The following is a 120722-nucleotide window of genomic DNA, read 5'->3' as shown; positions in this document are numbered from 1 at the left end:
GAGAGGCACTTTTGCAAACATCAAGCTGTTCAATAAGTTCATTGGGAAACCGGCTCCCAAAACAGTTCATTTTCCATCGGGACAGACGGTAAGGACGTTTACAAAGCATCTAGGCAACTGCTTGCTAACTAGATCCGAATTTGTGTTACAGATTTTTGTGTTTGTTCTAAACAGCTAGATGTGTTTGAGGCGGCAGAGCTGTACCAGAAAGAAGGTGTCCCGCTGATTATTTTAGCAGGAAAGAAATATGGTTCAGGAAATTCAAGAGACTGGGCTGCCAAAGGACCATATTTGCTGGTATTGATTCTTACTTTTATCTTTTTTTTTTTTTTTTTTTTTAAGTTTATTTATTTATTTTTGAAGACAGAGTGCAAGCGGGGGAGAGACGGAGGGTGGGAGAATCCCAAGCAGGCTCTGAGCTGTCAGCACAGAGCCTGACGTGGGGCTTGAACCAATGAACCGTGAGATCATGACCTGTGCTGAAGTTGGACGCTTGACCAACTGAGCCACCCAGGCGCCCCTTAAGTTTTATTTTCTTAAACTTGAGTTTCAGATCTTCCCTTTTATCAGTAACATACTATCAAAGTATATTTTGCTCATTTGGATTTCTCATGCTTATTTGGATCTCATATTCATGGGGTTTTTTAAGTAATCACTTTGTACTCAACCTGGTTGCATTGTAATACTCCTGTATCAAGCTTACTGAAGAAGTCGGTGTGGTAGAGGGAAAGGAGATCCGGTCTGAAACTGGTGGGTGCTCTGTAACGGATTACGTGTGCCCACTGCTAGTTTACGGGCCCCCTTTCCATTTACAGACTCAGACAGTGGGCCAAGTGGCCCGGTTTTACTAGTAGGAGATGATGGCACCTGGCTGCCTGCCAGGAGGGCATTTCTCATGCACCTGTGTCTTTGCCGAAGCACAGATGGGGGTCCGCTGGAGAGGATGGTCCGGACAGGTGCTTTCTACCCGGCTCTCGCGCACAGAGGCGGGTCAGGACAGCCCTCATAGCTGTCATGGTCACGCGCACTTCATTCTTCTTGAATCTTTACTTTCCCCCCTAAAAATGTGAATACTCATAGTTGTAGGAATGAGCCCAATTGTCTTATCTTTCTGAGATACTAATTATAACTAATATGAATATTAATTATAAGCACAGGTTCCTTTTTTTCAGAAATCTTTTATCATCATTTTCTTTGTTGGAGGCTTTCCTCGTATTTGATCCTAGGCTGTCTCTTCGGTCAGACACTGAAACACTGATTACAAGCTGGGGGTGCGGGCTGGGTTTTGTCAGTTGTCGGGCCTTGGCATAGATGGTTGGATTCCTTGGGAGAGCCTCGTATGTCCGTACCTGCAGGTGTTCTCTCTGAGGCCAGTTTTCCCGAAGAAGGAGCAGCACTCTGGGCACAGACTTCCAGCTAATTCCCGTTTCTGATGCTGTTCTCACCCCTGCCCTGGTGCCCGGTGCCCCTCAGTCCAGGACACCTGTTCTCCACAGGGTGGCAGCAGCCACAGAGGGGTGGGAACTGTACTCCTCCTGTGTGGAAAGCCCCGGTGTACACAAGGTTCTTAAACAGATCCACGGGCTGTGATTGTGGCGTTCAAGCCACGGCGGCGAGGAGGAGGTCACGGCTGGGGGTGGGCATCCGTGAGGCGCTCCTTAGGAGGACAGCGGTGGAAAAGTTGGGCAACTTGGAGCTAGAGCCTCTCCGGCTTATTTTCTCCAGAGAATAGGTTTTTAGTTGTTGAAAATGGACTTGAGCCTTATCAATGTCACTCTCTAAATGTTACACTTGATGATTTCTGTGGTTTCAACGAGTCACTTACCTGTGACTTCTAAGCATGTTCAGAATTTACGCACCCGGTTTCCTTGTTGCTGTGGGGACGTCCTTGTGTAACCCTGTGTTCTAGGGGCCGTTTAAGAGCCAGTGCTGGGGAGCGTGCACGTGGGGTCTGCCAGGATCAAACAGACCCTCCTGAGCCCTGTCGGAGTCCCAGCAGCCGCCCCGCTGCAGGGCTCTCGCTCTGGTCGATGATGGCCGAGCTCAGCCCTGGAGAGGCAGAGGGGTGGGTAGAAGTTAGGGAGCTACTTAAAGAGACAGAAAAATCTGTAAATACTTTCATACATTACTGGCCTTTAGTATGCAGTGTTCGGTTAAGAAAGTTTCATAGGCTACAGGTAGAATTTTTTTCCCTTTAAAATGCTCCAAGAAGGCAATGTTCAAGAGATGATTGGAAGAAATAAAATGCACATTTGTTACAGGGTGTGAAAGCTGTTTTGGCTGAAAGTTATGAAAAAATTCACAAAGACCACTTGATTGGAGTTGGCATAGCTCCGCTTCAGTTCCTTCCGGGAGAAAATGCAGATTCCTTGGGCCTCTCTGGCAGAGAAACATTTTCTTTAACGTTTCCTGAAGAACTATCTCCTGGAGTTACGTTAAATATAAAGGTATCTCTAAGATCCTCAAGTATGTGAGTACATGGTGTATACGTAACTAGATGGTTGTAAATTGAATAAAAACAATCACTGTGTATTGAATACTAATGTCAGCATAAATTGTAGTTTAAGAAGACTGTTTCCTGTTTATTCAGACCCACGCTAATGTAGTTGGTACTCTATGAGGAAAAGTAGAAAGCACTAGACGGTCCAGAAAAAAAAAGAGACACACGGGCTTCCAGTTATACGTGCCCACTCCCTTTTCTTGGTTGTCCGCTCTTTCTGTCCTGATCTGTTTTTTTAATTGTTTTCAAGTTTGTTTATTTATTTTGAGAGAGAGTGTGTGAATGGGGATGGGGCAGAGAGAGAAGGAAAGAGAATCCCAAGCAGGCTCCTCACAGAGCAGAGCCTGACACGGGGCTTGAACTCATGAACCGTGAGATCATGACCTGAGCCAAAGTCAAGAGTCAGACGCTTAACGGAGCCACCCAGGTGCCCCTGTCCTGATCTGCTTTTAATCCAGGCTTATACGTGGCTGCAGGAGAAGCCAGAGTTGAGTGTTCAGGGTTAGAGAAACACAGACCTTACAAGTAAGAAAAAAAGAAAAGTGGCCGATGTAACATGCAACGAATATTTAATATAAAATGTCGATGAATGGGGCACCTGGGGGGGGTCAGTCAGTTAAGTAGCCATTCAAGTCATGATCTCGAGGCTTGTGAGTTCGAGCCCCGCGTCGGGCTCTGTGCTGACAGCTCGGAGCCTGGAGCCTGCTTCGGGTTCTGTGTCTCCCTCTCTCTCTGCCCCTCCCCTGCTCACATTCTGTTTCTGTCTCTCTCTCAAAAATAAAATAAACAGTAACATTTCTCGAGTTATAAGTCAAAATCTACGTCATTTGGGTGTTCTGGATGATACGGTAACTGTCATTTAGAAATATGGGTAAGATGACCTGATTTTCTACTTGGCCATGAAGCCCGTGGCTAGATATGTCAGGTCTTTTCCAGGCAGGAGGTTTCTCAGACAGAGTCTGGCAGGTATAGTCATTGAATGTGAGGACAGCTGGTCTGAGGGACACGGGGAAGGTTTCACCGCTCATACGAGATGTTTCTGTTTGTTTAAAGACAAGCACTGGAAAAGTATTCGGCGTGATTGCTTCGTTTGAAAATGATGTGGAAGTAACCTTATACAAACATGGAGGATTATTAAACTTTGTGGCACGAAAATTCTCATAGTATCTACTCAACACAGATACCTTTCCGAACTGGTAACTGCAAATACAAAAAGCCTTTTGTGCTGGATCCAGGAATCCTGGCCGTGGAGCCGCAGACGGTCCCGTGCGCTCCCCGATCTCACCGTGGGTGTAAATGATTATGAATCAACATAGTGACTGAAATGAAATCTTTCTGATTTTAAATAATATACGAATGGTGCTATTAACATTGCTAAAATCAACGTGTGAGGTGTGCTGTGGGAGAGGCTGTAAGTACGGGGGTATTTTATCAGACCATTTTGTAAATAAAGGCAGAATTTGAATTTGTGTTGAAGATTCTTATATGAATAACCTTCCTGAAGTTGTTTGTTTAGTTTTGCACCTACAAAACTGTGTACTACTGTTTGTTGGTTTAAGACCAGCGGGTTGAAATGTAAGAAGCCAGATTAGACTCTAAAATTGTGGAAATTGGAATCTGATCATAAATGGACTTTCAGATATATTAATTCCTTTTCAGAATTGAACTGGACATAGTTGGCATTCATGTTTGTACTATAAGCCAGGGTTCTCCTAGTCCCAGTCAAACCACAAGGGACAGAACCTGTCCCTGACCAGATCACCCTGTCCGGTGTTACCAAGGGTTCCTCCAGGCCCGGAGACAGAGCTGGTTGTATAGCATCACGTGTTACCGGCGAAAATACAGATCACATACCGTTCAGTAATTTGCTCCTGTGACCCTCTGGCCGGCCTCAGATGGTATTATATTAATTGGATTAGATTATTTCGCTCACTTCATGTGATACTGTTACTTCCTATAACCTATTATTTTAGGTATCATTAACCAAAATTCCACACTCTTGTAGTTGTTAAAGAGAACTTTACTTAATCGTTAAATGCTGAAATTATTTCCTCTAGACTTTTAAATTATCCACCCTAAATTATATGGTTGCTCAACTCTTAAGAATATTTTAAATGTTGGTTATTTCTTAATTATTTAAATTGGTTTTGTGTCTTTTTGAATCCTTATTTTATCTGGGATGCATGATTCTATTAATTATGTTTTTGTTTTAACCAAAGCTGACTATCAGGATAAAACACTTAAATTGTTGCTGTCTGAATATCCCGTTTTCTCTCTGTACGTGTCTGTTTGCCACAGCAAGTGTTCTGTCAACAAGACATTTGGCCACTTTTAAGAAAAATGTTGGGTAATTAATTCTAGAAAGTCCTATGCCTTTTTTTAAATTAAGAAACTGAACCTAGCAGGCGAAAGTTTAATTGTAGAGGTGTTTTTTTACATGGGGCTCTTCTTCTGACCCAGTGAGGCCGCTGGGGCTCGGGGGCGGCTCCTGTCAGACGGGAGGAGCCGTGTTAATAGGGTGCCGAAACCGCCAGGCCGGGTGTGACCATGGAGAGCTTTGCACACGAACAATCACACAGTCGAAATCTTTTCAAAATATTCTGCAGATTGTCTGTAGACAGTTACATGGACTGGAGTCCGACAGAATGATTTTTCTTCTTTATTTAAATTTTTATAACTGTTTTTCTTTGGTACTTTCATACTGTGTTCGTGATATTTTATTATGCCTGTGTATCTGTCGGTGCATGTGTTTTTAATTTACCTGAAAACATGAATTAGGAAGGGAGGGTTTACACGTCGAATGTTAAAGTACCTGTTACATGCTTGGAAGAAGTGGTGACTCCAGACCGTGGAGACACCTCTGTGTCATTTTTCAGCCGGGCTGTATCACGTAGCTGTGGGCAGAGGCCTGGATGTTATCGGCAGCAGCCGAGACACAAGGTCACGATGACACAGGTGGTCACTGTGAACCGAGCGGTCACTTTCCAGCCCGCCTAGTCCGGGCTCTCAGCCCCTCGCCAGCGTGCGGCGGGCAGAAGGCTCTGGAGCGCGGCCACCTTCAGCACAGAGTCCGGCTCTGCGCCCCGTGGTCCTGCCTCTGGCCACATCCTCTGTTGGCGAAGATGTGACATCTATTGGCTTTTGTTGTTTCATTTACCTCCTTTGTTGACTATCTCTGAGTAATTTTGTTTAAAAAAATGCACAGTGTTGTGGAAAGGAAGTATAATAGGCACACGAGAGCAGCAAATTAATGTTGTAAGTTAAAGTACAATTTCAAAGGTATTGCCAATAGCAGCATTGTTTTCATCTTTAAAAAAATGACGCCACCTGCCATTGCCATACTTCCTGCCTTCAGTGGTCGTTGTTCCTGTGCAGCAAAGTGCGTGGGGGTTCCCGTCCAGCCATGGAGTTGGCCATTATCACAGCTGGAAAGGTTCCAAGGTGACGGTGGTTGCTGTTACCTCTTTTGCCTCTAGGCTGACACTTGAATGAGAGGGATGCCAGTCGCCTCGGCGACTCAGTGTTTGCTGGGCAGCTGACCTCCTGGCTCCAAAGGCAGAGTGCACGTAGCTAAGAGGAAGCCAGAGCAGAGGGTGCCGGCACGTGGTGACCGTGTCGCGTGAATTCGCCTTCCCGGTGGTGGGTGACAGGATGACGCGACTCTAGGACCTGATGTCTTACTGTGGTTTTAAAAGACATCTGTCTTTTGCCTTTAGGTTTAGGAGAAGGTACTGAGATGCTGGGTGTCGACTCTGTCTTAGTTTGACTTGGAGTAATAAAGAGGGGGAGAGATTTAGGCTCTGTTAGTGGCTTTTTCCCCTGAAGTGTGATAGTGCCGATGTTTCTATCAATTTTACATATATGGCTATGAAACCACGTATCTCAAGTAACTATAAATCATTGTCTATTATTTAAAGCCAACAAAACAGTGTAACAGTTTTAAATTCAATAATGTTAAGTATTGTATAAAAATATATTGGAGGCAAAGTTCAGTTGATGACAATTGTGTATATGTTATTGATGCTGTAAATTATTTTTAATAAAGAAAATTGTATTATCACATCTCGTTATAAAATGTTTTGTGGTGATTAAAACTAAAACACCATAACTTAAATAGGATGGCATCCAGAAATTCCTCTTTGAGGATGTTCCCTAAGTGTTAGTCATTCCCAGTGTGGCTGCCAGAGCGTGAGCCACGGTCGTCCTTGTCCCTCTGTCCAGCCTTCCTTTCTAGTCTGGGGCCAAGGAGAATGAAAAGGTGACAAGTGTGCGGTGGGCATAGCCCGCCAGTGGGAACAATCGGTGAAGTTGAACTCGATCTGGGGGTTGTTCAACAGGTACATAAGTTCATGGGATCCCATTTTATACTTGAGAAGCCTGCACTCTGAATGGCAGCAGGATCCCTTCTACAGGTGACAGCCAGCTGGGCAACCTGCTCTTGAACATTCATGAGGTAGAGACTGTCCGCTGTGCTAAGCAACCCTGTCCTGTTGACTGAGTCTTGATATCAAGCTGAAAATGTAACTTAAACCTACCGATTCTGGTTCTCCCTGATTCGTCTATGCCTCATAAAGCACTTCATGTATAAAGTAAACATTAAATACATAGCAGTGAAGGAGTCGGACCTCTGCACATAACTTTCATGCTATACATCTTTCATTATGGAGGTATTTTATGTTAAAGTGAACGCTTGGGACTGAATTGGCGGTCTCATGCTATAAACTGTATTATAGGAGGAAATGGCTTTTTTTTTTTAATGTTTATTTTTCAGAGAGTGCAAGCAGGGCAGGGGCAGAGAGGAAGGGGGACAGAGAATCTGAAGCAGGTTCCAGGCTCTGAGCTGTCAGCACAGAGCCCACCGCGGGGCTCAAACCCACGAACCGTGAGATCGTGACCTGAGCCAAAGTCGGACCCTTAACAGACTGAACCACCCAGGTACCCCAGAAATGGCTTTCTCTTGATGCAGGATGGAGATGCTGTGTTTTCATCGGCTTCTATGTTAGGGTCAGCTGATGGTGACACCTCTTCCCTGTGCTGGCCGCTCGTTAGTGACCCGTGAATCAGGTCATCCAGAACTGGGAGCCAGGGCCATGGGCCTCTGTCCCGGAGCGATGTTTTGTAAATATGGTCAGCTGCCCACTGGTCTAAAAATACCTGCCCTTACACATGCACCCCCATGTTTATAGCAGCACTATCAACAATAGCTGAAGTATGGAAAGAGCCCAAATATCCATCGAGGGATGAACGGATAAAGATGTGGTATATATATACCATGGAGTATTACTTGGCAGTCAAAAAGAATGAAATCTTGCTATTTGCAACCACGTGGATGGAACTGGAGGGTATTGTGCTAAGCAAAATTAGTCGGAGAAAGACAAATATATGACTTCACTCATATGAGGACTTTAAGACAGAACAGATGAACATAAGGGAAGGGAAACAAAAATAATATAAAAACAGGGAGTGGGACAAAACAGAAGAGACTCAAATACGGAGAATAAACAGGGTTGCTGGAGGGGTGGTGGGAGGGGGGATGGGCTAAATGGGGAAGGGGCATTAAGGAATCTGCTCCTGAAATCATTGCTGCACTAGATGCTAACTAATTTGGATGTAAATTTTTAAAAATGAAAAAAAAAATGAAAAAAAATAAAAATAACCTGTCCTTGCTACCACTCTTAATATAGCAACCCAAGCGAGTGAGTCAACTTTATTAAGATCTGGTGTTCGGGAACCAAGATTGGCACATGATTAGAGATGTTCTGAAGATTCCAATTCAGCGTTCTGTGAAGTTTGCATTACAAAGGCTCATCCCACACAGGCACGGGCTGGCGGTTTGGATACTAGAGCACAAAGCGAGTCTCACAGTGTGCCTCTGTTGCCAGTTTCCACTTGCTGCCAGTCTAGGTTTTAAATTATAAATTAGTGTAGCTCCAGCCTATTTGTTTTGGTTTGGTGTGAGTTGTTTGATAATTTTTCAAAATACCAAACCGCTAGGCTTGTGTTCAGTGTACTTCAAAATTGGAACATGTATTGCAAAAGCAGCTGTATTACGTAATCCCCACAAAATGTGACTGTGTGGTGACGATTGTGGGGTCACTGAGTTTTGAGCATTTGTAACAACCTGCAATATACTGTAAAGAAAGTTTCATAAACGGCTATTATGTGTGACAGGACATCTTATGATACAAAATCGTGGCTGCAATCTCAGCCTACAGATTGTTCATTCTGTTCCTTCCAAGTTTTGATCACTGAACTCTAAGAGCCACTACGTAAGTGTCCCAGGTGGCCAGGTGGAGACGAAAAACATTGTTCATCCAATATTGACATGACATTTAGTAGACTGGTGGAGATTTTTACATTATGATATCCAGTACTGGCATTTTGAGGACAAACATGACTTGGCAGCATATATGAAAAGCCTTAGAAATGTTCATTCTCTTAGACCCAGTGATAGGACCGAGCAGGGTATTTCAAGGACATAAATGGAAATGCACAAAAGATTTATGTATGAGGATTTATTAAAGACAAAGATGCTCATTTAAAATGAAAGGGCGGGGGCACCTGCCTGGCTCAGTCCCTAGAGCATGCAACTTTTGATCCTGGGGTTGTGAGTTCAAGCCCCAAAATGAAAGGGCAAATGACAAAATAACAGTGTTTCTAAAGAAGACACTGTGGGTGGAAAGGAGGCCATTGTGGAGCTAGTAGCCCTGACTCTAAATCTGTCCCCATTTTCTGGCGGTTCAGTCTTCATCCCCATCCCTCATCCCACACGGGGTGGGGGCGGGGTGCTGTACCCGCCCAGGGCAGCGGTGCATTACCTGCACGGGGGATGCTGTAGGCGCACAGAGGAGAGGTGCTGTACCCAAAGTGGGGGTGCAGTACCTACACGGGGGAGGGGGGATGATGCTGTACCCGCACGGGGAGGGGTGCGGTACCCGCAGGGAGCAAGAGGGGGCATAGAACCACGGAGGCCGCGCCGCAGGCCAGAGCTCTGACCCACCGAAAAGTCCTGCCTGGCGCCCCCGACCACCGGGATCCCCACTCCGCGGGCACACGGCGGTTTCCTGCAGGGGATTCAGGCCCGACCTGGGCCCAGCCGCGGGAAGCCGGGGACCGCCCTCTCGCCCCCTCCATCTGCTGCTCGGCCCGCCGGCCTGGGAGCGAGTGCAAGTTGGAGCCGCGGCCCGAGTCCAGCCGGAGGTGAGGTCGGCGCGCGGCGGAGGGGCGCGTGGGCCCGCGGCACTAGGGAGGTAACTTCGGGCCGCGCGGGAACGGACTCCGGCGGCAGCTGGACGGAGGCCGAGGCGAGGGAAAGCAGATTACCCCGAAGTCTGGTGGAAACTGCGTTCTGAGCCGCGGAGGGACTCGACCCAACCGCGAGGTGCTCTTCCGGGGCAGAAAGGGGGCGGGGCGGAATCCACAAAAGCCAATCAGAAACAAGAGGTGCCGTTCTGTGAGAGGTAGACGGATTCTGAGTGGGGTCACCACCGAGGGAAGGCGGGACAGAGCTGCGGAGAGCCAATCCAGAAGCCGAATCTCGCGGGCCGGGGCGGTGCGGACGGCGGCCGAGCCTCGCCCCCCAGCACTCTGCGCTGACTGGCGGAGGGGGATCGCGAGGGGCCAATCAGAAGCCGGATCTCGCGGGCCGGGGCGTGGCGGACCCGCCCCCCAGCACTGTGTACTGACTGGCGGAGGGGGATGGCGAGGCGCCAATCAGAAGTTGGGGTTTGCAGGCTCGCGCCGGCCGGGGCCGACTCCGGACTGCTGGGTGCGGGTCAGCTGTGTCCTCTCGGGACCCGGGGTCGCTGCGGGTGAGCCGACCGGGGAGAGCAGGGGTCTGGGCCGAGCCACCGGCCTGGGGGTGCACTGGGGGCTCCGGGGGCCCCCTGGCGGAGGGGCGGGGTCCGCGGCTGCAGCCCCTTCCTCCTCGTCCCCTCCGCGTCCTCGGCGCCCCCCCCCCCCCCCCACCAGTCCCCTGCCGCAGCGGGAAGACCACCGGAATCCCCGGCGGCGCGCTGTGGGGCTGGGCTGGGAGCTGGGGTGCAGACCTGCACGGGGCCTGGCGCGAGGACAGCGCAGAAGGAATCGGAGGGGGTGTGTGCAGGGCGCGCTGGGGTAACGTCTGGAGAGGAGGAAAAATGCAGAATAACTCCCCTGTTTCGTCCGGAATTTCAAAATCTCATGTAGTTTTAAAGCTCAAATGCAGTGTGGTAGGATATATTGGTTCCCAGAGGTTTCAGGTGCAAAGATTAAGTTTCGAAACCCCATTCAGGAGTTTTTACAACATCTTTAGTGAACAAAATCTGAAAGCAAATATTCTGGTCCGAAAGTAAACATGAGAAGTGATTAGCAAGACCGTAGGAACTATAACAGGTGGTGGAAACTGAGCAGCTGGGGCAGGCTTGGAGGTGGGAGAAATCAGTGCGGGAAAGAGGGTCGAGGAAGGCGGGGAGGCGGAGGGGAATGGCATGTTAGACGAATATTCCTGTTATCGCTGGAGTCATCAGGCAACAGTGTTGGGCTGAGGCAGGAAGGGGTCACATCCTGTGTGTGCCTCCCTGAATTTTACCTCGCTGTCCTCACTGCGGTGGGCTGGGCTTTGGGTTTCATAGATCTGAAGTGATTGCACACTAACAGGCGTATGGTGATTTGGGGACTCTGAGAAAGCTCTAAGACGCCCCTTCAACCCTCTTCCTAGCCAGTTTCTCACACAGGCTTTTTTTTTTTTTTTTTTTTTTTCATGTAAATTTACATTTGGTGAGATTCACAGATCTTACGCTCACTTAAGTTTTAAACTAAGTTTTGACAAATGTATACACCCATGTAACCAAAGCACAGTAAAAATATAGACATTTTCCTCCAGAAAGTTTTCTCCTGCCACCTCCCTGCCAGAAGCAACAGCTTCTTATTTCTATCAATAAGAGCTAACTGTTCATGAGATTCTTTTTATATGACACTACATCCCTTGAACAAGTCGGAATCGTGCCCTAAAATGCAACCTACCCCAATATGTTATTAATTATTTACAACTTAGTACGAAGGGAGGATTGAAATAAAACTATTTTATAAAAAGAGGGGAGTGAGGATACAAGGGCCCTAACTACTTGGCCCTTGAAGTGTGTTCAGAAGCCCCACATCGCTGTATCTGTGTCACTAGATGCTTTGGGGGTGCTGGGCGTGTGAGCAGAGGGCCGGGTCACCAAGGAGAAGAAAACACTCTCCCCCATCCTGTCTGCCCAAGTCATACTCAGTAGCTCAGTTCAGATCCCTATTGTCAAGAATGTCTTCCTCAGGCTGTATCAGTTCTCTCTCCTCCGAATCTCTATCATATATTAATTTCACACACCATTTTAGAGACTCAGTTGTAACTTCATTTTACGTAACTGCCCATAATTTTTTTTTTAGAATTTAAAGGATTTCTTTTTTTTTAATTTTTTAAAAATGTTTATTGATTTTTTTTTTTTTTAATTTTTTTTCAACGTTTTTTACTTATTTTTGGGACAGAGAGAGACAGAGCATGAACGGGGGAGGGGCAGAGAGAGAGGGAGACACAGAATCGGAAACAGGCTCCAGGCTCCGAGCCATCAGCCCAGAGCCTGACGCGGGGCTCGAACTCACGGACCGCGAGATCGTGACCTGGCCGAAGTCGGACGCTTAACCGACTGCGCCACCCAGGCGCCCCATGATTTTTGAGAGAGAGAGAGAGAGAGAGAGAGAGAGAGAGAATGAACGGGAGAAGGGCAGAGAGAGAGGGAGACACAGAATCTGAAGCAGGCTCCAGGCTCTGAGCTGTCAGCACAGAGCACGATGTGGGGCTCGAACCCACAAACTATATCATGACCTGAGCCAAAGCTGGCTACTTAACCGACTGAGCCACCTAGGGATCCCAGGATTTTTTTTTTTTTTTAAGTTTTATTTATTTATTTTGAGACAGACAGAGACATTGAGAGTTGGGGAGCGGCAGAGAGAGAGGGAAGGAGGGAGAATCCCAACCAGGTCCAAACTGTCAGCACAGTGCTTGATGTGGGGCTCAAACTCATGAAACGTAAGATCATGACCTGAGCCAGAATCAGGATTGGACAGTCAACCGACAGCCACCCAGTTGCCCCTAGATTTTATTTTATTTTTTAAGTAAAAAAATTTTTTTAATGTTTATTTATTTTTGAGAGAGACAGAGTGCAAGCAGGGGAGGGGCAGAGAGAGAGAGGGAAACACAGAATCCAAAGCAGGCACCTGGGTCTGAACTGTCAGCACAGAGCCCGAAGCGGGGCTGGAACCCAACAGACCGTGAGATCGGGACCTGAGCGGAAGTCTGACGCTTAACAGACTGAGCCACCCAGGCGCCCCCACTCTAGATTTTATTTTTAAGTGATCTCTACTCACCTCCCCCCTCAACGTGGGGCTCAAACCTATAACCCCGAGATCAAGAGTCACACGCGCCACTGACAGAGCCAGCCGGGTGCCCCACGTAACATTTTTATTTCAAGCTCTTATTCCTCTTAGCCGTAGAAAATGTATTCTTTACGAGTTAAGGTAAATGGAGTCATTCAGTGTTAATTCAGACACGTCAGGTTTGTACTTAACCCAGGGTTTCTTTGGCACCCTCCGTTTATTACTTACTGCCTTATAACCTGCTGTTTTGAATAGCTCTTAAGTTTTTTATTGTTCAGATATTTGTAAGCCAGAGTTAACGTTTCTGGGGTTACAGAGCCCTCTAGGCGCGCTTTCACATGGCCACCTGTGCCTCCCATGATGCTCTGCGCGCCAGCCCACACTTGCGTACCGGGAGCATGCGTGGTAAGCTGGAGGGTGAGCCTTAGAATTCAAAGTGGGGCTAGGAGAGTAAGACCACCGTGTTTCAGTTTATATTTTAGCCCCAAACTGATGGCAACATAGTCAAAGGGACAAAACCCTGGCTTAGGAGTGTCAAGAGCCGAGTCCTTACTGTCACATCGTATGTCACTTTGGGTGAGGCCTCTCGCCTCCCAGGACCCAAATCTCCCCATAAATAAAGTGGGGGAGCAGAGCAGGAATTGGATGAGGTGATACCAGGCGCTTTCCTCATCTGTATTCTGTCCCTGGAAACATACCTTCTGTTTGCAAGGTGAGTTTAAAAGTAATTTGTGGTGCAAGGAAATTTATTCACCTGCCAAAACGCCCACTTCTTTATCTCATTTGCTGATGTGATTTTTAACTTTATGAGTGAAAATTAATAATAAGAACTATATTGGAGCACCTGGGTGACTCAGTCGGTTAAGCGTCCGACTTTGGCTCAGGTCATGATCTCACGGTTTGTGGGTTCAAGCCCCGCGTCGGGCTCTGTGCTGACAGCTCGGAGCCTGGAGCCTGCTTCGGATTCTGTGTCTCCCTGTCTCTCTGCCCCTCCCCTGCTCACACTCTGTTTCTCTCTCTCTCAAAAATAAATAAACATCAAAATAAAAATTTTTTAAATAATAAGAACTATAGAATCAATATTGAGCAACATTATTGGTCTGTCTTAAGAAACATCACTTCATTAGATATATTCATTATATGTCTCTTTCTAGTTTTTTTGTTTTCTCTAGACATAATGTCACGTGGAGATGATCTTCAGTCACAGGCTCTCACCAAGCCCGCTTTCAGTGAAACCCAAGCCTCTGCATTAGTGGAATCGGTATTTGGGTTAAAAGTTTCCAAGATCCAGCCACTTCCTAGCTACGATGACCAAAACTTTCACGTATGCGTTTCAAGAACCAAAGACACTACAGATGGCCCGACTGAGTATGTCCTCAAAATAAGCAACACTGAGTCGAGCAAAACTCCAGAGCTGATTGAAGTTCAGAGTCACATCATCATGTTTCTGAGAGCCGCTGGGTTCCCAACAGCCTCTGTGTGTCGCACTAAAGGAGACAACCTAACCTCTCTTGTGTCCATAGGTAAAAAATTACCATGTCACTCGTCATCGCCTGTGCACGTACATTACTGCATTTTGGCTACAGGTGGGAATATCAAGAACAGGCTTATAGCTCCCAGTGTGGATGTGGTTATTTGTTCAGTGGCTGGGGGAGGCCACAGCATCACCCGAGTGCAGATCAGGGGCTCTGGTTCCGGAGTGGTTAGGGCTGGGATCTGGTGTAACTCCTCCCCTTAGGAAGGACTTGATGGATGAGGCACTAAGGACACGTGGAGTTAGGGGAAATTGTTTTTAACAGAAAAATAATGAAAGATTTTTATTCATCAGACCAGCTGTGTATCTTGGTGCTGTGGTGTGGAAGAAAGAACACAGGACTAGAAATCAGGGATTTTAGATCCCAGCTCTGTCATTTCTGTGTATATAACCTGGGACCCACTGCTTGATATTCCTACGACTGGAGTCCTCGTCTGTGAGACTCTGGCCCATTTCCCTCTAATTTTGCCAAAATTCTAAGCTGAACCTGTAGAGTTCTCTAAGCAGCAGCCTGAAATCAGCTCAGCCCTGGAATTTGTTAAAGGTTAAATCTTGACCATTATTTCCCTCTTATACAATCACCCATTCTGTCATAATCTGCATGGCTCCAAACAAGTGAGGCCCCATCCAGGCCCCGACACACAGGCTTTCCCCCCCGTTTGCCCCTGAAGAAGCCTCTGAAACTGTCATTTCTCTATATCACACTTTCCTCAATTATAAACTTATGAAAACATGTTTTAGGTCCATTTGCCAGACCAGGCAATTTATGTTTAGTGCCAAGGCCGGCAAAGCTGGGGCTGGAGCACTGCTGGTGTGTAAGTGCCTGGTTCTGGGGCTGTGAGGTTTGTTTGTTCTGTTTGCACTGATCTGCTCAGTCCTGCTTCATAAAATCCTGCTGGCTGGTTTTAGGTTAGCTCATGCATTTCTCTTCTTCTGTGATTTCTGTTATTCTCTATGATAATAATTACAAAGCCAGAAAGTCCATTTTCTGGAGAATAGTTGACAGGATATAACCTTCCATCCCTCTAGATAGTGGCTCCGAAATCGCAAGCTACTTGGTGAGGCTGCTGACTTACCTCCCAGGAAGGCCTATAGCTGAGATTCCCATCAGCCCCCAGCTACTGTATGAAATTGGAAGGCTAGCTGGCAAATTGGATAAGACACTGGAGGTAAGATTTGGGGTTTTATCTTATTTATAAGAATTTTTTGTTTAGTTTTGATTTTTTTTTTTTTAAGATAGAGAGCACAAGTGAGGGAGGGGCAGAGAGAGAGAGAGGGAGACACAGAATCTGAAGCAGGCTCCAGGCTCTGAGCTGTCAGCACAGGGCCTGACACAGGGCTCAAACTCATGAACTGTGAGATCATGACCTGAGCCAAAGTCGGATGCTTAACCAACTGAGCCACCCAGGTGCCCCTAGTTTTGATTTATTTTACTTAAAAGATAGACCCAGTGTCAGACTCCCTTTTTATGTGTGGTGCCTCCTAAGGTTTGTGATGAAGGAAATAGGGTCTTAGATGCATGAATTTTATGACAGTAAGGCTCCTTTCTGCCCAGGTCTGTGAAATCTCCCCTGACCTTTTCTCTTCCCGTGCTGTGCATAATTGACCACTTCCTTCTCTTGCTACTTCTGAACTTGGACATCCTTCTATCACTGTACTTATTGGGCTATGTTCCAGTCAGCTAGTGCTGTGTAACAAGTCATCCCCAAACTTACTGGCTTGAAACAATAATGACTTATTTGTCATGTTTCCATGGGTTGACTGAGTGGATCTCCTGCTCTATGTGGTATTGATTGGGGTCACTCATGCAGCTGTACCCAGCTGGGAGCTCAGTCCTCCATGGGGCCTCTGCTTGTCACATGGTGTCTCATCCTTCAGGATGGCTGAGCGTCTTTACAACATGGCTGCTGGTTTCCGAGAGAGTGCTCCGAGGGGACAAATCCCAGTTCACAGACAATGTTCAATAACATTGAGCCTGTTATTGAGTTATTGAGACAGTTTGAATCACGCTAGCTAGTGCCCCATTGGCCAAAGCAAGTGACGTGTCTAATCCCAAAGTCAACTGGGAGAAGCTACATAGGGTGTGAATAAAGGAAGCATGATTCATAGGGGACATCAGAACAACAGTCTACCACATATGGTATCGTAATTATTGCATATTTGCACTTCCTGTTACATGTGGTTCATGGGAAGCAGTGAGCTTCTCTTTTTATTATTATTGTTAGAGAGAGAGAGAGCACACGTGAGCAGGGGGTGGGGCAGAGAGAGAGAGAGAGAGAGAAGAAGAGAGAGAGAATCCCAAGCAGGGTCCATGCTTAGTACGCAGCCCAACGCAGGGCTCTATCCTATGACGCTGGGATCATGACCTGAGCTGAAATCAGTCAGACACTCAACCGACTGAGCCACGCAGACGCCCCAGAAGCAGTGAGCTTCTTAAGAGATGGTTTATGCTTTAATTGTTTTTTTTTAAATTTTTTTTAATGTTTATTTATTTTTGAGGTAGGGGGTGGGCAGAGAGACAGGGAGACACAGAATCCGAAGCAGGCTCCAGGCTCCGAGCTGTCAGCCCAGAGCCCGACGTGGGGCTCGAACCCAGAACCACGGGATCATGACCTGAGCCGAAGTCGGACACTCAACCGACTGAACCACCAAGATGCCTCTGGTTTATGCCTTAGTCATCTTTTTCCCTTGCTGTCTAACAGTGTGAAACACATAGCAGGTATTCAAGGAGGACTGGATTAAAAAAAAAAAGAAGCAATTTATGAGCTGGTTCTTTAAAGTTAGGAACCCATCAGTCAGAGAAGAAGGAGGGAGGGCTTTCTAGCTAGAGGAAAGAGCATGCGAACAGCCATGCCAGTACAATGATCATGTTCCAGAACTTCTGGTAATTCGTTATGCTTGGAATACAGGGGTTAAGCCTGAGGGAGACAGAAGATAAAGTTGGAGGGGCGCCTGGGTGGCGCAGTCGGTTAAGCGTCCGACTTCGGCCAGGTCACGATCTCGCGGTCCGTGAGTTCGAGCCCTGCGTCGGGCTCTGGGCTGACGGCTCGGAGCCTGGAGCCTGTTTCCGATTCTGTGTCTCCCTCTCTCTCTGCCCCTCCCCCGTTCATGCTCTGTCTCTCTCTGTCCCAAAAAATAAATAAAAAACGTTGAAAAAAAAAAAAAAAAAAAAAAAAAGAAGATAAAGTTGGAAACATCCCGTGGTCAGATTATAAGATACCTCAGCATATACGATACTGAGGAGCTTAGGGACTTTGGAGGGTTTTTAAACAGGCAAAGATTTCTAGTTTATAGCACTCTGTGGATCAGTGTGGTGGATGGATTGGCAGAAAGCCAGAATGGAGGCAGGGAGTGCATCTAGGAAGCTAATGAATAATCAGATAAACGCGGATTGAGAGCTTGAAGGTCTCCTCAAGCTTGAAGGAAAGGTTCAAGATATATTTTGGAGACAGAGCCAAGTTGGTGATTGATTTAATGTGAAGCCTGTGGGAGAGGGAGGGGCTGAGCGAGACGTGGGTTCGCACCTGTGTCTGCTGGGTCACAGCCCCGCGCACAAGTAGGCAGCATTCTCCCCTGACATCAGTCACGAGGTGGCCTTTGTAGCCCGGAGCAGAGGACAGGAGGGATGAAGAGGGGGAGAACTAGGAGAACTATCAGAGATGGGGGCTGGTGGGTGCTGAGATCTGTGCCGGCAAAGGCTTCTTGCCGTAGACGAAGCAGAGCAGCCTCCACTGAGCTCACCTTGTGCCCCTCTTGTGGCTACTGTGGTCAGCCTGCCCGAGTCACTCCTTGCTTCTGCCCACAGTTTCTTTCCATCCGGCTGGTGCTTTAGCAAGAAGAGTAAGGTGGAGACTTAGCAGGAGCTAAGAGATGGGACGGGGCTGGGAACACCCCAACAATAAGACTTAGGGGATTTTTATGCCCTCTGTCCCAGAGACTTGATATTTACAATCTCCTGAGACTGAGTGGAAAAAATTCTTGGCTGCTTTATGCCCACAGCCTCTATATTACAAGTCCTTCTTGCAAGCAGTGTGTACATGGGTCTTGCTATTTTATCCAGTCTAACCATCTGTGCCCTTCAGTCGGGATGTTTCCATTTAATGCAGTAGTGATGAAACCCTCAGGAGCTCGGCGTGGCGCACCGAGGAGCCAGGAGAGAAAGCCCAGAGAAGTCGGGCGCGTTGGCTGCAACATTCATGTTCAACAAACCTTTGCTGAGCACCCGCTACGTGTGAGGTCTTGATTTGTTTCGCGTCTTAGTTTATCGGAGACGATTGGGAGGCTGGTGTTGATACTCTGATTTCACCGTCAAGGAAACAGATCCGAGATGTTAAGTGGCAGAGCCTGTTGAAACCCAGCCGTGTGTGACTGACTCCTGGCCTGGATTCCGGGTGGTCTCCCGCTTCTCCTGCCGGAGCCGAGAGGGCCTCCTGTGGGCTGCATGGCTAACAGTGCCGCCGTTTTAGGAGCCGACTCAGAGCCTTCCCGAGTGGACCGTTGCTCCATTGGAAGCCCGGCAAGAGTGTTATATTTTACTTTCTTTAAAAATGAAAGTTAGAGGGGCGCCTGGGGGGGCTCAGTCAGTTGGGCGTCCAACTCTTGGTTTCGGCTCAGGTCATGATCTCATGGCTCGTGGATTCGAGCCCCACGTCAGGTTCCAAGCTGACAGCACAGAGCCTGCTTGGGATTCTCTCTCTCTCCTCTTTCTCTCTGCCCTTCCCATGCTTGCACTTCTCTCTCTCTCTCTCTCTCTCTCTCTCTCTCTCTCTCTCAAAATAAATAAACTTAAAAAAATGAAAGTAAGAAATATGCATGGTTGAAATTTCACACAGTACTGAAAGGCATAAAATGAACATTTTTTTCTCTTCCCTATCATCTCCATTCTTAGTTCCAGTTCTACCCCCTAGAAGGCACAGCTTCTAACAGTGTTTTAGTGCTTACTATGCAGAGTATTTTTGTGATCTGCAGTGGCACTTAACACACCAGTGGTCAGGAATTCAAAACCCTGTCATGTGAGGACTCACGGAAGGAACCAGAAAGGTTGACTCTGCAGAAGAGAAGGCTCTGAGGGGGAGGAGCCCTGTCCGGGAGTACATGGAAGACAGTCATGTGGGAGAAGCACTGACCGTGTTCCAGACGGCCCCAGACGGCCCAGCGAGACCCCACGGCAGGGACACTGTTGGCACGGATGTCCCAGTGACAGCCCACGGCAGGGACGCTATTGCTGAGACAGTTTAGCTCAGCAGAAGGAAGAGGGCAGAACCGTTCAAGGGTAAAAAGTACCTCCTGTGCGAGGTATTGAAACCGAGGCTACTTCAAGGATGTGGTGGCGAAAGCGGGGACATCAGGGGAAGGATTTGGAACCCCAGGGCTCGAGAGTGGACGTTAGAATGAATTTAGAGGGACATTTTTAAAGAAATAGAATACAATGGAGAAACACCAGAATATCTCACACATAGTAGTCTATGTATTGTTTATGGACTTTTTTTCCCCTCTCTATGTGTTGGCAGTATCCTGGGTTGTCATGTAAAGTGTATTTCTCACAGGAGAAACACTATTCCACCGGTGATCCCCCCACTCTGGGACAGGTCAGCCCTCCCTCAGCCCCCCACTAGTAACTCATTATCCTGCTCCAAACCTCAGTTTCCCCTTTTGTGCAACGATGGTCAAAGCCATTTCAAACCTCAGATAGAGTGGTCAAAATCTAAAGGCCCTGGCAGTTCTAGAATTTTCTATTGTAAGAATGCTCATTTATTCGGCAAATACTGCTTGAGCAGTGTCTTTTGTGCACCAGGCACCGTTCCAGGCGTGGGGACCAAGCACAAAACTCCTCTCTGTGGAGCTTACGTTCTAGGGAGGACAGGCAGGCGCGAGGGTGGAGTATGGTGGATGTTAGCAATACGTGCCGCACCTTAAGAAGAAAAAACAAGCAGAGAAGAGGGATCTGAAGCATCGGAGAGAGGGCTGAGATTTTAGATGGAGTGGTCAGGGTGCCTTCCACAGAAGGTGGTTTTTGAGTAAGGAGCTGGTAGCAATGGAGACCCTGGACCAACGGAGGTCTGGGCAAGAGTATCCCACGAGGAGGGAACAGCACACGCAGAGGCCGCGAGGTGGAGCCGTGCTTGGCGTGTTCTCCAACCGCAGGGAGGCCAGGGTGGTTGGAGGACAGTCAGCAAGAGCAGCAGAAGGTGAAGTCAGAGAGGTGATGAGGGGCCGGCAGGTCATGTGGGGAGAATAGGCTTCTCTGTATCCACCTCTGGCCCTGCCGTAGGCTGTGGCTAATCGCTGACACACCATCATGGGCGCGAAGCGAGATGGGCACGTGCCCTCAGAGCTACAAGGTCCTGTGCAAATATGCAGTCATTGTTTTGTGGGGGGATTAAATGGGGCGAGTTGGTGAGTGTGGAGCCCCTCCCGTGTGCTCCTGGGACCAGCACTGGGGTGGGGGGGGTGGGTTGTGGAGCTCGAGGTAGCGGTCGCTCCGACTGTCCAGACTCTAAAGAGTTTCTTGCCTTTGATTTAGAAATTCCATCACCCAAAGTTAAGTTGCCTTCGTCGAGAAAACTTCATTTGGAATCTGAAAAACGTTCCTCTTCTAGAGAAGTACCTGTATGCCTTGGGCCAGAGCCGAAACCGAGAGATCGTCACACAGGTCATTCAGCTGTTCAAGGGCGAGGTCCTGACCAAGTTAGGTGATTTTCGAGAATGTGAGTATTCCTCTGATCGAATAAGTATTTGTTTTTTTTTTTTGCTATTTATATTATTTATCTTTAAAGTTTATCTTGTTTAATTATTTTTTTAATGTTTATTCATTTTTGAGAGAGAGGGAGACAGCATGAGCAGGGGAGGGGCAGAGAGAGAGGGAGACAGAGCATGAGCAGGGGAGGGGGAGGGGCAGAGAGAGAGGGAGACACAGAATCGGAAGCAGGCTTTAGGCTCTGAGCTGTCAGCACAGAGCCCGACGCGGGGCTCGAACCCACGAACTGCGAGATCAGGACCTGAGCCGAAGTCTGACGCTTAACCGACGAGCCACCCAGGCGCCCCTGCAACCTGCGTTTCTTATTCAGTGTTGTCTCTGGATTGACCCACTTGACACCTGCAGTTCAGTTCATTTAGTTCACCGTTGTTAACTGCCGAATAGTATTCCAGAGTATGTACGTACCACCATTTATTTCAATGTACTGTAATTTTTACTTAGTTATTTTTGAGGGAGGGTGAGTGTGAGCAGGGGAGGGGCCGAGCGAGAGGAGAGAGGCTCGACACTGTCAGCTCAGAGCCCGACGCGGGGCTCCATCTCCTGAACCGTGAGATCACGGCCTGAACCAAAATCGAGACGCCGAACCAACTGAGCCACCAGGCTCCCCGAACATACTGTAATTTTTTTAGCCTGGTTTGTTCTTTCGTTAATAGAATTTTGTGTGGGTTCCCTTTTTTTTTTTCTGCTACATCACGGGGCTCTGGTGAGCACGCTAGTCCATATCTCCTCATAGACACGGAGAACAGTTTCTCTAGGGTGTAACCAGCCTCTTGACTGAGCGTGAAGCCTTAGTCAAAGGACAAGAAAGTAAGGGGCATTTCTAGCAAGCCTAACCTAGGCAGTACGTGTCCCTTGTGGCCTCTGCTTGGGCTGCGTTAACAAAGTACCAGGGGGCGTAGACAACAGAAATTTATTTCTCACCGTCCTGGAGGCTGGAAATCTGAGGTGCCGTCATGGGCAGTTTGTTTCCTGGCTCACAGCCACCTTTTCTCTGTGTCAAGCATGCTCTGTGGCGTCTCTTCTTATCAGGGCATAAATCCCATCATGAGGCCCCCACCCTCATGACCTCATCTCACCCCTGTCAACGTCCTGAAGACCCCATCTCCAAATACCACCACACTGGGGGGTAGGGCTTCAACATGTGAATTGTTGGGGCGGCGGGGCAGTCACATTTCAATCCATAGCGTTTACTTTATGTAAACATAATGCAAGGGGGTGGGGCGCCTGTGTGTCTCAGTCAGTTAAACATCTGACTCTTGATCTCAGCACAGGTCTTGATCTCAGGGTCATGAGTTCAAGCCCCATGATGGGCTCCATGCTGGGCGTGCAGCCTACTTAAAAAAAAGTCAAACACGCAATGCAAGGTGGTAGCAAGAAAACAGAGTTGATTTGCCCTCAAATCTGTCCCCACAACTCATATTTGTCTCATTTAAATGTACCCACCACTCACTAGCTGGTCTGACCACAACCCTAGGACTTGGCAGCCTTGACTTTGTTCTTTCTCTCACGCCTCACATCCGATCAAATTCTACCAGCTCTAACTTCAAATGTGCCCCATTTTTACCTACTTTACCCCACCTTAACTACTACCACTTGTTCCAGGCTACCCTCATTTCTCATCTGGATTACTGAGTGTGTGACGTCATGGGTCCTGGGGTAGGACTGCTGGGTCATAGGACATGTCTATATGCAGCTTTACGAGATAATGTCAAACTGTTTTCCAAAGTGGTTGTATGTCGACTTTATGCTACTGCCGGCAGAGGATGAAAGTTTTCATGGCTCTACACCCTTGGTATCATCAGATGTTTTACTTTTCGCCCATCTGATATGAATGTAATGATTTTTTTTTTTTTTTAGGTAGGTTCCATGCCCAATGTGGGGCTTGAACTCACGACCCAAGATCAAGAGTCGCAGGCTCTACGAACTAAGCCACCCAGGCACCCCTGTGATGATTTCCTGTTGGGGTTTTACTATACATTTCCCTATTTATTGGCCGTTTGGGTAAACCCTTTTGTGAAGTGTCTATGCAAGTCTTTTGCCAGTTTTTCTACTGGGATTTTTTTCTCATTGATTTCTGGATACAAATCCTTCAGTGGTTATATGTGTTACAAATATTTTGTCCCATTCTGTTGCCTTTTCACTTTCTTTATGATATATTTTGATGAACAATCTTTAATTTATTGGTTTCAAATACATCAATCTTTTACTCTATGGTTAGTGTTGTGTGTCTTGTGTAGAAATTTTTCTCTACCCTGTGGTCATGAAGATATTCTCCTATATGATCTTACTAAAATGTCATAGCTTTTGCATTTCATAATAGGTTTATAAATCATCAGGAATTTACATATGGTGTGAATTTTCCCCATGGCTGATATTTTTTTCCACCAACATTTATTAAAAAGCCATCTTTGGGGCACCTGGGTGGCTTGGTCGGTTAAGTGTCTGACTTCGGCTCAGGTCATGATCTCACGGTCCATGAGTTCGAGCCCCGTGTCGGGCTCTGTGCTGACAGCTCAGAGCCTGGAGCCTGTTTCAGATTGTGTCTCTCTCTCTCTCTGCCCCTCCCCTGTTCATGCTCTGTCTCAAAAATAAATAAACGTTTTTAAAAAAAAAATCCATCTTTCTGGGGCACCTGGGTGGCTCAATTGGTTAAGTATCTGACTTCTGCTCAGGTCATGATGTCATGGTTCATGAGCTTGAGCCCTGCATGGGGTGATCATGAGCCCCGTTTTGGGTAAACACGAGCCCTGCCTCAGGTGAGTCCCGCTTCTCTCTCTCTCTCTCTCTCTGCCCCTCACTCACTTGCACCCTTTCTCTCTCTTTCTCTCAAAAAAAGCGCCATCTTTCCTCTCTTTGTTTTGCAGTACACCTCTGCTATAAACTAAATGTTTTGGGGCTCCATTTTATTCCCCTGTTCTATTTGCCTGGGTCTCCTCCCATACCACACTGTGTATCAGCTATGCAAGGCTATGCTGCAGTAACAAATAGCCCCCAACTCATGTGGACTACAAAAACAAAGGTTTAGTTCTAACTCAGGCTGCATGCCTATCATGGGTTGGCTACAGTTCTGTTCTACTATTCTCACTTTGGGATTTAGATGGATGGGATTGTCACCAATTGGACTATTGCTATAGTATGGGGAGCAAGAATGTAGGGCACTGTACACTGGCCCTTAAATCTCTGCCCTAAAGTGACATCACTTCTGTTCATATGTCAATGACCAAAAAGTCACATGGCCATACACCGACATCTTGAGGAGCAGGGAAGTGCAACTCAGCGCATTCCTGGAAGGAACATGAACTGTGAGATCGTGACCTCGTGACCTGAGCCAAAATCAAGAGTCAGACGCTTAACCAACTGAGCCATCCAGGTGCCCCGTCATAAGAAATTTTTTTGGAAATCCTAAGTTAAAATAGACACATCTAGTTCATTCTAGGACTCTTGGTGGCGGCTTCTCCTCCTCCTCCTCGCTTTCCCCGCCCCCTTCTTCTTCTCCAATATTGTTTAATCTCTCCACCCAATGTGGGGCTTCAACTCACAACCCCAAGATCAAGAGTTGCATGCTCTACTGACTGAGCCATCCAGGCACCCCTAGACTCCTCTTATAATAATACAAACATACATGTATTCTTTTTAAACATTTCTGGTTTGGGGTGGTTCTGCCTGTCCCTTTGCGCTAACAGTCAGAACCAGGTGTTCGCAGTGACTATAACCTCCATCGTCTGGCCTTGTACTGATCAGAAGCAAAGGCAAGTTCAACCACCGAATTTAGCTGCTTTTTTCCTTTTCAGAGGAAATTAGTTTATTTCAGGGAAAATAGGATTCAGCTCTACCTCTGACTGCTCATCGCATTGCTTGAGTGGCCATGCCCGAGAAAGGAGAAGTGGGAAGAATGAACTGGGGGTTAAATACCTGTTTTCACGTGGCTTAATGTTTCTCCTTTCAGGTGTCAATCACGGAGACCTTAATGACCATAACATTTTAGTGGAGGCCATCAAGTCAGCCCCTGAAGGTGCCACGTATCACGTGTCTGGGATTTTAGACTTCGGTGACATGAGCTACGGCTACTATGTGTTTGAGGTGGCCATCACCATCATGTACATGATGATTGAGAGCAAGAGTCCCCTACACGTGGGAGGCCACGTCCTTGCCGGATTTGAGAGCGTCATCCCACTGACACCTGTGGAGAGGGGCGCCTTGTTCCTCCTCGTGTGCGGTCGCTTTTGTCAGTCACTCGTCATAGCTGCACACTCTTGCCAGCTACACCCGGAGAACAAAGAATATCTCATGATCACTGCCAAAACTGGGTGGAAGCACCTGCAGCAGATGTTCGACATGGGCCAGGAAGCTGTAGAAGAAATCTGGTTTCAAACTGCCAGGTCCTACGACTCTGGGATCGCCATGTGACTAGGCGAAATTTCACATTAGCTTGGATGGTGAAGAACCCAGAAGGACCAAATCTAATTCTATGAAGGATTTCCCTGCACAGCGAAAAATGAATTGATAGAACTGATCGGTGCACATGAACCCTCCGAGCACTCTCACAACCACTTTTTAAATCTAAGAAAGTGCCCCCTGAGCAAGCGTGTCTTTCTGTGGGTCTCGCTTGCCTCATGTATAAAACACAGAGTGATGTTTTGACTCAGTCAATCTCTCAAGGTGTATGTATTCCAGCCCCAAGATCAATGACTGTTTTACACTTTGAAAGGAACACAAATGTAGACATGTTCACGCACTTTAAATTACCGAGTGCAGCACAGAGGCCTCACTGTCATATCACCAATTCTGCGAAGACTTCTCCTATTGCTCTGTGTCTCTAGAACCCTGTACTGTCTTTTCCATGGCACATCACTCGGTATCACAGATGATGGCTGCGTAGTCATGTGGCCCAAGAGCTATTTGAGGGCAGAGACTGTGAAACAATTTTTTGTCTCCCGTCTTTTTTTCTTTTGCACCCGATACGGTGCTTTCCCACGGTTTCAAAAAATATTTGCAAAATTCATGTATGCTAAAAGAAAGGTTGGAGGAGATAAGGCAGCGACTAAGATGCCTTAGGAGGAAACAGAGATGGTGTTCCTGAGAAAAAGTCTGCATTTGAGAGGACGCTTGAAGCTGGAACTCTAGAGATCGATGCTGGAAGATACCGGACCTGCAAGGAGGTGAGAGGACACGCAGGCAGGGCCATGACTCCCGAGGCACAAATACAACGGTCAGTTTTCGACTGATACTAAGAGAGTCTCTAAGATGTCCCCCAAACCTGTCTCATTTGTGGCTCTTTACATATGAAAATGTGATGTTGGTGGGGCGCCTGGAGGGCTCAGTCAGTTGAGCGTCCGACTTTGGCTCAGGTCATGAGGGTTCGAGCCCCGTGTCGGGCTCTGTGCTGACGCCTGGCGCCTGCTTTGGATTCTGTGTCTCTCTCTTTCTCTCTGCCCCTCCCCGACTCATGCTCTGTCTCACTCTCAAAAATGATTAAAAAAACATTAAAAAAAAAAGGGAAAATGTGATGTTGGTGAACAGTGGCTCACTGTATACTTGATGTTAATGATACCACTGTTTCCTTCACTGATTTCTCTGCACTTCTCCTTCAGTGTGATTTATTAAGTGTCTGTTTACTTATTCTTGTGGGTCTAACTATCCGTTCTCTAAGACGACTCAAGTCTACAACCCTTGCCATGCAAACCCCCGTTCAATAGCTGTCCCTTTCAGTCTATATGAATAGCTGTTGCTTCCCTGCCTCTGCAGTCGCCCTATTAGTGTGTAGTTGATAGGGGTTTATCCCCTACCATTCCGGAGATTACAAGGGTTCTAGAAGCTTTGTGCCAGAACCTGGACGAAGACTAAATCTGTATTTCTTACTATGTCATATTATTTTACATGCATTATCTCATTTTATCTCCATAACAAACCCATGAGAGAAGTAGTGCTATGATTAATCCCCATTAAAAAAAATTTTTTTAAGTTTATATTTGAGAGACAGACACACACACAGAGTGTAAGCGGGGGAGGTGCAGAGAGAGAGGGAGACACAGAATCTGAAGCAGGCTCCAGGCTCGGAGCTGTCAGAACAGAGCCCAGCACGGGGCTCGAACTCACGAATTGTGAGATCATGACCTGAGCAAAAGTCAGTGCTAAACCGACTAAGCCATCCAGGCGCCTCTAATCCCCATTTTCAGATGAGGGATTTGCTCAGAGACAGCGAGGGCCAGGCTCCCAACCCTCTCCTCCTACCCCCCATGCAAGCGCATGCACGTGAACACGACTGTGTTGGGATCAAATGAGATCACTTACATGAAAGCACTCACACTTCCCAATTTAAGGCATTGTATTTTTCTTAAAGATTTTGTTTTATTTATTTTTTAAAGTAATCTGTACTCCCAAAGTGAGGCTCGAGCTTAAGACCCTGAGATCAAACTGACTGAATCAGACTGGCACTGCCATTTTTTGTTTGTTTGTTAATCAAGCTTGACATTCAGGAAATTAGGGACCAGAAAAAATGAACTGAATCTTGAATTTCACCCTCAGAGCACACCCTTAATAAACGGCTGGAATGAGTGCATTTCTACAAGTGCCAGTCTCTGGTCCTTTCAACCCATGAGGAGAAAACCCATTCCTAGATTTGGGGATCAGTACCACATGCACAAGAGAGACTCTGCTCTTGCCAGTGTCTTTTTCTGTCCAGGCTCTTAAACCCTCTTGTACTGCAAGAGAACCCTACGTTCCGATATTCCTATCCTTAATCTCTCCAACCTACAGCCACCGTCCTAGAGGCAGATAACAACTCTAGCTACATATACTACCGTGTGACAATTTAACCAAGAACTTACCCTAATTGTAGGCTTAAATCTCAATCATTTTATTATCTCATGGATTCTGCAGGTATAAATTCAGACAGGCGCTGGGATGGCTTGTCTCTGCTCTACAAATGCTTGGCCCTCAGTCGGGAAGACTTGAGCACTAAGGGAGATTTGATGGTTGAGGGAAATTCACGGGGACTAAAACTTTCTGGAGCAGTCTTCACTCACATACCTGGCAGGTAGTCCTGGGACCTCGTCTCGGCTTGTGGCAGAATACCTCTCTGCATTCTAAGAATGACCATCCCAAGAGGACAAGGCAGAAATATATCATCTTTTATGACCGACCAGTGTAAGTCACAGGCCCACCCAGATGCAAGGCAAGGAGACACAGGATCTCTGAATGGGAAGCATTCACACCACGCTGTAAGAGGAACACGTGGGCTGGGAGATTGTGGGGCCTCACCATCCTAAAACATCACTTTGATCCTCCCTCTTACTGACGAAAAAAATTCTGGCATTGAAGGCCTCTTATAAATTGACCTCAGATGCCTTTCTGCCTTCACTTCCTTTTTGGTCCTATTTATTCTGGCCAGACTGAACTGGTCCATCCCAAACTTGTCAGGCTCATCCTTTCTTCTGCCTTTTTATCTCAACCGATCTGTCTTCTGTTGACCTGAGATTCTGCCTCTCACTTAAAACTCTGAGCTAACACTTGCTTAATTCTACAGAATGAACTAAGGTGGCAGGAATCCTCGGTGGTTCTGAGTTAGTTAACATCACCTGAGGATGCCCTCAGAGCACCAGCGGTCTGGGTGGGGCCTTTTGTCATTTTGGCTCCTGTCCTCGTGTGCCCAGGAAGCAGAAATGACAGGAAAGGCCTCAAAATACAACTCATTCCCAGGCAGCCTCCTCTTCAAAGTGCAGATCCCCCCAGGGGCGCCTGGGTGGCTCAGTCGGTTAAGCGGCTGACTTTGGCTCAGGTCATGATCTTGTGGTCCCTGAGTTCGAACCCCGTGTCGGGCTCTGTGCTGACAGCTCAGAGCCTGGAGCCTGTTTCAGATTCTGTGTCTCCGTCTCTCTGACCCTCCCCTGTTCATGCTCTGTCTCTTCCTGTCTCAAAAATAAATAAATGTTAAAAAAAAAAAAAAAAAAAGTGAAGACCCCCCCCCCCCCCCCCCCCCCCCCAGTAATAACTTTTCACCCAACAGGAAGAGGACAAAATCGCTGTCCTCTGGGCCTCTTCCTGGAGGAGACTAAGAGCACATGACTACATGTGAACCCAGGTCTGGTCAACCCGGTAACACAAAAACTTAAAGCGTGAAGCAGTGGTTCACAGAGGGGCTGAAATGAAGCTGGATGGGGAAAAGGGCAGGGAGGAGAGACGGGTAACGAACACACGGACAGGACAGCGTCAGTAAAGACAAATGCATGTTGATGTAGGTATTGCCTTAACTAGGGTGGTCCAGCGGATCCTTTTCGACGAGGAAGAAGGTTGAGGAGACCAAGGTAAAGTTCTCCCGAAAGGTGTGAATCCCATCAGAACTTGCTCTGTGTCCAGAAACACCTGTGCCAGCAGTAAGACGACAGATTCAGGAAGGAAGACCGGGAGGTGGGACGCAGGGTCAAGTCTTACGAGCGTGGCACCATTTGAGAACAGGGCAGGAATAGTTAAGCAATTAACAGGTCCGCACGATTGCTACTGTGACCTTAAAAGCAAAACAGCCAGTTATTTTCCCAACACGCTGTTAGTTAGGGAACCAGCACAGAGTCACAGAGACCGAGGAAGCCGGCAGGACGGGCGAGTCCGCCCCGGGCCCCCCACGCCCCGAGCAGAGCCCCCCACCCCGCCCCGCGACCTCTCCGTCCCGAGGGTGCGCGGCCGCCCGGGAGGGGCGCTCCCCGGGGCTCCCGGCGCCGTTCAGCGCACGTCCCAGGCCTGCGGCGGATCTCGCGGAACTGGAACCCACGGTCACACGGCAAACAGGGCGCCGGGCTCAGAGAGGGGAATTCGCGACGACCACGCTTCCTCCTGTCGGGGCCGCGGCGCCCCGCCCGGCCGCGCGCCCAGCCGCCTGGACCCCGCTCCCGCCCCCGCCGCCAGCGCCGGCCCCGCTCCCGGGACTTCCGGGTCTCGGGGCGCTCTGCGCACGCGCGGGCGCCATATTGGCAGCGGCCACTCGGAGTTGGTAGTGGCGGCGGCGGCGGGTTGTGTCCCGCGAGGAGAGTGTCCCTGTAGGTCTCCACTCTTCCGCGTGTCCCTCTGGTGAGCCTTTGCCCCTGGGTGAGCCTTTGTCCGCGGAAGCCTGGCCGCTCTCCCTGCGGGCAGGGACCACGAGCGACGCGGCGGAGCGCTCTCGGCCTGCAGCCGGCACCGAGGCGCCCTGGTGCCATGACTCTGCACCCGCCTCCTCGGCGACCGGCCGGCCGCCGTGGGGCTCGGCTGCGGGGGGGCGCGCGTCCGGGCAGGGGCCCTGCTGGGGTCCATACTTGGATCTCACGCGCACGTCGGGGCCGGGGTCCGGGCTGGGGTCGTAGTCGCGCAGGCGGGATGGAGGTGTCGCTTGGGAGGGTCGGTACTCGAAAGTTGTCGCGCCTGGAGGCTGTGTTCGGGGCCGTCCTTACCTTTCACCTGCCTGTTGTAACAGCCTCCTAACTGGTTACCTTTTCTTCAGTCTCTCTTCAGCCGCCGTGATATTTCTAAATGCCAGTCAGCTCCTGTGCCTCTTAAGCCCACAGTCTTTCAGTTGAGCCCCATTGCTTGGGAGATAAAATTCACAGTTTTTACTTGGGCCCGTGGACCCTTCAGGACTTGATCCCAGCATATTTTGCCAGTCTCGATTCCCGATGCTCCGGGATTTAGGAAAATGGACTTTGCAATCTCAAGTTTGGCATTTCCATTAACTCGCGCCGAGCCCCAATTTTGACTTTTGCAGGAATAGTAATGGGGAATCTAAGATTACCACCCCCACCTGCTCTAAGTTGGGGCTCTGAATCACTCTGGAGAAAGCGTCAGCCTCTTACCTTGGCATTCAAGGCTCTGCATCTGTATACTTAGCTCTCTAGCTTCTTCAGATTCTTTTAACTTGAGCAGTTTGTCTCTTGCCCATGGAGCTGTCCTGCCTCGGTGCCCTTAGAGCAGGCTTTCTCCTCTGCCTGGACTGCTCTTCCCTTCTCCCTTCTCCTACTTTTTCTCTTAGGCCTAATGGTTCTTAGCCTTATTTCTGCCTCTCCCATGTCTCTCTAACTTGGGTTCATTTTTTTTGTATTTGTTCCTCAAAGTATACTTTCTTGATTTTTTTCTCCCCATCCTGCTTCCTACTGTGCTCTTAGCACCTGTTTCCTCATTGCCTTATAATTGTCTGTGTCTGCCTCCCTCACCTGAATACCAGACTGTAAACTCTTCAGGAAAGGGGTTGGTCTCACCCTTTTTGGTATTCCAAAATTTGGTATGCATCTAGCATAGTGCCTGGTACACTGAAAATGTTAGATGATGGAAGGGAGTGAACAAAACAGATTTTTTTTTTTTTTAAGTTACAAAATGCTCTTTAAATTGTAAACTTCATTTTTAATAATGATCTTATTTTCTTTTTACAGGAATTTTACAAAGTTCAGAAAACATGGTGAGTTGATACACATGCCAGCAAGTCGTTGCCTCATAAATCCTAGTGCTTGCACCCGTAGACGCGCATGAGAAAATTGGAATGGAAGGAAAAAGAGCTGGAGTGGTGTCTTCTTCCTTATCGCTTTCTTCCCGTACCCTGAGCCCTGCCTGCCAGCATCTGTTTCATAAGATGGTTTGTGGGCTTGCAGGGATCGGCTTACTTTCGGCGTTAGGAGTCAACTGTATGTTTTTCCTTTGCAGTCTCGAAGATATGACTCCCGGACCACTATATTTTCTCCGGAAGGTAAAAATGGGAATTGTTTAATCTATTTCAAATAAAAAATGTCTTTAAAGAGTTTGACCTGAAAGGAGAAAAAAAATCTACAGACTTTTTTTTTTTTTTTTTTATTTACGTGCTTTCTACAGCCCACGTGGGGCTCGAACCCACCACCCTGAGATCAGGAGTTGCATGCTTTTCCGACTGAGCCAGCCAGGGGCCCCTACAAACTTCTTTTTAATCCTTGCTAAGTTGTTTGTCCTTTTTGTGCTTTGGACTGATTATGGCCACCAGGTTGGCTTCGTGCCTCACAGAGGGGTCACAGTGGGCCTCGTTTGCAGCCTGCAGGGTTGTTGCTGATTCTCTGGGACCAGTGGTGCTTCGCTACTCACTGCCTGTGTCTTGTAGGTCGCTTGTACCAAGTTGAGTATGCCATGGAGGCTATTGGACATGCAGGCACCTGCTTGGGGATTTTAGCCAACGATGGTGTTTTGCTTGCTGCAGAGAGACGCAACATCCACAAGCTTCTGGATGAAGTTTTTTTCTCTGAAAAAATTTACAAACTAAATGAGTAAGTGAGATCTTCGGGAAGGGAATGTAAAATGTCTCCCTTTCTCACTTAAGTGACATTGCACATATTTTGGGAGGCATTCCATGTGACATAGTAAAATTGAACAGTTGTTTTTATCTCTGAGAATTTTTGTTTTTAATTTACCTTGTTTAAAACCTCCTTGAGGCCCAGGACGATGTGTTATTCTTTTTAAATGCAGAACCAAGCCCTTAGTGGAGAAACCACATTGTGTAGTGATAAGAGCACAGGCTTGGTAGTCACATAAATTTGGGTTAATTAGTTAATTTATTCTTCTCTTCTCTTCTCTTCTCTTCTCTTCTCTTCTCTTCTTCTTTCGTTTGTTTATTTTTTGAGAAAAAGAGAGAGAGAGAGACAGAGCGTGAGTGGGGAAGGGGCAGTGAGAGGAGAGGGAGGCACAGAATCCGAAGCAGGTTCCAGGCTCTGAGCTGTCAACACAGAGCCTGACATGGGGCTTGAACCCATGAACAGTGATATCATGTCCTGAGACGAAGTTGGGCATTTAACTGACTGAGCCACCCATGCGCCCCAAATTTTCGTTAAACTCTGTGTGACCCTACACTGATGTTTAACTTCTCTAGGTCTCAGCCCACTAGAGTGGTTATGGCCGTTGAGTGAATAAAATAAATCTAAGTAAACTAGCAGAGTGTCTGGCTTATAGCAGACCCTCAAAGCGTTGTTCAGAGTGACTGCTCAGGAGTTTTGTTGAGTTATATGGACTGTTACCAAACAGCAGCCCTCCTGGAGGTCTGGGAACAGTTTAGCCAAGCCCTGTACATTAGTGAGATTCTGGTACACTTGGGTGTGCGGGGCTTTGCAGCTGGCAGAGAGCAGACCTTCCCTTCGGTGATGGGCCAGATGATCGCTGGTGCAAGGCCTTTCTGATACGCTCATCGAGGGAGTGTTCTCCCTCCGCGGAGTCACTGTCTGCAGGTTTGCCGGGTATGACCGAGGGTGTGGAGGCTGTAGGAGAGTCAGGGCAGACCTCAGGGAATGGGGACAGAGAAAGGAAGTGCACTCTCAGGGTGAGCATAGTCCTGGGTCTCCTAGGCAGGCTTATAAAATACCCTTCCCGCCGGTCCCCTCTCCTTCACCTCCATCAAGCCAGGCCTAGAGGAAAGCACACTGCTACCCGAGGGCGTGAAGTAGCCTGTCTTCCTGTTGGCCAAACCTTTGTTGTCTTTGTGGATGAGTCTTCTTGAGATTTACTTCAGCTTCTTAGTGTTACTCTTGCCCTGTTCACGGAGCAGTGATGGTAACTACGTCTGTAGAAAAATTTAAGGGCGTATTTATTTTTTATGTTGAATGACATCAGTTGAAAGTCTATAAAGATGAAACGTAAGTGGCTTTTGTTGGAAGGTGTAGTGGCTGTGGAGCCAGCATGGTGAATTTCTAACAGAACTTCACTTCTCAGTACTTGTGAATACCCCTCCCAGACATTTCCCTGCTCACTCATCAATGTCTTTCTTTTCCTCAAGGGACATGGCTTGCAGTGTGGCAGGCATAACTTCTGATGCTAATGTTCTGACTAATGAACTGAGGCTCATTGCACAGAGGTATGGTCATAAATAGCGTAATTGATGGTACGTAAATTAGTCTTGATGTTTGCAAGGAGAACTCTTATTTGCAAAGGCGGAAGACGTTAAAAAATCTATTAACTGAAAATTACAAAAAAAAAATTTTAATGTTTCTTTATTTTTGAGAGAGAGAGACAGCACGAGTCGGGGAGGGGCAGAGAGAGAGGGAGACACAGAATCTGAGGCAGGTTCCAGGCTCTGTCAGCGCAGAATGTGATGTGGGACTCAAACCCGTGAACTGCGAGATCATGACCTGAGCCGAAGTCGGATGCTTGACTGACTGAGCCACCCTGGCGCCCCAAAAATTACAAAATTTTTAAAGCAAGGGTGTAAAATGTTACTTACCATGCTCTCCTCCCTGCTTCAGATTACATGGACTCTTAGTGTCCTTGTGGCACAGATTTCTTTTCAGGGGGTATTTTGCTTAGAGTGTATCTGTGTTTTAGGGAAGGTTGTTAATATGCCAATTTCTTTATTCTAGGTATTTGTTACAGTATCAGGAGCCAATTCCTTGTGAGCAGTTGGTCACGGCACTTTGTGATATCAAACAAGCTTATACACAGTTTGGAGGTACTGGACTTTTTGGAAGTCGTGTTCCACGAAGTTAAACCATTTTATGAGTAATGACCTTTTTGAGGTAGTAAAAAGAAATTGAAATAAGAAAACACTTTTCATACATCCCTGCTTCATGAACTAATTGGCTTCCACTATGTAGATTGTTACATGTTTTGTTAATAGACCACTGAAAGGCCGTGATGCCATTTTCAAACCTGGAAACAAATTGCTTTTTATGTAATAATGAAATTCAGCATCGCTCCTCTGTTCTTTATTCCCTTTCTTGGCTGTGTCCAAATCCCGGAAACGAAAGTGGAAGTTTGGACAGAGCTTATCACCAGCGTTCAGAAAACAAAGCAGTTTATGAATGCTTAACTTCCCAGAGCAGGGCCAGTGCCACTCGCTGGGCTCAGGTAGCAGCAGTGCTGATCTAGATGCTGTTTGTTGTGCTGTTAAAGGAAAACGTCCCTTCGGCGTGTCCCTGCTTTACATCGGCTGGGATAAGCACTACGGTTTTCAGCTCTACCAGAGTGACCCCAGCGGGAATTACGGAGGATGGAAAGCCACATGCATTGGAAATAATAGTGCTGTGAGTATTTTTGTGTTGCTGTAAAATCTAGCAAAAGATCTAATAACCACCACAATTTTGAAGTAGCAGTGAACATAATCTATTTGAAAATAGTTGCCACAACCTTATGTGATATGCAGATACCTTCACTTTCTATTGGTAATGAAGTCGCAGGTAGTGCTACTACTGGGACTTACTGTCTACGTTTATAATGGAAGGAAATGCTAATTTTTTTCTTAAGTTTATTGTTCTGAGAGAGAGGGGGCACGCACGGGGGAGGCGCAGATAAGGAGGGAGGGAGGGAGAATCCCAAGCAGGCTCTGTGCTGTCAGCAAGCAGCCCGATGCGGGGCTCCATCTCAAACTGTGAGGCCAAGACCTGAGCCGAAATCAAGAATCAGACGCTTAACCAGCTGAGCCACCCAGGTGCCTGGAAATGCTAATTTTCAGTTAGAAGTCGTGAAAATAAGGTGTAATTTTTTCCACGTCCTAGTTCTCAGATCCTTTGAATTCTATCACAAGTCCCTTGGAGGTCCTGGGAGTCCTGGCTAAAGATGCCATTCATACAGCACCAACAGCCCTGTTCACCTGTTCCGGGTCTGCCCTCCTGCCATTGAAATTGTGTGTGTTGCTTATAACGCCCGTAATAATTCAGCCATTATTATTCTGACTAGCCATTATTAGCCAATAATTAGCCATTATTACTCCTAAAAAATGTGAGAATTTAAAGAAAATTCTTTGTTGATTCTCCATTATGTTTTATAGGCAGCTGTGTCAATGTTAAAACAAGACTACAAAGAAGGAGAAATGACTTTGAAGTCAGCACTTGCTTTAGCTATCAAAGTCCTAAATAAGACCATGGATGTGAGTAAACTCTCTGCTGAAAAAGGTAATCGATGTCCACTCCTCTGATTGGTTCGCTTGTGTGAGAGAAGCAGTTGAGCAGCTCCTGTGTTAGGCCACCTTGTCAGAGTTCTTTGAAACCTCAACCTTACGAATTGGGTGGCCTTATACCTGTGTCCTAAGGGAGGACACTAGGGCTTAGTGGGGTTAAGTGACTTGACCAAGGTCAACACCACTGGGAAGTTGTGGGGTCGTAATCCCACAGTACATCCTGAGCCTGAATGTTCTCAGTGTTCATAGCTAGAGATCTGAGTTGTGCTACTTTTAGTTGATAATTGTCTTACCAGCTTCTTGACGGTGATACCTGTGTGTGCGTACATATGATGAAGAACATGCATGTGATTAGGTATTTATACATATGTATCTTATGCTTTTTTTTTTTTTTTTTTTAAATGTATCTTATGCTTTATCCAAGGGATGACTTTTGCAGGAGCTGTGGTATCCTCTGCTCTTTTGAATCTCCTGATCTCTCATGTGATGCCATATTTGCAATTTTAAATACTTTATGTAGCTTAAATCATATAATCACAGAAGACAATATTTCTAAGTAATGTTTTTCAAAAACTATGGTGAATTAATGTATTGATTCTGTTTAGGATAATTTAGCTCCTCTTGTTCCTTAGAAAATGCAATTTACTTGCAGGCTGCCCCCTTTTTGTCTAGTTCTACCAATTTCAAGGAGGTCGTACTCCATTTCCTCTGCTCTCAAAATTCCTTCTTGGGTATCAGTTTACTTTTCTCATCTGTGGTCATGGAAACTGCTTTTCATGCCTTTGTTTTAAAAAGAGGTTTCAAAAGTCCATGAAAAATGAGTATAATCACTGGTTAGAGATTCTCTGCACCTTCAGAGGTTCCAACAGGGAGGCTGTGGTTCCATCTGGTCGTCACAGCTAATAGGCCAGAGGGGGGACACTTAAGTGAAAGGGTTGATAGGAACTTCGCAAGATGGGAGGTATTTTATTGCTGTCAGAGTACCCGTGAATCGTACACAGCGCACGGCATGGAGAGTGGGGGCCTCGGCTCCAGGGAAGAGCTGGGACTGTTGAGTTTGTTTGCCGAGTGTGCCCGCCTGTAACACAAGTGCGTGTGCTCACTTCCAGTGGAAATCGCCACCCTAACAAGAGAGAATGGGAAGACGGTCATCAGAGTCCTCAAACAGAAAGAGGTGGAGCAGTTGATCAAAAACCATGAAGAAGAAGAAGCTAAAGCTGAGCGCGAGAAGAAGGAAAAAGAACAGAAAGAAAAGGAAAAATAGAAGGAAGGACCATGGGTTTTGTAACTCACCTGGGGCCATTTCAGTGTCCGTGCTGTCCTTTTCACCCTGCGAAAGCTCTGACTTGTTTCGGCTTGTGTGGTGGGAGACCAGGATGGCACCGGCTCTCGTGGGTCCTTGCTGTCTCTGTCCACTCAGATCTTGTATTGACGATCACTCGTCACGGACGCCCCAGTCCCTCCACCCTTGTTTTGGGGAATAAAACTTGGAAAGAATGGAAATGGTGAAGGAAGATATTCTCCGTAGCCGTGATCCCTGAAGGTCCGGGGATCACGAGTGAAATGTACTCTGGCGGCCTTTGCAGTCCCTTCTAGTGAGATGTCACAACTGACGGCGTGTAAACTTCATGCAAAGAGAAAGGTGGGATTGTGCACTCAGGATTTCCTTAGTTGTCCCCCTGCTATTTGGAGACCCTGTAGCCCAACTTGAGCAAAGTCGAGCCAGCCCTCTCTTGGCCTCCAATAGAGCAAGATCCGGTGACGCAAGAGTCATCTTCTTCCCCTTGGTGTTGCCAGCCTGTGCTGTTGGTGGGTAATCATCCTGGGCGTAAAACCGTGTGGGCGCACGTGCACACACATACACACGTGCGTGCGCATAGTTAACAAAGTATGAAAGGCATAATTAAAGGAAACCCTGTGTCCCTACTAAGCAGCCTCAGAAACAGTCCCCGTGAAGCCCCTGTGTGTGCCTTTCAGATCTCACCCCTGTACCCGAGATACATTATGTTCAGTTTATCCTTCCTCTCATCTGTGGGGTTTGTGTTCTGGCTTTTCGCCCCTCCACTCCAGGTGGGCTTAGCAGGTCTGTCAGTCAGAGCTGTCCTTTCACAGAGGGGCGCACACTTCTCTGGCTGGCAGGACGGCCTGTCTCCTCTCCACGACTGTTCTGAGGAAGCACGTGAGGCCAGGCCAAGCCAGAGTTGATGTTGGGCGCACAAGGAGGGAACGCTGAGGACCCTGTGATGGGCAGGCTGCCCAAAGCCACGTGGAAGGTTTGTGCAAGGGAAATTAGGGCCACAGAGAAAAGTGAAACCAAAGAGAATAGTTTAGATTTGACAGAAGGGACTCTCATTGCCGAGTTTTGCTGTCATTTATGATGAAGTTCTTTGACGGAAGTACTGTGGGGCAGTGCTATGTAAAACGTCCTTGTGCGGACCATGTCAGCATCACCTGGGAATTGACTAGAAGTGCAAATTCTGGCATCCCATCCCAGAACGACTGAGTAAAAATCTCGGAGTAGAGCCCAGCAGTCAGTGTTAACAAACTGTGTGTTCTGCGCATACTAAAGTTTGAGAATCCCTGGGAGAGCTTTTATGCCTCCTGTGCCCAGGCTGTACTCCGTATCCATGGAACCAACCTCTGGGGTGGGACCCTGACAGTAGCAGTTTTTTAAATACCACCCTCCACTCCACTCCCACCAGGGGCTTCTGCCAGGGATGAGAACCAGCGCACCCGGCCACAGCTAACCCATCTCGCCTGTTGTCAGGCAATCAGACGTGGAATCTCAGCCGAATCCCTACCACTGCTCTTAGGGAATAGCCATTTCGGGTGCTTTGTGCACACTAACCTCGTGTTCATGCTAAGGTGTTTTTTCAACCCACCTTTGACAGTGTTTTGTTTTTTTTTTTTTTTTTAATGTTTATTTTGAGAGAGAGAATGTGAGTGGAGGAGGGGCAGAGAGAGGGAGACCGAGGATCCAAAGCAGGCTCTGTGCTGTCAGCAGAGAGCCTGATGCGGGGCTTGAACCCATGAACCGTGAGACCATGACCTGAGCCGAAACCAAGAGTCAACGCCTAACCGACTGAGCCCCCCAGGTGCCTCGACGTAGTGCTTTTTAAATCTAAATTTCCTTTTGTTTTTGTTTTTAGAGATCATGTGCAACTGGGGGAGGGGCAGAGAGAGGGACAGAGAATCCCAAGCAGGCTCCATGCTGTCGGCGCTGAGCCCGTTGGGCTCCATCCCATGAAACGTGAGAACATGAACTGAAGCCGAGTCGATGCCTGAACAAATGAACCACCCCCCCCCCCCCCCCCCCCCCGCCCCAGGCTCCCCTAGGTTTCCTTTTACTCTGATTTATACAGTGGGATGCTGTTACTCATAGTAGCTTTGTTCTAGAAGTTCATTATGAACACTGAATCAGCAAGTGCTGAACCGTGGCTCCTGGGGAGATCCCACGGAAGGTGCCTGTGAGTCTCTGGCCGCAACACTTGCGTCAACCAATCGATACGTAACTTTGTTTTATGTCTCTCTTTTAAAGACCTCTTAATACATGTTGGTAATTCATTAATCTTGAACTCAGGGCCAACAGCTGCAACACTTAAGTGAAGCTTGTCTAGTGCATTTCCTCTGTAAGGCTTAGCAGCCTTCCTGCACTTAACACTAGCCAGCACTTCAGCACTATGCTTAGGGGCATTTCAGCACAATCACCGACAGCACAAAGATGGGAAAACTGTGGCTCAAAATAGAGCTAAAGAAAAACACTGGTTTACAGTGCCAGAGCTGAGGCGCGGAGGCAGTGTCCCCTCTTTTGATCTCAGCTGGGAACATGCACGTCAGACAATTCAGATCATTGCACGTCTGCGGTGACGTGGGTTTGGGGTCACAAGCAAATTTGCAAATGCAGAATCTAATGAGGATCCGGTGTGTGATGTAAATCGACCCTTTCAGTCCCGCTGTGCACAGACGCAGGTAGATGGTTTGCCCGGCAGGGACCCTGTGGCCACAGTCCCACGCTGACAGTTTCGGCAGCCTTGTGACTGGTCTGCTTCCATTTCCTTCCTGTCCTTCAGTTCCCGGGATGGCAGCCACTGTGATACCGCTTTGCTCGAGATGCCGCGGTGGCCGCACTTCCTGCTCAGGTGTCCTGTGTCCGGCCCCACTGCTGCCCTCTCCTCCACCAGTGCGCCCTCCTCACACTGTGTGCGTCTGGGTGAGCCTGGCTGTTCCCTGAGAGACCAAGCCTTGTCTGCCCCAGGGCCTCTGTTCTTGTCAGTCCCTCTGCCTTGAGGACACCCTTCCCTGGGAACGTCCGCATAGCCTGCTCCCTCCTGTCCGAACGTCCTCTTCTTGGGTCTTGGGCTATGTCAGGAGCAGCCACTCCCCCACGCGCTCCTCTCTCACCCTCCTGGGTGTTCCCCACGCCCTCGTCACCGTCTGGAGCGACTGCTTACCGTCCGTCTGCGCCGCTGGAATACAAGCTTCCGGAGCAGGGGCTTTGGCAGCTGCGTTCCGGTACCTGGAAGGGAAATGGGCACGTAACTGTTAGGCTTCAAATAAGGATTGACGAATGAGTGGTGGCCCTTGGTTCGCTGGAGTGAAATCCTAAAATGCACTCCTTTTCCATCCAGGTTAGTAGAAGTGGGTTTTCTATACTCTGACCGCCCCTCCAACACTTCCTATAGTTGTGGCCCCTGCAGAGGCTGTAGCGGACGAGAGCCCACCCTGTTTACCACCACGTCTGGAGTAAGTCTTCAGAACTTTATCCTAATGACGGAAAGACCTTAACGGATGCACCCTTTTGTTGAAGTAATTTCATGCTGGGGGAAAAGTAAAAGATGGGGGCAGGGCGGGGGCTGCCCTAACTGGTTTTTTCCTGCACCAAGGCTGACTAGCCTAGAATCTCTCCCACCTTCTTCTCTCCCTCCGCTCTGTGGCGTATTTTTAGCTCTGGTTTCCAGGGCCTTGCCTGGTGCATCCCGAATGTAGCTTAGCAACCATCGGGAGAACATGGGCTCTTTCTCACAGGCACGACCAATGCAGGAGAGTCTTGATAGGAATAAGTAGAAAACCAAAGAGCTAAAGGTTTAAAATCTTGATTTCATTTGGGTGAGTTACAAATCGTGTTTTTAAAAATAAATCATGTGTGTGTGTGTGTGGGGGAATGTGTTCCTGTGTATAATTTGGCTTCTGTGTTTTTCTTAATCAGAAAATAAGAAAGACTCAAATTTCTACAGTCTGGCACTTTGAAAGCTCCATGAAAGTATTTGTCTTAGCAGTGCAAAAATATTCCACATTCTGAAAAAAAAAATCACAAAGTAGTTTCATTTGTATTCCTATTTACCATGTTCCTGGTAATTTTAGGTGATGGCAATTTGTGGCTGAGTAAGACACGTCCTCAGTTATTAATGTGCCGTTTGCAGGACAGGCAGGGCTGTAATCAAGCGCTTGCTAATGTGGACACGTGCTCGACCCCTGGTGGCTGTGAACTGCGGCGAGGGCGTGAAGGCCTGGCAGGGGACAGCTTCCCATGTTTATGGAACGCCTGTAGCTGAGCAGAGCTAGAGCAGAGCTGGTCGGGGGAAGATGATCAATGACCAGAGATGAGGTTGGACAAACGTACACCAAAGAGACCGGAGAGCTTCGCAGATCCTGTGAGAGATTTGAGTGAATCAGGGACCCAGGTTACGCTCTAACTCGAGTCCGGGAGCTGGATTAAGTGGCAAGAGACAAGGAGGGAGACCAGCTGGGAGGCTTCAGAAATGGGGGGAAGGATGAGGGTCTCGGTGGTAAAGGGGACAGAGGAGGAGGAGTGCCCCAGGAATGAAGGATGAGAGAGGAGGAGGAGAGCGTGATCCAGGCCTCCGACTCCCGAAAGTAGTTACACCCTGAGCTAAAAAGGCATCGAGAACACGGCGACCTGTCCCTAACCTTGCTTCCATTTTTGTTGTTGCTTCGGCCTGAGACGGAGGAGGCTGGTAGAAAAGAACCCTAAACAGCGAGTGAACCCATGTCAGCTTTGCCCCCTTTCTCTTCCAGAAAATTTTTTTTTCTTCTTCCGAGCTCTGCCCATCTCCTTGTCCCGTTTCCTGTCCCGGCACTTAACTTAGAAGCTCATCCGCGTTACAGCACCTTCTCATTTTAGTGTTTACAGTTTTATTTTTAATGCTGATAACCGAAGGGTTTTTTGTGTTTAGGTAGGCAAAGCTCTTAATCGTGTATATTTCTTGCTAGTATGATACACATAAAGATATTGTCCACCCCAAAAACACTAATTTAAAGGAATACATGCACCCCAATGTTTACAGTATCACTATCGACAGTAGCCAAATTATGGAAGCAGCCCAAATGTCCATCGACTGAGGAATGGATAAAGAAGATACGGTGTACACGTACAATGAAATAGTCCTCGGTGATGAAAAAGAATGAAACCGTGCCATTTACAACAGCATGGATGGGGCGAAGTGAAATAAATCTGTCAGAGAAAGACAAATACCATATGATCTCACTTGTATGGGGGAATTTAAGAAACAAAACAAATGAGCAAAGAAGAGAAACCAAGAAACAGACTCTTCACTACAGAGAACACAATGATGGCACCAGAGGGAGGTGGGGGGACAGGTGAGATAGGTGAAGGAGATTTAGAATATGCTTACCTTGGGGCGCCCGGGTGGCTCAGTTGGTTGAGCCACTGACTTTGGCTCGGGTCATGATCTCGTGGTCTGTGAGTTCGAGCCCTGCGTCAGGGTCTGTGCTGACAGCTCAGAGCCTGGAGCCTACTTCAGATTCTATGTCTCCCCCTCTCTCTTCCCCTCCCCTGCTCACACTCTGTGTCTCTCTGTCTCTCAATAATAAATAAACGTTAAAAAAAAAAGTATACTTACCTTGATACACTGAGTAATTGAATCTCTATATTGCATACCTGGAACATAAAACACTATTTTAACTACACTGGAATTAAAATTCTTAAAAAAGTTTAAGTATGTACACGTTCCTCTAGTAAATTTGTGGTCTTACCACCTTTATCATAATTTGAAAAATATAATTGGTATCTTTTTAAAAGTCAGTATTTAGGGGCACCTGGGTCTGGGTGGCTCAGTTGGTTAAGCATCTGACTCTTGATTTGAGCTCGGGTCACGGTCTTGTGGTTTCTGGGATGGAGCCCCGCGTCGGGCTCTGCGCTGACAGTGTGGAACCTGCTCGGGATTCTCTGCCCCTCCTCCCTGGCTTGTGCTCTCTCTCTCAGAACAAATACATAATTAAATAAGTCATTATTTAAATTATGCAACTTTAATTCTCTTGTTCAGACTAATTTTCTTGAGTTAACTCAATTAGATGAATACTTACCTTTCTTTCACACATTTATAGGGACGCTAGTAAATAACAGTTACCTCAGCTTTATTGAGAGGTAGTTATTATATCCCATGCAGCTCGCCCATCTGAAGTGCTCACTGCAGTGGGTTTCGTTATCTTACAGAGCCGTGCAGCCAGCACCGGTCAGTTTCAGAACACTTTTGCGAACCCAAACAAGCCCCACGCCGCTTTGTGGTCACCCCAGTCCTCCAGCCCCAGGCAGCCGCTGGTCTGCTCTCTGTGTGTGCACATCGGCCTGTCCGGGACGTTTCATGTGGTGCAGCGCTAGAAGCCGGTCTGCGGGCTTCTGGCGTCTTCCACGTGCTGTAGTGCTGCCAGGCTCACCGATGCTGCGGCAAATGTCGGAAATCCACAGCTTACTAGATAAGGGAAATAATAGCGGGAGTCTGTGTTTGTTATTTTGCCGAATAAATGTCCCTCGTGTGATTACACTGCATCTTGTCCGTTCATCGGGTGGCGGACGTTGGGCTTGCCTCCGATTGAGGGCTGCTGTGAATACTCATGTACAAGTTTTGTGGGGACTTATGCTTTCCTTTTTCTTGAGTATGTACCCAAGTGGAATTGCTGGGTCATATCTTGGTTTGCTTTTAAACCATCTTTGTACCAGACATTCACATTAGTGATTCACATTTTAAAAGGAGTCTGCCTTCCCCTACTTTCACCTATAAGAGCCCCATATAAATGGAAGGTGGACTGACTCTTGAGTGAATGTATATGAATTTGTTAGTTACTGTTGAAGTAGGTCTCACGGTTGGAGAGGACTTTTGATTCCTTTCATGTTGGCAGGAAGAATTTCTTCTCTAAGTTCCTTTATACCTAACGCTAGGAAAGGCCAAGTCTTTGATTCTGTACCGAGAGCCTTATGTAATAGCATTCTCTGAAAAATTCTGAATCATACAGAATGAGAGAATCCAGGGTAAATTGTCTTCTGAGTCCTGAGCAATCTAATGACTTACTTTTCTGATTATAATATGCTCGCTTTGGAAAATGCACAACAGACTAAATAGAAATCGCCCGTATGATCTTCCTTAGGGTTAGCCACTGTTAACTCTCTCACTGGTCCAGTTTAGATGCTGACCTTAGATGGTGGACTGTGGCAAATTACCGGCCATCTATTTAAAAATAGTCTCAAAAAAAAAAAAAAAAATAGTCTCCAAAAAAACAGTCTCAAAGAAGAAATTAAAATATGTTTTTTTTCCTTCTCACTGGTCTTCGAAAGTATTTTGAAGTCTTAGAAAACCCTTTCTGGTCTACGGACATACCATCCTGAACGCGCCCGATCTCGTCTTACCTCGGAAAACCCTTTCTGTATACCACAGCAGAAAGTATCGTTTGTGAAGTAAACAGTATGTGTCAGTTACCTTATATTTGCTAATTCTCATAATAACCTTATAAAACATTTATTATAATTACAGCACTCAGTTATTGAGGGCCCACGACATGCTTGGTGATTTAGGAGCAGTCTTTCTATTATACAGCTGAGAAAACCAAAGCTCGGAAAAGGACAGTGACTTGTGCCCCCACACAGCTCCAGTGCCCCCAGGCTGTCCCTGCCATCCTGGCCTGGGCTTCCGTGGTGCCTCTCACACCTGTCCCCCTTCACTGCTAGAGTGACCTTCATGTGACAGTCAGAGCACAGAGCGCATGCCATGACCCTTTCACTGGTTTCCCATCAGAGAACTTCACAAATTTACAGGGGTACAAATGAAGCTTAAGCTTTGGAGCCCCTCACTTGTGTGCCCCTTCCAAGGCCCCAGGGAAGGACCCTAACAATGTGTTCTCATGCTGACCTGCTTATGAAGTTTGCAAAAGTGAGATCTTTTAAGTGCAATTGATGAGTGCCACTGTCTATTTCCAGACTTCCCCTCCTTTTTTGCAGTCTTTGCAGTGGTCAAGGCCATAAAGGAATCTATTTATTCTCACTTTTGCTAATCATCCCACTGTAGAAATGGCTCCAGGGCATTTCCTTCCAACCTCTACGCCAGCCTACTCAGCATCACGACGGGAAGATGTCGCCACATGAACAGCCTCTTCTGTGATGTCCGTCATTGGAAGTGTCTGGACAGGGGGAGAGAAACAAGGCTGGATGGCTGGCGTCAGAATCTAGTGCACGGCAAACTCTTCCGGTGTTCAGATGTGCAGAACTATAGGCTGAGGATTCAGTTCTCAATGCAAAACAGAAGAAAAATTACAATATAGGTGTGTCAGTTCATCAAACCCAGTAGCTTTCCAGGCACTGCAATATTTGCCAACTTTTTAAAGATGTGTAGTTTATTGAGTCTTTTAAAATTCTAATTAAATATCCAATTTCATGCCTGAGTTTATATTTCTACTATTGTGTTCTTTTGCTTTAAGAGGACTCCCACCCAAATAATATGATAATTTTCAGTATGAACCTGGGTCACCACTGCTCTCCGTTGTCCCAAGAAGGAAACCCATTCTCTTCATTCTGACCTCTCCTCACTCCCCCATCTGGATGATTCACCTCTGTCCTGCCCTCACACCAAGTTCTCTTCTACCTTAGGGCCTCGCCCAAGCTGCCCCTTCATCTGGAATGCCCCCCCGCCCGACACGCACCGGACATGACTGATGTTTTCTCTGTCTCCTAGCTCAGGCCATCTCCCCAGAACCCTCACCCCAACCGCATCACTTTCTATTTATTCCCTCAAGAATTCTTAGCAAATTCCGAAATTATTTTGTTTATTTTCTGCCTTCCTCCCCTCAGCAGTAAGTTCCCTGAAAGCAGGGACGTATCTGTCTTGTTTACTACATCATCCCCAAAACTGGGCATGTGGTTGATTCCCAAATATCTGTTGAAAAAGTAGCTAGGAAGTGACAGGGCGAGAATCCAAACTCATGTTTATTTGATATCAAAGATCAAAGGCTGTGCATTTCCCAATACGTCACCATTTTTCTGTGTTTCCTGTCTGTTATCCCAGAGCACTGGGGAGTGACTGAGAAGATCATATGTAACCAAGGATCCAAATTTCCTTTGGCATGCAGGTGGCTTCAAGTATTCTTTAGTTTTCAAAAAATTGAAAACACCTAAATTTAATCGGGCATGTTCTAGAAGGACAAGGAAAGATTGCATCTCAGGTGAGACAGCTGTGGAACTGGAAGTTACCAAATGATAACCGATTGTTGGAGACTTGGATCAGGTGGCTTAGAATTAGGTTAAAGATAATCAATTCTCTGGGACAATCATGTCATACATTACTCTAACCTTCAGAGGGAGCTTTTTGAATTGCCAAAAGATGCTCATCTGCTCTTGCTTCTCCTCCATATACAAAAACTTGACATCAGTTGGCTTTGTCTGGGAAATGAAGCTGGATGGGAAAGTCCACCCTTGCTAAATAAATATGGGTGCATAATTAGATCAGATCCCCAAACATATTCTAGAAACTGCTCCATTTTGGTTTCCTTTTATCCTCATTTCCCTAAAAGCCTGATATGGCAGTTTGCAAATTACAAATGAAAGTGAAATCTATTTAATTTTGAATTTTTTTGTGTGCTTTTGAGTTTCAGAATGTCATAATATCCCTTGATTGGAGTGGGAATAATCTGGAACAATTAAATTGGCAAGCATTAAACTAAATTCTAAGATGGCAGTTCTCCTGGTTGGTGTTGTAGCCACAGATTTCTGGAGCATTTGTGGTCTATACCTGCAGTATAATTTGTCCTGTGAACTTATTTTTGATATATGTAGCAGTGTCTATAAAGATCTCTCAGTTCCTGAATAGAAAGTAAGTGGCATACAGGTTGTATGTTTGGTAAGAATAGTTAAATTCTACCTTTTGCACAGAATTGAACATTTACAATTGTATCTTGCAGACATTAAAATAGGGGCATAGGGGCACCTGGGTGGCTCAGTCCAGTTGAGCGTCCGACTCTTGATTTCGGCTCAGGTCATGATCTCGCAGTTCGTGGGTTTGAGCCCCGTGTCAGACTCTGCGCTGACAGTATGAAGCCTGCTTGGGATTCTCTCTCTCTCTCTCTCTCTCTCTCTCTCTCTCTCCCTTTACCTCTGCCCCTCCCTCACTTGCTCTCTCTCTCAAAAATAAATAAACATTAAAAAAAATAAAGACAGGGGCGCCCGGGTGGCTTGGTCGGTTAAGCGTCCGACTTCGGCTCAGGTCATGATCTCACGGTCCGTGAGTTCGAGCCCCGCGTCGGGCTCTGTGCTGACAGCTCAGAGCCTGGAGCCTGTTTCAGAGTCTTTGTCTCCCTCTCTCTCTGCTCATCCCCTGTTCATGGTCTGTCTCTCTCTGTCTCAAAAATAAATAAACGTTAAAAAAAATTTTTTTTTAATAAAAAAAAATAAATACACTGTCCTAAAAAATAAAAATAAAGTAGGGCATAAATTTATTTATTTTATAAATTTATTTATATATAAATTTTATATATTTATAAATTTATTTATTTTATTTTATAAATTTATACTAATATGCCACCTATGAAGAAGAGGTCACTTAATGCAATAAATATTTATATATAATGGGTTGTGCTTATTTAGTATACAAATGTTGAGCTTAGGTATATTTAAGTAATTGCAAATCTGCTGAAGAAATTTATCTACAGAAATCCATATTTGTATTTTTTCACTGTAGAAATTTTTATTTTTTAGCAGCTTTATTGACATAGCATTGACATATAATAATAGTATCTATGGCACCCAACTTGATGTTTAATAAATGTATACATTGTGAAATGATCACCACGGTGAAGCTAAGTAACCTATCTAGAACCTCTACGTGGTTACCATTGTGTGTGTTGAGAGGATTTAATTAAGATATATCCTTTTGTATTTATGTTTTTAAATTTTTTAAATGTTTATTTATTTCTGAAAGAGAGAGACAGAGACAGAGTACAAGCAAGGAAGGGCAGAGAGAGAGAGGGAGACACAGAATCCCAAGCATGACCCAGGCTCTGAGCTGTCAGCACAGAGCCTGACGCAGGGCTCGAACTCACGAACCGTGAGATCATGACCTGAGCCAAAGTCAGACACTCAACCGACTGAGCCCCCCAGGCGCCCCTTGTTTATGTTTGTTTTAAATGAAAAATTCTTTCATGATGTGATTCATCACTCTCACATGTAAAAGTTATGACATTTAGGGGGCATGGGTAATTGTACTGCACTTTCTTTAGGTGGAAAACAGTATCTTTATTTGTAACAAGAGCTGATAGTTGTCCAGGGTACCTTAATGTGTGTGTGTGTGTGTGTGTGTGTGTGTGTGTGTGTGTGTGTGTGTGTGTGCACGCTATTATTAAAGTCTATTGAGACAGCTCAGTTATATATATGGTTTATATTTTTGTGATATGTGATTTTATGCACTACTATTCAGCTATTACAATCTAATAAAATATGGCCAATTACTTTTCTTTCTTAAAGCTCCATATATTAAAATATGTCTGCCCTTTTACATTTTGATTACAGCCATTGAAATAGCCCCTGAAAAGGAACTTTTATTTTTGTATCATTTCTTTTGAAGGATTGAATATTAATACCCTATCAATACTTGCTTTTTTTGCTTTAATCTGTGAAAACATTTAATTTCAGCAGGAAAATTGACAGCATCCATTTTTATCTTTAATTAACTTTTCAGTTTGGCTTTCATCTTAAAGGCTCATCGCAGAATTTATCACCAAACTGCAGTGGAAATGCTGAATGGGAGATTTAGAGAATCTGCCTGGCCTTGCATTTAGCTCAGTTGACCCCATTATAAGAAAGGAAGTCAACAACAACATCGGTGTGCAAGACGACTCATCGGGTCAGTCCACTTGCAGATGACAAGGCCTGTCTGACTCCTGGTTCCCTTCCTGGGTGCTCTTTTTTCCCTGCAAAGCACCAACAGCCCTTTGCTTAGGGGTTTTGTGAGTGCAAAAGCACGTCAGAGAATAATTGCCCCATAAAAGGTAACGGCTGCCAGCTACTGGACACTGGGCCAGTGGCTGAGCCCCTACAGGCTTCCTCTTCTGCCTCCAGGTTTTAAGGCACTGCTTAAAAGGTGGGGCCCAGAAAGAGAAATTTCATGTAGAATGGTTGTCTCTGAAGCCAGTCGCCTGGGCTTGAGTCCCTGCTCTGAGATCTTGGGCAAACTACCCAACGTTCATTTATTAAACCAGTAAACATCTTGAGCATCTATGTGTGCTCTATGTACGGGGCACACACTAGTGAACACCACAGACACAGCTGCTGCCCTTTGGGAACGTATTTTCTATTGGAGAAATCGCATACTGAAGGGTGTGTAATTACAAACTGTGCTGGGTGCTGAGGGGAAGTGTAGAGAGTAACAGGCAGAGGGAGTGGAGGACCCAACTTACATAGGCTGCTTTTGTCTCTCAAGTGGTGACAGTTCTGCTCACTCTTGGAGGAGTAGGAATTAGGCAGAGCAGGGGAGGTGGGGGGTAGGGAGAGAAGGGCAGGCAGAGAGAGCAGGTATGGGAAGGGCCTTGAGGGGACACTGCTGGGTGGTTCCTGCAAGGGGGAGGAGTGTGGTGTGAAGCTGGTGAGGGCAGCGGGGGCTACTCGGGGACACTGGCATGGATTTGGGCTTTGGCTTCTGTGTTGGGACGATCACTCGGGCCGCCATCTGCAGAATGTGCTAGAGAGTGCAGGGCAGCAGTCTCAGCTGGAGATCAAGCATGGACATTACCACAGTAGTAGGAAGGAGGAGTCGGGCATGAGTCAAGGTGTAGCCAAGGTGAGCAGCACGAGAGGAAAGGGGATTAGACGTGCTGAGTGAAGCAGGGCCGTGAGCCAAGGATGCTGTCCAGGTTTTCAGCTTGAGTCACTAGTTGGATGGTGATGGCACTGAGTGAGATAGGAAGACAAAGAAGAGACAGTGGTTTGGGACACACTAAGTGACATGTTCGTCACATACCCAGCAGGACATGCTGGAGCTCAGCGGTGAGATCAGCACCTGTGCATCTGGTTATTGTCAGCATGTGGAAGATATCTACATGCATAAGATCACAGGGAGTGGGGTGTGCACACAAGAAAATTGGTCCCAGATGCGCGAGTGTGGAGTTCCCAGCATGCAGTGAAAGAGAGGGAGCCTGCTAAAAGGACTGAGGAGAGGGCAGACAAGGGTAATACACACACTGCCCTTGTTGTCCTGCCTGAGAACGAGTGCGCAAGTGTATTTAAAAAGTGCTTCAATTAGTACATTTCCCTGCTGCTTGGCGAGGTTAATAGGACAATGATTAAACTCCACTTTCTATGGCAAGGCACTGACTGGTAGTGCATATTGTAACCATGAATAAACCTAGATTCTAGTCCCAGGAGCTCATTACCTAGTAGAGGACAGAAGATTTATGGAGAAATAGAGAAGAAGATGGGAAGTAGGAAGTGTTGTCAGAGAAATAAAAGGGAAGTGTTTAGGGACTTGATGGACGTGGCTGTGGCTGGGGGACCCGGCTGTGCTTCGTGGGGTGAGCGGCGTTTGAGGTGGGTCTGGAGGAAAGGGTGGGTGTGGATGTTCAGAGAAGGGGAGGAGGAGGATGGACGAAGGCAGGGAAGTGTAATACAAATCCCACACCAATCAGAGGAAGTGTGTCTGGGAGGCAGGTGCACTGTGATGACTGTGCAGCAGTCCCTTGGGTCAAAGCTCAGAAAGCTGGCAGACAGATGCCACGTCAGGGGACTTAGTGGCTGCAGTAGCTGCGGTATTAATGCCTTTTGTCAGCCACGTCTCCTAGCAGTGTGAAGATGCCTCTCATCCGAGTCAGGTGCAGCCACTGCGTCCGGCAACTGGGGGTAATTGGCATATCCTTCTAGAAAAAGCCATCCAAAAAGCATACTTTATATTCCATAATTATTTGCTTGGATTGTAAAGCGCCCAACAAATTACTCACTTTGCTTTCACAACTAGTAGTCCTTTTCACAGATTATGTAAATAACCATTGTTCTTGTGGTTATTGATAGGATACCCCAGGGAGGTCCAGGAGCTGCAATTATGCTCGCTGTGGCTGAGCTAACAACCTTTTAATTCTGGTTTTTCCACTGGCAGGTACTGTGACCTTCAGCAATTATTCAACCACTCTGTTTCAAGTCCCCCAGCTGTAAAAGTAGAATAACACTTGACTTTCTCAAACACTGTTAGGATGAATTGCATAAGTGTCTGTATGCCCCATATATTGTTCATAGCAAAAGAGAAAGTTGCAGTGAGGGGACGACTTCCTTCCTTCCTATGCAGGAGTGTAATTAATGACTAACCTGCTTATCATCTTATGGATCCCTTTTCTGTGGCCCCTTTGGCTTAGGCAGAGTTGCTTCATTGGATATGGTTTCCATGTTCCTGGTTGTACTTAGACATAGGAAAAAAGTCCTACCTAAATTTTATCATTTGCATTCTTTACAACCAGGTTTTTAAACATATTTACTGAGTCTGGAGCTTGGTGTCAAATTCCTGCTCACAAGGAGTGTTAGAGGTGTCAGCTCCATAAATCTTTCTGTGAAGAATCAGTGAAACGCTCTGCCATGGAAGTTTAAAGTTAATTTGCCTGAATCTCTTCAGCCAAATGAAGCTTTCGAATCAATTACGAACAGAGAGGATGAAACGTTGGGTCTGCAGAGATTAGAGACAGTCCTCCAGCCGTCAGCCCCAATCACCTTCCAAGTGGCTTCGTGTCTGGTGGATGGAGCCACCAATCTTTATAGACCTTCACTGCTGGCCACACTGCGGGGGCTGGGGGGCGGGCAATGGTTACAGATGTTCACTGCTGGCCACATGGGGTGGGGCAGTGGTTACAGACGTTCATTGCTGGCCACATGGGTGGGGAGCATTGGTTATAGATGTTCACTGCTGGCCACACGGCTGGGGAGCACTGGTTACAGATGTTCACTGCTGGCCACACGGGTGGGGAGCACTGGTTATAGACGTTCACTGCTGGCCACAGGGGTGGGGGGCAGTGGTTACAGGTGTTCACTGCTGGCCACGTGGGGTGGGGCACTGGTTACAGACGTTCACTGCTGGCCACATGGGGTGGGGCAATGGTTACAGACGTTCAGTGCTGGCCACACGGGGGTGGGAGTGGTGGGCACGGCCTGTGCTGAGGAGCTGCACTTCATTTTTTGGGACGTCTGAAGGAGGGTCTGGGCTGGGCCCTCTGGTCCCCCCGCCTCGCTTCAGAGACGAGGGAGCGGGCAGGGGGAGAGCCAACCCCCCCCCCCCCAGAGCTTCAGCCAAGAGCTCTGTTCTGGGGCAGAAACTTCCTCCAGTCCGCTGGGCGCAGTCTGTTCGTCTACTTTCCCCGGGTGGTGAGCACAACGCAGACGTTAGTTGATGGTGGTGAACACAGGGAGGCGGGGGCCTGCCCGGGTCGCCGGAGGCCGGACGTCTCACCGGCCGGCCGACCAGCTGCACCGTCCTCTCGTCTTCTGTTTCCTGGGCCCGAACGCAGGACCCTCTCGGCGGGCTTTCGGGCCCGGGGGCGGAGCCAGCCGGGGGCGGGGCCAGGGGCGGAAAAGGCGGGGCTCTAGCTCGAAGCGGAGCGAGGCCAAAGGCGGGACCGGGAGGAGGGAGGCGGGACTCCGAGCAGACGGGGCGGGGCCAGGGCGAAGGGGCGGGGCCAGGCGCGCGAGCCTCCTCACGCGCCCCGAGCCCGCCGGAATCTTCCCCGCCGAGGTGGCCTCGCCGGCCGGGGTCTGAGGAGCCGAGCGGCCCCTCCTCGGCGGCGTCCGCTCTCCCTCGGCTCCCGCCCGCCTCCCGGCTCCGACCCTCCGGAGCCCGCGTTCCTTTCCCGCGCGGCCGTCGTGAGGCGTGTGCCCGCGTTCCCGCGTGGGTCCCGGCGATGTCGGCGTGGGGCTCTTCGCCCGCGGTCCTGGGTCTCGCGTCCCGCCCGCTCCGCCTCCTCCTCCTGTTTCAGCTGGTCGCGGGGCGCTGGGGCCCGGCCGGCGCGGGGGGCGGCGCGCCTGGAGGTGAGCCTGGGCGTCGGGGGGGGGGGGGCGGCCGGGGGTCGCGGGGCGGCTCGGGGCCGAAAGACGTTGTCGCAGAGCGCGGTTTTCTGCTGGGGCTTGAGTGCAGTTTCGGTTTAAATGGCCAGATGCGTTCACTTAAATGCCGAGAAGGCCACTTGGGGTTTTGTTCCCTGACCTGCATCACGGCGGACTGCGGGGTGCAGAGCGTACACCTCGGTACAACTTTCTCGGGGACGGATGCCATTGTTCCCCTCGGGCTCTCAGCCGGGCTTCGCACGTTGTGACTTTGTTCACGGCCGGTCTGCGGCTTGGCCCCAGGCGTTGAGATGTGGTCTTCGTCCCCTCGCCGCCGGCCTCCTCCCGCGCTCGTCCCGGCAGCTCGCACGAGGGTGGCAGGTGTCCGTTGTGGACGGCGGGGCGGCCGGCCCCCGCCGCCCCCACTCCCCCCGCACCCCGAGGTCTTCTTAGCCCCTTAGAGCGTCGTGCGTGTTCAGACCCTTTGGGCAGTAGAAACGGCAAAAGAAAATGCTTGCTCAGATTCCCAGTGCTTTGGCACGTTTCAGGGTCCTCCCAGTGTCTTCGGGAAAACTTCGACCGTCGATGCAGCACCTGTGATGTGGTCTAAACACAGGAAAGGTCAGAATGCCCCGGGGGAGGTGAACGCCGACGGTCACATCAGTGTTTCAGTTTTTAGGCGTTAGTTTCTTAGAGGAGACGTTACTCGGGTGTGGGGAGAGGCTTCTCTTGTCTCCAGCTTTTTAAGCTGATTTCCGGTTCTAGGAAGTAATGATCTGGAAGGTGAGAATTGTTTGCTGCAGGACGTACCGCCTCCCCAGACTGACGAGAGAGAACGTGGAGGTGATTGAGACATTTGGAGAAACTCCGGGGCGGGGGCGCCTGCGGGGCTCAGGGCGTTAAGCGTCTGGCTCTTGGTTTCCGGTCAGTCACCGTCTCCCGTCTGTCGGTTCGGCCGCGTTGGGCACTGCGCGGACAGTGCGGAGCCTGCTTGGGACTCTCTCTCTCTCCCTGTCTCTCTCCCTCCCTCTCGCTCTCTGCCCCTCCCCTGCTTGCCCAGGCTGTCCCTGCAAATAAATAAATAAACATTAAAAAAAAAAAAATACAAAAATTTTGGAGCCAGACACACCTGGGCTCAAATTATGAGCGGTGTATTGTTTGTTTTGGTTGGCTTCCTTTGCAGAAATGGGGATAATATCGCTTACCTCCGAGTCATCGTCAGAATTAAGTAATAATGTGTGAAATGCCAGGTGCTGTGCCTGACAGTTCCGGAAAATGGTGCTTCCCTGCATCTTTTGCTGAAAGTGGAACTTTTCCTATGTTTTTTTTTTTTTTTTTTTAAATAATGTTTATTTATTTTTAAGAGGCAGAGCTCGAGCAGGGGAGGGGCAGCGAGAGAGGGAGACACAGAACCCAAAGCAGGCCCCAGACTCTGAGCTGTCAGCACAGAGCCCGAACCCAGGAAGCACGAGACCAGGACCTGAGCCGAAGTCCCCCGCTTAACCGGCTGAGCCGCCCAGGCGCCCCTTACCTGTTTTATTTTATTTTATTTTTTTTAATTTTTTTTTGGGACAGAGAGAGACAGAGCATGAACGGGGGAGGGGCAGAGAGAGAGAGAGGGAGACACAGAATCGGAAACAGGCTCCAGGCTCCGAGCCATCAGCCCAGAACCCGACGCGGGGCTCGAACTCACGGACCGCGAGATCGTGACCTGGCCGAAGTCGGACGCTTAACCGACTGCGCCACCCAGGCGCCCCGCCCCTTACCTGTTTTAATATAAACCATTGCAGCCAAGCATTAGCGAGGGCCAGTGGCTGTGCGTTCCTGCCTGCTATTCAGTGTTACCGTCAAACAATCAGGGCTGATCAGGTCCTCCTTTCTGCCCCCACGCTACTTAGCAAACGTCTCTTTTAAAATAGCTTTCACATAAGAGACTGTTAAAAACTGAGAACAAACTGAGGGTTGATGGGGGGTGGGAGGGAGGGCAGGGTGGGTGATGGGTATTGAGGAGGGCACCTTTTGGGATGAGCACTGGGTGTTGTATGGAAACCAATTTGACAGTAAATTTCATGTATTAAAAAATAAAAAAAAAATAAAAAAAAAATAAAATAGCTTTCATGCGGTATCACTCTTATGTTCTCTTTTCCCTTTTCCCCACACGAGCTCCTTAAGAGCTGGGATCTTTCTTTTTCAGTTTTCATTCCAGTACAGTTGACGTACCATACGACATTAGCTTCAGATGCACAATAGAGCGATTCAAGAATTATGAACGTCAGTCGGTGCTCATCATAAGTATACCCTTCATCCCCTGCCCCTGTTTCACCTGTTCCCCCCACCTCCCTCCGGTCACCATCAGTTTGTTCTCTATAGTTAAGAGTGCGAACTGGGATCTTACCCTGTTGATCTTCGCGTCTCTAAGGGCTGGCTTATTGTAGGAGTCCCGTAAATGCTTGTGGATGAAAACGCAGCAGTAAAAATCTCTCTCTGGGTATTAGTTTACTCATGTGTAAGATGAGGGACCGTTAATGGCTCCCCAGCACTAGCTCTAACATTCCAAGACTCCGTGTGCTCTTAGTCAGTGATCATTTGTGGACACAGTGATATTAAGTGGATGACGGAATTGCACACTTGCTCCTAAAAGTTGATAGGATGTGTGTGTAACCGCCTTTGAATGTAGGGTGGCAGAAAGTACTATCTGGAGACCTGCCCACTAGCTTGCTGTTTCCTTGGGCAGATAACTTGACCTTGCTGAGGTTTTATTTCTCCCTCTTTAAAATGAGAAGGTGGTAGTAGACGCGTATGTCCTTTCAGTCGTAATTAGTTTTACAATTACATTTTGTTGTTTTTATATTTATCTTAGAGTTTTAGTAGTCACTCTTTCTTATGGTTTTATGTGAGCCAGTCCTCGGGGAAAAAAAAAATGTCTTGTCTGCCAGCAGCCATACTTACATGGGTAATGGAAGATTGCAGAGTTTGAAAGTGGCTCAAGAGGCAATTTTGTCTATATTAAAGAATAATTAGTGGGGCGCCTGGCTGGCTCAGTCAGAAGAGCATGCAACTCTTGCTTTTGGGGTCATGAGTTCGAGCCCCCCATTTTGGGAGTAGAGATTACTAAAAATAAAAAAACTTAAAAAAAAAAAAGAATAATTATGCATTAAGGTAATACAAGCCTTTTAAACTGACCTGACCATCGTTGGGACAATGATTTATGGAAAATAGTCATTAGTTATATTTCTTAGCTGTGTGACATTTTAAATGGTTGAAACTTTATTTTTAGTGTGCATGGTCACTGAGTTCTGTCATTAAGAGGGAACTAAAATAACTATTTAGTAGAAAATGAGAGCTAGGGAAGATTTTTTTTCTTCTCATCTGTAGTTATTTTCATTAATATTTTCAGAAGCTGACAGAAACACACAGAGTGGCTGTCATCTCTGCTTTTGTGATTACATCCAGAAGAGTCTCGAGGTGCCTCCGGTCGTTAGGCAAACTTTTCATACTGTTTATAATTAAAAATTATTTTGGTTTCCTTGCAAATACTGAACATGCTCTATGAGCTAGAGTGCGAACACCTGGAAGGTAGGGTTGTCTGTACATTTCCTGATGTAGCTGAGTTTATTAATGTAGTCTATGAATGTTGCTTTGAAAGGTTTTCGGTCATTTGTCAGAATGGGCTTTTTTCCATTTATAATCTACAAATTAGATCTAGCAGGTAATTTTTTATAATTAGGATATGGGTTTTTAGTATAGTAATTTTAGTTCAGAACATTTTTCTTCTAATAATATTATTCTTCTCCCTTAAGAATTGAAATTAATTTTTTTCAGATGTAATTTTAAATTTAATAGTAAGTAAGCATGTCTTGACAATGTGAGTTGGTAAATATTGGAATAGTTTCTGAAAAAAAAAGCTTATAACTTGTTTGATTAGAAGTTTGCTCCCCAGAATAGGATAGGTATAGTTTTATAATGACAGTAGGATAGAAGAGGTTATTTTAATGATCCTTTTCTGTCTTTAACTAAAATTTTAATTTAAATGGTCAGTTTCCATTTTAGGGAAGCATGATCTTATCTCTCCTGTGTTTAATTCAGAAAATGTGTACTCTTTTTTTCTTAAGTAGAATTATAAAATAAAGCCTTTTACCAGTAAAAATAGGAATTAAGTATGAATATTTGAATTCTGACAAAAAGCATAGCGTGGATTTTTTTTTTTGAGGAGTGTAATCTAATATGTTTTGACAGTTACATAAACAAACATTTGCACCGAAGTGTGGTAGGGGCTTTAGTAGAAACATGCCAGGCATAACAGTCTCAAAGGAAAGTGAGGTCAGGATTCTACAAAACATTCTCTCCACCTCTAGGTCTTAGCAGCCTGGCTCACCTCAAACAGATTTCTCTGTAGCCCTCTCAAATGCTGCTTTTTGCCCCATTTTTATATATGGTGGAGCCTGGAATGTAGGTATGCTAGTACTCTATTGCTACATCCACACCATTACCTCTTGTTTTTCTCACTTTTGAAAAGAGTATTCTTTTCTAGTAGGAGTTTACATGTTTTTTTTTTTTCCTAAGGCATAGTATGGACTTTTTATTCTTTGAATCAGCATTGACTTATTTTAGAACCAGAACATATAACATAGAAAGTGTGAAAGTTTTTGAATTTGAAAATACAAATTTATACAACATAAAATCTCAAATACACATGAAATATTCAAGTGAACAGAATTAAAATGATAAATTGCAAATTTTCAAACCTCTTTGAAATTAGTACTTAATAGTTTTAACAATATTAGCAGAACTCTTAGTATTCTTTCCTTCTTCCTTTCTTCTCCTTCTTCTTCTTCTTCTTCTTCTTCTTCTTCTTCTTCTTCTTCTTCTTCTTCTGGTTTTTCTTGTTGTCATCCTCCTCCTCCTTCTTCCTCCTCCTTCCACCTCCCCCCTCCTCCCCTTCTCCTTTTATCTCTTCTTCTGTTTCTTCTCCTTCTTTTTCTCCTCCTTCTTCCCTTTCTCCTCCCCCTCCTCCTCCCTCTCCCCTCCTCCTCCTCCTCCTTTTCCTTCTCTTCTTCTTTGTCTTCGTCTTCTTCCCTTTCTTCCCCTTCTTCTTTTTGTTTATTTAAAGTTCATGTCTATAGGATAAATCCAAAGCATGCTACAGTTCATTTTACATTTTGATTCCAAACAACCTTTTATATTATTTTATTTTTTAAATTTTATTTTTTAAAAATTTACATCCAAATTAGTTAGCATATAGTGCAGCAATGATTTCAGGAATAGATTCCTTAATGCCCCTTCCCCATTTAGCCCATCCCCCCTCCCACACCCCCTCTAGTAACCCTCTGTTTGTTCTCCATATTTATGAGTCTCTTCTGTTTTGTCCCCTTCCCTGTTTTTATATTATTTTTTTCCCTTATGTTCATCTCTTTTGTATCTTAAAGTCCTCATGTGAGTGAAGTCATATGATATTTGTTTTTCTCTAATTTCACTTAGCATAATGCCCTCTAGTTCCATCCACGTAGTTGCAGATGGCAAGATTTCATTCTTTTTGATCGCCGAGTAATATTCCAGTGTGTGTGTGTGTGTGTGTGTGTGTGTGTGTGTGTGTGTACACACACACACACACACACACACACACACACACCCCACATCTTTATCCATTCATCCATCAATGGACACTGGGCTCTTTCCATACTTTGGCTATTGTTGATAGTGCTGCTATAAACATTGGGGGGCATGTGTCCTTTTGAAACAGCACACCTGTATCCCTTGGATAAATACCTAGTCGTGCAGTTGCTGGGTTGTAGGGTAGTTCTATTTTTAGTTTTTTGAGGAACCTCCATACTGTTTTCCAGAATGGCTGCACCAGCTTGCATTCCCAAGGAGTTTAACATGTTTAATGCAAAAAAAAAGAAATTGGAAAGTTTGCCCTCGTACACCAACACCTGCAAGTGCCAGCTAGTAACTGCTAACAATTTGGTATTAGTCCATTCATATTTTTCTCTATGCATGTGTGGTTCCCTATGCTGTGCACAAGCTTTCAAGTATTGTGTAGTTCTATGTATTTTTGCTTATGTTAATTTTGCTTTTGCTGTCAGATTCAGAAAATTATCACCAAGACCTGTGTCAGGGAGCTTACCACCAACATTTTCTTCTAGGAGTTTTGTGGTTTCAGATTAAAAAAAATTATTTTTAATGTTTATTTATTTTTGAGAGAGAGAGACAGAGCACGAATGGGAGAGGGGCAGAGAGGGAGGGAGACACAGAATCCAAAGCAGGCTCCAGACTCTGAGCTGTCAACACAGAGCCCGACGTGGGGCTCGAACCCACGAGCTGTGAGATCATAACCTGAGCCGAAGTTGGAGCCTTAACCAACTGAGCCACCTGGATGCCCCCCAATTTTTTTTCTTAACATTTATTTAAAAATTTTTTTTAACATTTATTTATTTTTGAGAGAGAGACAGAATGTGAGCAGGGGAGGGGCAGAGAGAGAGAGGGAGACACAGAATCCAAAGCAGGCTCCAGGCTCTGAGCTGTGAGCACAGAGCGTGATGTGGGGCTGAAACCCATGAGCTGTGAGATCATGACCTGAGCCGAAGTCCAACACCCAACCGACTGAGCCACCCAGGCGCCCCATGGTTTTCAGCTTTTATGTTCAAGTCTTTAAACCATTTTGAGGTAGTTTTTGTGCATGGTATAAGGAAGTGGTCCAGTTTCATTCCTTTGCATCTAGTTGTCTAGTTTTCCCAACACCATTTATTTATTTATTTTTAGATGTTTATGTATTTTTTTAAATGAAATTTATTGTCAAGTTGGTTTCTATACAACACACAGTGCTTATCCCAACAGGTGCCCTCCTCGGTACCCATCACCCACACCCCTTCCCACCCCCCAGATGTTTATGTATTTTGAGAGAGAGAGAGAGCGAGCAAGCACATGCATGAACACAGGCATGGGAGAAGGGCAGAGACAGAGGGAGAAAGAAAATCTTAAGCAGGCTCTACGCTCTCTGTGTAGAGCCTGACATGGGGCTGGATCACAAGAACCTGGGAGCATGACCTGAGTGGAAATCAAGAGTCAGACACTCAACAGACTGAGACACCCAGGTGCCCGTTACCAACATCATTTATTAGACTGTCCTTTCCTCCTTGTATATTCTTGGCTTTTTTGTCATAAATTAATTGACCATGTAAGCATGAGTTTATTTTTGAGCTCTTTATTCTGTTCCATTGATCTGTGTGTCTGTTTTTATGCCAATTCCATACTGTTTTAATTACTATAGATTTGTAATATAGTTTGAATCCAGGGAACATGATGACTCCAGCTTTGTTCTTCTTTCTCAAGGTTGCGTTGGCTATCCGGGTTTTTTTTTTAATGTTTTTTTAGTATTATTTGTTCTATTTCTTTGAAAAATGCCATTAGAATTTTGATAGGGATTGTGTTGAATCTGCAGATTGTTTTGAGTAGTATAGACATTTTGACAATGTGTTCAATCCATGAGCATGGAATATCTTTCCGTTTATTTCTATTGTCTTCAATTTCTTTAATGTCATGTAGTTTTCAATATGGGTGTTTCATCTCCTTGGTTAAATCTATTCCTGGGTATTTTATTCTTTTTGATGCAGTTGTAAATGAGACTTTTTAAAAAAATTCTCTTTCTGATAGTTTGCTGTTAGTATGTAGAAATGCAGCACATGTTTTTGTGTGTGTTGATTTTGTATCCTGCAGCTTAACTAAATCTAACTGATTTTAAATCTTAACTTTAACAGTTTTTTTGGTGGAGTCTTTATATATAACATCCTGTCATCTGCAAATAGTGACAGTTTTACTTCTTCCTTACCAATGTGGATACCTTTTATTTCTTATTCTTTTTTTTTTTTTTTTTTTGAGAGACAGAGAGAGAGGGAGAGAGAGAGAGTGCAAATGAGTGAGGGGTAGAAAGAGAGGGAGAAGTGGGGCTCACCCGCATCAGGGCTTGTGCTCACCCAGTGTGGGGCTTAAGCTCACCCAGTGCAGGGCTCAAACTCATCCGATGTGGGGCTTGAACTCATAAACTGTGAGATCATGTCCTGAGCCGAAGTTCAGTGCTTAACTGACTGAGCCACCTAGGCACCCATTATTTCTTATTCTTGCTTTATTGCTCTAGCTAGGACTTTCAATACTATGTTGAATAAAAGTGGTGAGAGTGGGCATCCTTGTCTTGTTTTTGATCTTAGGAAAAGCTTTCAGCTTTTCATTATTGAGTTTTGTGTTAGCTGTGAGCTTGTCATATATGGCCTTTATGATGTTGAGGTAGATTTTCTCAGTGTCCACTTTGTACGAGTTTTTATCATGAATGAACATTGAATTTTGTCAAGTGCTTTTCTGTATTCAGATGATCATGTGATTTTTATCCTTTAATTTGTTAATGTGGTATATCACGTTGACTAGATTGTGGATTTTTTTAAATTTATTTTGAGAGAGAGAGAGAGAAAGCACTAGTGGGGGAGGGTCAGAGAGAGAAGAGAGCGAGAATCCCAAGCAGGCTCTGCACCAACAGTGCAGAACCTGATGTGGGGCTGGAACCCATGAACAATGATATCATGACCTATGCTGAAGTCGGATGCTCAACCAACTGAGCCACCCAGGCACTCTTACTGGATTGTGGGTTTTTAAAAACAGTTTATTTATTTATTTTGAGTGAGAGAGCATGAGCAGGGGAGAGGCAGAGAGAGAGAGAAAGAGAGAGAGAGAGAGAGAGAGAGAGAGAGAGAGAGAGAATGAGAATCCCAAGTAGGCTCCATGCCATCAGCACAGAGCCTGATGGGGGTCAGTCTTGAAAACCACTAGATCATGACCTGAACTGAAATCAAGAGCTTGGGTGCTTAACTGACTGAGCCACCCAGGCACCCCTGGTTTGTGGATTTTAAATTATCCTTGCACCCATGGAATAAATCCCACTTGATCATGTTGAGTGATCCTTTTAAGGTGTTAGTGATTCAGTTTGCTCACATATTTTGTTGAGGGTTATTGCATCTATGTTTATTAGGAATATTGGCCTGTAATTTTCCTTTCTATGTCATCCTTGTATGGTTTTGGTATTGGGGTAATACTGGCCTCATAGGATGAATTTGAAAGTGTTCCTTCTCCTTCTATTTTTTTTTTTTTTTTTGAAGAGTTTGAGAACAATTGGTATTAATTCTTCTTTGAATATTTGGTAGAATTCACCAGTGAAGCCATCTGGTTCTGGGTTTTTCTTCTTTGGGAAGCTTTTAATTACTGATTCAATCTCCTTACTGGTTATCAGTCAGCTCAGATTTTCTATTTCATCATGATTCGGTCTTGGTAAATTGTATGTTGGTAGGAATTTATCTATTCTAGGTTGTCCAATTTGTTGGCATATAACTGTTCACAACAGTCTTTTGTGATCCTTTGTATTTCTGTGGTATCATTTGTAACATTTCTTGTTTAATTCTGATTTTATTTATTTGGGTTCCCTTTTTTTTCTTGGTGAGTCTAGCTAAGAGTTTGTCAGTTTTATCTTACAGAGAATCAGCTCCTAGTTTCATTGGTCTTTGTTTTATTTTTTAGTCTATTTCATTTATTTCTTCTCTAAGCTTCATTATTGGGCTTTGTTCATCTTTTTCCAGCTCATTTTTTTTTAATTTTTAATTTTTTATTATTTTTATTTTTTATTTTAGAGAGAAAGAGCACAAACGGGAGAGGGGCAGAGGGAGAGAGAGAAAGAGAGAAAGAGAGAAAGAAGAGAGAGGGAGAATCTTAAACAGGTTCCATGCTCAGCATGGAGCCCAATGCAGGGCTTGATCCCACAACCCTGATTTCATGACCTGAGAGGAAGTCAAGAGTCTGATTGATGCTCAACTGCCTGAGCCAACTAGGCGCCCTGTCTAGCTCCTTGAAGTGTAAAGTTAGGTTGTTTTTTTTAGACTTTTCTTGTGTCTTGAGGTAGACATTTATAGCTATGAACTTCCCTTTTAAAACTGTTTTTGCTGCATCCCATAAATTTTGATATTTATATTTCCATTTTCATTTGTCTCAGGGTATTTTTTGATTTCTCTTTTGATTGCTTCTTTGACTCATTGGCTTTTTGGTAGCATGCTGTTTAATATCCGCATATCTGTGAATTTTCCAGTTTTACTCATGTAATTAATTTCTAGTTTCATGCCGTTGTATTGGTAAAGATGCTTGCGGTGATTTTAATCCTCTTAAATTTATTAAGACTTGATTTGTGGTCTACCATATATATGATCTATCCTGGAAAATGTTCCATGTGCATTTGAGAAGAATATGTATTCTGTTGCTCTGGATGGAATGTTCTGTACATATCTAAGTCAATCTGAGCTAATGAATCCTTTAATGCTGATATTTTCTTGGTTTCTGTCTAGATGATGTATCCATTTATGTAAGTGGGATATTAAAATCTCTTACTATTATTGTGTTGCTATCTATTTCTCCCTTTAGATCTGTTAATATTAGCTTTATATATTTAGGTCCTCCAAAGTTGGGTGAATAAATATTAATAAATGTTACATCCTTTTTTGGATTGTACTCTTTATCATTATGTAACAATCGTATTTGATTGTTTTGTAGTTCCTCTCTGTTTTTGCTGTCTTCCTCTGTGGTTTGATGATTTTCTTTAGTGGTATATTATATTCCTTTCTCTTTAGCATTTATATATTTATAATAGGTTTTTGCTTTGTGGTTACCATGAGGCTTACATAAAACAACTTATGTGTATAACAGTCTATTTTAAACTGATAACAACTTAAGTTTGATCCCATTCCAAAGCTCAATATTTTCACTCTTTCCCTGGCCCATGTGTTACATTTTGCAATTTTTTATGTTGGGTTTCCCTTAATTAGTTATTGTAAACATTGCTATTTTTACTATTTTTGTCTTGTAACTTTCATACTAGCTTTATAAGTAAATCCACTGTTTTTACTACATATTTATCTTTCCAGTGAGATTTATTCTTCCATATATTTTTTTGTTACTGATTAGTGCTCTTTCTTTTCAGCTTAAAGAGGTCCCTTTAACATTTCTTGTAAGGCTGATATAGTGGTCATGAACTTCTTTAGCTTTTGCTTGTCAGGAAAACTCTTTCTCTCTCCTTTAATTCTGAATGATAAATCTCCTGGGTAGCATATTCTTGGTTGGAAAATTTTCCCTTTCAGCACTTGGAATATATCATGCCATTCCCTTCTGGCCTGCAAAGTTTCTGCTGAAAAATCTGCTAGAGCTTGTTTGGGACTCTCTGGGCTTCCTGGATTGGGATGTCTCTTTCCTTCCCCAGGTTAGGGGAGTTTAGAGCCACTGTTTTTTATTTTTCAGTAGGCTTCATGCCCAGTGGGGAGCCCAACATGGGGCTTGAACTCACGACCCTGAGGTCAAGACCTGAGCCAAGATCGAGAGTTGGACGCTTAACTGACTGAGCCACCCAGGTGCCCCAGCAGCCTGTTATATTTTTAATAGCTTCCAGTAGGTGAAGATGTGCCCAAGACCTGTCAGCATACCTAAGGGGAGGATCTTAGTACCTACATTCAGAGTGTTTGGTAGCCAGACCCTCAGGTAGCAGAATTTAATTTAATTTAATTTAATTTAATTTAATTTAATTTAATTTAATTTAATTTAACTTAACTTAACTTAATTTAATAATTTAACTAATTTGTTTATTCAGTTATTTAAAGTAAGCTATATGCCCATTGTGGGGTTTGAACTCATGATCAAGAGTCACATGCTCTACCAATTGAGCCAGCCAAGTGCCTCTCAGGTAGCAGCTTTTATTTTTATTTTATTTTTTTTTTTAATTTTTTTTTTCAACGTTTTTTATTTATTTTTGGGACAGAGAGAGACAGAGCATGAACGGGGGAGGGGCAGAGAGAGAGGGAGACGCAGAATCGGAAACAGGCTCCGGGCTCCGAGCCGTCAGCCCAGAGCCCGACGCGGGGCTCGAACTCACGGACCGCGAGATCGTGACCTGGCTGAAGTCGGACGCTTAACCGACTGCGCCGCCCAGGCGCCCCTCAGGTAGCAGCTTTTAAAAGCATGCTAATATATATGGTCCTGTGGGACCACAAGAGTTAGCCCCTTTAGCCAGGTGATCTGGCAGTGTCCCCTGGGTGACAGTTGTAAAAACCAGGGCTCCGTATGAGTGTACCAGCTCTTTTCTGGGAGATGTTGGCCATCTGGAGCAAGGCAGAGGGAGAGAACCAAGATGTCGTACATAGCCAGATTTCCTTAAGAGCATCCGTAGTCCACTAGGTGTATGCTAAACCTGAAGCCTGTCTTTTACGGTAAAGCTCTGGGAGAGGCAAAGAGGCCTCCTTCACGGAAAGACTGGGGGAACATGTTGTCTTTCTGTCTGTCTGCTGTCTGGGCAGTGCCCTAGGGGTGGTGGTCTGCCAAGAACTGTCTCTTCCATTGCCATGGTCCCATGAGACCCAGGAATGCAACACTCTTCACCTCTTCCCTCGCCCAGAGCCATGTGATCACGGGGCATCCTCTGGGCAGCAGCTGCAAAAACTGGGCACCAGCTGTAAAAGGTCACCGGCCATGTGTAGAGCCTCCTTCCAGGAGATGAGACACTGGTCCTCTGGAGTGCAACAGAGGGAGAGAGCAAAGATAGTGCCTCCCCTCTGAGGTCTCTGGAAGAGTTCACAGTCAGCCCTTAGATGAGTGTTTAATGAGAAATCTGCCTCTCAGGCCATAGCCATGGTGGTTAGCTAGTAGGCCTCCTTCACAGGAAGACTAAGCTCACGGTTCTGTCGCCTCTTGCTATGGCTTGGGGGCGGTAGCTGTTTGAGAACTCTTTTTCAAGCGTTTACAGTCCTGCAGGACCCACCAGCGCAAGCCCCACTGGCCACCAGAGCCAGGTGATGAACAGATGTCCCTTGTCAGTAGCTGCAAAAATCAGGGTTATCAGACAGGAGTATGAACTACTTTTTGGGTGGCACCAATTGTTACAGCCCCACCGGACCAGGAGAGCAGGCTCCACTGGCCTTTAGAGCCAGGCAGTCAAGAAGCGTCCCCTGGGTGGCAGCCACAGAGACGGGGAGACCAGATGCGTGCACGCACCAGGGTACTGTTGCTCTGCATCACGACAACAGGAGAGCTCAAAGATGGCCCCCGGCGGTCCGCATCCCTGGAGACTATTCCAGTAGCCTCCGGGTGCATGTGTTACATCAGATGCCTACCCATCAGAACAGTGCTTTAAGCCAGTGAGGCTCCTTCACTTTAAGTCTGGGCAATGGGCTGCCTCTGAGCTGCTCCCTGGAGTGGGTAAGTCTGCTTGCACAGGCCCTGATGAGAGCTGTCTTCCAGATTGTTAGCCTTGTGGGTCTCAGCGTGTGAGGCCTTTTGGTTTTCAGTTAGATGTTTGGGGGCTCATTTCTCAGTTGCAGGGTCTAAATGTTAAGGTGCTCGATGTGGGATTTGAATCCTTTGCTCCTTGCGGGGAAGCTCTGGGTTTTGAGTTTTCTCCTGGTTATGGGTTGCTCTGCAGGGTTGGGGGTGATGGCAGGATCGTGTCCCAGGCTGTCTTGCCTTCTTGGACGTGGTTTTCTTCTCACTTGCCTTGTGTATAGTCATAACTCAGCCAGCCTTTAGGTTTCTTTAGGAAGAAATTGTCCCATATCCAGCTGTAGACTCAGTGTGTGTGGGAGGAGGTGAGCACAGGATCTTCCTACATCACTATTGTGAACTGGAACCTCACAGTATGAACCCTTGATGTTTTTCCCTCTCTTTATTTTACGATCAACAGTGTACAAATGGAATCGGGCAAGACTTTTTTTTTCTTAAGTCAGAGTCTCTTTTTTATGGGAGATAATCCTGTGCATTGTAAATTGTGAGGTGGCATTTCTGGCCTCTATCCACAAGATGCCTGTAGCACCCACCAAAAAATGCCTCCAGATATAGTTAAATGTGCCTTAAGGGACAAAATTGTTCCCCTCACCCCTACCCTTTGAGAATCACTGCTGTAAGTCTTGCAGACTATGGCTTCCCAAACAATGTGCCCTGGAATCCCCTATGTCCACTGACTGATGAATGGATAAAGAAGATGTGATGATATACATGTGTGTGTGTGTGTGTGTGTGTGTGTGTGTGTGTATAAACGTATATATATCTCCATAAAAAAGAGTGAAAGCTTGCCATTTGCAATGAAATGGATGGAACTAGAGTGTATTATGCTAAGTGAAATAAGTTAAAGACACACTATGTGATTTCACTCATGGAATTTAAGAAACAAAACAGGTGAACATAGGGGAAGAAACTAAAAATAGGGAAGCAAACCGTAAGAGACTCTAACAATAGAGAACAAACTGAGGGTTGAGGGAGAGAGATGGGTGGGGGATGGGCTAGGTGGGAGATGGGCAATAAGGAGGGCACTGTTGGGATGAGCACTGGGTGTTGTATGTAAGTGATGAATCACTAAGTTCTACTCCTGAAACCAGTATTACACCATATATTAACTAACTAGAATTTAAATAAAAACCGAAACAAAAACAAACCAAAGAAGAGAGAATGCAGATGCTGGTTTGGTAGGCGGAGGCAGGCCCGAGATTCGCATCTCTAACGAGCACTCGGGCTGTGGGTGCTGCTGGTCAGATTTCCACACCAATTAGCAAGCTCGCCGATAGCTTTCCATCATCTCAATTGAGTGAATTTTCAAGAGGATCCGATGACAATAATTATGGAAATAGTGAATTTAGAGTAAACTATAGCCCAAACAACATGAGACCAACGGAAACCAAGAAAACAAGCACTATCCCTCCATCCTAACAAATAGCAGCTGCCTTCACTTTTCCCTGCTTCCTTCTAGCCCTCAATGTTCATTCACAATTAGAGAGCTCTGAGGAGGAGATTTGCAAGGATCAAATCAAGGTCATCTAGACTGTAGCAAACTGAGGCAACTCATATACCACCAGGTGCTATAATTTATAATACTGTAAACACACTAGCTCATAATACACATCTTTGCCTGTTGAGAGGTTTAGGGTGTCAAATTAAGACAGTGAACTCTGCATTTACCTGATCTGATGATGTTCAAACTTTCTTTTTTGTGTGAAAGTGTGTTCTCTCCTTGAGAACTATTGACTGGACCTAAATTTAACACTGTCTAAGGTCATTTTCTTACTGCAGGTTTTCCGAGAGTCAGGGAAATATGTTAAATTAGGTTTATTAAAGCTTACCAGTTACAGAGAAACTTTATCCTATGATTCTGTTATAAGAATCAATAGAAAATGTAATGAAATTCCTGGAGTGAAAAAAATCCTCTGCATTTCATCTGTAATCCTTAAAATAGTGATTGGTAAGCATACTTACTTGTCACATTGAGAATGTTGGACACAGCACACATTTCTTCTCATTTACAAAATGATTGATTATGTTCACTGCTTTATCTTGCTATTGCTTAAAATAACCCTCCTAGGACTGCTGTAAAGAGGTTTATTGTTTTTTTTTTAAAGGAATACAAGTCACTTTTTGTTAAGTTAAACAGTACAAGGAGCCTGAAAAAGTGGATTAACTGCCCCAGCAATGGTTTAACCATGAACTAGGGATGTGTAAATACATTGTACGTCACTTCTATAAGCCTCTTTAGGGGCATTATCGTATTTCATTCTTGTGGCTGCCTGTGAAGAAGAAAGGGATGCCGTTGGCAGTACTCCGCAAAATTTAAAATGTGTATACCCCTGACTCAGCAGTTCTACTTCTAAGAAGTCAATGCCATAGAAACCCTTGTATAAGTGTGGAAAAATAGATGTACAAGGATGCCAACACAGCATTTTTCCCATTGGAGTGTTATTAGAAATAACCGGAAATTGAAGACTACACAGATGCCCATCAATGGTAAAAGCTTAAATAAATTATGATACACTCACAATGCACACTGCTTTGCAGCTTATGAAGGAAGAGTGGAGAAGAGTGGAGTGGAGAAGGAAGAGTGGAGAAGGATTATATTGATGTATAATACTGGATGAAAACAGCAAGTCACAGGACTTAAAAAGAGGAAAACATTTGCTCTTTTGCGTGTGTATTTAAAAATGTGTGTACATAGGGGCGCCTGGGTGGCTCACTCGGTTGGGTGTGCGACTTTGGCTCAGGTCATGGTCTCTAGGTTCGTGAGTTCGAGCTCCGTGCCACGCTCTGTGCTAACAACTCAGAACCTGGAGTCTGCTTTGGAATCTGTGTCTCCCGCTCTGTTTGCCCCTCCTCCACTCATACTGTCTCTCTCTCTCGCTCTCTTCCCCTCTCTCTTTCTCATTCTCTCTCAAAAATAAACATTAAAATTTTTTTTTTTAAAGTGTACACATCAAACTTAACAGTGTTTACCCTTGGAAGAAGGGATATGGGGAGGAGGATGAGAATTCCTACTTGTTATGTGCTTCAGGTTTGAATCTTGACAATGATCATATATTACTTTTGTAATTAAAGGACTATTTTGAGAAAATCGAAAACAAACTGGGTCCTAGTTCTACCCCTGCTACTTGTGTTTGACCAACGATTCTCATCTGGGGTAGTTTCGCAACACCCCTTCGCCATTCATCCGACATTTGGCATCGTCTGGAGACATTTCTGGTTGTCACGTTGTCAAGAGGGGTATGTAGCGGGTAGAAGCCAGGGATGCTGCCAAACCTCCCGCAGTGCAGCAGTGCAGAGGACGGCCCCTCCGTAACGAAGAATTACCCAGCTCCAAATGTGGGAGGTACTGAGTTAAGAAATCCTGTGTCAGACTGCAGGGCTACAGCCATGTTCAGGTATGCAGATTGTGCCTCTGACTGTATCAGGGAATGCCATTCACACTGTGAGGAAATCTCTGCACACCATGCAACGTTGTAGTTATTATCAAATGAAAAATAAACATGCAAATTTGTACCCCAGGGGGCAGGCACTGGAGTTTTCTGCTTTATCGTTAGCACCTCGCCCAGAGGCTGGCACACTAAGCAGCCACACGAATGAAGGAATTTAACTAGATATCCCACATAGGCTCTATTATACTCAGGTTGGAGCAGATGCTGAAGATTTAAGAATTTAAGGAGAAACTTAAAATTATAGCAGATGATGTCTGCTAATTTATCTTCAGTTGAGGATTGACAAATACTGCTGATATACATATGTAGCTGTAGAACACCTTGGTTCACTTTTCTCAACGCCTTTTGATAAGAAAATCATGTTTCCTCATGAAAGAATGTCAGTAAAGGACACTATTGTGTCTTATCTTTCTAGAATCGGTTTAATTTTTTTAAAAAATTTTTTTAACGTTTATTTTTATTTATTTTTGAGACAGCGAGAGACAGAGCATGAACAGGGGAGGGAGACACAGAATCTGAAACAGGCTCCAGGCTCTGAGCAGTCAGCACAGAGCCCAACATGGGGCTCGAACTCACAGACAGTGAGATCGTGACCTGAGCTGAATTCGGACCCAGGCGCCCCTAGAATCGGTTTTAAAAATCCCTAGCTATCTAGGGTCGTCTGGGTGGCTTGGTTGTGTCCAACTCTTGATTTTGGCGCAGGTCATGATCTCGAGGTTCATGAGTTCGAACTTCTCCCTCACCCCACCACTCCCCCTCTCAAGCTTGCACTCTCTCAAAATAAACTTAGAAAATATTAAAAAAAATTTTTTTTAATGTTTGTTTGTTTAATTTCTGAGACAGAGTGCGAGTAGGGGAGGGGCAGAGAGAGAGAGAGGGAGACACAGAATCCGAAGCAGGCTCCAGGCTCCGAGCTATCAGCACAGACCCTGACGTGGGGCTCGAACTCACAAACCGTGAGATCATGACCTGAGCCGAAGTCAGTTGCTCAACCGACTGAGCCACCCAGGCGCCCCACCCGACCCCCTGCCAAAAAAAATTTTTTTTAATCATTAGCCTTAGATATCTTTGGGCTGCATACTGAATTTAGTGAAGACTTTTTAAAATCATTTTATTTTAATTTATTTTTAATTTATTTTTATTTTTAAAGTAATCTCCACACCCGATATGGGGCTCAAACTCATGACTTCAAGATCAAGAGTTGCATGCTCTTCCAACTGAGTGAGTCAGGTGCCCCTTAAAAACATTTTAAACTGTAGACACTGCCTGACTTTGTAAAATAATGTACATTACTTTACTTTGCGTAACAGTGAGGCAGCAAAGCGGAAGGTATTCTTTTTATAATGTTTTATAGTGGAAAAGCTGAAAAATACACAAGAATATTCAAGAATAATGGATTGAAGAGTTTTTGCCGTAGACTTTCTTTTCTTAAGTTTATTTATTTATTTTGAGAGAGAGCATGTGAGCAGGGGAGGGGCGGAGTGAGAGAGAGAGGAGGAGAGAGAGAATCCCAAGCAGGCTCCGTGCCATCAGCATGGAGCCCAACACAGGTCTCAAATTCACAAACTGTGGTATCGTGACCTGATCCCAAACCAAGTCAGGCGCTCAACTGACTGAGCCCCAGGCATGCCACCATACGCTTTTAACAATTATTGACATTTTGCCAACGGATATCCTTATTTTAGAAAATGGTGACATATGGAGGTTAACAGATAATTAGTGTCAAGTATGTAGACTGAGTCTTTCAGCTTTGAAGTTCTGTGTCCTCTCCTATTCATCCGACTAAAAATTAAGGAGAAAGGTTACGTTTTTTTGAAAATGTATGTGGTTTCGTTGGGTAACTTGAAAGTGAAATTCTTTTGGTAAGACATTCTCATAATTCCTCCAACTTGAGACAATACTGGAGTAATGATGTTCAGAGTTAAAACTGAATTTGTAAAACCCAAATTTAAATCCTTCAGAATGTTACATTATCCATATTTGTACTTTTCAGGTATTCAATTTAGTTTTTCCCTTACTAGTTGTATCTTTACTTTGGAAGGGTCGCTCCATTTGTTTTTTGTTGTTGTTCTTATCTTATTTTTAGTGTGCTTCACTCCTTGGTTCCTTTTGTTTTTCTGAGATGTGACTTAGGATCTTTACATAGGTTGATTTCCTTTCTTTTCTTTTCTTTTCTTTTCTTTTTTTTTTCCTGGGGGGGGGGGGAAGAAGATTCTTTTTGTTTTGTTTTTTAAGTTTATTTATTTATTTTGAGACAGAGACAGAGACAGAGACACAGAGAGAGAGAGAGAGAGAGAGAGAGAGAGAGAGAGAGAGATGGAGAGAGAGTGAATCCCAAGCAGGCTCTGTCCAGGAGCCCAACATGGGGCTCGAACCCATGTACTGTGAAATCATGACATGAGCTGAAATCAAGTTGGATGTTCAACCGACTGAGCCACCCAGGTGCCCCCGATTTTCTAATTATTATTATTAGCTTTACAGCATATAGATTTGAGGAAAGCTTCTAATTGAACTGTCATTGCACTGTGTCTAGAGTGCTCAACGCACAGAAAACTGCTTCCTTCTGCTTTTGCAAGGTTTTACTGCCTAGAGTAGTCTGCAGGAAGATCATCTTTGTTGGGGTATCGAGGAAGTTTTAGGTAGAAATCAGTGATTGTGGGATCTCTAACTTCAAGAAGCTGTGTCTAGGGACCCGGTGGTTAAGAGCAAATTTGTGTAGCTGTGTAATCGTTGCTGAATCATTAGAGATAAATGGGAACTGTCAGATGGTGCTGATTCATGTATTCATTCGTATATTCAACACACTGAGCCCCTATTATGTGCCCTCTGTTGTCAGGTGCTGGGGATATGATGAATAAACACCCGTTGCCATCAATTTGCACCATAGTGGGGAGGACAGACATTGATCAAACACGTGCAGGATTGTGTAAGTGCACCCCAGGTAAGGAACATGGTTTATGCAGAGGATCCCAATGGAGGCTTTGGGGGCAGGGAAGATCCCTGAGGAAGTGATGCCTGGGCTGACACCTGCAGGCCCAGTGGGAGTTGGGTAGGTGAGGGGGAGGGAGAGTGTCTCTGACAGGGAAGAAGCACACTGCTTGCTGGAGGGAAGCCCGTGGTGAGTTTGAGCAGAGAGCCCAGGGGAGAGTCACGCCAGGAGAGGCTGGTGGGGACAGACCGGGTGGGATGTGGCCTTAAGGGTTTGGTCTGCCTTAATGAAAAGCATGGAAGGGTTTTAAGCGAGGAGGTACCGTCAGATCTGTGTTTGGAAAGATGGCTTGGCTGTCTGCATGGAGAACTGACTGCGGGGGCTGAGGAGCCTGCTTCGGGCAGTAGGCTTGCTCTGGCCCTGATGAGAGACGCAGACAGCTCGTGCCAGGACAGCGGCAGTGGGGTGAGAAGACACGCACGGATCTGAGAAACATTTAGAGGTGAAACCAACGGTTTCCTGATGGGTTGGATATGCACGTGAGGAGCAGGTCGTGTAAAGGACGACTCCTAGGTTTTAAAGTTGTAACTCGGCAGATGGCGGAAGCATTCACTGCAACGGGCAGGACAGGGAAGGTCGTGTATTTGGTTATGTGCACGTCGAGTCTGTGGTCCCTTTACCATGTGCCTGTTTCACACAGATTAGAGAATTGTGGCAAATGGAGGTTCACGGGGGGTTTAGCGGTGCCGAGTGTGCAGATTAAGGTTTTTGGCTTTGCAGCATCCCTCCCTCTTGAGCACACTAACATGAGGGAGCAAGGTTACATTTCTTTGAAACTGTATGTGGTTTCACTGTCTTGAATGAGAAATGGACATTCAGGTGTGGACTCAGAGGAGCGCTCTGTGTCGGAGACACAGGTGCCTCACGAGTGGTCTTTTCCTTAAGTTCATTTTAGTTGCAGTACCCTTGGAAATGACCTTTTGGGATTGTCTGTTATAAATAAATGGAGAGCTAGAGTAGAATTCTTAGGATCTCCATTGCTGAGTGCGATTTTACAGGCCTCCTAAAACGTTTCTGCAAGTAATTGTTGGGTACCTCGAAACAAAAGTCTCTGTAAGTAAGGGTTGGAGGCACCCGTGCCAGCAGCTTCCGGGAGACTGTAGCTGGATCGGCGTTTCTGAGGTCTGTCCGATGGTCAGCACTGGAATTAGAGTTTTTTGCAAACCACTCACAAACTTGAAATGTAAGATTAGCTATGGTTTTTCCCTTTTTGTGTTCTTAGTATTTGCCTTCTTAAGGAATGTGCGTTGAGTGAATTGACTGTCTTACCTAACACGTTAATGGTGTGGAGTTTAGCTAGACTTCATGTAATTTAAAGATTATTATTGACGTTAGCTTAGTTTGCTTTTTTTGTTACTATCGTTTTGCATATATCCCCTTTTATAAGAAGGATCTGTGGCTAACACAGTGAAAATAAATAGTAATGTACAATTCATAATTTTGCCATAAATGCAGTGTGCATACAGAGTGTAAGTCTGTATGTGGTCAGATAAATCAGTCTGCAAATATAGCGATGTCACATGTACTCCCCAAACAGGAAAGCAAAACCATGCTTATCTGAAAATCAGATTTAACCATATCAGTAATCCATTCCCCAGTACCCTAGGGCTATTTTACTGTGAAACTTTGTCAAATAATGGCAGCCCAGAAAGCATTATGATGTTTGCAAAAGACCGTGCCCTCTCCGGTGAACCAATTCTTTTCTTGAATAAATAATATAAAATTGATGAATTTTGTTACCAAAGCAAGAAGAGAGACCAAGATCCCAGAGACATCATTCAAAGTAGAATGAATTCTATGTGACAAAATTGGGTTTAAGGCCTACTGTAGGTAAGAAGGTCATAAACCCAGGCACAAAGTTATTCTCCTTGAAAAGAAAGCAGGAGTGACTAATGACAAAATTCCTCTATTAAGTGACATGTTGGATATCATATTAGCACGCTATGACGGAGAGCTATTACTGTCAACGCGTGTGTGTGTTCTAGTTTTTTACTTTTTGGTCAGACAAAACCACTAATGTAGAGTGTGAATCACCTTCTGGCTTGTTCATGGTACACGAAGGAGGTGTGCCTGACAGCATTTTATTTTTATCAGTAAGAACTCCTAGAATAAGAGATTTTGATTTTAGTTAGGATTGTTTGTGATCGCTGGTGTAGACTGGAAAGGTGTTGAGAATGGCTCTGTGGGCAGCAGGGAAGGGCGTTGTTGGACGAGGAGGTGGCTGCGCGGGAATGCCCGTCGTGTGCCGTCGCTCGCAGGTAGCAGCTGGTGGAAACAGTGTGCTTCCTGATTTTGACCGTGTCGGAGACAATAAGGAACTGAAAATAAGGTCAAGTCACAGGCACCAAGTGTGTCCGTCACTGCTGCAGGAAGAGGCGGGCGCTGTATGCAAGCCTCTGCTTTTCCACACGGAGGTACCTCGACTCTCCAGGGGAAAGAGCACACGCCAGTTCTTAAACTTGGGGGATTTGAGAGAGACATTTCTTCGTGACACTGACAAAGCCGTTTTTCTGGTTTCAAATGTTGGAAGTAGCATAGCTCACTGATCCAGTCATTTCTTGATAGGTAGAGTTGGGTATTCGAGGGGCAAAATGTGATTTTTAGTTTTGAGGAGATCAGTGTGACCAGATAATATTTTTGAAATATGAAATGCCCCTTTTATGTTGTTCCTGGTTTTTTTGTTTGTTTGTTTGTTTGTTTGTTTGTTTGTTTGTTTTTACGCTTTGGCCCTTCCTCCTACCTGCTCCAGTCAGGTAGTACTGTGCTCATACTTGAGATGAAGCAGGATGTGACAGCAAACAGACATAAGGAGTTAAAATTTGCCTTTTTTTTTTTTTTTTTTAGTTTCTAAAACCTAGTCCGCCATGGGGAACAGAAGGGACTTGGTACACACGCTATAATGGCAGTGTTACAGGAGGGTGGGAGAGACGCTGGTCCCTGTCTCTGGGGTCGAGGAGTGAATGTTGGGACAGCAGAGAGTGAGCAAAGCGGCAATTTATTGAGCGAAAGCACAAAACTCTGAGAGTTACAGGGGTCCCCACTGGGTTGATGCCAAGGATTTTTGTCCCTTTTTTTTGGGGACCTTATCAGGAACTGGATGACAGTTTGTGAGACTGCTCATGGCAGACAGCACAGGCAGGTCTGTGGAATTTATCCTTTTTTTTTCCTTCCCCCAAACCTGCTGCCCTGCAGCCCCCCACCCACAGCCACAGCCAGTCCCCCTCCCCGGGGCCCCTGTCTGTCCCTGCGTGCTGTTAACCCTTTCACTACTCATCAGAACAAAGCTGCTACTTGACAGGAGAAAATAATTCCCTTGCTGAGCGGAGGAAAAGACCGAGGAGAGAAGAGAGCGAGAGGATACATGCCGGCACCGGAGTGTGCAGGCCCTGGGCCGAGGGGACGCTGGGATGACAGCCAATCTAAGCGTCACGCGGGCTCAGAGTACTCTTCAGGGACCTGAGTTGAATTTCCACATCTACCACCACTTGCTTCTGTTCCTGATAACACGTAGTTATGAGTTAGAAGTTTCTTAGTAGAAATGCAATGTAGGAAAGGGTATTCATTAAGCAGAAGCCTGAGCCGTGGCTCAAACCACCATTATAAAGCTGGGCATGTGAGAGGAAGGGGCCATCCGCTCAGTCCTAAAGTCCAGTTCTTACGTAGAAATTCTGCTTCACTTTTCTCCTAATAACTGATACCTAAAATTTACCTAAACTTAGCACTTTGCCTGTGTGCCGAGCACATATGAAGGTGTGGGAAGGTTTAAGAAACTTGTAGCTTATGTGAAGAGTGACTGCTTGAGAATTATGTTTTTAATTTAGTGCAGTATTTTCCCCCTTTCTTGTCTGTATTCCCCCCTCCCCACCTCTTCTGTCTCCCTCCTTTTTCTTCAGGCATGTAGAATCATAGAGCTAGGTGGATTTTAATCACGGATGGCTTTACAAGTCTTTTCTGTACCTTTTTCTCTGTAGCAGTGCCTCATGGAAATTCACATCGGCCTTTTGTTGCGCTTTGTCATTTTGTTATTTGATGCGGCTTATTACAAACTTTTTTGCATTTGAAATTTGAGATGTCTTTTGTGTGGGTGATAGTTTCCATTAGAGTTTTTAAAAAAGAGTTTAAAAAAGTATTTAGTTGTAAAAAAAAAAAAACCCATATAGCATAAGATTTATCATCATAACCATTTTTAAATATATGGTTCAGTACTGCGTGTTAGGTATACTCACATTGTGCTATGGATCTCCAGAACTTTTTTATCTTGCAAAATGGAAGCTCTGTACTTACTGAACAAAAAGTCTCCGTTTCTCCCGCTCCTTGCCCCCGGTGACCACATCCTACTTTCTGTGTCTATGAGTTTGACTGCTTCAGATGCCTCATATAAGTAGAATCATGCAGTATTTGTCTTTTTGTGACTGGCCTGTTTCACTGAGCATAATGTCCTCAGGATTCATCCGCATTGTGGCAGGTGTCCGTATTTCCTTCCTTTTTAAGGCTGAATGATATTCCAGTGTGCTGTGTGCCCCACATTCTGTGCATCTCTTCATCTGCAGATGGACATTTGGGGGGCTTCCGTCACGTGGCTCTTGTGACTAGTGCTGCCTACACGTGGGTGTGCAAGTTATCTCAAGACTGGCTTTCAGTTCTTTGGGATATATATGCCCAAGTGGGATTTGTGGATGCTATTGTAATTCGTTTTTAATTTTTCGAGAAACTTCCATACTATTTTCCACATTGTTGCATCATTTCACTTTCCCACTAACGGGGCACTGGGGCTCCAACTTCTCCAGTTCTCTCCCACACATGTTTTTCTTTCTTTTTTTCTTTCTTTATTTTTTGATAGAGGTGATACCTTGTGATTTCGATTTGCATTCTCTAATGATCAGTGATATTGAGCATCTGTTCACATGCTTGCCCACCATTTAAAAAAATTGTAATGTTTATTTTTGAGAAGGGGGAGGGGGAGAGAGAGGGAGACAGAATCCAAAGCAGGCTCTGAGCTGTCAACACAGAGCAGGACCTGGGGCTCAGACCCACGGACCGTGAGAAAATGACCTGAGTTGAAGTTGGACACGTAACCGACTGAGTCACCCAGGCACCCCTTGTTTCCCTTTTTAATGTCATCTTTGGAGAGGTGTCTGTTCAAATGTCTATTTGCTCATCTTTAAATTAGATTATTTGTGGGTTTTTTTGGTTGTTGAGTTGGAGTTTTTTTTGTAGTCTACATATTAACCCTTTAGTGGATACATGATTTGCAAACATTTTCTCCCATCCCGTAGGTTGCCTTTTCACTCTGTTGATTGTGTCCTTTGATGTAGTTTTATTTTGAAACTTTAAAAAAGATATTTATTTTAACTGAGTTTGACATTTAACATTGTATAAACTGAGGATGTACAGATGTTACTATGATACATTTATATGTTGTAATAAGCAATATTTATCACATGACAAAATTACTGTGTAGTACTATCCTCTATATGTGTCATACCTTACTTTGGATCTCTATGGCTTATTTACTGCTTGTTACAAGTTTGTACCCTTGAGCACTATCAGTCTTATCCCCCCACTGATGTGCACAAGTTTTTGAGTTAGAGGTGTCCCATTTGTCTATTTTTGTTTTTGTTGCTTGTGCTTTTGTTGTCATAACCAAGAAATCATCACAAAGTCCAGTGTCATGAAGCTTTTGCCCTGTGTTTTATTCCAGGAGTTTTTTTTTTTTTTAAATAAATTAAAAAAAACTTATTGATTGATTGAGAGCGAGAGCGCATGCACCAGCAGGGGAGGGGCAGAGAGAGAGAGTGTGGGAGGGGTAAAGAGAGAGAGAGAGAGGGAGAGGGAGAGGGAGAGGGAGGGAGAGAGGGAGAGAGAGGGAGAGACAGAGAGGGAGAGAGAGAGAGAGAGGGAGAGAGAGAGGGAGGGAGAGAGAGAATGAATCCCAGGCAGGCTCCATGCTCAGCGCGGAGCTCATATGGGGCTCAGTCTCATGGTGGTGGATGACTTGTGCTGAAATCAGGCTTAACCAACCACCTGGGTGCCCCTCTTCTGGGAGTTTTATGGTTTTAGTTCTTACATTTAAATGTAATTAAATCCATTTTGATTTTTATATATGGTGTAAGGTAAGGGTCCAGCTTCTTTTGTGTGTGGATATCCGTTTTCCCAATACTATTTGTTGAAGAAACTGTCCTTTCCCCATTATGAGTGCTCTTGACACCATTGTAAGCCTTTTAACAACTGCATCATGTATGTCATGGACAAACCCCACTCTCTTTGGTTGTGTTGTTTCCAGGTATTTGCTGTAATGTTCACGGAGGTAAACTTTGGTGTAAGCGTGTCCCAATGTATCGGTGCTTTTATTGCTTTGGGAGTCAGGTGTGGGGTTGCTGGATCAGAGGGATATATACTTTCTGATACATTTTGCAAGATTAAAATATTACAAGATTATTTTTGAAAGAGGCAGTAACACTGTCGTTTGTACCACTAATGTTTGAGAGAGCGATAGTATTCTTCTTTATGTAATTCTGGGACAATTGGCATCGGGAAGGCATCAGGATCCCCTCCCAGGGGAGGGATCCCATCTATGACTAAAAAACATAAAGATGTTTCTCTATATCATTATATATGTTAGTGCTTAACATTTAAATGCATAAAGAATCCCTATTGTCAAATTTCTATCATCTCAGGAAACCTAAGAGGAAAGAGGACTGACCTGAGTGGCAGAGTTCTGTTAACTGGCACTTAACCTAAGCAGGTGCAATCAGTTGATGTGGAAAAACATGGGCTTTGGTGACAAATCCGGCCTCACAGCCTGATGACAAGTCAGCCTCCCAGCCTTTTGGTGTACGATGCTGGGCAACCTCTCACGCTTCAGCCTGTTCACCTGTGAAGGGTGTCTGCGCTTTTGCTGTTGACGTTGAGTGTGCAGATGACATTTTCGGGACTCCTGTGCTGTCCCGGTTGGCTCTGCTGTAACACAGTGTAACAGACTGGGCAGCTTGTAAACTACAGGGATGTATCTCTCACACTTCCGGAGGCTGGGAGTCCGAGATGAGGGTCCTCTTCCAGGACACGTCTTGTGCCCTCACATGGCAGAAGGGGCTGGGAAGCTCTCTGGAGACTTTTTTATGAGGCACTAATTCCAGTCATGGGAGCTGCACCCTCATGACTTAAGCACCTCTCAGAGGCCCTGCCTGCTCATATCATCACCTTTGAGGGTGATGATTTGAACCTGAATGTGGGGGGAGGGGTAGGGACACAAACATTCAGACCATAGCAAATGTCATTTTCTATTTGTCAAAACAGTCCCCAAAAATAGACTGTTAAAGATGAAACTATGGAGACAGTAAAAAAGATCAGTGGTTGCCAGGGGTTGTGGCGAGGATGGCCAAATAGGCAGAACGCAGGATTTTTAAGGCGGTGAAAATACTCACTCTGATGTGGTACTGATGGATACATGCCATTATACATTGTCCAGACCCATAGAATATATAAGACTAAGGCTGAATCATAATGTGAATCATGGACTTTGGGCGATAATGATGTATGAGTGTTGGTTCATCATTTGTAACAAATGTGCCACTCGAGTGGGGGATGTTGGTAACGGGAAGGCTGTGCGTGTTGGGGGGCAGGGAATATGTAGGAAATCTCTATCCCTTTCCCTCAAATTTGCTATGAACCTTAAACTGCTCCACAAAATAATCTCTTAAAAACAGTTTTTAAATTGTTTTTTATGATCGCCACAATAAGTCTAACTAACATCCTTCACCACGCACACTTTCAGTTTTTTTTCTTCTGATGAGAATTTTCAAGGTCTACCCTCTCAGCATCTTTCAAATATGCAACACAGTATTATTACGTACAGTCACCGTGCTGCGTATTGTATCACTATGACATTTTACTTTATATCCGAAGCCTTGTACTTTCGATCCCCTTTATGCATTTTGTCCAGCCGTTCCACCCTCGCCTCTGTTAACCATCAATCTGTTTTCTGCATTTGTGACCTTTTAAAAATAAATATTCCATATAGAAGTGAGGTCCTACATTGTCTGTCTTTGACTTATTTCAGTTAGTGTAATTCCCTCAAGGTCCATTCATGATGTCAGAAATGGCAAGATTTCCTTCCTTGGAGTTGGGTTGGGTTGGGTTAGTGTTGAATCAGTGTTTTCATTTTCTTCGGATCAATACCTAGAAGTGGGATTGCTGGATCATGTGGTGGTTCTATTATTAATTTTTTGAGGAATCTGTATACTGGTTTCCAGAATGGCCGCACTAATTTACATTCACACCAACTGCATGAGGGTTTCTCTTTCTCCACATCCTTGCCAACGCTTGTCTTTTTCTTGACTTTTTTAACGATAGCCATTCTAACAGGTGTGAGGTGGTATCTCATTGTTGTTCTGATTTGCGTTTCCCTGATCGTCAGTGATGTTGAGCACCTTTTCACGTAGCTGTTGGTGATCCGTATGTCTTTGGAAAAATGTCTATTCATATTCTCTGCCCATTTTTAAATTGGATTGTTTGTTTTGCTAGTGAGCTGTAGGAGTTCCTTAAATTAAATTTTGGATATTAACCCCTTTACAGATATATGATTTGCAAATATTTTCTCCCATTCAGTAGTTGCCTTTTCATTTTGTTAATGGTTTCCCTTGCTGAGCAGAAGAATTTTGGTTTAATGTAGTTCCACTTATTTATTTTTGCTTTTGTTGCCTTTGCTTTTGGTGTTGAGTTCATAAAATCATCGCCAAGATCAATGACAAGGAGCTTATTACCTATGTTTTCTTCTAGGAGTTTTATGGTTTCAAGTCTTACATTCAAATCTTTAATCCATTTTGAGTTAATTTTGTGTATGGCGTAACATAGTGGTCCAGTAGCATTCTTATGCATGTGGCTGTCCAGTTCTCCAAACACAATTTCTGAAGGATTGTGCTTTTCCCATTGTATATTTTTGGCTTGGCTTCTTTGTCATAAATTAATTGATCATATTTGCATGTATTTATTTCTGTGCTTTATATTCCGTCCCATTGATATCTATGTTTGTTTATATACCTAGACCACACTGTTTTGATTATATTTTACTGTAGCTTTGTAATATAGTTTGAAATCAAGGAGCATGATGCCTCCAGCTTTTTTGTTCTTTCTCAAGATTGATTTGGCTATTCAGAGTATTTTGTAGTTTCATACAAATTTTAGGATTATTTATTCTATTTCTGTGGAAAAAGACGATTGGAATTTTGATAGGGATTACATTGAACCTGTAGGTTGCTTTGGATAGTTTGGACATTTTAACAATACTGATTCTTACAATCCATGAGCATGGAATATCTTTCCATTTATTTGTATCATCTTCAACTTCTTCCATTAATATCTTATAGTTTTCAGTGTACACATCTTTCACTTCCTTGATTAAGTTTATAACTATAATTTAATGCAGTTGTAAGTGGGATTATTTACTTGTTTCTCTTTCTGATAGTTCATTATCAGTTCAGAATTGAAATGCAACAGATTTTTGTATATTGATTTATTGAATTTGTTCTAACCATTTTTAAAAAAATGTTTATTTATTTATTTTGAGAGAGAAAGTGAGAAAGGGAGGTGGAAAGAGAGGGAGAGAGACAGAATCCCAAGCTGGCTTTGTGCTGTCAGTGTAGAACCCAATGTGGTGCTTGAACCCACAAACTGTTGAGATCCTGACCTGAGCTGCAACCAAGAGTCGGATGCCTAACCAACTGAACCACCCACGTGCCCCCTAACCATTTTTTTGATGGAGTCTTTAGGGTTTTCTATATATAGCATCATGTCATCTGTAAATAGTGACAGTTTTACTTCTTCCTGATTTACATACATTTTATTCCTTATTGTTGCCTCATCGCTGTGGCTAGGACTTCCAGTACTGTTTTGGATAGAAGTGGTGAGAGTGGACATCCTTGTCTTTTTCCTGATCCTAGAGAAAAAAACTTTCAGCTTTTCACTTTTGAGTATGGTGTTAACTGTAGGCTTGTCATATATGGACTTTCACTTTTAAAAGCTTATTTTGAGAGAGAGAGAGAGAGAGAGAGCGAGCGAGCAGGGGAGGGGCAGAGAGAGAAGGGGAGAGAGAGAGAATCCCAAGCAGGCTCTACACTGTCAGTACAGAGCCTGACATGGGGCTCGAACTCACCATGAGATTATAACCTGAGCCAAAATCAGGAGTCAGATGCCTAACTGACTGACCCACCCAGGCTCTCCTTTATATGACCTTTCTTATATTGAGTATGCTTCCTCTCTACTCACTTTGTTGGAAGGTTTTTTTTTGTTTTTTTTTTTTTTTTTTTTTTTTATTATCATGAATGGATGTTGAAAAAAAAGATTCTTTTTTTTTGCATCTGTTGAGATGATCGGATGGTTTTTATCTTTCATTTTTTAAGTGTGGTTTATCATATTGATTTGTGGATATTGTTGATATTGAACCATGTAGCATCCCTAGAATAAATCCCACCCATTCATGGTGTATGATCCTTTTAATGTGTTGTTGATTCAATTTGCTAATGTGTTTTGTTGAGGATTATTGCATATGTGTTTATCAGGGATATTGATCTTTGGATTGGATTGGATTTTCTTTTCTGTGGAGTCCTTGTCTGGTTTTGGTATCAGGATGATGCTGGCCTGGGAAAATGAATTTGAAAGTGTTTATTCCTCTTTTGTATTTTGAAAGAATTTGAGAAGGGTTAGTGTTAATTCTTCTTTGAATGTTTGGTAGAATTCACCAGTGTTTGTTTAGAGGAATAAAGTCTTAATTTAAAAAAAAATAGACTATTACTAGGAAAGGTGTAAAATATTAGAAAGAAATAAAGAAAATAAGTGCAGTGGCATTGCACATTTGGTTTTATTTTTATTATTTGCAAAGGAAAACTTGTGGAATAACTATTCAAATAAAAATTTTCCAAAGGTTATAGTTATATTGCTTGTTACATGTTCTCAACTGTGATTCACTGCTGTATTGTACATGTATTTCCCAGTCATAATTCAGTCATAAAGAGGTTCTCTTTGTGTGTGTGTGTATGTGTGTGTGTGTATATATATATATATATATATATATATATATATATATATATATATAGATTTAAGTTTATTTATTTAGAGAGAATACAAGCAGGGAAAGGGCAGAGAGAGAGAATCCAAAGCAAGTTCTCCATTATCAGTGCAGAGCCCAGCGTGGGGCTTGAACTCACAAACCGTGAGATCACAACCTGAGCCAAAATCAAGAGTAGGCTGCTTAACTGGCTGAGCCACCAAAGTGCTGTAAGTTTCTCTTTTTAGTAACAGCATTATTCATATATAAGTCCCACAGCATTTAGTTCACCTATTTAAAGTGCATGATTCACTGATTTTTAGTATATTCAGGCTAGTGTGACTGTCACCAAAATTGACATTTGAACATTTTTTTTCCTCCCTCTTCCCCCAGACCATCCTCTTTGCCTATTCTGGATAGTTCATGTAAATGGAATCATATAATATAATATATAGTCTTTGTGACTGGCTTCTTTTACTTAGCATAATACTTAATACTTAAAAAGTTCACCTGTATCATGTATCATTAATTCATTAATTTTAATGGCAAATTAATATTCCATTGGATATTCCACATTTTATCCATTTGTCATTTGATGGACGTTTGGGTTGTTTCCACTTTTTGGCTCTTATGAATAATGCTGTGAACAGTCGGGTGCAAGTTTTGTGTGGACAGCTGTTTTCATTTCTCTGGGGTGGGTACCAGGAATGGAATTGCTAGGTGTTGTGACCCTACATTTAACTTTTTAAGGAACTGCCAAATGTTTTCCAAAGCAACTGCACCATTTTACATTCCCATCAGGAGTGTGTAAGGGTCCCAGTGTCTCCACACCCTCTCCAACACTTGTTGCTGTCTCTGTGTTTGACTGCAGCCCTCCTACTGGGTGGGAAATGGTAGCTTTGATTTGCATTTTTCTGATGGTAAAGGTGTTGGATATCTTTTCAGATACTTACTGGCTGTTCCTCTTTGGAAAAATGTCTATTCAGACCCCTTACTCATTTTAAAATTGGGTTATTTCGCCTTTTTATTATTGGTTTGTAATGGTCCTTTATGTATTCTAGATATACGCCCCTTATATAAATGATTGCAAATACTTTCTCCTAGTTCTCTCTTTTTAAGTCAGTAAGGGAAGGAAAACTAAAATGTATTAAGGGAACTATTGTGATCAGCATTATACTTAGGGCTGTAGAAATGCTAAAGTATAGAAATGATTTTTACCTTTTAGGACATTGGTTTCTTTGGAGATCCAAGACTTATGTGATATAATGGAAAACAGCATAGAACGGTATATGCTAAATAGTATACAATCTTGGTCAAAAATAGTATGAAAAAGAAATGCCCTGGGACTCTGAGGAAGCGAGGTTCAAAAGTAATTGATTTAAGTCATTTATTTTGAGTAGAATGAGCAAATGTTAACTATTCAAAACAAGTTTTTAAAAAGAATATTTCCGTTTGATTCAGTTTCTTTAAAAAATTTTTTTTAAGTTTATTTATTTTGAGAGAGAGAGAGAGAGAGAGAGAGAGAGAGAGAGAGTGAGTGGGACAGGGGCAGAGAAAGAGAGGGAGAGAGAATTCCAAGCACGTACTGTGAGATAATGACCTGAGCTGAAACCAAAAGTTGGATGCTTAACTGACTGAGCCACCCAGGCCCCTGATTCGGTTTCTATAGAATGCAGCTTACATACAGTATCACACATACTTTGTCAGTCTTTCCTACTGTCTTTGTTTGTCCATGTGTTCCCAGCACTTGGCATAGTGCCTAATATGAGGCACATGTCCAATAAATATTTGTTGAATGAGCAAAAATTAGTATGGGCTGGAGCTCTCAGAGAGTGCAGCGCCAATTAAGCACTTTGACAGAGTTGTCACAGGTGGAAAAGGTTAGGGCGGAAGGAGCAAGAGGCGGAGGGGAGCCCTGGGTACCCTTCACAGCTCCGCCATTAACCAGCTGTCTAGTCCTGGCATCTTTGGTCTTATATCCTTGTTTTGAAGTGAGGGGAATGAACTGGATCTTCTCCTTTTTAACATTCTGAGGTTTATGAGCAGCATAAACCTAAAACATTTAGAGCCAGCTGAAAATTCTCTAAGAATTGAATGCATGATTAAGGTTTTGTGCTAAAATACCACAGACATTAGTATCTGCCATTTGTGTAAAACTGTGTTAAAAAATGGTATTTATAATATTGAATGTACTAAGAAGATATTTACAAGGCAGTATCTTAAGGGTTATCATTAGTAGAATGTTGGGATTAATTTATCAATTTATTTATGTCCTATCTTCTTTCTTCCAAAGAAGATTTGAAGTGGCTATTCAAGCTAGTATCTTTTCCCCTAAGGCAAAAGGTTCTTAGGTGGTATGAAAATACATATTATTTGTTATTTTTATCCTTCAAACAACCTCAAACTTTTGGTGTTTCAGAGGCTATAATTTTTTTTTTCAGAGTCCATAACATTTTTAAATAGGATTAGGAAAGGAGAAATGTTTCAGTAATTCTATTTGATTTAAAATTTTTAAAAATTTTAAGTAGGCTCCACACCCAACGTGGGGTTTGAACTCAGAACCCCAAGATCAAGAGTCACATGCTGTACCCACTGAGCCAGCCAGGTACCCCAGTGATAGTATTTTAACATGAAGGTCTAAAATTAATGGCTTTTAAACATTAAAAAGAATGACTCTCTAATACAAACATTCTAGTTGAATTGAAATCTCTTCAACACTGTGCATTAAAAAAATTTTTTTTTTAACATTTATTCATTTTTGAGAGACAGAGAGAGACAGAGAGCAGAGGAGGGGCAGGGAGAAAGGGGGACACAGAATCTGAAGCAGGTTCCAGGCTCTGAGCTGTCAGCACAGAGCCTGACACTGAGGAGGGGCTCGAACCCATGAACCGCAAGATCATGACCGGAGTTAAAGTCGGACGCTTAACCAACTGAGTCACCCAGGCACCCCACCAACGCTGTGCATTTTAACATAAGGAGTCTTTTATGGGAGGCATGGTGCAAAATCTATGGTATTTAGGGATTAAATCAAGTATCCTAAATTGCCCAGGGGAGCAAGACATAAGCTCTAGGAATAAGCTGCATTCCTGATGGAGAAATAGGCATTTCCTCTGGCTGGAGGAGTGAGATGCTCTTTGATAGCTGCACGTAGAAAACATGGTCTGTTAGAATAAAGAGAGAAGATTCTGTGAAAGTGCTAATTCTCTGTCAGACCATTTTGTTGAGGTTGGGGAAGGACCGTAATGAGCTATAAATCCCTGCATGTGGACTTTATGATAAATAAGCCAATGATATTTTGGTTCAAGTAAATGTTTTTTCTTTGTAAAATCATGGGTCTTGAGTCAATGTCAAGCTTGAATTTCACACATTTCAGGTATCCTAACAGAGACTCCAACCCATTCAACACTGAAACTCTCATTTCTTCAGAGATGTTTAACTAAGCTCCATAGAAGTCTGAACATAACTGTGACCCATAAATCTAACCAGTCTTTGGCTATGGCATCTAAAATTTTTAAAATTTTGTTTCTCTCTCTTTTAAGTGTTAGGTCCTAAGGTAATTTTATACAAATGGATAGCAAACAAAGGTATGACGAATCTGAATAATTCATTCAGTATTTGTATGTTTGTATATTAAAATCATGTAAATTAAAGCTTATGTATTTTATATTTACAGTTGATACTTTACTGGAACATCTATTTTCTAGGTTTGGAATTTTATGACAAGCAACCCCTCCAGCCCTGGTAACTTATTTAAAAGCTTAAAATCTTTTATTACAGTACTCTGTATTAAGTACTGAATGTTTCCTGAGGAACTCAGTGTACTTCCATGTGAGTCATCTGATTTAACTAAGAAATGTATCTGAACCACAGCGTCCCTTATTGGTCATAAACATTTGTATCAATGTTTTATTTTAAGAGCTCCATTAATAACCTAAATAATAGTTTGGTTCGTTGATAAAGCCAAACATTTTTTAAAGTAGAGGTATTTGGTGGGAGAGAAGTTGATACACTAACTTTTCAAAATTTGTTGTACAGGGTTAGCTGAACCATCCTTTGTTGCAAAACATGAAGATAGTTTGTTAAAGGATTTATTTCAAGACTACGAAAGATGGGTTCGTCCTGTGGAACACCTGAATGACAAAATAAAAATAAAGTTTGGCCTGGCAATATCTCAATTAGTGGATGTGGTAGGTGTCCATATCATTACATACTCAATTTCATACAGGCTTCCTGAGAGCATCACGGGTGTCTAGGCACTGTGTTGGGAGGCACGGATTACAAAGGAGAACGAGACGTAGTCATTTTCCTAAAGGAACTCAGCAGGGAAGGATAATTGTTACTCAATAGACATAGAAATACCCTTTTTATATAATATTGTATATTAGAAATCATTTACTTGGTAATAGGTCAATTTAAAAAATTTTTCAAAAAATATTTATGTATTTTTGAGAGAGAGCTCACACAAGCAGGGGAGGGGCAGAGAGAGAGGGAGACAGAGAATCCCAAGTAGGCTCTGCACTGTCATTGCAAAGCCTGATGTGGGGCTCAAGCCCACAAACCGTGAGATCACAACCTGAGCTGGAGTTGGATGCTCAACGAACTGAACCACCCAGGTGCCCCAAGTAATAAGTTTATTTTTAATAAGTTGAAATATATTAAGCATTTTATTTTTTTTAATTTTTTTTAATGTTTATTTCTGAGAGAGAGAGACAGAGCATGAGTGGGGGAGGGGCAGAGAGAGAGAGGGAGACACAGAGTCAGCACAGAGCCCGACGTGGGGCTCGAACTCACAAACCGTGAGAGATCATGACCTGAGCTGAAGTTGGTCACTCAACCGACTGAGCCACCCAGACGCCCTGATATTAAACATTTTATATGGAAGTTTCTTATTAAATTTGTTTAAAGATATGATAAAAAGTCAACATTTTAAAGAGAAAAAGTCCAAGAGTAGATTTGTAGATTTTTAGGACCAAACAGTATCTCAGATCATTGTTTCAATATCACACTTAAACTATACCAGAGATTTTTCAGTATGACATCCCCCAGGGAGTATCAGTTCCCTTGTAACTCGTTCTGACTGTCAAGAGATCCTTTCTATTTAAACTAAAAAGTTCATGCTAATTGTTAAATTAGTTCCTTCTTGTTCTGATCATGTCAGTCAATAGTTATTTCCCTGCTGAGTTCCCAAAACAGTGTGTGTGTGTGTGTGTGTGTGTGTGTGTGTGTGTGTGAGAGAGAGAGAGAGAGAGAGAGAGAGAGAGAGAGAGAGAGATTGTACAATAACACTTATAGGCATGCCTTTATTTTCTACATAATTTTTGTAGAGAATTTGGAAAGTGCGAATAAATACAAATAAGGAAATAAAAATTGACTGCAATTCTACCACCCAAAGATGCCTAATGATAACATTCTGCTGTTTCTCTTGCCGTTTTTTTCTTTGTGTGTATGTTTTAAAATTGGAGTATTAATTTAGATGTAATGAAGAATCTTTTCCCTTCAATTTCTTTTCCAAAATTGAAAAATTTTAATTCCAGTTAGTTAACATACAGTGCTAGTTTCAGGTATGCAATATCTAGTGATCCAACACTTCTATGTATTAGTGCTCGTTTTCTCTCTTGTTGTTAAATGAAGAACGTTTCCCTATGTCATTACATAATCTTCAAATATAATTTTAATGGCTATATGATATCCCATTTATAATTTATTTAAATATTCTCTTGTTGGCAGAAGTTAATTCCCAGGATTTCCTATTATAAATGACAATGATGAATATATTTGTACACAAATGTCTGGTTTTCTCCTTTCTTTAAGAAAGGCAGTTAATGAATCAAAAGATATACTTTTTTATTTATTTTTATTTTTTAAAGTAAGCTCCATGCCCAACATGAGGCTTGGAGTCATCTGCTCTGACCAAGGAGCCAGCCAGGCACCCCAAAGGATATACATTTTAAAAAGTCTAGTGTGTTGATGATGTCACCTTAATTGCCTCCAGAAAGATCCGTGAATATGGACTGTGTTGTGTCCTTCACCCTCTGCTGGGAGATTTTCAATATAAGTACAAATAGAGAAGTAGGAGGATGAGTGGGGCTCCCTCTCAAAGACCTGTCTTTCCAGTTGGGACTATCAGCAAGTAAGTGGAGTGACTATAGGACATTGCAGGACTAAATTGTGATACCACAAAAATCTGGGGATTCAGACTTCGATTATTTAGGTCACTAAAGAACACAGGCGGAGGCCCTCCAGCTGGCCTTGTCTGGAGTGTAGGATCGGACACGCGGAGAGGAGGGTAACAAGGAGCAGTATGATCTAGGCTGAGCAGTGAGACGGAGCCTTTCTGTTCAGCTGTTCGGATCAGAAGGTCACTGTTGGAGGCCACTCCCTGGGATCATCTGATGGGTGGTGGAGGGGCCTGCACTGTGCTTTCTCTCCTGCCATTTTTCGACTGGAGAGTTTTACCTCTTGGAAGAAGTCACTTATCCTTCAAGACCCAATTTATGTGTCTGACTCTTTGTGAAATCTTTCCAGAGTTCCTAAGACAGTCTCCTCTGTTCACGTAGCCCTTTGCACTGCTGGCACCTGTGTGCCCTGGCACGGCACCCTCAGAGCAGGCTAAGCTTCATCCCTTGCTTCTGTCCCAGAGCCCAGAGTGGTTCCTGGCACATGGCAGTTGCTGAGTGAGTGGCAGATGTGACAGGCAACAGATGTGGTCACAGCAGTGCTTTAGGAAGGGCTGCAGGTCAGTTAAATACGTGGTTTTGAGGAGTGAGAGAGAGAGGAGCTTCGGAGGCTGGTTAGAAGGCCAGGCAGAAGCAAGAGCAGGTCGTGACCAATGAGCACCGAGGGAGGCATCAGATTTTGAAGCCTGAGTGGTTAGAAGAGAAGAGTGACGGATCTGGAAGATGGAATCAGTTGCTGTGGGGTAGGACAGGGAAGATGATGCTCTCCGCTGTGATGGCAGGTGATTGTGCCACATTCCTGAGGCCCTTGGAAAGTCAATGCTGGCTCTGTGGGCAGAGAGGAGCTGAGGGTGTCAGTGTGGAGACCCTGGCCCAGCTGAGCATCGAAAACATTGGACTGAGGAGTTTTAAAGTGAGCAGGGAATGCAGGCAAGTTGATCCCTGAGGAACATTCATAGAAGGTGGCGAAGGCAGGATGAGCCCAGAACAGAAGTCGGGGATGGGTTGCTTCCTGTGAGAAGAGCCCAGGACGTGTAAGGTCAGTGACGATGAGAGAGAAAGAGGACAAGAGCAGAGGGAGAGGAGGCGAGGGCCCTGGACATGGAGAGTAGAAGCTTTATGTCCTTTTAACTGAGAAGCTCTTACCCCTCTGGCTTGTGGTCATGTTTGGGGGCTCCTCCTCAAAGTTCGCTCAGATTCCTGCCTTATTTCCTACATGTTCGAACTCTCTCTGTCTCTCAAATCCCCACGCCGGCTTGCTTGTTGGATGTTAGTTTTATGGTCAGGTTAAAAAATCTATTCGGGGTTTAAAAAAACCCCTAAAACTTTTCTGCTCTACTTACGTGTGGGCACATCTCTGTGTTAGTGTGCCTCGTCCTCTTGGGTGCAGTCCTGCGTTTGTCCTTCGTCCTAGGTTTTGTTTTGGTTTTGTTTTTTTGCATCCTGCATTGTGCTGAGCACATTATAGGTGTTTGGGAGATACCTGAGGTCACCTTAAGTTAGGCTGTATCCCCTAAGGTAGTGGCTAACCCTCACATCTGGGGCCAGTTGTGAACTTAGGTATTGTTCTTGTATCTATGTTCCTGTTGAGGATACTAAGTATTGACTGGGTCCTACTCTATAGTGCAAAATTTATGTGTGTTCACATTTTTCTGGGGAAAAGGTGTATAATTTTCATTAGCTTCTCAAAGATGACCTATTGCCTTACAGTGTCACAGGTAATAAGTATACCGGAACTTTCCTAATTGTTAATGCCTCTGTTTAGAACTTTTGCCTACTAGGAATATTCTGATGCAGAGGTCAGCACTTTCTCTGGATGGTGTGTGCCTTTGGGATAGACAGTAGAGCTGGTGGCACAGAGTTTAAACTCAGGAGCTTTGAAGTCTAACATTAGTTCTACTACCAATTGGTGGAGTGATTTTAGGCAAGTTGCCTCATTGGGCTAGTTTCTTTTTGCAGAATGAATGATTTAAGTAGATGAGATCTATAGGTCCTTTTCAGCTCTAGTGTTTTACTCAAGGACAATTGCCCTTTGGAACCACAGTGTAAGAGTGATGGCCATGCTGTATTTCCTAGTAATTGTTCCCATGTAGGGACGTCACAGATGTCTTTATCTCAAGGGATGTGCTTCCTCCGTCTTCCTTCTTTCTCCTGGGCCACTCATGTGTTTTGGAATGAGCCATCTAAACCTCTGTCCTCTGTCCCCGGCCATGGGGATTGCCTTATCCTTCTGTGGGTCTGTCCTGCCCACGGTGGAATTGTGTTTGGTCATCATGATGGTCTTGTACTGGTCCAGTTGGCTCCATGATATTTCAGTAAAATGTAATGGAAGAGCTATCTTTTTTTTTTTTTAATTTTTATTTTTTAATGTTTATTTTTGAGAGAGAGAGAGAGAGAGAGAGAGAGAGTGAGTATGAGCAGGGGAGGGGCAGAGAGAGAGGGGAGACACAGAGTCTGAAGCAGGCTCCAGGCTCTGAGCTGTCAGCACAGAGCCCGATGCGGGTCTCGAACCCACGAAATGTGAGATCATGACCTGAGCCGAAGTCGGACGCTTCACCGACTGAGCCCCCCCAGGCGTCCTGAGCTATCTCTTTAATTAGGCCTTGAGAATTCAGTGAAAAACTGGTCTTAGCAAAGATACAATGGCAGAAAGGTGTAAGTAGCAAATATCAAAGACCCCAGTTTTCTAGAAAAAGCAGGCTGTGAAAGCTTATGAAGCTGCCACTCCGGACAGTGGCCCCAGTATTTTTTTTTCTACATAGCAGCTCCTCAGAGATTCAAATCCCTGCCTCAGCAGAGGAACATAACTGCAAGTTACAGTCCCGCAGGAAGGCACAGAAACACTGTATCTCTCATTCTGATGTGCACACTCTTCCACATTTCAGCACTTCTGAAATCAAGATGTGTATTATAATTAATGACAACTTAAAATTCATTGTCAGCCTTTTCCTTTCTTAGTGCCAAGTACATAAACTAATGTGCGCGCCTGTTTCTTAGATTGTATCTTAGATTTCAGGATGTAGAGTGGTGGAGTGTATGAATGTTAAATCTAATGCCAGCGGTGTGTACTGCAGGGCGGTTCAGCTGAAATTCAGAGCATCTGGAAAGGGATAATGTGAAATTAGGCTGGAAAAACGATCCTGCGTTTCCAGACAGCCGCACCAATGAACAGGATATAGGTACTATATGGACAGGCATGTTTGTGTAAAACTGTGAAAATTCGTATTTGAAGAAGTATTGCTTCTGTCCTTGAGATAATCAGCCTTATTTAAATTTTTGTTTCACAGGATGAGAAAAATCAGTTAATGACAACGAATGTCTGGTTGAAACAGGTGTGTATGAAGCTCAGAAGGCACCTGACTGATCACGGGTGCTGTTGTGCCTGTAGGGTTTGCAGCACAGAGAAACACGAGCATGTGGTCTTGGTGGATCGGCAGGATGCAGAGGGTGGAGGGTGGGTGGGGTTCTCGTATTCGTTCAGGCGATACTGGAGTGGCTGCCGTCTGCCCGACGCCGTTCTGGGCACTGGGGAAACGGGCAACAAAATGGACAGAAGTCCCGGCTGGCAAGAACTCCATTCGAGTTGGGGAAGAGGAACGGGTAAGCTGTTACAGTGCCTCGGAAGTAGACAGGCTTGGAGAAGAACACGTTCGCTGTGGGTAGAGGTGAGCAGGGGTGTGTAGATGAGGTCAGAGAAGCAGTGGCAAGCCAGCGGTGTAGGCAGCGTCTAGGCCTCTGTGAGGATTGTGGTGTTTACTTGGAGCTGGATGGGAATGGGCGATGAATGAGTTCTACGTACGTAGCCCCTTTTTAGAAAAGACTGCTTTTTCTTCGATGCCATCATAGCTTTGTCCTCAGCTGCTGTTATGTGCTTCCCTTTGCTCTTTCTTTATCATCCCTAATTTTAGTACCTGCTACCAGTTCCCTGACTCTAACTCCTACGAGGCACGTATGCTTTTCTTGGTGTGCGAGTCCTAACTTGACGTGATCACAGAATTGTCACCATGTGGAGCGTGGACAAGGTGTTGAAACGTGGGCTATGTAATAAATCCAGTTCCCCTGGCGTGCACCAGTCCAGCCCATGACGATGCACCTGGAAAAGACAATGGAAAAGGTTTAAGGCCTTAAACCTGGACCTTAGATGCCCATGGCTGCGGCTCCTGGGTGTGGCCAGTTGGTGTGAGAGGAGGTGCTGAACAGAGCTGTGAACACACCCACGGCGCACACCTGTGTCTCAGGAGGACCGGGGCTGGAGTCACCACACGGGGGCAGGGCTATGCTTCTGTACTCTTAAGAAGGACTTGGAGGCGAATTTTCTCTGTGGCGAGTAGAGATGATTTTATGTCTAGGATTTCTGGACTTGGCATAAAGAGTAAAGTTTTTATGACTTATGACTATCAATTTCATCGAAACTGAGCCTGTTGTCTTTGCTCTGCAGGAGTGGAGAGATGTAAAGTTAAGATGGCGCCCTGGCGACTACGGCGGAATAAAAGTTATACGCGTCCCTTCAGACTCTCTCTGGACCCCAGACATTGTTTTGTTTGATAAGTAGGTTTTTATTTACTGAATATTACTTGATGTTTTCAAAAGAAAACGCTTATATATTAGCCACTAGTAATTTTTCTTCCTTCTGAAAATTGTTTACGTATAAAATCAAAAGACTTGATCTGTGTTCTGTTGTGAACCTCCAAATAGGTTCTTTGGGTCCTCTCCTGTTTTTGGTGTCTTTTTCCTGATCATTAAAGTGTTCTTTGCTTTCCAAAATGTGTAAAACGTTTGGGAAGTCTAGAAAGGTGTAAAATTGGGGGAGGGGTGTCACCTATAATCAGTCGCATTATTCATTCCAGCATTAGAGGCAGCCATTTGCACGAGCTCACACATAGAACTTACTCTGTGCCTGGCCGCATGTGCGGTACCTTTCTGCTTCATTCATTTGATCCCCAACAGTACCTTTAAAATGGCATTTCTGACAGAGGAGGAAACAGGTGAGGGCATTATAACCTTGTCCAACAGGTGAGGGCATTATAACCTTGTCCAAGGTCGCACCGTTTGCATGTGGCAGGGTGGGGTTCACACTAGGGCATCCCGGCATCCCTATTTATCCTCCTATTTAATAGACTATATATTTGGCAGATTGCCCTCAAGATTTTGGGGGTGTTTCAAAACTAGTTGAAGTCATACTTTATGTTCAAATGTGCATCCTTCTAATTTTGCTCAAATTCTGTATTATGATTATGCCATGATGAGGAATGTTGAGTGAACTCATCTTAAAGGCACCCTACCTAGGTGTACTTTGAGGATGGTTTTTAACTTGGGGAAAGGATGATTCTGGGTGTGAGTTTCATTTTTTTCTAGGACAACCCCAGGGTAAATCTTGGGAATTTGTGCTTATCCTAAAGCATCGTGTATTATTTGCAAGCAGGCATTTGGCATGAAGACAGAGCAAATGCTGTGTGAAAAATATTAGTCTCTAAACACCTTTTTCCTCCATGTTTCTCAATAGGTAAAGAGGAAACAAAACTATAAGGTAGCAGGATATAGCTTCCCAGAGCACCATTTTACTCTAGGTCTTAGTAAACATTTTTTTTTAAGTTTATTTATTTATTTTGAGAGAGCGCACACATGTGAGTGGGGCAGGGGCAGAGAGAGAGGGAGAGAGAGAATCCCAAGCAGGCTTTGCACTGTCAGTGCAGAGCCTGATGCAGGGCTTGAACTTGCGCATTGGGAGATCCTGACCTGAGCTGAAATCAAGAGCCCGACGCTTAACTGACTTGAGCCATTGAGGCGCCCCAGTCTCCGAAAAACATTTTTACATAAACATGAGTGTATAAAACAGTAGTGTGCAAAAGTCACATGAGCGTTAAGATAAAAAACAGTATTTTATAGAAATCTTATGTTCCTACTAGACTTTTCCAGTGTAGGAGCTCACATGGGGGCAGAACTCGAGAGGCACAGCTTAGAGCTAATGTTTCTTCCTGCCCCTGTAGTAACTGTCCAGTATTTGTGATGGAGGAGAAGAGCACTGTGTGGAGAGCCTAGAAATGTGATTCAGGTTCTGGCCAATATTTTATTGTTTCGATAGCCTAATTATATTTTGTATGTAAAGGGAAATCTTCCGGCCTCTAAAATCTCAGGATTCTGTGAGATAGAGATCGACTGTCAGTCCTGGAGTAGATGTGGAAGGAGTTCAGTTCTAGTAAAGTCGGATATTTACATAAGATGTCCCTAAAACAGAGTCCCCTGCACATAGCAGGTATATCTCAAGCATAATGGTTTAAAAAGTATCTCACACCATGGTGTCGACTTTCTCTCATCTCAGGCTTGTGAAGGCCTGCGTTGTGTAGTCTCTGCATTGCCACGTGCGTGTGTTTATTTCAGTGCAGATGGACGTTTTGAAGGGGCCAGCACGAAAGCGGTCATCAGGTATGATGGCACGGTCACCTGGACTCCACCGGCAAACTACAAAAGTTCTTGCACCATAGATGTCACGTTTTTCCCATTCGATCTCCAAAACTGCTCCATGAAATTTGGTTCTTGGACTTACGATGGATCACAGGTTGATCTAATTTTAGAGGACCAAGATGTGGACAAGAGAGATTTTTTTGACAATGGAGAATGGGAGATTGTGAGTGCAACGGGAAGCAAAGGAAACAGAACGGATGGCTCCTGCTGGTACCCTTATGTCACCTACTCATTTGTAATTAAGCGTCTGCCTCTCTTTTACACCTTGTTCCTTATTATACCCTGTATCGGGCTCTCGTTTTTAACCGTGCTTGTCTTCTATCTCCCCTCAAACGAAGGTGAGAAGCTCAGTCTCTGCACGTCAGTCCTGGTCTCTCTGACTGTCTTCCTTCTGGTTATTGAAGAGATCATACCCTCGTCTTCCAAAGTAATACCTCTGATCGGAGAGTATCTGGTGTTCACCATGATTTTTGTGACGCTGTCAATCATGGTGACTGTCTTCGCTATCAATATCCATCATCGTTCTTCCTCAACACACGATGCAATGGCACCTTGGGTCCGCAAGGTGTTTCTCCACAAGCTTCCCAAACTGCTGTGCATGAGGAGTCACGTAGACAGGTACTTCGCTCAGAAAGAGGAAACTGAGGGCGGTAGTAGACCAGAGTCTTCTAGAAACACATTGGAAGCTGCGCTTGATTCCATCCGCTACATTACAAGACACGTCATGAAGGAGAATGACGTCCGTGAGGTTTGTGACGTGTTGTGTTTACAGATGCTCATCCGCTTCCATTCTGAGTTTGGGAGTAATCAGCGTGGCCCTTGAGACTCAGTGTAGGTTGAGGGCCAGAAATGCTGACACGTTGTTTGGTGGAAGATCTTTACCAAAATCTGTTTCAGTTAAAACATCTGCCAGTGGGCATCTATGCAGATCTCACCTCTCCATTCCCCTTAGCAACTTTGCCTTGTGCCGACTGTTGTTACTCTATTCTAAAGAGTGGTAATACTGCCATTTGTTTTTTTTGACTCTGACATTATTTTAATTCTATCTTCTGTAACTTTGTTTCTGAATTCTGTTGTAATCTGTAGGCACGATGGGCATTATAATTTATCAAAAGCTATTTTATTTTTTAAAAAATGAGCCTAATGTAGGCTCTATAAATTTCAGCCAAGGTATTTTTTCTAGAATATGTCTTTTTCTTGTTCATTTATAAGAGAATGTCAGTGAACTTGAAAGCAGTAAGATATTCTTGGATGTTATATATCATATGTCAAAGTGTTCATGTGAAAGTTAGAAATAGTGCTTAGTAATATGCTTAATTTGCTTAAAACCAAAAATTTGCTTAAAACTTTATTATAGAAAAATAACTCTCATTGGCTTAAGATCAATATTTACAATGTAAGAATTGAACATGAATACATTTTACTAATGTGATGTTAAATTTTCTTTCAAAACATGTCAAATTTTAATCTCGTCACTATATTTCTATTGCGTAATATTTTTATTAAAAATTTTTTAAAATGTTTATTTTTGAGAGTGTGAGAGAGAGAGCAAGGAGGGACAGAGAGAGAATGGGACAGAGGATCTGAAGCAGGCTCTGAGCTGTCAGCACAGAGCCCAACACGGGGCTTGAACCCATGAACTGTGAGGTCATGACTTGAGCTGAAGTTTGAGGCTTCACCCCCTGAGCCACCCACACGCCCCCTACTGTGTGATATTTTTAAAGCTAGGACTATAGTAGTATTTTCATAATTGAATTTGCTCTGAATAGTCCCCATTACAATTGTATGAATTCTCATTTCCAAACCTTTTTTAAATGGAAAAATTTCTAGCAGGTTTGGGAAGCAAAGTGAATCTGGTAAAATTACAGTCCTCCTCACAGAAAGAACATATAACCGATTTCTGAAAGACTTTAAATGTTTGTGGATTTGTAAAATTTCTATTTCATGGTAGTACGATTAGTATATAAGGTCTGAAGCTATCGATGGAGTCTTTATAGATATTAGTTAAATAATGATCCGGATTATATAATATCTGGGTTAATAAATGTCTGCAAAGTATCGTGCCGAAGGGCCAGGGCTCATCCCCCTAGGGCCAGCAAATGGCATTTGTCTTCAGGGGGTACTTAGAAAAGCAGTAGAGTGTCGACGGCTACCTAGAGTCCACGTTCTCTCATAGCTGAGGGGGCAGCGTTGTTGTGGGGGACCTCGTGCTCCGTGAAGGCAGGGGCCAGGGAAGGCCCTGTGAGGGGAGCCTCTGGCGTTCAGGGGCCTGTCTCAGCCCTTCCTTCGAGGTCACTTGGAACTGCTGAGCCGGCTCCCTGCTTAGGCTGCAAAGCGGGGGCGAAATGAGGTCCAGCCAGCAGATCTGGATTCTCGAGCCTAGATTAAAATAGCCCCTGGGGAATCCAAAACCAAATGATGCACATGGTGGGGTGAGAAGATTAATAGCTAATGCCTATTATCCTTTTTTTTTTTTTTAAGTTTATTTATTTTGGGGGGGAGAGAGAGGGAGAATCCCAAGCAGGCTTTCCACTGTCAGATTTCACGAACTGTGAGGTCATGAGCCGAAATCAAGAGCCGGACACTTAACCGACTGAGCCACCCAGGCGCCCTCTAATCATTCTCAACCAGTTGTTAATTTGGCTTGAGATTAATCCCAGGCTGGATTCTCTTTTGGAAATTAAAATAAGTAAGCACTGCTGGACAAGAAAAAATGACAGAAATAACTGTATGTAATATGAATAAAAGTGATTTTTTTAGTTTATTATAAAATATCCAAGTAGTATAAATATTCTAATTTTATTAAAAGTCTATAAAAAATGTCACTTGTAATATATTACAAGTCAAGAAGTACATTAATAGATTGTGTAGCGTCTCTGAAAGCTTGTGGAGGCTCTATGTTCTAGATTGTCAGGGGAGTGTCTGTCCCTGAGCTCCGAGTACAAGGTCACTTACGTTGTGAGGCAGTAGCGGGAGGCAGAAAGTGATCTGGCCTCTGACTCAGTGTGTGATATCTTAAAGTAATTACACAATTTTAAATTATGTATTTAAAATTTTTTTTTTTTTTTTTTTTTTTTTTATTGCAACAGGTGGTTGAAGATTGGAAATTCATAGCACAGGTGCTTGATCGGATGTTTCTATGGACTTTTCTTCTGGTTTCAATTGTTGGATCTCTTGGGCTTTTCGTTCCTGTTATTTATAAGTGGGCAAATATAATAGTACCAGTTCATATTGGAGATGCAAATAAGTGATCCTTCCGTAGTGGTGTCCTAGTAGGAATTTAGTTACCAAAGGCACCTATGCCTCTGGCACCCTTAAAATTAGAAAATGGAAATTGTGTTTAAAATTTGAAGCAAGCTTTGTCAGATTAACAGTTGCTAACTTTGGTTTATCTTAATAGACTGCCCTGAGAACATTTTACCCGCATGACTGAAGTGATAGCTGACTCAGCATTTGAGCTAAAAATAGCAGCAAAATGTTATCTGAACTGTACTAGTGAAAACCTAATGTTGGTGTCCCGGCAAACAGTACCAATTCGTAATCAACGGTGAAGCTCATCTTTTGATTGTATTGGAAAGTTCCTGTTGTATTTGAAGACTGATTTCAGGACTTTTTCTGCATTTGGTAAAGGTACACATTTTAAATTTCTTTCTTTCTGTCCTGTATCCACGGAGTAACTGCCAATCTCTGCATAATATTATACTGCTATGTTAAATAAGCTAACTCCTTGGTATGATAACAATTTAATGTGATGCTGCTTTTCTATAGCCAACCTTGTAAAAAATGAAACATGGGAATTCCTTTAAAGCTTACTTTATTTCTTAGATGCTTAAACTGAACAATTATTGTATTACCTGTTTTTGTAGCTTACCTTCAATTGTAAAATCACACAATAGGTAACTTGTGGACATGCACTAGTATCTTCTTAACATTAACTTCAACCCCCTTATCCACATTTTCCACAATTAACCATCTTCTATATAAACCGTAGCATTTCTGTACCCTTCATCTTAGAAGGCGTCCTCTACAATTAAGTGAATCCCATTTTAAAAACACGTCCATGGATGCCACCAAATCATACTGTGAAAAACCATCTTCCAAGATTGAAGATGGTTTCTAATTAGGTGGAAGCTCATTGTCACATGGCTGTCACGTATAGGTTCATCTCCTTCTTTCCAGCAGTCACAGTACTGGAGCCATAGAGTTGCAGGGCCTCTAGGTGTGGTGCAGTCTCACTGATTACTGCTCATTCAGGACCGTAGTGGCACGCGTCACAGGTAAACAAGTGAGATTCCATCTCTGAATGCCCTGATTCAGCTACGATCAGGAATAAAACACTGTTGAAGCTCTGCATTTTATCTGGAACTCTTAGCCCTTGAGAGAACAAATGCCTTATTTATAGTAAGTAACCCATCTAAGGTCAGGTCAAAACTCTTTGGAAGGCAGAGGGGATCCTGTCTCATTTGTATTTTATTGTAGGTACATGTGTAATGTCATTTAATGAGTGAAAGTCTGGTTTGATGAGTTTAAATGCCTGTTAGATCTCTTAGCACGTATATATCCCTGATTCTTCTACCTCTGTTACTGTTACTTAAAATTTCTATAGGTGAGTAAATTTTGTAGAAATCTTCCTTTGACTTACCAAAACATGAGTCACAGTTGGCTGCAATTTTGTCAGTTTTATTTTCGCAAAGCCAAAACATCAAAATGACTAGTGAGAAGATTAAAATGGTCTCTGCAAACCCTCATCTCCTACCTATTCAGATTCAGAACTGCAGTACTCCATACTGGAATACTGTCTTCTTAATAATCTGTCTACAGCAGTGGTTCTCAATCGGGCACAGTTTTGTGCTTGAGGGACCACTTAATTTTTGGAGACATTTTTGGTTGTTATAACTGGCAAGGGACCCGGGGGTATGTTCTTGGCATCTAGTGGGTAGAGGCCAGATGGAGGCTAAAAATCCTACAATGTCTCTCCAGCACAGAGTTATCTGGCCACAAATGCCAATAGTGCCACGGTTGAGAAATGCTGCTCCAAAGGTTTACTGGCAATGAATGTGTGACTGGGCATACCTTTTCATAGCATAGTTCCTTGGGATGACGCGAGATAAAGGCTGAGGCGTTCTGTGAAGGAGGCACGGCCCTCACACTCTTGGAAACCAATGATGAACAAGGAGTGCATGGGAGGAAATGGTAGTGGGTGGGGCATTGCTGAAATGGTACAAAACTTCAAGGAGATCACAGGCCAAGTGAGAAAACCCTTGGGAAATCTGTTGTGATACTGAACCAGATAGATTTCCACATTTGTGAGCAGCAAGTTTTCGTGTCCAATTATGCCGCAACCAGCACAAAGGGGAAACAGTTTTCATATTTAGCCCATATTTACATATTCCTTAGTAGAGGATATTACTTCACACTGCAGAACTATATTTTGATGTTTCTCTACCTTACCAAAAAGGCTGGTTAAATGTTCAGTTATCTATAATAAATACTCTCGACTTTTTTCTTGCACGAATCTCTTTTGATAAAAACCAAGACAAATGGATAAATAAGTAAACCTTGAAAGCTAAAAACAGTGCCAGTAACTTGATGATAGAAAGTGTGAGAAAGAGCCTAAATGTAAGAGTTAAACAGTAAAACTCCTGGAAGAAAACAGGACAGATTCTTTACAAGACTGGATTTGGTAGTGATTTCTCGGATATGACACAGAAGAACACAGCTAACAAAAAGTTGATAAACTGGACTCAATGAAAAGTTAAAAATTGTGTGCATCAGAAGACACTATCAACAGAGTGAAAAGGCACCCCATAGAGTGGGAGAAAATATTTGCAAATCTTGTTTCTGATAGGAGATTAATATCTGGAACATACATATAGAGAACTCCTAAAACTTAACTAAAAACCACAATCAACCCAATTGAGAAGTGGAAAAGAAAGGGCGCCTGGGTGGCTCAGTCAGTTGAGCGTCTGACTTCAGCTCAGGTTGTGATCTCAATAGCTTGGCTTGTGAGTTTGAGCCCCGCATTGAGCTCTCTGCTGTCAGCGCAGAGCTGGCTTCAAATCCTGTCTCCTCCCTCTCTGCCCCTCACCTGCTTGTGCTCTTTAAAATAAGCTTAAAAAAAAAAAAAAAGTGGAAAAGGACCTGAACAGACACCTCTCCAAAGAGACACACAAACGGCCAATAAGCACAGGAGAAGATGCTTCGCATCACTAATCGTTACATAAATGCACATCAAAACCACAGTGAGATACCACCTCACACACGTTAGGATGACTATTGTAAAAAAAAAAAAAAAACAGAATACAAATGTTGATGAGGATGCGGAGAATTGGAGCCCCTGTGGGAATGCAAACTGGTGCAGCCATCCTGGAAAACAATACGGTTGTTCCTCAGAAAGTTGAAAATAGAATTACTACAGGACCCAACAATTCCGCCTCTGGGCATATATCCTAATGAATCGAGGGCAGGGTCTCAAACAGATAATGTTGCTGTGAACATGGATGCACACGTATCTGTAACAGCCAAAATGTGGGGGCCGCCCCAGTGTCCCCTGCCAGATGAGCGGATAAGCAACATGAATAGACGTGCAATGGAACACGGCTGAGCCTTAAAAAGAAAGGAGATTCTGACGCCTGCTCCAACATGGGTGAGCCCGGAGGACATGATGCTGAATGAAACTGGCCGATCACAGAAAGACAAATAGTGTGCACTTCTGCTTATATGGTACTTAAAGTAGTCAAAACAGTATAATGTGGGTTTCAGGGGGAGAGGGGACAGGGAGTTAGTGTTCAGTGGGTGCGGAGATGCGGTCTTACAAGACGAAGAGTCCTGGAGATGGCGGTGGCGGCTGCACAACGATGACTATTTAACACCACCGAGCTGTGGGCCTGAACACGGTGAAGATGGTACATTTTATGGCCAAGTGTATTTTACACAATAAAAACAAACGAGTGCCCCTCTGCATGCCAGGAGGCCTCTGGCAAACACAGTTTGGTGCTTAAGCGTCATCCCTTGCCATCAAAGGTTGCAGAAACAATCCTGCTGTCCCTAGAATGCACACCAGGATGAAAACCCACAGAAAAATTCGATCAATAACCATGGCGACATACTTCCAATCATCTTGAATCTGGAAAACAAAAACAAAAGCAAAAATTGTGAAAGAGGAAAACGTAAAGCAGGAAGGGAAGGGCAGAGTGGACACATTTTCAGAACTGAATAGCGAATAAATATGTGGTGGCAGCGGAAGCCATTCTGCAAGAAACCCTGTTTCCTAATGGAGTCTGAGGAAACACTGTTCTCAAGTCCCCCTTTATGCATTACAAGAGGCAGGTATAAAATATTCACATTCGGTCTGTTTTGAATCAGAAATTTCTTGGGGCGCCTGGCTGGCTCAGGCGGTAGGGTGTAACAGCTCTTGATCTCAGGGCTGTGAGTTCAAGCCCTGAGTTGGGCATACAGCTTACTTAAAAATAAACAAAAAATGAAACAACCAGAAATGTCTTCATGTATACATAACCTATTTTTTTCTAAACTGTATTCTAATTTATAAAGTTAGGAAAACCAGTTACTTGACTTGTGGACTCCTGGACTTTGTTAGAATAACTAATACAATCCAACCATCGTTTACCATTGCTTCAAAGTGCTGGTTCTTATCCAGTGTTAGATACTAATTTCCATTTAACATCTGTTCCAAAAGGAAATAAGTAAAGCAGGGCAAGGCCATCATCTCTCTCCCTCTGCCCCCTGGCCCTGCCCAGCTAACCAAATATCTTCTTCAACACTAAGGCCAAAGTATCGTGGAACTCTGAACAGTGAGAGGACAGGCTGAAAATCAGAAATAATTGCTGACAATAAAGTAAAAGACGGTAGAAAGAGCAAGACTAATTGTCTATAATACAGCCCTAATTCAGGCTTGAAATAGGAAGGAGAATTGTATGTTAATTACACTCCTAGACAACTGGGAAGACAAGGAAACTGTAATTGAATTGAGGAAGAGAGAACCAATGAATCAACTGATTTTGAAGAAATAATCACATAAAAAAGAGGCAGCATGTGATTTAGTGATTTAATTAAATACACTGAAGTGGGACCGGGAGACAAGGATTTTCTTTTACTGCCATGAACTGGAGATGTGTCCTCCTGAAGATACTAAGGAATTTGGCTAAAATTAGAATTATAACGCTAGTACTTTGTGTGAATTCCTAAGACTGGTTTCGAAGTGCCTCAAACACACAATGAACCTGTGGTTCCCACCCGCCCCTACCAGCTAACCCTCCTAAGGCTGTAGCAGGTAGGCTTTGATTTTCATCGCAGCGTCTGAGAACCTGGGTAAGTTATGTGACCTCTCTTTGCCTCAGTTTCCCCATCTGTGAAATGCAGATAAGAACAGTACTCCCCTCAGAGGGTTATGATGAGGATTAAGTGAAATAATGTTCTGGCACAGAGTCCTTAATGAATAGTACCTATCGATAGTCACACTGATTTAAAAAAAAAAAAAAAAAAGATGACCCTCATCCAACCACAGATCTTCCTCTGACAGCAATTTGCACGGCTTTGCCTGGCGAGCACAGACGGGACTCGAGTTTTCCACGTGAGCACAAATGTACTGCACAAACACAGCTGGGTGACAATTTGTGTCTAACTCTGAAAGTCCTGAAGGCATCCTATGGGCCCGGAAACTTTGGGACTAATGATAACAGAGAAGCGTCAGGCAAAACGGTGAACTAGTGCAAGCTCTTGGCTCCTTCTCCTCGCCCGGCCCTAGAGATGTCCCAGAAGCAAGGGGAGCCCATATGTTAGAGGCTGTGGCACCCGCCGGGTTCCACTAGGGGGGGGCCAGAGGAGGGCCTCAGGGACAGGGCGGGGGTCGGGGAGATTTGGGCTGTGCTGTTCTCACCCCTACGGCTCTGCCTCTTTGCTCCCTGCCTGGTCCCAGCCCAGAGACGCAGGTAATGTGTGAGTGAGGACAGCCTGGCTGAGGTGAAAAGCTGGGAGGTTGAGAGACATCCCTTGAGGGACAAGGTCACCTGGAGGGAAGGAAGCACCTTTGAAGGGAGGCCTGGTCCAGTCTGGCCACATGGGCCTCCTGCCTTGTGGAGCCTCCCCAAATACCATCCAGCAAGGCTGATGCCCCTGAAAAAGTGAGTTTACAGGCCTCAGAATACAAACATAACTATCTGGAAGGAAATTCACAGAACAGACAGGTTAAGGGTTTAAACTACAGAGGACACCCCAGAGATCAGAGAGAGCATAGGGAACATGAAGCAATGTCACAGAAGAACCAAGTAAAAATGTGACAGAAAAGTGGAGGAAAAGACTCAGGATGGGGACAGCTGGCAGAAAGGAACCCGTGAGGAGGGGTGAGGGTGGCAGGAAGGAAGAGGTGGGGGGCTGGAAGCAGACGTGTGCAGTTCAGGGAGAGACATGGGGGATGGGAAATCTTCACGGAGGAAACCTCGATTCCCTCAGAACCAAAGATGAAAAACCTCAGGATAAAATGGCTCCTAAGGATGCCGAACAGTTTAGGAGAGATCCACACCAACAGACTGTGTTTGAGGTCACTGGATTTCTCTACAAATTCCAGTAGCTTCCAGATAGAATCGGTTCATCGCAAAGAAACAGCATTCAGATTAACTTAAAACTTCATTAGTGATACTGAAGCAAAAAGGCAACGGAGGAGGGTTTTTTAAGTATTTAAGAAAAAGAACTTCTAGAATTTTGTATCCAGCTAAACTCCCTTAAAAATGAGTTTTTACACTTTTAAGCCTACAGGCCTCAGAAGGTTTAACCATGAACACTTGGGATCAAGGTGGGTCAGTGCGGAGAGAAAGCCAGGAGGGCAGGGGGGTAAGTCAGTGGTTTAGTGAAGATGACGTAAAAAAAAAAAAAAAATGATATAGACTAGAGAAAGGGTTGGCAAAACCCAAAGCTGTATTCCCCCAAATCCACAACTGAAGCTCTGGTCATATCCAGTGTGGCCGGGCAGTAGGAAGACCAGAGGGGAGGACAGTGGGGTCAGGGGCAAGATGCAAAGGAGTGAGGAGACTGATCTGGAAGAGCTCGCACGTGGGTCTAAGTCTCTGAGGCACAGCTTCCAGAACAGAAATGGAACACATGGCTTTCCAGCCAGCAGAAACAATTCAGACTTCCCAGTGCTCAGCACGAACTGAGGCAAAGAAGAAAAATGAGTGGGAAACATGCAGTAAGATGACAGAAATTTAGCCTTGATCAAACAGTAGTTACAACAAATGGGAACTCCCAAATCACTGATCAAAAGTCAGACTCTGGAAGGAATGAAAATATGCGCGTAGAGATACACGTGCACACCTGTATACAGATGTAGACACGCAGAGGCGTATCTGTGTGTGTCTGCATGTGTGTCTCAGCCCAACAGGAAGCCAGCTATCTCAGAATGTCAGCTCAGAAGACCGTGGCTCTGGCCTGGGCACACCTCCAAGACTGAGAGAACTGCTCGCATGGTGGAGCCCGCCCCAGGTTGTGAAAGACATACCGCCAACAAAGAGCGCTTCCGTGCGACCCCAGTTTGCGTATTAACAGTAATTAAACTTCTTACTAATACGGCCAAACGTGAGCAAGCAGTGACCCACACGAACAGCCCGGAGAAGGGAACAGCCAAGGCAGGCAGCCACCATGGTGTTCCCCTGCCGGGAGGGCCATGGCAGTCACACACGGGCTCCCCACACCCTCAGGAGGCGGCCTGGGAAAGCAGCCCTTCAGTGAGGTTCCTGGGGGCCACGCACAGTGCGAACCAGCCATGCTGAGCTGTAGACCCAGGAAGGTAAAGCCTCTCTGGAAAACCGTGTTGGTGGCGTGGCAGTCACACAACACAGGCAAAGAAGACCTTCTTCCGATAGCTCGAGTCTTCTCAGCATGGACAGACTGCGCTCTGCTGGCCTGTGGGCCAATTTCTATTTCTGGAAAAATGGGAGAGCTATGACTGGGCCCAAGTCCCCTGTGGTGACAGATGACCAGAGATGAGCTGTGGTTGCCCCTTGAGATGAACCACTTGCCACAGTTTGCCACTAATGTATCTTCTTGGCATTTGGTTGTGACTTCCCTTTTAGTAACGATCTTTAAAATGTCCTTTTGTACAATAGGTCTTAGACCCTCGTGAAACTAACACTTTGTCAGGTGCCTAGTAAGTAATTTTTGAAATAGAGTTAATTTCTAGTAACTTGATGGAGTCTTCAGTATTTAGATCTCAATCTTTATTAAATTTTTGCTACCTGGAATGATTCTTTTCAAGATGGATAAAGAAAGGGGTAGAGAGCACCTGCAAACGTTGTCAGTGTTACACAAACGAGAGATGTTCACGGATCATTTACTTACGCTCCAGCGGTTGCTTCAGCTGAAGTTAAAGGTGTGCCTGACCTGTTGGCTAAATTACAGCTCAGCAGGAGGCTCTGCCTTTGTAGAGTCACATGGTGGGCTCACAACTGTGCCGGTGGGGGGGCGGTGCATGGACAGACAGCTGTTGCTCTCTCCCTCCTGTTTCCTTCACTTTCATGTGCCATTCAGGGTATAATAAAAGAGGCCCCAGTCATTCCCTGTCAACGGTAATCACCTACAGTGTGTGAGGAGCTGAAATGATCCGTTAATTAGCTCTTTGCTAATAAGCAGCTTAAGGCAGAGCCAACTAATTTTAAAGCAAAACTTCTCATAAAATTATCAGATCTGATTCTGATAACCTTGGGGGTAAACAGGGTCAGGGAGCAGCCAGACATTTGATATTATTAAGTGTAAAACTTCGCTATTCCTAATACTTGACATTAATTCTAGCATAAGATCTTCGGAGGAAATCGAAGTTCACCCAATTAAAATAAATGAGCAAAAGAGTTTGACTAGATAATTCACAAAAGAAGATGTACAAATGGCCAGTAAGCATAGGAAGAAGATTCCTAATTGTTACTCAACAGGGAAAAGCTAATTAAACGGCGATGAGGGACCCCTTCACACATGTGGGTGAGGATGTGCGGCAAGTGGACTCTCAAACGTTGCCCAGGGTGGGGTATCAACGCATCAGACACTTCGGAAACCTTACAGTAGCCGCTGAAGTTAAAAATACATCTCTCCAGTGATCCAGCAGTCCCACCCCTAGGTGTACATTCGGGGGAAATGAGTATACGTGTTCACCAAAAGACGTGTAAGAATATTTATGGAAGCTTCCCTCACAACAGCCCCAAGCTAGAAATAGCCCATGTCCAACAACTGTAGAATAAACAGACAGAAGGTGGCGCAGCCCTAGCGTAGAATACTATCCACCAGTAAAATCCACGAAGATGATAAGCCTCAAGGCATTTTGTTGAATGAAAGAGGTCAGATGTGAAAGGGTCTGTAGTATGGAGTTCCATCTACATGAGGTTCAAGAAGAGGTAAAACTAACCAATCGAGGAGGTCAGATCAGTGATTAGCAAGGGGGAGGGGCTGCTGCCTGGGAAGGGGCACGGGACACATCCCATGTGCTTGCTGCACTCAGGGTTACATGGGAGAACACCTAATGTGAAGACGTGTACACTTAACAGGCATACACTTTATACCTCAGTAAGGGAAAAAACACAATCAGAAAGTAAAAGCTGTCAAACCGGCTGGTCTCGTGCCCTTTTCCGGCTCATCTCCTGACCGAGTGTGTTGGCACTGTCCTGATGGCCCAGACGGCTGGCAGCTCAGGGGCCAACGCCAGGGCACACTGACGGGCTCTGCCGTCCCACTGTGCGCACGAGGGGACTGGCTCCGGTAAGTGAGGCACACGTCCAGGGACCCCTACCTGGTAAATGGAGGGGCCGGTCCAAGCACAGGCTGCTGACTCCTGACCCACCTCAGATGTTTGTCCAATGAACAAACGACTGATGTAATAACACATCCTTACCTCTTTGGCTTCATTTTGTGCTTTCATGTTTTCGGCAATATACTTGACACTCTGGATGGCGTCTTTGATTTCCGGTGACAGAGCAGATAGGGACAGCACAGCGTTGACAGTCTCAGAACTGGAGCTTCTCGGGAGGTTGGCACTGAAGTTTGAGATTTTTATTCTGCGGTGGTGGCAGTGGCCACACATCCCGTCCTGGCAGGGACAGCCTTCCTTGCAGCCTCTGGACTCTGTGCGGCTGAAGCAGTTCAGATTTGAGAGCTCAGCACTGTAGGAGGGCCTTGGCCTCTGGGTGTAGCCTTCGCTGCTCGCGGGCCTGGTCATGAACATGACCCTGGGAAGCACGTGCAGAAAAACAGTCTTCACCCACGCGGGCATGGTGTGCGTGGTCGGGGTTCTGTAGTGCACGTTGAGCACGAAGACGGTGATGACGATGGACAGGGTCACGAAAATCATGGTGAACAGGAGGTACTCGCCAATGAGGGGAATCACCAGCGAGGTGGAAGGGATCGTCTCGGTGATGACCAGGAGAAACACGGTCAGCGAGAGGAGGACCGAGATGCAGAGGGTCACCTTCTCGCCGCAGTCGGAAGGCAGGTAGAAGACCAGCACGGTCAGGAAGGAGATGAGCAGGCAGGGGATGATGAGGTTGATGGTGTAGAAGAGGGGCAGGCGTCGGATGTAGAGCGAGTACGTGATGTCGGGGTAGATCTCCTCACAGCAGTTGTACTTGATGTCGTGCTTGTAGCCCGGGGCTTTGATGACTGCCCACTCGCCGCTCTCCCAGTACTCCTTGAGGTTCATGGAAGAGCCGATCAAGACCAGGTCGATTTTTGCCTTGTCGTAGGACCAGGAGCCGAACTTCATGGTGCAGTTCTGGTAATCAAATGGAAAGTAGGTCACGTCGATTTTGCACGAGCTCTTAAAGATGGCGGGGGGCATCCAAGTCACCTCCCCTGTGTACTTGAGTAAAGCTTTGGTCTTGTCGTCCACCTGGAAGTCCCCAACAGCACTGCAGAGACGGGTGGCAAATGACACACAGTCGTTACCGTGCGGTCGCCCGGGCCAGCTTCTCACACCACCCGCAGTAGGCAGCAAGTGGTGGCTTATAAAACCACAGAACGGGAGAGCCCCATGTGCCATGCACGGTCACCCGGTTCACCTCCCCACTGACCGACGGGGACACTGAGGCCCGAGGCTCCATTCCTGCAACAATCGGACATGCTTCCCCCACCCCTGGCAGGTCACTGGTTTGTTTTCAATATAACTTGGCCTTGATATCGACAGAGACCGTCTCAAGTGCCAGAAAGGGATTTTTTCCCCCTTTAAAGAAATGAGATGAATGTTGTCCTCGAGGCAGGAAACCTTTGGGGATATCTGGCCCTCCTTCTGCTGCGGTTTGGATCCCGTTAAAGCCTCGTTCAGTCTCCGCGTGGGCACCTCCTGTGTATGCGCACACACGTGCGTGAGGCCCAGCTGTGGGGAGCCCACTCCCACCATACTGAGCCCTGGCAGATGGGCTCCCACCAGACCTGAACTGTGACCCTGTGTCCCCCCCCCCCCCCCCCCCCCCGGGTTGAACAATCATGTTTTCTGATGCCTTGTCTTTCAAATCCAGCACAACGGGCTCCCGTGCCTTCAGTTTCCTGATCTTTCCCTGGTTTCTCTCCAGGTCTCGTCTCCCCGCAATACCCACACTCTCCTTTTATGCAGAGACCGATGTACCAAGTCCTGCATCTGAGAGAGCAGCCGGCCCTCAGGTGGTGGCCTTGCCCGGGGCAGGCTCCACACATGTCCCTGGGTCAGCTCTGCTGGCGGCATAGAGTTCAGACCCTTTAGAAGGAGCCACCACCCATCTGCCTGAAGAGCTGACGCACGTGACAGACCCAAACATGCAGGGATCTCCGTGTGTTCCTGCCGTGATTTAGTAACACGTGGAGACAGGAGGGGACGTGTCCTGCCCATGTCCTCCATCTGCTGTCTGGCCCTCCCCTTCCTGTGCCTCCGTGGAGGACAGATGCTACCAGTTAAGACCCCAGGCTGCCGCCTCCCTCTTGTCTGGTCGGCCGGTTCGTCCAGAGGGGCCCTGCTGGCTTTGTTCATGTTTGGTCCTGACAACAGTCCTGCTGTGCCCTCCGTCCTCACATGGTAAGGGGAGGGGTGCGGGGAGGGCCCACGCAGCCCTCACTGCCTTGGAAGACAGTGTCCTGGGTCAACAAAACGTCAGGACAGAAGGGGACCTCTTAGTGCGGCCCGCAGGCCTGCCCCTTCTGTGAAGACATTTACAGGGAGGCTGCTTTCAGAGGCAGAGGCCAGCCCACAGATGTAAAACACTGACCCAGTCCTTCACAGGAGCCCCATGCCAGCGCCTGCCTTAGTCCAGCCCCTCGCTTTACTGACCGGGGATCAAAAGGTCAGAGCGCAGGGCCTCTGCTCTCTGCCACTGGTAGACGGGCAAGGCCAAGACCCTGCTGGGCCCTGGGGTGCGGCACAGCCTCAGCCACAGACAGGGCACCTGGTGGGTCTCGTGGACTAAAAAGAATGACCAGAAAATCCATGGTCTCGCCCTTGGGGTGTCCAGGGGATGGTCGGCAGTAAGAGCCAGCGGGTGTGGGAGGGGTCCAGGAGCCCATGTGCGAGGCTATCAAAAAAGAGACGCCCAGGAGGGTGCACACAACCAGCTGAGGGCTCATTCTAAGGGAGACTGGGCTTCGGGGCAGGCAAGGGTGGTGAGTGGTGTGAACATTCTCCAAGTTCCCAGCAAAGAAGAGCCTGTGACCATGTCATCACAGCCAGGTTACATGCAGCCTCCCACGAGCGGGTGGGGTCCAGTGAGCAACCCCAGGGCAGCCTGCCTGGACCATGCAGGATCAGCTGGAGGTGGTGGCCGCCAGGGAAAGAGCCCCAGGCACAGAAGCCACCAAGAAGCATCTGTCCCTCAGAAAAGAGGACCTCAGTCTGCGTTGACTCCTCAGCAAGGGGAACAGTGAAACAGGCCTTACAGCTTCCAGTTTTGGGGAGGGAACCAAAAAGGTGGTGGGGCCCACTGGCGGTCTGCAGGGAAGGCCTTCGGGGGCTGGTGTGGGCTCGAGGGTTCCCCCCCCCCCGCCCCGCCCAGACTCCCTTCTGGAAGGACTGAGACCCGCCCAGAAAAACACTGCTTAGGGTAGGACCCAAGTTAAACCAGGTCAGAAACAGGCTGAGAAGAGAAATATGGGTTACAAGCTAGAGAAGCAGGCATCCAGCAGCGGCTGGGCTCAGGCCCAGAAGCCTGCCTTCCCAGGGGCCCTCAAGCTGATGAAAAGAGACCCCCACCCACCCTGTTCCGTCTGGGAGCCTGTCCTAAACGTTTAGCAAAGGCCACCTATTTCAACAAGAGCAGTGGAAAAGGATTAGGTTGTATTGTAAGAAATATTGTGAGAAATGCGTGAAGATGAATATCTGAATCACAAGCAGAGAAGCCATACCCCAACAGGACAGGCCCAGAACAGGTGACAGTGACAACCTACCTGGGATTACAGATTAAGAAGTGCTAAGTGATCTCTGGAAGCCATGAAGGAGCAGCATAATCAGAAAATGTTAAATAACCTGGCCAGACAACAGCAGGTGTATCAAGAGCCGGCAACTTAGGAAAGAGTCAAAAACCATCTTAGAAGCAACGGCTAAAAGAAACAAGGTGCCAGAGAAAGCGCAGTCACAGGAATGAAACCAGAGAGAGAGAGAGAGCAAGTTTTACATCAAACAGAAACAAGAACTTGAGCAAGAACAGAGAATGTGGGTGAAGTTCTGACGTACACAAAGATGGAGTTCCTGGAGAGAAAAGCCAAAGCAAAAGAACAAATCCTAAGACCCAGAACCTGAAACCAGCTTTCCTGGAGTAAAGACGTGTCACATCTGTGGCACAGAGTCAAACAGCTGACTTTCCAGATGAAGGAAGAAGCCTTTGGGTGCCTGAGCTGAAAGAACACCCCCTGCCAGGATTGTGCCTCCTGGTTCGCCCAGGACAGAGCTGGTTCACTTTGTGGTCCCCACATGCTGATCGGCAGAGTCCCCCTTGTCTTCCAATGTCACCCAATTTGACTGGCATCAGATTTTGACAGCGACACTTCATACTGGAGCAGTCGGCATTTTTAGAAGATTTTCATGAAGGAAGATTTCAGCCAAGGAGTTTCTCTATCCAGCTAAGTAACCTGAACATATTCTCTAAAAAGGCTGCAGTGAATTATAAACATGTAAGAACATAAGGCGTCTTGTGCCCACGAGCACTTTCTGAGGATCCTGGTAGAGAATGAACTTGAGAAAACAAACCATAGGGGAAGCTTTGGCACGAGGACGTAAAAGGTGTTTCTCCTGTCAACACGAAGAGACTCTCAACGGAGGATCGGTCCCGAGAAACGACTTCTAACTTGGAGGGGTTGGGTGACTTTCTTTACAACCTATCTTCAGTTTCAGACTCAAAGGAAATTCCTTACGCTATTTGCTCCTCACCACATTCAATCTGAATCATTTCACTGTGACGCAGCAGCGTTAAACTCACAGCCTGAAGTCCTCCAGCTGTTCACTCAAGATTGCCGGCTAGGAAACAGCTACAAAATTCAAATCATGACACGGGGAGCCTGGGTGGCTCAGTCGGTTAGGCATCCGACTTCGGCTCAGGTCACGATCTCGCGGTCCGTGAGTTCGAGCCCCGCGTCGGGCTCTGTGCTGACTGCTCAGAACCTGGAGCCTGTTTCCGATTCTGTGTCTCCCTCTCTCTCTGACCCTCCCCTGTTCATGCTCTGTCTCTCTCTGTCTCAAAGATAAATAAACATTAAAAAAAATTTTTAAAAAAGGAAAAAAAAAAGATTGCCGGCTAGGAAACAGCTATAAAATTCAAATCATGACACGGGGAGCCTGGGTGGCTCAGTCGGTTAGGCATCCGACTTCAGCTCAGGTCACAATCTCGCGGTCCGTGAGTTCGAGCCCCGCGTCGGGCTCTGGGCTGATGGCTCGGAGCCTGGAGCCTGCTTCCGATTCTGTGTCTCCCTCTCTCTCTGACCCTCCCCTGTTCATGTTCTGTCTCTCTCTGTCTCAAAAATAAACGTTAAAAAAAAAATTCAAATCATGACATTAAAATTTTTGCACATTTTCTTAATTCTAGCTTAGCTAAAATTCTCAACACTCTGCCCAGTTCCCTAAGAGCCTGTGGATCAGAAGACTGGTAAGACTGCTCATGTTTTGCAAACCACTTGAGTTTACCTTGTCCCAGTTCTGTGAGGACTAAATTTATAAATACAAGTTGCCTGAAAGAAACATTTGTGAATGATGTATTTCCTTGGAAAGCCAATAAATAAAACACGGCCCATCTTTGGAGTGGCTAAAGACCCTTCTTTTAGTCAGTGACCAGAAAGTGGGACTCAGCCAAAAACATAGCTTCTGCAGTCCTAATAGTTAAAGCATATGAGTTTGTACTAATATGGCATAAAAACCTAAACACGGAAATGCTTTCAATCGTTAAAATCAGATTAATTCTATAGGAAGTGCTCTGCTGATAAGTGCTTAATGGTTAAAACATAACCTTAGAGATAAAGCACAGGTATAAAAATGATGTTTTTCAATACCCAGAGAACAAACTAGTACATACTGTAAAACATCCATTAAATTTTATGTTTGCCGAATAACAACGCTTAAATGTGGAAAGAGGCCAGTTTAGGGGGCACCATGATGGGCAGGCTGCGCCTGGAGAGGAAGACGCTGTGAGATACAGCGGAGAGGCTTCCTGAAACTGCGGGCTCAGTAACCGGGGGCAGAGGAACCCAGTGGTCCGTGGTCCTGACCTACAGGGAAGGGCAAGTGCCAGTGAGGGCCCTGGCAGCAGACCGCCCTTCCTCCCCCCCCCCCCCCCGCCCCAATCCGGTCTGTTACTGCACATTTGGATATCACAGTTCATGCCTGTCCCCCGGTGTGTGGTGAAGTCCTGGAGTCAGGGTGGCTCTCTCCGGCATCTGGCCTATAGCAGGTGCTCAGTAAACACCTGTGGAATTAACATATCAACGAAGCCCTCTTGGGAAAGGTCCCAGGAAGGCCAGGCAGTCCCTTACTTGTTATACAGCACAATGTCCGGCTTCCAGATCTTCTGTGCGGGGACACGCATGAACTCTGCCCCATCATACTCAGAGGGGTCCCACTTCAGCTTGTAGTCATTCCAAATCTGCGGGGAGCAGGCAGGGAGAGAGGAGGCAGCAGCGGAAGGACAGCACGGTCCCCTTCCTGGAAACCGGCTGTTCTGGGGAAGCCCCCACCTCCACGCTGCAGACCCCAGGAGCCCCACTTCTCACGTGGGCGCCTGTGGGGGAGATGGCACTGGGCTGGGTGTGCGAGCTGCTTCCCGGCTACCCGGAGACACTGCCTCCGTGGCTGGGCAAGCCCAGCCCCTCACCAACCAGCGAGGGTCACTAGTGCTTCCTCCAGTCAGTGCTGGTGCTGGCCAGGTCCGTGCCGTAAGCACCTGCCATTTACGTCCCTGAAACAGCTCTCCGGGAGCTTTTTCAGACGTGTTCCCCACTGGCAGGAGCAGGGTGCTAATGACACAGCCCTCTTCCACCTCCAGGTTAAGTGGGGCTGGTGTCTGAAGGGTTCTGGGGAAGGAGCCATGGTCCCACCGGGGCCTGAGAAGTGTGTGGGAATAGAGGCTGGGAGATGGGAGGAGAGACAGGTGAGCCTGTGGACAGAGTGCTGAACGGGCACCATGCCCTCCTGGCTTTCCAGCCTTCTGGGTGTGGAAAGGCTGTGTGGGCTGTCGAAGGGTCACACTGGTCCAGGGAGGTATCTGCCTAGATCTGGGCAAAGTCTTCCTGGCGGGGTGGGGGGTGGGGGGTGGGGGGGGGGGCATGTGGAAGCCTGTTTCTTTGGCCTCAATCTGGACAGGAAAATCCAGAGCCCCTGCTCCCACTCTACCAAAGAAAGCAACAGCATCTGATTTGAACTGAAGGGCAAATTTTTGGCAAGAAGAAGGGAAGGAGGTGGCCTCAGGCACCAGCCCAAAGTCAGGGGCTGGGCTCCAGGCCCAGGTCTGTCCTAGTTCGCTGTGTTGCTGAGGAGGTCTCTCCCTCCAAGCTGCGATCTGTCATCTGTGACTTGGGGGGCTGACTTCCAGGGGGAGCGTGGAGTAGTGCACGTGACTCCAAGCCCAGGAAGAGACATACTAGGCAGTCACCCCGATCTGGGTTCACCAGAGTGAAGCTGGCTGTTTGGGCTCTTTGTGGGTCCCGCACAGCAAATACAAAAGACACCACCAGGGGGCAGCAGCGCCCAGGGTCCGCTCACTTACTTGTTTGAGCCACAGGTTGGTCTCCATGATCTGGTTTACTTCGTCCTAGAAGGAGAGAGAAAAAGTGCACAGTGAATTCAAACAGGAGGCTGGTTCTGGGGAAGCCTCTTCCAGAAGCCCCGCACCCCATGGCCATGGCCTGCGGGGCCAGCACTCACCACCTTCACCAGCTGAGACATGGACACCTCAAACTGGATGATGACGGGGTCAGACACGTTGGCTACAGGTCGGATGATCTCGTTGTAATCTTCGAACAGCCTCTCAAACAGACGGTGCTCAGCCTCGGAGGCGATGGCCACTGCAGGAAGTAATGGTCACTTTTCCCCTCACCAGGGACACCACCCACCTACAGCCTCCTTACCACGTGCTGGGGGTACTCTGTGGAGCTCCGGACTCCCAGACGAGCCCCACTCCCTCAAGCTACGGGCTGGGAAACTGAGGCCAAAAGACACATGAGGTCACACTCCTCCAGGGAGAAACTGTGGTCACAAGCCTGGGCTGGAATTTGGAAAGATCTGGTGCGAATCCTGCCAAACTACTTGAAAGCTGTGTGAGCTCAGGCAAGGGGTTTAACCTCTCTGAGCCTCGCTGTCTTTGCCTATAAAAACGCATCCACCTCACAGGGTCGTTCTAAGTGAAGTTCTCAGTGCTAGCACGCCGTAAGAGCTCAAGCACCACCCTTACCTTCAACGTCACTACGGGCATGGTGGGATGCAAACGCAGCCAGCTTAGGCCCGGCCACTTGCTACCTCCATGATGGGGAGATGGCCAGTCCACTCCGCACGCCAGGGCCGCCCAGGGTCACCCAGGGCCAGATGTTCTGCAGCCCAGGTCTGGGGCTGTCCTTCATCTGCCCAGGACCCCATGGACGTTTGGCCACCAACTCTCTGAGAAACTGGGTGTCTGCATGGCCCCCATGATCTTGGACTGAGACCCGTGGTTCCTGCTGAGTGTGTCTTTACAGGCTGAGCAAAGACCTTACCTCTCTGAAACCTTGGGGACCCCCTTTGTTCATTAGCCACACCCCAGGCCACGTGAGTCAGCTGTGTGCCTTCCCAGTTACAGAACTGAGGATAAACTGGGGCGGGGGGGGGGGGGGGGGAGGGATGAGGGGAATCCTCAGGGAAGTCGGGTTAATCTTGAAATGGGGTCTTGCCCGCTCCCCCCTCCCACACCCGGGAGAGGCCACAGAAGCTGCGCGAGCGGTGGTGGGGTCCTCAGCGTCCAGGGGTCAGAAACCGCGCGCTCCCGACAGGCTCCCCTTGCAGCCAAATCCCGGGCCCCTCGGTGTCTGCCGCCCTCCCAGACCGCCAGCAGGCCTTCCGGCAGGGTCAGGGCAGGCTCGTCCGGGACGCGCCCCTCTCCGAGACCCGACAGCCGACAGCCGGAGGGAGGCGCCGCCGGGGGCGCGGAGAGGCGGGCGCGCCGGCCCCCCAGCCGCGAAGCGACGCCCCTCTCCCGACGGTGACACCCGCCCAGTCTTCAGCCCTCTCCGGCCTCAGTTTCGCCATCTATTCACAGGACGAGGGGGTGGGCGGGATGCAGACAGCGGAACCGACGGCCCTCCCGGCTCGCACCCAGACGACCCGGGGAGGGGTGGCCGGAGGGGAGACGGGCCTCCCCGACCCCGCACCGCCCGGCCTGCGCCCCTTCTCTGCCCTCCCTCCCGTCCCCCCCGGCAGCCTCGCCCCTCCGGCCCTCCGGCCCCGCGCCCGTACCTGGCGGCGACAGCAGCAGGAGCAGGAGCAGCGGCAGCGGCAGCGCTCGGGGCGGCGGGAGCCCCGCGACCACGGCAGCGCGCGGGTGGGCGCCCATGCTCGCGGGGGGCGGGCGCGGCCAGGCGGAGGCGGACTCCCCGGCGGCTCCCGGCGCAGCCCGCCCGCTCGGAGCCGGACGCGGACGCGGACGCGGACGCGGGGCGCGGGGCGCGGCCCTGGCCCCTCCCGCCGGCGTGGGCGCCCGAGGCCCGCGGGCTGCGCTCCGCGGAGGAGGCGGGCGGGGGGCGGGGGGCGGGGCGCGCGCGCGCGCGCGCGGGGGGCGGGCTCGGTCCGCCTCCCGCGGGGTCGCGCCCCCACCCCCTCCCGGAGCTGCGCGCGGACACGCCCCCCGAACGAGGCCTCCGCGCTCCGACGCCGCCGTTCAGTAAGTGCCAGGTGTACTGGGTGCGATACTGGGGTTCGTGTTTCGCCGGTAGTTTAGGAGGGGGCGGGGGCGTCGGAAGCAGTGTCGGCCCTGAGTTGGTAACAGTGGAGGCTCGACGCGGAGCACCTGCGGGTTCTTAGGCCACGCTGCTTTTGAATACGTTTGGAATGTTCCTTGATGAACGGTAAAGAGAAAGGAGAGAGACACACAGGAAAAAATGAGGCTTCGAAATGGAGCCATCAGAGCGGCGCCTGCGCTCCCGCCCCGCTCCCTGCAGAGCCTCCTTCTCCGCGTCTACACTGCGCGCGGGGCTTGCAGAGCCTCCTCGGTGTCGACACTGCGCTGCCCCAGGGCTTGCGGTGAGCAGGCCTCCGGACCCCCCCCCCCCCCCCCCCCCAGGGCCGGACCACCTCCGGCGCCTGCAGGTGAGTCCAGAATGGGTTGCTTACCCCCATTAAAACCAAACAGAAGGAGACATCGTACGGGACTCAGAATATAAGAATTGGGGCCAATGTCTCAGGCCCCCATTTGGAGCGTTCTCATTCTCAGGGCAAAATCCCCTTCATTTGGAAAAGACTGCAAATCAGATATACAACCAGGGATTTGTACCCAGTAGATATAAAGAGCCCTCAAAACTCAGAAGTAAGAATAGATAGGTATGAGGGTCTTGGTGGGGGTGCAAATGTTCTAAAACTGGATTATGGTGATCAACTTACTAAAACTCATTGAATTGTCCACTTAAAATGGGCAAGTTTTATAATATGTACGTTATACCTTGATAAAGTTGTTTTTAAAATCTCAACACTAAAATAACTAAAGCCCATAAGCAAAAAGAGAATTGGACACTTCACCGGAGAGGATATACATAGGCTAAATAAATAAAATAGATCACATGAAAAGCGTTCAGTATCAGCCATTAGGGAAAAGCAAATGGAAACCTGGCTGATGCACCACCGTGCGGCCACTGCGATGGCGAAAACAAATCAAAACGGAGGGCAGACCAGGGGCCAGAGCAGCCGTCTCTCTCACACCTTGCTGGTGGGGGTGCAAACTGGCGCGGCTGCAACAGCAGGTAGTGTGACAGAGTGACAGGCGTACGTCCCCGTATAACCCAGCGATCGCACTCCTGGGTATTTATCTTGAGCAATGAGAACGCCGCTTCACACAAACTCCCACACGTGTGAATGTTTGAAGCGGCTCTTTTCGTAGCTGCCGAAAGCTGGTGCTTCGGCCCTCGCGGGACGGAGTGCTGCTCCGCAAGACGAAGGGACAAACCCTTGCTACCCTCAGCAGCGTGGTTGAGTCTCAAAGAGGCCATGGTGCCGAGGGACAGAAGCTGCTTACTCTCTAGAGGTTACACACGGATGACTCATCGGCATGGCATTCTCGGAAGGACCAAGCCACAGGGATGGAGAGGCGTCAGTGGTCGCTAGGGGCTTGGCGGGGAGGGAGGCGTCTGGGTGATGGGGCCCTCCTGCGTCCTGATTACACGAATCTACACACGTGTTAACATTCAGAGAACGACACATAGAAAGCCACTTTTATTATGTAATTTAAGAAATGGAATCTTTAAAAGCCC

The 120722-nt window shown here is 45.7% G+C and overlaps 5 protein-coding genes and 3 long non-coding RNA genes across 13 annotated transcripts in view; 5 read left to right on the top strand and 3 right to left on the bottom strand.

Moving 5' to 3' along the window:
* IREB2 (iron responsive element binding protein 2) overlaps positions 1–6560 on the top strand; it is a 47390-nt gene extending 40830 nt beyond the window's left edge. Inside the window, exons 19-22 of the mRNA XM_060617464.3 lie at positions 1–88; positions 175–297; positions 2262–2447; positions 3554–6560. The exon at positions 1–88 is cut by the window's left edge and continues 60 nt beyond it. Of these exons, the coding sequence (XP_060473447.1) occupies positions 1–88; positions 175–297; positions 2262–2447; positions 3554–3664 (508 nt within the window). The 3' untranslated portion in view covers positions 3665–6560. The remainder of the gene's footprint in view (positions 89–174; positions 298–2261; positions 2448–3553) is intronic.
* A 3602-nt stretch (positions 6561–10162) lies between these two features.
* On the top strand, positions 10163–26731 carry HYKK (hydroxylysine kinase). Of its 2 annotated transcripts, none has more exons than XM_060617462.3 (5): positions 10163–10311; positions 14065–14415; positions 15456–15595; positions 20950–21133; positions 25130–26731. In XM_060617462.3, exons 2-5 carry the CDS (start codon positions 14070–14072, stop codon positions 25588–25590), a joined length of 1131 nt encoding a protein of 376 aa, XP_060473445.1. In that variant the 5' UTR covers positions 10163–10311; positions 14065–14069; the 3' UTR covers positions 25591–26731. The 2 variants fall into 2 exon arrangements, with proteins under 2 accessions (XP_060473445.1, XP_060473444.1); XM_060617461.2 differs by having other exon boundaries at positions 10165–10311; positions 14047–14415.
* A 3391-nt stretch (positions 26732–30122) lies between these two features.
* PSMA4 (proteasome 20S subunit alpha 4) lies at positions 30123–37543 on the top strand. Its single transcript, XM_060617465.3, has 9 exons — positions 30123–30243; positions 31575–31600; positions 31843–31885; positions 32267–32429; positions 33926–34003; positions 34506–34594; positions 35038–35168; positions 35912–36035; positions 37150–37543. Exons 2-9 carry the CDS (start codon positions 31598–31600, stop codon positions 37302–37304), a joined length of 786 nt encoding a protein of 261 aa, XP_060473448.1. The 5' UTR covers positions 30123–30243; positions 31575–31597; the 3' UTR covers positions 37305–37543.
* LOC132668563 (uncharacterized) lies at positions 33631–55829 on the bottom strand. Its single transcript, XR_009605622.3, has 4 exons — positions 55741–55829; positions 42922–42959; positions 40492–40556; positions 33631–33712 (listed from the first exon to the last, which is right to left on the bottom strand). It is a non-coding gene; the product is annotated as an uncharacterized LOC132668563 (long non-coding RNA).
* LOC145715547 (uncharacterized) lies at positions 39356–43840 on the top strand. The gene is made up of 2 exons (XR_014137760.1): positions 39356–40668; positions 43515–43840. It is a non-coding gene; the product is annotated as an uncharacterized LOC145715547 (long non-coding RNA).
* LOC145715548 (uncharacterized) lies at positions 51381–52579 on the bottom strand. The gene is made up of 2 exons (XR_014137761.1): positions 52224–52579; positions 51381–52098 (listed from the first exon to the last, which is right to left on the bottom strand). It is a non-coding gene; the product is annotated as an uncharacterized LOC145715548 (long non-coding RNA).
* Positions 52886–102735, top strand: CHRNA5 (cholinergic receptor nicotinic alpha 5 subunit). Of its 5 annotated transcripts, none has more exons than XM_060617458.3 (7): positions 52888–53330; positions 88204–88355; positions 93632–93676; positions 94783–94892; positions 96723–97554; positions 99896–99925; positions 100207–100648. In XM_060617458.3, exons 1-7 carry the CDS (start codon positions 53204–53206, stop codon positions 100237–100239), a joined length of 1329 nt encoding a protein of 442 aa, XP_060473441.2. In that variant the 5' UTR covers positions 52888–53203; the 3' UTR covers positions 100240–100648. The 5 variants fall into 5 exon arrangements, 4 of the variants coding, with proteins under 4 accessions (XP_060473443.1, XP_060473441.2, XP_060473440.2 ...); XR_009605618.3 differs by adding an exon at positions 100986–102735 and having other exon boundaries at positions 52889–53330; positions 99896–100436; XM_060617460.3 differs by lacking the exons at positions 99896–99925; positions 100207–100648 and having other exon boundaries at positions 52886–53330; positions 96723–97016; positions 97145–97233.
* Positions 102736–102965: 230 nt separating this feature from the next.
* CHRNA3 (cholinergic receptor nicotinic alpha 3 subunit) lies at positions 102966–118959 on the bottom strand. The gene is made up of 6 exons (XM_078449136.2): positions 118720–118959; positions 117160–117299; positions 117002–117046; positions 115773–115882; positions 109693–110704; positions 102966–103932 (listed from the first exon to the last, which is right to left on the bottom strand). Exons 1-6 carry the CDS (start codon positions 118814–118816, stop codon positions 103804–103806), a joined length of 1533 nt encoding a protein of 510 aa, XP_078305262.2. The 5' UTR covers positions 118817–118959; the 3' UTR covers positions 102966–103803.
* Between the last annotated feature and the right edge of the window lie 1763 nt (positions 118960–120722).

The sequence above is a fragment of the Panthera onca genome, chromosome B3, assembly GCF_046562875.1.
Source record: "Panthera onca isolate mPanOnc1 chromosome B3, mPanOnc1 haplotype 2, whole genome shotgun sequence".
Taxonomy (NCBI): Eukaryota; Metazoa; Chordata; class Mammalia; order Carnivora; family Felidae; genus Panthera; species Panthera onca.
Note: the sequence above shows the minus strand (reverse complement) of the source record. Positions and strands in the feature narration are given on the sequence as shown.

Coding starts and splice junctions, on each gene's coding strand:
- PSMA4 (XM_060617465.3), top strand. Junction 34,595..35,037: donor AGCTTATACACAGTTTGGAG/GTACTGGACTTT, acceptor GTGCTGTTAAAG/GAAAACGTCCCTTCGGCGTG. Junction 35,169..35,911: donor GCATTGGAAATAATAGTGCT/GTGAGTATTTTT, acceptor TATGTTTTATAG/GCAGCTGTGTCAATGTTAAA.
- CHRNA3 (XM_078449136.2), bottom strand. CDS start 118,816: ATGGGCGCCCACCCGCGCGCTGCCGTGGTCGCGGGGCTCCCGCCGCCC. Junction 115,883..117,001: donor CCAACCTGTGGCTCAAACAA/GTAAGTGAGCGG, acceptor TGCTCCCCGCAG/ATTTGGAATGACTACAAGCT. Junction 110,705..115,772: donor GACATTGTGCTGTATAACAA/GTAAGGGACTGC, acceptor CCGTCTCTGCAG/TGCTGTTGGGGACTTCCAGG.
- HYKK (XM_060617462.3), top strand. CDS start 14,070: ATGTCACGTGGAGATGATCTTCAGTCACAGGCTCTCACCAAGCCCGCT. Junction 14,416..15,455: donor AACCTCTCTTGTGTCCATAG/GTAAAAAATTAC, acceptor CCATCCCTCTAG/ATAGTGGCTCCGAAATCGCA. Junction 21,134..25,129: donor GTTAGGTGATTTTCGAGAAT/GTGAGTATTCCT, acceptor TTCTCCTTTCAG/GTGTCAATCACGGAGACCTT.
- CHRNA5 (XM_060617457.3), top strand. CDS start 53,204: ATGTCGGCGTGGGGCTCTTCGCCCGCGGTCCTGGGTCTCGCGTCCCGC. Junction 53,331..88,203: donor GGGGGGCGGCGCGCCTGGAG/GTGAGCCTGGGC, acceptor TTTGTTGTACAG/GGTTAGCTGAACCATCCTTT. Junction 94,893..96,722: donor GACATTGTTTTGTTTGATAA/GTAGGTTTTTAT, acceptor TGTTTATTTCAG/TGCAGATGGACGTTTTGAAG.